The sequence below is a fragment of the Lampetra fluviatilis genome, chromosome 13 (assembly GCF_964198595.1).
Source record: "Lampetra fluviatilis chromosome 13, kcLamFluv1.1, whole genome shotgun sequence".
Taxonomy (NCBI): Eukaryota; Metazoa; Chordata; class Hyperoartia; order Petromyzontiformes; family Petromyzontidae; genus Lampetra; species Lampetra fluviatilis.
In genome coordinates, this window is record NC_136287.1 from 8,623,567 (window position 1) to 8,767,745 (window position 144,179).

At 40.9% G+C, this 144,179-nt stretch overlaps 1 protein-coding gene across 1 annotated transcript; it reads right to left on the reverse strand.

Annotated features, from left to right (window-relative positions):
* Positions 1 to 2,895: 2,895 nt before the first annotated feature.
* MSH3 (mutS homolog 3) lies at positions 2,896 to 75,324 on the reverse strand. The gene is made up of 23 exons (XM_078862251.1): positions 75,044 to 75,324; positions 73,031 to 73,163; positions 68,073 to 68,491; positions 66,390 to 66,506; positions 65,694 to 65,811; positions 64,284 to 64,432; positions 59,663 to 59,829; positions 51,460 to 51,584; positions 48,000 to 48,114; positions 45,547 to 45,631; positions 44,845 to 44,954; positions 41,335 to 41,467; positions 40,402 to 40,589; positions 37,378 to 37,546; positions 34,313 to 34,377; positions 29,397 to 29,513; positions 27,006 to 27,113; positions 22,548 to 22,662; positions 21,947 to 22,104; positions 9,964 to 10,150; positions 8,439 to 8,559; positions 6,892 to 7,069; positions 2,896 to 5,942 (listed from the first exon to the last, which is right to left on the reverse strand). Exons 1-23 carry the CDS (start codon positions 75,203 to 75,205, stop codon positions 5,861 to 5,863), a joined length of 3,321 nt encoding a protein of 1,106 aa, XP_078718377.1. The 5' UTR covers positions 75,206 to 75,324; the 3' UTR covers positions 2,896 to 5,860.
* Between the last annotated feature and the right edge of the window lie 68,855 nt (positions 75,325 to 144,179).

A 144,179-nucleotide genomic window follows, 5' to 3' on the forward strand; every position in this document is an offset into this window, starting at 1 on the left:
GATGTCACAGAGAGGTAGCTGAGAGCAGGTTGCAGTGTTTTTTTTTTAAACCGGTCTTAATGATGAAAAGCAACATACCAACGTGACTTCAGAAGAATTATTTTTTTTGATAATTGATTGTGTATATTGCCTCATGTGACACGTGTAACATAAACATTTACAATGAAAATTTAACAAAAGTTGAAAAGTGCATAGAAGCTTGAGGAAGGACATGCACGCTTGAAACTACGCAGAAAGAGGAATACATAGATCAGAAAACAAATACAAGTTATAATTAGATCGACTGAAACAATTACAGAAGCTTGGGGCAGAACTTGTCACGAGGATAGTGAAATGGTGGCCGAGCTTTATTACAGAATGCCAGCCAAGGTAGGGAACTCACCAGAGGGGATTACACTGCGGAGATGGAGAACATTAAATTGGGCCATGTAAAGGAGGGAGAGATATTTTGAGAAGTGTGATACGTTGGATTGGCCTTCATCCAGCAGTTCGATAGAACATGACCAATATTCTTTGGGTCTTTCAGTAAAGCCACGTAGATAGAAAAATAATAAAAATAATATTATTATCAAAAGACCCAAAGAATATGAATTACTGCAGTCACGAAAGCTTTAAGTCAAGATTTAACATGACTAATGACAATGCTGGATGATCTATGCATCATACTACGAATGCCTCGGTACTGTCTGGATATTGTTGTCCTTCCACACACCTCCGATTAGCATGGTTAGCTACGTACGGTGCGAAAGAAGTTCAACATACATACATTCAAGGAACAAGATACGTTTTGATTGAATTCACTGTAATATGGTATTGCCCAATTCAGTACTGTACTACGATCTTGCAATTTATTGCTTACGCAGACAGAAGGGGCCTCGACTGGAGGCAACTCTAGAGCCACACTCGAGGGTGCTTTGGTCTACTCTTCCACGTTGGCCTTACGTCTGGAAAGATTACCCACACTTTACCCCACCACACTCGACTTGCCGATCGACTTATAACAATTGCTTTTTCAACATTAATGGCCATGCTAGAAACACTATTGGCATTTCAACAAATAACATTTTTGAATAGTATGTGCCACATATTCGTTGGTTCATATAGAACGATCTTATTATTTTAATCTAGCGTAGACCACGGAGAATTATTTATCCTGATAATTCTTGGCAACCAGAGGGATTCGCATGAGTGATTGAAGTACACGGTGTTGAGTGCATTCATGAGCAGTTGTCGACCATGGGTACGTTTCCCTCGTAGGAAAAGCTGTGTAATGTAATTCAGGTCCTTCCTACATTGTAAAGCAGAATAATAATGGTCACAAGCAAGCTTTGGCAAACACAGCCAGATGCTGGACTATCCAAGAAGGCAGGTGAAAAGGATTGCAGAATCTTAAGCTTGGTACATCTGACAATGTTATAGTTAAACATCAGTAGAGGTGATTTGTTATCCATCACAATTAAATGAATGACTGCTTTGCTGGCATTTACATTTTTTTTTTCAAAAGCCACAATTTTCCTAAATTCTAACATATATTCGCAACATTTACACGGACTATAAGACGGAATGTATTCAACAGTTGCATTTTACAATCGTAAACTCTACCAACCATTGAAACTAAAATAATCAACTAGTTTTGCAGCTTAATGGATTACAACGCAAAATAATCCCACAGCCCTAAAGAGTTATATTTAAGCTTCAGTGACCAATTGGCTTCACACTGCAACACCCATTTAGTTGTAAAACATGCCATGACTACAAAATGTAAATACAAATGTATTTGGGGTCAATGAAATTAAATAGCATCCACAGATTATGCTTGCGCATGAAACGTTTAAGCCTGAGTGTATCACATTTATGCAGATAAACTAAAAGTGTCTCGTTTACAAAAAAAAAAATCTCTGTATCCCTTCAAAACGCACTCGGGAGCATGCCCAGTCACCAGCCAACTATAGGATTGCGATGCTTGTCTGCGATCTAAATAATTTTGCATACGTATTAGTGTATTTTTGCATTGCTTATTAAAATAAATCAGTCTCATTTGTACAATTTTTTTGGTGAAAGATGTATTAGCCTCGATGTAACTCGAGCACATCATGTGTGGTGCCTGCTTGCTCTCCCAGGCCCTGCTGTGGCTCTGTCAGCGTCCACGAGGACGCGTTCGTCTCTCTTGACAATGGAGTGTGCTTTAAACCGTCTCTATTTCAGCGTTTCGAGAGATGTGGTTCCATTTAGGCGCTGCACAAATCCAGTGGCGAGATGTTAACTACCTCGCCTGGTATACAGGCCATGGGTTCGATCCCGACTCTGACCCATGTATGTTTGGAGTTTGCGTGTCTCTATCCGTGGTCACGTGGATTTTTTCTCCGGGTCCTCCGGTTTTTCCCTCCACATTTAAAAACATGCGTTTAGAGTATTTGGCTGTTAAACATTTTCACATAAGCCACTTCGTTGAGCTATCATTTGTGGCCAGGTCACTTGTGAAGAAGATATATAGCTCAGCGGGCCTTACCTCGTAAAATATAAGGATTGATGGTAGTTTTAGTTTACAATATTAATCTACCCCTTTTCTCACCACAGTCCCTGTTCATGTTATTCGTGTGTATTTTTTAAAGCGCTTTGATATTAAGTTTCATGCAAACACTAAATAACTGAAAATTCGCGATTCTTCTTCGTTACAATATGCACATCGGGGAAAAAATATTTGTACATGTGCGTTTCGATGCACATACCGTATGAGCCTTGAGAATCGATATCGATGGATCATTACATATCCATGCAATAGTATAACAAGGTAACCAACAATTCAAAGGTATATGCAGTGTTTTTTTTTATTGAGTGGAGCATTAATTTGCATTGTTACAAGCATACAGCGGTTGATAAAGCTTTTCACTCAAATGCTCAAAGGTGCTGTGTGCGGTCTTTTGAAAGCATTAATGAAAAAAAGTACCCCCACCATGTATTATAAATACAGTACAGTACACGTGTGCAAATATATTACCAAGGGTCTTGCGTAAAGTTCAAATGTATTAATTTATTGAAATTACCCGTTTTAATCATGGATGTTTTATGTCACCACGGCCGAGGTGAGGGCTGCTTCCCCCAATTCCCCAGGTAATGCATCAATCATACATGGGATGCAACCATCTACACTTCCAAGGAATTCTCCAGCTCATCACTTTTGCATTTCCTTTCCTTGATTGGTGCTTTGCACATTTTTTTTACCCGACTGTTTATTAACCCCGAGGCAAGAATTCCCAACGAGCAACCTTTTTTTCTTTCAACGATAATTGACCCGCTTCATGAAAGTTTTATACCGAAGTGTTATTAATATTGATGTTAAAATGTAGTAACCTGTATGGAAATGACATTTGGCAGGAAATTAGAAACAGGGGGCGGAGCTGTGGCGTAGTGATTAGTGTGCAGTACTGTGTTACGAGCCTGGCGATCGATGTTTGATTCCAGGGCACGGCTAAAATCAGTGGAGTGATATTGGAATTGGTCTTAGCCCCCTCCTTCACAAACCTGCACTGACCAGCATGGTGAGGTGTGGTAAACCACCATTGCCAAAACTTTGCTGGGAGGCGTTCATCCAGTAGTGGGTTGATAAAAGGGCTGTACATTATTATGGAATGTTACATATTTCACTAATTATTACACATACCTTCCGTTTAAACCATGGCAAGTCATCACAATGCATGGCAAGTCAACATAATGCATTACAAAATTTACATCCTTGGCAATTCAATGATTATGATCATAGATCGTAATTCGTTTCCTAAATAGTATCTATCATTTTAACCTTTTCGTTTTAATCATACGATGCATCAATAAATGCCCAAATGAAAATGATTCATGTAGAAAAGCCTCACTGGGTCTTAAGACCATTTCACGAGGGTCCTCATGACGTTTGAAAAATGTTAGTGGTGGAAAGTTTTGCACATGGAAGGAAACCAGGGCATGTGTAGAAAACCTAAACGTACGAGGGGATAATGATGTTCTTTTGACATCGCGCCCTTCATGGCGGGGCGTCAGAGCGCTTAACATCATTTCGCACACGTTTTAAAGGGCACCACCATGTGGCAGCTGCTCCCTCTGGGCACAAGGTGACTCAACACCTGGCCTATAAATGGACATTCATCTTCCAATAGAGGGCGATGATTGCTATGTGTAAGTCCAATTGAGTAATTTTGAGGGTAGTTTTCTAATTAGCCAATTTGGATAACGCTAAAAGACAGAGACAAAATCACAAATCGATGTACTGGAGTGTCATCTTCTAGCCAATTCAGCCCATTGGGTTTGGGACATCAGTGATCTATCAACCGTCGTCTCCAAAGCATTGGATTCACCGGTGTATACAATGATGCCTGCTTAAAAAAAATACATTAAGAAAGCCTGATTGTTTCACTATACACGTGCATTAATTAGGCAACGACTTTCATGAGCTGGTCATGAAGCATTTTTGTAGGCTTCTTTTATTTAAGTAGCGAATGTCTAATATTGCCGACAGAGCTGGATCACTTCCATTTGCCTCCTCCAAAGAAGTCTTGAACCCGGCACCTCAGAAGTAAACATTAGAATATCCTGAGCCTCTTCTACATTCAATGTTAATACGAGGGTTGGGAAAGTCTATACCAGAAATGTTTATTCCCCTCACATATACCATAATCCATCCATACGTCCACGATCAATATTCCCCATTCAAATGTAACAATGTCAAGGGTACACTTTTCACATTGGTTGCATAGTAAATATGAACATTTGAACTCTGGGGAAGCATGGCCTCAAACACAGAGCCACGTGGTCATTAGAAGCACACACTCGTAAACATTAGAAATCTATTACATGACATTATGTGCCAAGTAGAAGTGCCAATCTGCCTTCTTTAAAGGTAATGGCAGGACACATCTGGCTAGTTAAATTACAATGTTACATATTGAAAATGTAAACAATGTTTAATGTTGGCTTCTTCCAAATTATTTGAAAGGTGAATTTGAAGAAAGCATTTATTTTGATCGTAGAGAATATGTTCCAGGTTTTATATTTTTGAGATGTGGTCAATTATCAAAACAAATTTGTTACAATTACATTTCTATAAACATTTCCAATGTTTGCTTCATCAGTAATTTAAGATGAAAATAGTCTGCATCATAAAAATGTTGCCATCTCTCAGACGGCTAATTTGAATGATGCCATCACAAAAATCAGCACTGGCTCAGAAATAAAGCAGCAAAAATATAGTAACAACAGCAGCAGCACGGAGCAGTGGTTCATTCCTATTCTTAGGTTTTTTCGGTAAAGTCACGTAGGTAAAAAATTAATAAAAGTAAAATAAAAATAAAATAAAAATCACGACGTTTCGGAAGCAACACAAGCTTCCGTCTTCAGGTGGAACAGTCACAGCACGACAGCTGTATCACTTGATACTTCGTGATTTTTATTTTATTTTACTTTTATTAATTTTAATTGTTTACCTACGTGACTTCACCGAAAAAACCTAAGAATATGAATCATTGCAGTCACGAAAGCTTCAAATCTAGAATTGGTTCATTCCTGTAATGGGGAAGAATTGTTCGTCTGACATTGTAACCATTAAACTGGCAAAACCATTATCAATCCAGGCTGTGCTACTGAATAACAAAATACCTAGATCACAACCTACAAAGTATATCCAGTGTCTTTCTTATTTGCATAACCCTTGTTCTTTTGATGCATGCACAACATCAGCAACAGTCAGAAATGCAGGCATTGCAATTTCAACAGGACACAGCTGTACAGCATAGCATCATGATTCCACATCATTCCCTATGCATCACAGGGAATTTTTAGCAAAGGAGCGCAAGACAATCGTGAGAAGCTGGCATCAGGAAAACAAAGTCTGCAATTGGTTGGAAGCTTCATTTTCTTCCAGATCCCAGACTCTTAAGAAGTGGCTGATGTTCTTTCTGCAAAGACATATTACATTTTACATCATCAATAAAATCCATTCATATGCACACAAAGGCTGACTTGCATTTTCTAACGTTATGATCAAATGCACTGTATATACATTCTCAAAATTATAATTAATGACCTCGACTCCAGATTTTGGGACAGTGTGTATTCGATATTCACTTATAATGAACTTATATGCACTCTTAAACTGTGATATGTTAAAAAAAACATCGCTTTCGTTTCCCCTAATAGTCATTATATTCATATTTCTGAATGACGAGATGACCACGGCAACACGCCCACAACATCAAAGATGTGCTCTCTGTTCAGCCTGCTTTTCATCTATAAAATTCAATCAACAGCATTATTCCAACGTGTCGATTTAAATATGTGTGCCCCTCTGCAGGTTTCCATCTCAGCTGCATGCAGCTGACAACCTGATATTAACAGCAGAGAACAAAGTCAGTGATATGGAATTTAAGAAAGTATTTTTTTCGCCAAGATCCAAAATCAATGTCACGTTACAGAAGTAGATGTATAATGATGCGAAGAGTATATTGAACATTTTGCACACATTTAACGGACACTGGACCAGAAACTTATTTAATTTAAAGTAGTTTGTATACAAAATGCAAAAAGGAATTACAAAAGCGTAATAATTCATTATCTTCATTAGTAACATTTACTTTTTATTCATGTTAGGTCATGCCAAATGGCTATTTTAACATATTTTCACTGCTGGATGAGAACCTCTCGATGCCGTGTTGTTTGCCCAAACTTCGCCAAACTGGTCGATGAAGGTTCGTGAAGAGTAGACCTAGGACCCGGTTTGAATATCAATAGGCCATAACGTTAGCCTAGGCCGCAAATCAAACTCAGGTCACTAAGTTCATAGCGCAGTGCTGAAACACTGTTCCACAATTTTCCCGAGTTACTGGATGATGCGTTTGAAAATCCCACCGTTTCATGTTGATGTGAGCCTCCAGCTCCCTGGATTTATGAGCGGCAGTGTGCAACACCTGCTCAGGAATGGCAGCCAACCGCGCGACGTTGAGGCCGTAACTCCGAGCGGCTGGCCCTTCTGTAAGCTGATACAAGAAGGTCACCGACTCCAGCCTCTCTCCGTCTTCCCCTTGCACTAGCACATCACACAATGCACAATTTGCCTCGAGCAGAAATGGAAGGTCGAGTTTAAAAATAAATAAATACATTCATGCAACGCACTAGTCAACACCCTCTGGTCTCTAAAATGCCAGCGCTCGGTTTCCAGCGAGATGAATCTGTAATTTACCCAATTAGCGGCAATGAGGTGCCTGGCTGACCTCCGTTTCACTTTGACCAATATGTCACGACGCTTGAGGCAACCGTCAAGCAGGTGCGCGGGCATGATGTCGAGAATGCACAATGCATCAGCGATGTTTGCACAATACGCTTTTTCAACTGTGGCAGCTTTATAATCCGGCTCCTGCCGCCTCAGGTCCATCTGATAAATCGCAAGCTGTTATGACACTGTCACTGATTAGCAACATAGTTACTTTGTGGTAACACCACGTGTTTTTTCTATTTGTTTACACCTAGCCCATTATAAGTGCACAGCAACCTTTTCAGAGTAATAGTTTAGAGAGTATTCACGCCAGCGTCAAATCTGTCGGATCATGACGAATAGTGCACTGGACACACAGGTAATTTCTCTGCTTCATGATTTAATTACTGAATGTGAGATGTAATTTTATAATTATCTAAAACAGGGTTTCAATCTATTAAAATTAGGCTCTTAATTGTATCCATACATAAGCTCAAGTTATTTATTTTAAAACCAGGTGATAAGTCAAGAGACCAGGATAGAGTCTCATTTGCAAGAGTGACCTGGGGCATGATTCAACTAGTAGGAAGCGCTGATTGCTATGTAATTTGCCAATTTAGTAATTTCCAGGTAATGCTGGCACAAATTATTTTGAATGACTACAGGGCATCGATGGCGTGCGCTGTGAAGCAGACTGTGCGTATTGTGGTTATTACACCCACAGTAATAACCAGGGCGGCCGCTGGATTAGAACCGTGAACCTCTGCAACAAGCGACAAACACACTTCTGCTAGGCGATATCACCGCCAAATAAAATACATACGAGATTGTGTACTCACGGACATTCATGCACTACACAATCCTGTGCACATATTGCAATGTCAACCAAGAAGGTAATGGTAGTGCTTTCTCAAAGAAGGATAATACTCTTTGGTTCTTTCGGTAAAGTCACGTAGGTATAAAATATATTAAATCACGACGTTTCGAGCGCAACACAAGCGTCCGTCATCAGGTGGGACAATCACAGCAAGAAACAATTGCTGAAGTGGATAATTAATTAATTCATCAGCCAAATTCAACAATGAATGAAAACTAATGTTTTGGTGCAACCATTATGCCAAAACTTCCTTTCTAAAAGACTTGGCCAACGATCACAAGGAGTAGCATACGAGAGCTCAGTGGATGCATTGCTCGATTTTCTTACCCGTCTCCTCGGGCTCACTGAGAAGAAAAGACATGTGGTAATTGCTGACAATGTCCGGGTTTAGCCTCTCCATTTCACACACAGGTGGGTAGTGTGTAACAAAGAGGGTCAAGCATTGCACCTGCCGGATGGAAGACAACAAAACAGACATGCCACAAAGCAGGTTTTTAAAGATGCGTCAATTAATCAATGAAAATTAACTCTGATGCTCACTATACTTGGATTGTGCATGTCAGTATTGATTTGAGTAAAGTATACAGAAATGATATGCTCATGTTGTTGCATAGGGCACAACATAAATAACATAACATTTTAAACAGACAATAGAAATGAGACGGAACAATGTGGAACATGAGCCAAACATTACACGACAGAGCAAAAATGAGACAGATAATTAATACAAAGGGACAAAGTACATTTAGACACAACGCATACATGTAAACAGACAAAACACATTTTATTCTTAGGTTGAATCGGGACCCAGAATTGTGGCAAGGCAAATGGGGTGTATCAATGAATGCTTACCGTTTAGTCGATACTTAAATAACATTCTGAGCATTGACACCTTCATCAGGCTGCGCTCCCTGATGAAAATTAGTTGATGATGTGTCAACTATAAACTTAGCATTGGGGATAAGATTAAGTTCTTACTCATGTTTGATTATACTGTGTAGCAAAAAAAAATTGTTCCTGGGTAGTAAGTGTTATTTATAAATTGATTATGCCTCAAAAGTACAAAACATGGCTATACAAAAGCAAAGTTAATAATCCACTCCATTAATAATTATGAATACCTGTGTTCCTCTATTTCCATAGCTCTTGACATTAACTCATTAAATTATGACAAAACATATTTATAAAATAACAATATAAGAGGGCAATCAAGATATCATTTTAAATGTTACCAATTTATCATACAGTTTAATCCAATATGCATTTAGGTATGTGTATAAACATTGTCATGGATTACTATTGAACACCAACTTAGGCTGTATATTCATAACTCTAGGCAATGCAAATGCTGACGTTATCATAATTGATAAGCACAAGGACTGTCACTTGCAGTGTTTAGTTATTACAATTAAACGCAACTGCATGGAGTTAATGATTTACACAAAATATTATTTTAGCATAACTTTCATCCTTTCACTTAAAATTCACAACTGAGATGCACCCTACATGAAGATCAACTATACAGTTGGCACTGTAATCATTACGGAGGTAAAACAACTCTTCTTAACGCTAGCTTACGCCAGTAACAATCTACACACATTACTCTGGATACTATTTTATATGAAAATAAATGTTTAATCCAATGAACGACACAAGACGTTTTTTTATTTTGTTACAGTGAACCGTCCAGATGGCACGACAGGGATGAAAACATAAAAAATGCAATTCACCAATAAAGCCACAATGGGCTACACGTGTAACCAGAAGGCATTAACTTCATTGCTCGTCAATTTATGGGGGGGGGGGGGGGGGGTGGGGGGGAAAGCTCGGGAGGTGTGCAGGAAATGCCGACCTCCTTGACGAAGTACTCCAGAGTGGCGTAAGCGATGGCAATTCCGTCGTGCGTGCTCGTGCCGCGGCCCAGCTCATCCAGGATCACGAGCGAGTGGCGCGTCGCTTTGCGGATGATCTCCGAAGCTTCGCTCAGCTCCTCCATGAAGGTGCTGCGGCCCTTGTAGATGTTGTCTGATGCGCCCATCCTGAACGCAGCGGGTTAGTGGCGGGGCACAGTGCAAGCCAATTAGAATCCACTGGCTGCACCAGTGAGATGTCCTGAAAAAGTGTTAATTGCATTCATCAACGCACACTTTTTACGGCAATCACATTAAAAACAAAAACTGTCCTTGCTCCTTCAACACTGCTAGCTCCCCCAAATGATTACAATCCTTTTTATAAATGCAGGTGATTCCATAAGCACTTAATTGAATGCCCATATGCAATTTTCACTCTAAAATTGAGCTGTCTTTGATGTTTACAGCAGCTTAATAAAATGCTCATAAAATAATTGTAACTATACATCATACAATCTATTCATGTTTCCCGAATACAAATGAATGCAAAAATGTATTAAAATAGCTGCCTCTAGACAGCATATATGTATATTTCTCTTTGGAAATATATCTGATGTAAGAAAATCCAATATAGCCAAATACAAAACCTGACCACAACTTGTATGAAGTCATTTGAATGAATGTCTGATATGTGGAATGCACGATACTGTTTGTCTTAAATGCAGTAGTTGAAAACATATCCACAGACGTCGCCCCAGAAAGCTAAAGAGGCATCACGAGGACACGATTCTTGCTATGATGGGAGGAGGAGGGGGGTCCCTCTTTCCTGAGGATACAATTCTGTCAAGTGAAACCCAAGCTCTGTTTTGATAGCTGCGAGGCCTCCTGTGAATATTTCGATTCCGTAAATGTATCGGGCACAATCCTGTTACAGAAATACAGATAACATGTCCTTCATACTCATAGATCAGTGGAAATGGGTGAATGGAAACTTTTAAGAGACAATCCCACTCAACAGTCTTAGGGGTTAATTACGAATGTAATGGATTCTAAGATTTACGTATATTTATTCATAAAATAAAGTGAATGTGATTTTTTTTTACATCATCAAATGCTATTTTACATAAGTATCTTGAAATTGTCTTTCTTCACTGGTAGGGCATATATCCAGAAATGCTAAATTGACTAAAGAGTGTAATCAGCCAAGCATTTAATTTTCCTTGTTAATCAAATTAAATACAAAAGTTGTTAGTTTTTTGTTGAATTCGTATGTAAAACAAGTTTTTTTTTCTGGTATTACAGCCATTATTTTGTTTCAAGTTCATAATGAAATTGAATAACTTATAACTCAAAATGCAGCCAGAGACAAAGGCAGATCTGTGAGAAAGTCAAACAAAAACACCCCAATATACCAGAGTCCAGTAGGTCATGGGAACTGCAAGAAGTTGTGCCCAGAACAAATAAACATTATTGACAAAGTTAAAAATACATCTGTGCAAGGACTGCATCTGGCAGGCTGGGATCTCTCCATGGGTGCCCTGTCAGTCTAAAGAGGCATTTAATAACTGCCAAATTGTCATGTGTACAAAGCAAGTCAAGATCCAGTCTCCGTTCCAGTATTATACTGCATTGATAAGGGCGCCGTGGTGTCGAGATGTTAACTACCTCGCCTGGTATGGAGGTCGGGTGCTCAATCCTGCTCCGAATGCCTGTATAATTGGAGTTCGCATATTATCCCTGTGGTCGTGTGGTTTTTTTCGCCTGGTCCTCCAGTTTTTACTTCCACATATTTAGAAACATCCATTTAGAGTATTTGGCTGCTATACATTTCGACATAAGCCACTTCGTTGAGCTATCATTTGTAGCCAGGTCACTTATGAAAAAAAGCTAATAACAAATTTGGCCTAACCTGGTAAAATTATTTCTAGTTTTTCTATGTATGACAGGTTCATACTGAATTGTCCCAGTGTTCGCATTGCCAAGGGAGGTAAAGTATATACATGTAATTATAATGTAATTTCCAACAAATGGTAGAATGTCGGGTGTTTCATATTATTATCTAGTTTTTTCCCCTTAAATCAACGTGTCGATTCGTGTTAAAGTAAAATATTTGTATCAACACAGTTGGAAATAGAGTTAGTGTATATCTACCATGTAAATAACCATGGTATGTATATAGACAATTCAAAAGTTATTTTGCTGTGTGAATTGGAAGTGGGTTTTATGGCGAAAAAATGATAAAAGTGGTCTGTTATCCCAGTTTGCTGTAAGGGCAAGTATTTCTGCTGCCGAAGACATTAATTACGGAACAAATGAGACCGTTAAAAGTCTGTGTGATTAGGCTTCCGAAATGGGTAGACATTAGTGTGTATCGCAAAATGTGGCTGGAATAAATGTAGCAATATGAAAAAAAACATACCTTACTTAAAAAAAAATTGAACGGATGAAGCATCATCACTTGATGAACATAGTGTAACATGTACAATGCTTTTAACAACTCGTGATGTCACGAACAATTCAAGACAAATATTTACGAGGGACCTCGTCAGGTTTGGACAATAGGTTTCATTCAATTATTGTGTTCCAGAGAAGGTCAGCTGGCTCAGCAGCCAGAGCACTTAGTTGCCACTTTTGGAATCCTGGGCCTGAGTCCAGGTTTCGGCTGCTAATGATGAACGAGCATCTCTCGAAGCTAGCATGTTGAGATGGTAGTGTCCAGAGGTGTGGACTCGAGTCATGTGACTTGGACTCGAGTCAGACTCGAGTCATGAATTTGATGACTTGCGACTCGACTTGGACTTGCATAACAATGACTTTGTCCCACCTATGAGATGTGGACTCGAGTCATGTGACTTGGACTCGAGTCAGACTCGAGTCATGAATTTGATGACTTGCGACTCGACTTGGACTTGCATAACAATGACTTTGTCCCACCTCTGGTAGTGTCTGGCAAATGTGTGTGGTGAGGATTCAGCTTGCTGTCCTGCAAAGTGATACCCACCTCACTAACCCAGAAGAGCACCATGGACCTCACAGAGTTCAGAGGCTTCTTCCCTGCCTTTTACTAAGATAGCCCAATACAAACATGCATCTATGCACCAGTCACATGCTTGGATGCAGCCTCCCCCCTTCATATGGGCTCCAGGCAGAACACATAACTATCAGAAGAAAAATGATGAAGCTTTCACCACATCCAAGACATGCAGCCTTCTCGATTTGATAGAAAGGGCTTTGGACAGAAAGAGGGGAGGGCAATCTCCCAATTTACATGAATAGAGGCCACCTTTGACAGAAACCCAGGGAAGGTCCACAATACCATTTAATCCTTTCCTAAACACACGGGGCACCGAAGCTTGAAATCCTCCCACCCATCAGGCAGATGTTACAGTGACCAGGAAAACCGTTTTGAGCTATGGACGTCACCGAATAATGGCTAAAAAGGCAGTGGCTAAAATGGTGCAGCCATGCCAAAACTAAAATCCCATAGAGCCACACAAACAGAGAAGAGCTGGGCCCAGAAATCTATTGTACTGATATCAGCTGGTGCAGGGACCACATGTGCAGATATGCCCCTAGGGCCCTAATATTGTACGAATGTGAAAGAACATCGCAAACGTTTAATTTATAGATTTCTGATTGTGTGCTGGCCACTGAATTGTGTACAAGATGGTAAGGAATGTGCCTATGGCTGCATATAACAAAATTTAATGAAGACTACTAAACAGAGCATATATTTCCAATTACACTCGTGTATACAAACTCCTGTGGTTCCAATTAAACTCAGTCCCAAATGTTTAGCAGAAATAATGGAAGAAAAATATATGAAGACAACAGATTGGGCCAAACATTTTTTAAGCCATCTGCAATAACAAACCCAGGGCTGGATTTGAGAGCCAGATTTCATAAATCTTCAAGCAGCTTCAAGTGTTACATATCCCTTCAGGGAACTCCCAGACAATTATCAAATCAGACCATTTACATTGATAGTCCACTGCAAGGGAAGAAACATAAGCCTCATGACAGTTGCAATGATTTCAATACATTACATGCACTTCACGATGAGAGATTAACCCCAAAAGCTACCTCTTATAAGCCTGATAATTGATATCCCTGATTTAGTGGGGCATGAATGTAGTGTGAATGTAAGGATAACACAAATGTCAATCATTCCACTGGATGTGGTGGCCATTCTCTGCATGCATGCCGTTAAATGTAAGTTCGTTATTTTGGTAATCATGTGGAGATATTATTCATCTCCGAGGTGTCGCGTATAATAGAAAAACATGTCTTTTTCACATTCAAATTTCTATGAGATACTTTAATACACAATTTGCAGTGATGCCCCCTGCATTTATAACAATAATGTCATCCTCCATATCAATACTCTGACCTAATGGATCAAACGGCAAAATTAGATGCATTATAAAATTACAGCGAACTATTAAATGTGTGGATTATAACATTACTGCAGTATCAGTGCAGTCTTCCCCTAATAATGTAACAATAATAATACAAATACAATTATGCACACTATATTAAGCGTGACTTAGGCATCTTCATTGGAAAAAATATTGGACAATGCATGACCCACCTTTGAGCCGAGTACTTCTATTTGCAGTATCTAAGTCTCATAAGCAAACACTGCTTAAAAGCGGCATGTTTGTACGCTGTGTATGCATGAATTAGCGAATACAACGTACATGTGGTTCACAGTGATCACAGTGTTTCTTATGAAATGCAAGTGTTAAAATAACACCACCCTTGAATTCCCATGTAAAAAAATCAGGAGGGCTCGCTTTCAAACCGCATGCAAGCTGTGCACACATTTTTTTCTTTTCTCCTTTTCTGGCAGGGCTCGGGGTTCTCAAAGCCAGGGGATGCAGCGTTTGATAAATTATTCTGAAAATATTTCTTGCGCGTGGCACTTACCATACTAAACAGGCGTAATAAAACGGAAGACGTTGATTGTGAGCAACCAATTTGGCCATGCTTAACTACTTCATTTGAATGTCTGTATTAATGTACTATTGTTAATCGAATGGTTAGGGCTTTTTGTACTTATTTACGTAACAATTACGACAGCACTGCAAATCCCTAGAGAAGCATGTTGCATGTACTACGATCCTGCAAGGCAACTTTATATGCTGCACAGCAAATTTGTATCCTGTGTTGACAACTTGTGGACACTTTTCTGGCTTCTAAAATGCAAAATAAGCTCAATCATTATAAGTCCCAAATGCATCTGAATGAAAATTACTTTGTGACAATACATTTCTCAAACAAATTAATCTATGCAAATTAAATATCTTAACAACCCAAAGCATGAATAAAAATTAACAGGTAAGAATACATGGCTTGTGGATGCTCATAAAAATAGTTTTAATCTACACTGGCTTTATTTTCCAGACTTAATAAAATAAACACTTATTTTGCTAACATTACATTTTATTGATGAATGTGTTTTTTTATGTTGTTGCATCATTTTAACAGCCCACATGATTAAGGTTTTAACATTAACTACACATTTCATTGGTGTGTATTATTTTCACTGAACGTGGAAAGATGAGAACAGGCTTTATTTTCAATCTCACCACGTGGGACATTGCTGCCCACAGGGCCTTGCACACATACAACATTGATGATCTGCAAAAGTGGCAGTTTTCAAACTTTGATTAACACAGACATGACAACCAAAACCGTGTTATTTTTATACACTGCAGACAGCTATTACTTCCTCAACAATTACATACCAGTGGTATTGAACTCAATCTGATCTCAAATATATGCTGTTCTTGCATCCCATTAAGCCACATTACACGCAAGTGGATTTTCCACAAGTCTACCGCACGTCTAAGGTTTGCATGAATGTACCTGTAATGTGTACATACGTGCTATACATCTATATATATAAAAGGGAAATTTGTGAATATGTGCGTCTGTTCAAAATGTTTAGTGTACTTCCCAACATGCAACAAACTTGAAATTGCCATGTGGGTACTTTCCAGACTGTACACCATGCATAAATTATACAAATAGACTTTTGTATTTGTTTTGGGGGGGAGGGGCGCAATAATGAATATATTTTTCACGCAAGTGAGCGGTGACGTCATCTGTCATGTCACCCGCATGCGGCAGTGCTACAGTGTGCCTGCTGACGTCACCCCCCCCAACCCTCCGCGTGTCGGACGTGTATCCCGCACAAATGCGCGGGGGGGGGGGAATAGGTAACAAACTTTTAATTTGCCATGTGGCTAGCTCCCATACTGTACACAATGTAAAACGTATAAAAATAGACTTTAGTATATGGGGGGGGGGGGGTGACCATGAAGTGTGTGGCGAGAATCGATATCTGGTGATCATTTGTGGTATCGATTACACGGGAATAAGCCGATTCTAAAGAATTTACAACCTTCGATTTTTTTGCGCGATCTAAAGAATTGAATCTTGGCGCGTGAGCGTAAGTTTTTTTCACTGCGCGTTGGGTTTTATTTTTATTAATGAGGTAATGATCAAAGTTTTTTTTTTCATTTGTATATGTTATGTTTTTAAGTTTGAGAAGTTTTTCAGTACATTTTTCTCCCAGGCAATGCCGGGTGCTTCCCGCTAGTTAGCTATATAATACATTGATTCGTTGATATAAAAATAGATTCTTATGTTCATGATTATACTGCTACAGGTGCTGCATTCACCACGTTTAAAAAGATTAGATTCTTGAATTTAATTGTAACCCCAAATCGTGACAATTCATGAAATCACGAGGGGGTGGGATCATTATAGTCATCCCTTGTTACTAAAATAAATATACGGAATGTCGCTATAAATAACCTAATTAATTAGGGAACGAATTTGATATACGTTACGTTAAATTCGCATTTTAAGAATTCTGATTGTCTAAAAATGTACCGTTTTGGGGGGAAACATTCAAACAATGCACGGTCTGTCATTTGTTCTCGCATGCATTTCCTGCTGCTCCAGATCGTTTGCGCCGCGCACTTTTAACACTTTACTGATTTCCCGCGTTCTTTGTGGTGCCCAAGCTTGGGGTTAAGTTCTTTGTGTTGACAACGCCTGGTACTGCACTGTGCAGGATTTTTCACTTTTTTTAAATGTTGTAATTTCACTAAAAGTCAAGATGCCTGGAAAGAGGCCACTTAGTCCAAGTGAAATCAGAAGTGCAAAACGAGACCGTAAGTACTGAACAGTATTTTTTTACTTGATTTATGTTTTCCTATAAAAGGCATCTCCAATTATATGATGTAAGTCAAAGGGAAAATCTGGCGCTTTACGAACTTTTCAAGAACGTACATCTCTTCCGTACATCGAGGGATGCCTGTATTCCTTTTATGTATGCACGCTTATATGCGAATGCACATGTTAAGGAATGGGAAAATGTCAAAACTGGGTGGTTTTTAACTTTTGCCGACAAAACTGGATCCCAAATGTCAAAATTGGGTGCACCCTGGGTGGCCAAAAACTTGAGTTTTGGACACTCAGGGTGCACCCAGTTTTGACATTTGTCAAATACACTTGATAAATGTATACTAGCACAGTGTGCCAGCACCCCATTCATCCAAACACTTGGTATTTGTATACTGGCACACTGTGCCAGCACCCCATTCATCTAAACACGTGGTATTAGTATGCTGGCACAGTGTGCCAGCACCATATAACTACACACACTTGATATTTGTACGCTGGCACAGTGTGCCAGCACCCCAACGACCAACATTTCAAGCTACGGCTCGGACTCGGAAGTGAGCTCGGGGCGGGCTTGCGACCAGGCGGGCGCACTGCCACCTTGCTCACATTCGAATGGCAACCCTCCACCCCAAGAAGACTTTTACCACGCGCCGCGAGGCCATCCACGGCATCCAAGACTTTGCTTTGCAACAAGGCAAGCGCGCGGTCCTTGACCTCAAGCGAAGCGGCGGATGGCACGTTGCCATCGTCTGCTCTAGTTCAACACCTTGTTCCTTCAAGGTGAAGCTGACGAAGCTCACGGGGGAACGACGCGGCTTCCGCGTCTCGGCGCTGTGCACGGATCACCACGGCTGCACGGGCACTACCAAGATCACGCAGCGCCAAGTGGAGGCGAACACGACAGCCCGTTCGGCCTTTCGCGCCAACCCCCGTACCTCCGCACCGACTGTCATTGCCCAGGTCGCCGACGTTGCTCGCGTCATTGTCCCGACCCGGATGATGTACCGCGCCAAGGACACGTGCATCGCGGCGAACGAGAGTGCGGCCCATGCAGGCTTCGAGTTCATCAGCTCGCTGGTGGAGACGTTCGGCAAGCTCAACGCGACGACCTGCAGTGTGCGAGAAGACGCGGGCATCTTCTGGGGTGCGTTCATCTGCAACCCGATCGCACGCTCGTTGCAGCCAAGTCTTCAACGCGTCGTCGGCATCGACGGGTCGCACATGAAGGCGCGCGCCTACAATGGAACCATGCTCGTCCTCGTTGGGCGCGACGGCAACAACCGCAACGTCCTTCTCGCCGTGGCGCTGGTGCCGTCCGAGACGGCAGCGGCCTACGACTGGTTTCCCAACTGCTGCACGACCAACGACATCGAGCTCGACGGCACGCCGGTCTTCTGCGATCGTGGCACGGGCATCCTAGCCTCCGACTGGAAGGACCTCATGCTCATCCACTGCACGCGGCATTTGATCTGCAACGGCGTGGACAACATCGGCTCCGCGTTCACGCCCGACCTCCAAGGCATCATCTACGATGCCCAAGGGTGCGCCTCCGAGGCCGCGTTCCGCAGCTCCTTGGGCTGCTTGGGCGTAGCTCTGCCTGCGGCGGCCACGTACTACAACAAGATCGACCCCCACACGTGGGCGCTCTACCCGCACCTGCACACGACGCCATTGTACGGCTGGCGCACGACAAACTTTGTGGAGTCCACGAACAGCGAGGCCCTGCCGGCTCGCGAGATGAACCCCTTCCACTTCCTCATGCACCACATGGAAGACATGATGACGACGGCCTTTGCCCACTGCAGCGACGCCGAGAAGTGGGCCGCTCAAGGGCGTGTCATTACGCCGTACGCTCAAGGACTCATCGACGCTCAGCAGGCGTTGGCCCCGAGGTACAAGGTCTACGAGAGTACCTCGACGCGTGCATACGTCAAGGATCCAGACGCCTACGCCTCTGCCAAGCGCCGAGTCGATCTCAGCTCTCGGTCGTGCACGTGCGGGTACATGAAGCAGATGGGCTTGCCGTGTCGGCACTACATTCGTGCCCTCATGGCGTTTGGGCGGATGCCCGAGCTCTACGACGCATGTGCGGTGTGTTACCAAGTCTCTGCCATCAACACGACATGGACCTCGGTTGCCGGTATCGAGCTGCCCATTGCCGAGGAGCTGCAACGCGACAACACCATGATGCCACCTCCTCGCCAGAAGAAGGCTGGCCGCCCGAAGAAGCGTCGGATTCGCAACCGTGGCGAAGGTGGCCCATTGGGCCTCACGCGGTGCTCCTTTTGTCGCGCCAAGGGCCACAACAAGCGCTCTTGCCCGTCGAAGTAGTTATATATATGTAACAAACATGTTTTGTTCTAAGTGTGCAGCACCATACTTCTCGACGCAAACACTATCTACTGTTGTTCTACTGTAGTAGGTGTAGCATGCAAGCTGGCACACTGTACCAGTATACAAATGGCAAGTTCGTGTATGTTCGCGAGCTGAAAGTGTTACTGTAGTTGCAAGCTGGGACACTGTGCCAGTATACATATGGCAAGTAAGTGTTACTGTAGTAGCGAGCTGGCACACTGTGCCAGTATGCAAACGGGAAGTTTGTGGTGCAAGGTATGGAACATGAGCCACGAGAAACATCATTTGGAACGCTCTAAATCTGTGGCGACATATGGATGAATAACGCAAGGACCTAAACGTGTACAAAATGATACATTAAATCGTACACCTTCTTCACCCAGTTTTGACATTTGTCCACATTGAACATCACCCAGTTTTATCATATAAAAAAGCACCACCCTGTTTTGCCTGTCGTTTTCCAAGACCACCCAGTTTTGACATTTGGGATCCAGTTTTGTCGGCAAAAGTTAAAAACCACCCAGTTTTGACATTTTCCCGTTAAGGAATACATGCAGAGTAAAATGTGCATACGATGGTCATCACAAACAACCGTGTACAGTATGCAGGGTTCTAAATGAACAACAAGTCACATGGCACATGAGACTTTAAATTCGTTTCAAATTCCAAGATATATCTAAAATTTGTAATGCGAATCCCCGGGATTTTTTAGGATACTGACACGTGTGCACACCATTTCATCACACGCTCAAGAGGTATTCATTCGAAATATCGGCACAGCTCCAGGCTGAATGATGTCATGACCTAAATGTGGTAAGACTCGCTTTGTACATTATTAATAAGGCTGGCCGTAAATTATTAATGAGTTTAATCGGTGAGGAATTTAAATAGGAATATAAGGTGATTAATGAAATGCACAGACATAGAGATGTGTGGTTGAACCCTTAGGTCAAAACAGATGGGGTTCACTTAAAACCCACACGGCCCTTACTCTGAACTTAAGTAAGAATGCAAAGAGGCAATCTATTTTAGTAGGCAGGTGCCATTGTTAAAAACAAGTTTTCACTTTATAAAAACAGTAAAATAAAAAAATTGGACAAATGTATAACCACAACCACAACTCTACCAAGGCATTAAAAGCAGCTTAAAAGAAGACTTAGTACAAGCGTAGACTGCACAAATGTTTGTGTAGGCCAAGAATGAAAACTGAAAAAATATAACAAAGTTTTAAAGCGTGTTCTTTATACGAACATATTTTGAATTTTTTGGTAATCCTTTCTTATATACTTGCAGAACAGAAGATGCTACTAATAAGGAAAATAAGCTGCTATTTTCCTATGGACTATATAATTTCACCATCAAAGCTTTTCATGTGAAAAAGAGCATGCATTATCAGGGTTCCGATCCTTGATGGTAAACTTTCTTGGGGAAATTATAACCTTGGAAATGTGCGTGTTCTATGTATTTTATACATTAGCCACACGAGTTTAATGGCTTAGTTAATAGTAAAGAGCCAACACATCAACATTACAAGACGAGCATCTTGAAATATGCTATTAGCAACCTTCACTTGCTACACACCCAAGCAAGCACTCGCAGCTACATAAGTGTTCACATTCTAGATTTGAAGCTTTCGTGACTGCAAGGATTCATACTCTTAGGTTTTTTTCGGTAAAGTCACGTAGGTAAAAAATAATAATAAATAAAATAATAATAAATCACGACGTTTCGGAGGCAACACAAGTCTCCGTCTTCAGGTGGGACCGTCACATGCAACGTGTGCACATGAGTATTCTTAGTTTCTCGTGCACACCGCTTATTATTCTGAAAATAAATGTGCAGAGCATTAAATGCTTTTTGTTTTCATGCAGAGATACATGGCAGCGCCTCGCTATCACCACTCTATGCAAGCTTGAGCAGAGATTTAAACATGCAAGCATGCATGTCTGTGTATGCATCATGACAGTTGACCTTAGCCTGTTATAAGAATCCTTTCCCTTTGATAACTCAAGGTTTCACTTCATGTCTGGCATTCATGCCTGTGGTTTCCCCTTTTAATGCTTAGAGGCTTTGGTGCTGCCATTATTTGCGGTGCCATGTACACCTATCTTGAAATTCAGATTATTCTGATGAATTTAAATACAATGGGTCAATTCTTTTCATGACATATATAGGCCATGAAGCATTCCTTCACTGATTTTTAGGTTGTAAAGTGATGAATCTGAGATAAGCCAGGGACAAACATGACATTAATAATGTCAATGCACGTCACTCAAGACCAGCACTGTTCCTTTAAATCAAAATATGAACTCAAAGGTAGCAAACACACTGTCTCTGAATTTTAACTGTTTTTTTTATCCAACAGAGAATTTAGTATTATTTGTGTGGGTATACCATGTTTGTGTAGTTGCTGCTTCTGGGCTCACTCACCTGGTGTGAATTGCATGGAGACTGCTCAGCTTGGCATGGCTCGCTGGAACAAAGGAGCCCATCTGGGCCATGACAGCGATGAGGGCGACCTGCCGGATGTACGAGCTTTTGCCACCCATGTTTGGGCCCGTGATTATCATGGCTCGCTTTCCGTCAGCCTGCCAACGGACCAGAGGAAATGGCACTCAGCAAGCAGGGCACGCAATCGATCGCTGCCACAGGGCACTCAATGATATCCTCACAAAATCCACACGCCTTGTAAAAATACACTCCTCCCGCACATGTGGCTGCCGATGACAATCAATCTTTTCCTTCCTCCATGAGCGGTTGCCACATGAAAGTCATGCTGCATTAGCCATTTGGCCAAGGGACAACAACAGACTATATTTCGCAGAAACCGTTTTCGGCATAAGTAACAACCGCATGAAGCTCACACTTAGTACACTTTTAAGTATTATTTTGGTCAGTTGCACAATTGATATAGATGTGCTCCAAAGAACTCACTTTGAATGGACAAAAGCAAAGGCTTATTTTTTTCCTCTCCCTTTAAACAACACCGCAATTGCTAAAGAGCCATCTGTTCACATACACGGTCACTCACATCAAGGTGTGTGCTGTTGGGCACATATTGATTCTGGTCACCCAAGAGCAGCTCCACTACAGGGTGACGGCCATCTTCGATGACAATCAGACTCTTCTCCACGACAAACTCGGGCCTGATGCCGAGAGAACAAGATTAATAACAACAAAAATGTATGATGCATCACAATCAAGTTAGTGAAATTCTAGTATAACTTTCTGACACGGTGATTTTATACATTTCCATTTACAAATCTGTTTACGATAATTTAATGCAGGACAACAAATACAGTTTGAGAATGTAACAGCATGCTAAAATGTACATTCATGAGCCTTTTAACATTTTATAAGATTTTATAAGAGTGTTAATGTATGAGCTCTGTCTGTAAGGGGGGGGGGGCATGATAACTCTTGTAAAGATGATCTGTATATTAAATGAATTTCACTTAATATTAAACTTGTGTATCAATTAGGGACTGACTAAAGAAAACTGGGCAAATTGATCAACAGGTTGCCTAAAGCTTGGAGATAATTAGGTTTCTAATTCTGACTTGCATTACACATTTTAAATCATTACTGGAATGCATATACACGATTTATATTTCTTATTTTTAATATTATCACTCCGAACATCAATGCTCTGTTGCAAGACTATGATTAGTGCAAAGGAAATATATTATATTATCTGATATGATTTTCTATCATCTCAATCTTTGAGCATTTTGGTTGATACTATTATTGGGTTTCAAACTCGGCTATTCTGAATTGATTAAAATTACAACAATATGTTCAAACGAAACACATTGTTGTGACATTTACAATTTAGGCAAAAACAAATGGCAATAACACCCATCAATTTAAAAGATAGAAAATCACAAATATATATAAAATTGTGGGCAAAAAATTTGATACCCGCAAAAACATATTCGGTAACCAAATTGCCCAAGGCCACTGTATCATATACAGTGACAATGTTCAGGCCTCCACATATATTACATGCAGAAAATACACCATTTGCGTAAAATAATATGTTCACAATTGCAACTACTCGTAATCTCCTGAATGACGAGACAATTGTGAACAAACCGAAAACAGCAGTAGATGTAATGGAAAGAGAAAATATGAAGGTGTTGGCAATAAAATAATTGCATCAAAGCCATAGAAAATGAAACACTTCCAAAATAAATATATTGCAAAGCTGTGCAGCCATTTTACCTTTTGCAACACAACATTTAATTTGTCACATTCCATTTTGTGCTAGAGTGACACAGTGTTTTGTAGCTGTTTTATAAACGTTCAAGGTAGCATTACATTAGGATTTTTTTTTTATCTTTAGCAATTACACGGCTTGCAGCTGTGACAATGCAGGCAGTGCACTTTGGAAAGCAAATTAAGATCCTCTGTCAGCAGCCCTAACCAGCACAGAATAGCCAAACGATCACAGGTTGCAAGAGTTAAAATGGGGAGAAAAAAGTTACGTATGGAAATGACAGTGAACAATGGTGAAGGAATAGACTAAGACCTTTAGCTGACCAGATATCATCCCCAGGGATAACAACTGCCCCTTTGCTGTACAGAAATAGCGCTCAACAAATCTATTCCAAAACTGGAACTTTCCAGATTTGATGATTCACAGATCTGACAGAAAACTTATATCAGAATAAGCCAACATTTTGAGACAGCAGTAAGCTGTTCCAGCAGATGTAGATAGGTACGATTGGATTATTTCAGATGTTGAGAAACAAATCAATTCAGACATTTAACTGTTAGATTTTTAAAAATACATTTATAATAGTTAGGTATGCATTAAAACATGTTGGCTATCCCTCCATAAACACTGTTGTGCTGAAAAGGACACAGTAATTGCTAGGTCGTGCTGGTGTGCAACACAGAACAGGCAACACTTTAGAAACAAAGCTACAATTGCTTTTTCAATTCCAAACACAAATAACTGCCAACCCAGAGGAGAGAGGCCAACCCGGGCATGGGAAAACCATCCACGCCACCATTACCAACTGGTGACTGGCAACCACGTAATCATCCCCATGATCGGAAGCATGAGACCCGCATCCGTAGCTTGTCTTGGGATATCGCCAGTTCAGCGAACCGGTACCTCCTACTCCAGTACTAGTCACCACAAGCACCATTGGCTGGTCCTGTCGAAACTTGCCTAGGACCCAGGGGAGGGATGAAAATGGGATAGAGGACGAAGAACCATGTGCACTCTTGAAAGTATCTTCTTTGATGCTTGGCTCTCACTCTGCTTCAGAAAGAATGCGGTCTCCTTTCCTTAAGCAGCTTTGGTGTACATCACCTGAGCCACAGGCACAGCTTCGACTCTGAACACACCTTCTCTCTTGAAAAGGAAGCCCACTTTTTTGTGTCGGCAGGTGTGGCGGAATTCCTCCGCCATAGAATTCTGTAGCGGACGACTAACCCAGACATGGAGTTGCTTCTCAGGACACGAGTTCCAATACCCAGGTTCACATGGCTTGTTGCTGTCAAAACCAGTTCTAAGAAGTACTGGTGGATAAAAGTTAGTGTGTCCCTGGGCAACTTAAACCTCTTCGGGAGGACTTCTTAGAGCTTAACCAAATAATACGTTTAAATATCTCTGGCAATGACATCCCAGATACACCATATGAGTCCACTTTCATTCTCTCTCCAAAACATTGTCGAGCACATCGTGGAGGTGTCACAGTCCATGTGGAGGCATGCCTGATTTACTGCGCAGGACTTTGTGTACCATGGTAGCCCCCCACATTGAGGTGGCATCAAACTTGGATCTCCTTGCCAACCATGATTCTGTGGTATGAGAATTCCATTCTTAACCGGGGCACTTGGCCAGTTTGCAGAAAGCCCTCGCTGGGGCCTCTAACATCCTCCTTTGTACACAGAAAGTGATGTCTATTACAGGAATCGGTGTAGCTGAAGCCAAGCAGGTCCTCGTTTAGCTGCTTGGGCTCCTCCCTCTCAGCTAGCTGCAGCAATAAGGCTTGAAGAGAACAGTGCTCATCTCCGTCTTACTCCGGTCCTTCTCCGGCAACTAAGTTTCGAACACCGCTGTGTACAGGGCCTGAACCGTATTGAGGCCTTTGAGTGAGGGTGAGGTGGTTGCTGATGTGGGGAGACTCTTCAGAGTCCTGCTCCGAGGCCAGTGTCTCTAAGTTCTAGGAATCATAGCCCATATTCTCATCCTCCTCGTGTACGTGTAAGACCATGCCCCTTTTGGTGAGGAAGGGAGAGCAGCCAGAATTGCGAGGGCCTGCTGCCTAACAATGCTGTTTGAGACACAAGGCTGGGAACTGACCCTTGGGCAGGATACGGCTTGGGTCTGTGTGGCTAAACCCCGAGGCTGAAAGGTGAGCCGCACACAGCTCTGCATAACACACTGCAGTGCACATGCATAGGAGCCGGGGTCACGTGCTTTTGATCACGGGGGCCATCATGTGGTGCCAGGTCGCTGAGTCACGCGAGTCTGTGATGGCGGTGTGCCCACCGTGGCTGATCGAATGCATGGGCACAATCCGTGGAGACAACGGCATGGACAGTTCTTCTGTGACCTGGCCAACCTCTCCCTTCTGGGCACCAGTTATTTGCTTGTGGAGGCACGTAAAAAAACATTTGTGGCTTTGTTACTCAACCATTTCTGCTTTCTGTGGTCGCATGCTGGCGCAATTAGAACTTACCATATTGTGGTGTCTGTGTGTGTAGCTCTATCAAGCCGTTATTTATACATGTTAAATGGATGAGAATGACATTTTGTGCATGTGTTTATTTTGTTTGTTTAATCAGACTGGGAAAGTCTAATTTGCAAGTGACGTGGGTTACCAAAATCAAAACAAATAAAAAGGAGAGCAATAAAAGATAGAAATTAGACCAAAACCATAAAATGCTACAAAAATAAAATAAGCATTTATACAACCTACGATTAGACTCCATTTTGAATGTAAGCTAATTTGGTTTTATTCTGAATACTGACATTGAATTATGTAAAAATATGTTGGCATACAATTACTTTCAGCATCTCTTTCAAAGGCTTAAGAATACCAATTAAATTATATATTTGAGTTTGTTGTGTGTATATGCATTATTCATACAGTGAACTCATATAGTGTATAAGTATAGGTCCAAAAAGACAAAGACCCCTGAATAGCCATATATGACACTTGAATAAGGGCTGTTAGTGAGCACCTATGTGGTGTACCCAACAACAATGCCTGACCACCTTTGCGTCAACAGTGGTGACGTTTACACACCACACTAGGTATTTGTGTAAAAGCGGAGCCAAACTCATAGAGGCCCAGGATATAATTAAGATGTAATTTGCTACTGCAGTTATTCATGGCCGTGAATCGAATCTAGGTTCTCACGGTACAATTCATGAACCGATGGCACAACTCCTCACGAATATGCGCACACATATTTCAGCAAGCCACCTCGAATAGAAGAATGTGGAGAATATGAAAGACTCGCTCACCTGCAATAGCCGTCTCTGGATGCGATGGTGGCGAGTGAGAAGAGGCAATCGAGTGTGGCCAGCTGTGCCACGGCCGCACGGAAGTTATGGTAGTGCTCTCCAAACTGGCTGGGGGTGGCAACAGGAAGGGAGCAGCGCTGACCTCTCCTCCACAACATTTAAAAGTCCATTCTAGATTTGAAGCTTTCGTGACTGCAAGTATTCATATTCTTAGGTTTTTTCGGTAAAGTCACGTAGGTAAAAAATTTTTTTTAATTAAAATTAATAGAAGTAAAATAAAAATAAAATAAAAATCACGACGTTTCGGAGGCAACACAAGCTTCCGTCTTCAGGTGGAATCGTCACAGCACGCTTGCTGTATCAAGTAAATGAGAGATTCCAAGAGATACTACCCCGTATATATACTGCTTGAGGGGGGGGGGGATGGGCCAGGAACGGCCCACTTTTTATTATTATGATAAGGTGCGGCTTTTGAGACTAGTCTACATAACATAACAAAGGACTGAGACTTTACCGAAAAAAACCTAAGAATATTTAAAAGTCCAGTTCATGTCATTCATAGAGCACACGTTTCTGTCTAACTCTGATGGAAGGTTACTGTCAAAACGTGTTTATGCCACCCTGATTATACGCGTGTACAGTTTTGTGTAACGTCTGCGAGTGCAAATCTCAACTCACTTAGCACAACTTCTGCACTCGTGTTTAGATGTTTCAACAACGTGATCGCTTCATTTTAATATCTCGCTTAAAGAATATAAACTGTCCTTTCTGTATATAAGTTTACAAAGTATTTAAGGTCAAATTCATGTTTTTCCAGGAGGATAATACATCTATGTGTGATTACTTGTATTTACTTTTTATATATCTGTATATGAAATAGTATAAGCGCTCATAAATAAACCTACCTTTAACTTGGTACAAGTATTTCATTCTCAACATTTTAAGAACCATTCTTTGTCAAAATGAACACACACATGAATGTCATAAGAAGACAACTTAACATTATTGATTGAACAAAAGAAACCCCAGTGGTAAAACCAAAAAACATGTGTAAGAAAATGCAATTTTAAACATTTTCTGCAACACTGCTCCACAAAATACAAGAGCGCAAATTGGGCACCATCTCATTAAACCCATGCTGTTACCTGCACACAGGCACGACTAGTTGAAGATAAACACGGTGGTTAAACCAACTCAGGCGTGTGGTGCTGCTCGGTCATGGCTACTTTGCGTCACGCACAAGTTGCTTCTAACTGATGGATGGGAAGCCAAGTGCTTGTCAAGGCAGCCTTGTCCACTTAATATTGTCCCCATCACAAACACGACTCGCATTCGCAATGCATAGTGGGAATCTTGAGATTACTGATGCAGCCTGGATGGCACAGCAGTTACAATAACATGAATTGAAAGAGAGAGAGGGCATCTCAACAACAATGATGCTCTTCGTAATTACCCCAGGGTACCAATGCACTGCATCAACGCTTACGTGGTTTCCTGTCCCGTGCCACTAGGCTGTGCTGTAAACTATGCTATAAGAATAATAAAACATGTGTAGTGGGTCCAACTGAGTCGCAGACGTTGTTCCTTTTAGAGGCAACACTTTTATTTGAAACACCATAACACAAAGGGATAACTGCTTCTTTGCCAGATTACAGCGAGTTACTGCTACGAAGGGTCGATCCCTCACTCGGGTCTCCGACCACGTGGTTGCCTCGTAAGACGGAGAGCTTCAGCTTGAGACGTAGAGCTTCCAGCTTGTGGAATGCAGCGACCCGGGTCCCTCTCAGGGACCCGCCTTATATCCCTCTCTGGTCGGGGCCGCTCCGCCCTCGGCCCCGCCCGCCTTCTCGATCCTTCTCAAGAGCTCTACGGGGTCAACCAGAGTGCCATGGCCCGGGGCAACCCTGCCCCTGGGCTGACATTCACCCCTCCCCCTCGGGGGAGCCCCCACCACACGCTGTGCGTGGTGCCCTCACTATCCCAGTGCTCGCCAAGCCCCGCTATGGCTGGTACTACACACAGCCACCCACACGGTGCTGTCCACGATGTAGGAACATCTAACGGCACGACCCTTCCGGGCCGGCACCGTACAGTGACATCCTCGATGTCACTATACATGCATAAAAAAATCAAGCTTTTTTACATCACGCCATTCATCGAAACTGTATCTCACAACACTGCACAATGTGGAAAACACGTAGGTACGATGTTTTCAGCCAATTAATGGGTGTCTATACATGTGAGAGGAAACTGGAACACTCGGAGGAAATCAATGCATGCGAGGGAGCAACTCTATCCATACAGTAGCAACAGATGACATTAGTCCACACTTTCTGTACCGCTTTCTCCACATTACGCTATGGCTCAGGTGGCTGCTGATGCAGTACTCACGTGAGGAAACCCAACCACTCGGCGTTGCTGTCGATTCGCAGTTTCTCCCGGAGCTGGCAAAGCTGCTTGAACTTCTGCACCACAAAAGGCGTATGGAACCGAGTCACCGCCTTTGTACTGTGTTCAGAAAAATAAAAATATATATTACTAAAAAATATCAGTCAAAATATGTACGGCTCTGATATTGTAGGTGCGTACCTAGGCTTTGTGTCCAGAACTGTCCAATGCATGTGTAATGAGCGACTTCCGTGACACGTCGAGTAGAGGGTACTTCTTTATTACGCACACTGGGCACAACACAGGCCAACACCTGGTCTTCCTCACACTGAGTATAACTCTAGGTATTAACACCTCTACTGGCTACACACACAGCCAATCACTCTGCGTGGTCCCATTGCCCTCAGTCGGCCACGCCTCTGGCTGGCGGCGTGACGATGACCGCGATGGAAACCACGGAGGAGATTTTCCACGTGGCCGGACAACGGAGAGAGATGTCGGCGAGCAGCGACGCAGCCAGGACCCAAGACCCCACACACGAGCCCCGAGCCCCGGGTCCACGCCCCCTTATATCCCCCCAGGCGTGGCTAGGCCCCGCCTTAGGTCACGCCCTCTCGTGGAACCTTCGAGCAGGTTCCCGGAGTACCTCGGCTAACCCCACCTGTTACCTTTGCCCCAGATACACCTCTTTCTCTGATTGGTTGGTACTTAACCGTGCCCATACCCGTGATTCCCTTTCCGGCCAGCAGGTGTCACCCTGTCATTACACGTCTGACTGATGTGTTTGAATATGATATTGTCACTGGTCTGCTATGGTAGCTCTTAACTAGGGTTATACACAACACATTCTTACCGTCTCACTACAAATCTTCACACTTGTCTTGGACAGTCCAGAAAATAAGCTTAAGGTGTGTATCTATCTATATTAGTTATTGCTTAGATTGCATCTTCCATGAACATAACACAATACACTTTGCCTATATAATGCGTATAAAGGTAAAAGGGTCAAAGGTATGAGAGTTTATTTGGAGCTGTGCAGGAACTCAGAGGTAAGTTCAGAATCAGAATATTTATGAATACTGGATGAATCCGATGAGCTATAAAGTTATTTTCCACATATGTCCAGTAGCTTGTATACATGAAGTTGTTTATCATGGAAATTAGCTTCTTTAAAGTCGACATGCATTTTTTGTTTTAATTTAACCTGGGTGCCCATGTGGTATTTGGAAACATTAAGGCATAGCCTTACAAAGACAATGTATCATGTATTTTGAAAATGTTACGAATTGTAAACAACTTTGTAAAGGAGTGTACTCCAAAAAACAATGGCAGGGAGGTATCATTGTGGATCATTATAATTGCTTACATCTTAATAACCAAGACCTCAACCTCAGTGAGGATATGGTTTAAGAGAATGGGGCTCCCTCTAAATAAGAGTCCTTGGTGAATTTCTTAATTTATATAATTCACTATATAAGGAAACATGTAGACAGAGTAAGGTGCACTTTCATTGTAGAAATAACATACTCATGTGGTGGACTGTATTCAGGAGTGCATTGCATTGTTACAACTGATAAAACCCAATATATAACTGATGCTCAAACAAAGACCCCCATTATAGCCCTTAACAGATTATTAAGGCAAGAGCTGTTAGCGAGCACCTATGAAGGCCGGCACTCGGGTCGCCGAGTTCGTAGCGCAGCGTGCTAGCCACTGCACTATCACTTCCCACTAACTGTGCTCATAATCCGTGACTCTCACGTTTATAAGATGTGTCATTTGAATAAAACATCCCCGAAACTTATTAGTTTTAACTCTTGATAATAAAGGGTAATTAAGTGACACAGCTGTGAAATTCTGAATTCCGAGTGGTTGTGCAATAATAACGTAATTACATTATACCTTGGGGATAGGGCCTTTATGGAAAGAAACACTTCAAATGCATTAATCCAATGTTAAGACTGTATTTGAAATGCGGTGATCTGGAATCCTGTGGTTTTTTTTGGAATTAAATCCTTAGCAAATGTCTATACTCACTATGGTACGGATATCGTCTAATAACTAATTATAAAAGCTGTGCACGCGGGCTGTCAAAGTCAAATATTATGCACTGCACCACCACACCCCACTTTGCACATTTCGTGCATTCGTGCACGAGCCTGACTATTCCTCATTAACCCATAGACTGCTGTACGATGGCTCTCACTTGGGAAATAGGTTTAGAAGAAATGGGAAAGAGCACAAAAAACCGCCTTGACATTTACAGCACAGCGTAGCACACGGCACAGAACAATGGACGCTTATGGACAACCCAAACAGAACACACCATGAAGGTAGTATTACTGGCTGCAATAAGCAAATGGAAATGATACACGATACATTTTTTGAGCCAAAGAACATTTTCTACACATTCGAATTTAAAATACCAAAGGGAATAGTTTACTTGCAGGTAGCAGTGGTACATTTCCTTTTATATATTAACGTACAGGAGACACTCTTCAGATCACCTAGGTAATGCATCGATTGCCACCTGGTGTCAAAAGGTTATCACTTCTTTGATGCCTTTGAACTGCAACGTCACGCAAAACAATTCCTTAATAATTTATAATCAGATATATGCAAAAACAGTTACACTGCATGTCATTGTGAAATTGGGAATAAAATTACTCAATAACGATCAGAAAATACACATACACTTTATGCCTGCCATAAGCTTTGCATGTGCACATTTTAGAACACATTCTAATAAAACGAACAACATAGAGATGGAAATTATGAAAATCTGACGAATCAGGGTCATTGGAGATAAGACATATATATGTTTAAATAATTCCCAATATGCTAAAATCTAAATAAAGTGGGAAATTAATTCTAGATTGGAAATTACTGTATGAAATAGCTCTCTTCATACGCTACAGTAATTTTGCTGGAGCAGCCACACCTGCTTCCGAAACGTCATGATTTAATTTAGTTGTTTTATTTTTATTTTGTTTTTCACCTACGTGACTTTACCGAAAAAAACAAAGAGTAAAGTGGGAAATTATATAAGAAATAAAATTCAATGGGAAACCTATGCAACAATTTGAACACATTTTCTTATATCATACATTCTAATTTGTCAAGGCATATTCCTGCTCTCGCAGATGTTTTCTGGCAATACGCATGGCTAGAGACAATGTCAACAAATATCTGAACGAGTTGACAGCTTCCTTCCAGCTAGTTAGGCATGAATCAGTCCTCTACCAGGCTGTCGTTTTCTCTTAAATTAAGTACATTTGTGCATGCACCTGAATGCATCTGTGGCAAAGATAAATGCTTATGATTCAAGCCAAACACTAGCAGCCTGTGTTTACGCATATATGTACACATTATATACATGCACACACTTGTGCATTTATATATATATATTATATAATTAAATGAATCTAGGTTCATAAGGGATATATAAAAGTTTAGAGTATAGATGTTAAATATACAGCATGTATACAGCACAGAATATATATTTACACTGAATAATGATTTGATTTAGAGACAGCGCCTTATATGCAAAGGCGTCTTAGAGGGCTCTGCTTTGCATCTCAATTCAAACATTTGAAAGGGCACCCCCAGTGGCAGCTGCCACTGTGGGCTCAAAGTGACTCAGAATCTGGAGGAATTCGATGAGCTATGAAGCTCTTTTTCACAGGTGTTCAGAGAGGGAAGGTCAGAAGGTTACAACAACACAAAATACAAAAACACGATAGGAGTGAAAAGCATAGCAAAGGTAAACAAACCACTTAAAAAATACATGCAAATTAAACTAAACTATTTTTATCTTACCAGGTAAAGCCCACTGAGCTTTTCGCTTCTTTTTCAGAAGCGACCTGCCCACAAATGATTGCTCAACGAAGTGGCTAATCATGTGGAAATTTATAGCAGCAAAATAATCTAAATAACCTGGCCTGCAAATGGGCATTACGGCTGTCAGCTGTGGGCAATTATTGCTATGCCCAATCCCAAATTGAGTCATTTGTAGGTACTTTTTGAATTTGAAAATGTGTATTCTTGACGCCTGCACACAATGACATCAGGGGGATCGTCAATGTCCACTGTGAAACAGACGGCGCGTAGTGTCATCGTGGTTATTATACCCACATAAGTAATCAGGGCAGCCGCTGGATTCGAACCGTGAACACGCTAATGTTGGATTTGAACAAGCGGCGAACGCGCTAATGATGGGCCACGTCACACTTATGAATAATATACTGAAAACATATCAGTGGATATCCTATTAAACAAAAAACATATGACAAAGCACATCAATTTAAAAGTTACACCTCTAAATTCATAACACCTTACTAGAGGACGAATCAATCGTTGACCTTAGCTTGTAAACATTTATTTATTTAACATTTAAGCATTGTTTCGATGTTTATGTGTTGAGCAGTTTACACATACAGTATATGAATATATAAAAAGGATAATCATCTTGTAATCCCAAAATCCAAATCCCAGCACAGTGGAAAGGCCTGTTAATCTGGGGGAAAGGGTTGTGGTGGTGATTTCCAATGCCAGCTGTTAAACCTATCGCACGCCGCGTATAATGAAAGTTATAACTCTGGCGGTGTCTCTTGTGGTTTACGTAATGATGCCACAACGGTGGCCGAGTCACGGACGCGTCCTTTTGCCCATGAATTTGGTGGGGCATGCAGTGTCTCCCGAACCCAAAGTGAATAAATGCATTCTACAATCGCCCCCTCAACGATTAATTGTCTGCATCACTCACCATAAAACAGTCTCAGACTATTCATTGCTTTAAATCCCCATCACCAGCATTTCCAAATCAGTGCCTTTATCGGTTGGTCCGGATGCATTCAGCAAGCCGCTCATCCTCAGATGTAAATCGGTAAGAGGAGTGCTTGATCTCAGGGAAATCTCACCTGCCAATCTTTACCCAGTTGGAAGGAACTGTGTGTAGCATGGAATTCCTCACTTCTATTAAAAACTGGGAGGAAGGGGGGGGGGTAAAAAAGGCAATAAAGTATTTGAACAAACAGAAAAAAAGCACAAGATATGTTATGGCATGATACTACAGAGTGCTTAGATCTAAAATTGTCAGAACTGAAGTGAATAATAATTATATTAGTACAGAGCATTTAATTAAGGATCTGAAAGTGCTGCACAAGACAGGAGAGAGAATGAAAATTTAATAAATACTGACAGAAAAACCTTTCCACTTTAATGCTCTCATGCTTATAAACAAATTAAAGAAATGTTTGCGTATATGTGACAATACAAGTGTAGGTTAGTGGTCATTAAGCACAGGGCAGCCAGAGTTAACAGGTCAAGAGCAGAGCTATCTGTTATTGAGGGCTTCCTATTCATAGCAATAAGGCAACACCTGTAGCAATGTTGGTCTTTGATTAAAAAAACACTTCAAAGCTCTTTACATCAAATCAATTAGCTCCATACCTAACCCACAATTTCAGAGTTTTAATTATCTGCAGAGGAGTGATGTCTCAGTTGTAATGGCTTTGCGGATGACTAGGTCCTGTAGGCAGATTAAATAAATAGATAGTTTTACGTGAATGTTACAAATATTAAAAAGTGACACTTTTTCAAATGAAACCAAAATTATTGAAAAAACGATTTAGAGTTTTTCAAATTAAAGCAGAAATTTAAATCTGCATTGTCCTCGCTTAAAATGAAAGCAATTTTGTAATACAGTTATGATTGTGCGTATGCAGTGATTTTGTGCCAGCTTTGATAAGATGCTTCTTCTTAAATATAATATAAGTAATTTGATAATATACAAACTATGGTAGTTTATTGAGAAAATTGTTGCGTAATGTAAAATTACATTCCCATGTCCAATGTCTTAGGCTCTTTTAAACATAAGTTGTATTATGTCCCCAACTGCAATATTCTCTTGGTGCTGAGGTGAGATACAAATCTGAAAAATACGAACCAAATTGTAAGTGCAATCACTACCACTCAATATTATACACAGACAACATAAATTACAATGAATTGGAATTTCTAACAACAATATTACGTCTAAGAACAAAAATGTGCTCAATATTTAGACTTTTTTTTATTGCAATGTTGAGAAAACTTGCATCTATCAGCAACAACTGCACTACTGAAAATCCAAGCTAGTGCAGGGGTGATCCATCCTCAAAAATAGTAGGCTAAAGGCGGTCAGGACTGGGATGGTGGCACCCAGGAGACTAATTAAACATCAATCTGATAAGCAAAATGGAATCACAGTGTTCACGTCCAGTTCGATTAATAGATGTAATGTGGACTACATAGAAAACTATTCATCATTTTGTTTAACGCCAGGCCTTTGTGCTTTACCCGGCAATAGTGCTCTTTAAAATAATCCATAAAGATGCATAGTACTATTTACAGTAGAGTTAAACCCTTTTTAAAAGCTTATGTAGTTGAAAAAATTCTTAGTATTTAACAACAACAACAAAAAAGCAAAATAAATTTCTTAAAATTTATTTGTTTCTTTCTTTGGCAAATTTTCACCCCAACATATGGAGTTGTGTCACATTATTGATAGTATGATGGTAACTAATCATTCAATGATCAAACATGGACCGTGTAAACTTGTTTCAGAATGCTTGTATTCCCCAAATGCTTGAAAAACACACTATGTTGCCTAAACAAACGTAACATGACCAGATTATGCACCCAATAAAAAAACGTCTGCAGGGTAAGTCTTCATTGCGATGTTACTCTGCTACGATTTTCTAACCAATAAAAATATTAGATTTTTTTTTTATCAGCGAAATTGAACTAGAGCCCCCAGAAATGGTAGAAAATATTTTGAAGGCATGCAAAGAATGTTGAAACTTCCAATTACTAATTTATTATTTTCTTTACCTAAGTGACTTTACCGAAAGAACCAAGAGTATGGATCCTTGCAGACACGAAAACTTAAAATCTAGAATTCCAATTAAAGATTTTAATAACCCCACAATAAATAAGGGAGGCCAGATAATTATAATGGTTGGATATGTATGGTGCGAAATAAGTTGAACATACATATATATAGATGAAATATATAAATGTGTCGTTAAAACCCGCCACCACCCGACACAGCCAACTAGTAAGGGTTGTCACGGAAACAGAACAGGTGATAAAACTCATCTTGTTACACATATTCTACTTGCATGTACTTGAATGTTTTAAACATACCCTTTATTTATCCAGGAATTATTCAATAAATATGACAGTCCAACATTGGGAAGTATTATCGATTGCACGAATGAGTATTTAGCATGTGGAGGGGGGGGGGGCAGGGGGGAGGTTGGGAACCAAAGTATATTGAGAAAACCGATGCTTGCGAGGGGAAACTAATCACACGGATGTCCCACACTGATGGGTCCACACATTTTCTTTACTACCACCACCTGGCCACCTTGTGGTTATGGGAGATTTACAATCGTGCATGATCCACCAACCCTTGCATTCAAAGTGTTGGATCACAGGCTTGCACTACCATGCCCGGATCGGCGACTGCACACCTTGACTATGTTTCTCGGCCTGTTTGACAAGTAGGCTTTGGCAACCAATATTATCCATAATAAAGGTTTTTTTGGGTTAAACCGTGTAAATATGTGTCTTTAACCCACCAACACCCAACACAGCCAATGAGTAAGGTTTGTCAGGTAAACAAAACGTGCCAATTGGTTACTACTGCAGCACACCGGTGTGTTGGAGAGTAAACCCACAACATTTACAATTATTTGGTTCTTTCGGTAAAATCACGTATAAAGATAAAATAACAAATTAAATAATAATAATAATGTATGCTATTATTCAATTTATTATTTTATCTTTATACATGACTTTACCGAAAGAACCAAAGAATAATTCCTGCAGTCACGAAAGCTCCAAAATTAACATTTACAATCTTGAGTTCTCAGCCTGCTAAGCTAGACGCGCCAGTCGGGCGGTGGCAGCAGCCACTTCTAGGGGAGGGGGCAGGCACCTCTTGGCCGGAGACGGTGGCGTAGTCGGCGGCTGGGCTACGCAGAGTCCGCCGGACCTCAGTACGGTGCTCCCGGAGCTCTTCCAAGACTGCCCGGATCTCCTCGCTACGCCTCCGCATGCGGGGAAAGCCTGTCAGGTCCGTGAATAGCCGCGTCTTGTCACCTTCCCTGCCGATTCATAAACCCACGTTACAACAACACTTACCATAGCAAGTTTTTATTTCTGAAAAACACCACCCAGCCAGTGAGTTGGAGCAAGTACACCAAGCCCTCAGGATGAACGGATACTCGGACCGTACAATCCGCAAAGCTTGTCTCCCCAGCCATGGGGAGACAAGCTTCTGATGATCCAACCAAAACCATCACTTTACCATACATAGCAGGGGTTACCAAAAATATTTCTAAAATCTTAAACAAACACAATATCCAGGTTCGTTTCAACACAGTACACAAAATCCGTGATTTAATCCCATCTGTAAAGGATGTGATTCCTGACATGCAATACCCTGGTGTCTACAAACTGAGTTGTGGTTGCGGCAGCAGTTACATTGGGGAATCGAAATGACATGTCTCGTTCGTGAACACAAGGCAGATCTGAAACACGGTAGGACCAATACCTCTGCCGTTGCTGATCATTGTTTTAACGCTGTGGGCTCACACGAAATTGATCTCTCCAAGACGGAGGTACTCTGAAAACCTACTGGCTACCTTCAGAAATATTTAAACACAGACACAACTTCAACCGAGAAGATGGGTACAAACTGAGCAATCATTGTAAGGACGTTATTAACCAGGTAAAGTCTTAACTGACTGTGATGTTTTCCATCCTACCTGCCTATGTCAACTGTTATTTCCGACTCTCCGAGTACATCACCAGGTTAAATATCTGTGAGGCGGCCCAGCCACAGGAGGGATCCCCGTCACCTCCGGTGGCTGGAACCATCTCACATTGACATGCTAATCTCTCACATTGACATGCATGTTCCTTCTCTAGCTCCGCCCACTCACCCTTGGGTTGAGCCCACCAAAATCCTATATAAACTCTTGTTGCAGCAGCTCTTTCTCCTATGTCAGCTTTCTCCTGCTATATCTGTTCCACCTGATGACGGTCGCTTGTATTGCGATCGAAACCTCGTGATTTATGTTATTTTATACCTATGTGACTTTACCAAAAGAACCAAAGAGTACAAGTTATCTCATTGGCTTGCTTTAAGTCAAAATATAAGAATTCGTGTACCACAAGCACAGTTGTATTCTACTGAATTGTGCATAATATAACCTTGAAATTATTTTAGATCAACAAGTCAAATGTATCGTTAATGCCGTCAGCCGCCAATAAAGGCATTTGTTTCTAAATTGTTGGCAATTTTGCATTCACAATGTCTTTTCAGACATGAGGCACATTATATTCACGTTGAATTTCCATCAAGGTCAACAAATGTGTCAGAATCATTCTAAACATGTGGGGAAAAATTCATTTGAAAAAAAAAAGTCCATAAATCTGGTCCTTTCTTTTCAACCATAGCCAACGAAATAAAAAATTAACCCTGTGTCTTGTCATTGACCGCCTGAGAGATGAGATGAAGGGCAGGAGTTTTGTCATCAGCAACTAATCGATCTGATCTGAAACGCAGCAGCTTTTAGAGTTCCTTTTTCCCTTCCTTAATAATTCAAAATTTGTTAATGCTTGCACATTTGTCTCTCTCAATGCTTTTACTTAAATCAAAGGCTGCCAAGTATGAGGTAAAAAAGCACCAACATTGTTAGAAGGTTATTGGGCAATAACAAATTCATGAATTTAATTTAAAAAAATTGGATTTTCACATTGTTAATTCTGTTAAACTCAAAACACATGCAATGAACAAAAAAGTATGCAGGAAAAAGTAAGGATTATTTTCATTGTTTTTTGAGAATAAGAAAGTCAAATTTCATTCAAGCACAGCACATGAGTTAGAAAGTAATGATTCTATGGAGTGATTTGTGCTCGAGTTTAATTTAGAATTTAGTTGTAAGTCTCTACAAATGTAAGTCACAACAACAGAACCGTTATTCCTAATATTTCAAATTAAAAACAGCAATTAGGTTTGCACTTTGATGCTGAGACTTTATTATTGGATGGGAAATCTGGAATGTCAGAGCCGGTCTTTTATCAAGTACCTCTACATCACCAAATGCCAGGTGTGATGGAAGAAGCACCTCATGGCATTAAGCGTTAATGAGAAATGACTGCAAAGCTATCCCACAAGAGAAGCTCTCCATTTCAGGCCAATTCTACAGAGGGCCCAATCTAAGACGTAAAAAACACAGCCGTAGGTTTTGAATGCGTAATACTGCTCCGTGCAGGCTATAACCTTTGCAAACCAATTACAATTGAATCAGGGAAACTATGATAATTGTATACTCAAGCTCCGTGCAAGCCAAACAATATTAGTTTTAAAAAGGAACAATATTAGTTATTGTGTTCGTTTTGTACAAAATTTACATTTAATAGTTTATATCTACAGTCTACTACCTATCTGGATTTTTTTTTTATGGGTTACAATTGCATTACTGCTCAAGTCATCTCAAGGTTTCCTGTATTATACATAGATACAATATAGTAGACATTATAACTACCTGCCTATGCTGTATAAGTTGGTCTAAACGAGTTAGAAGTCTGTCTTTTGTAATTACAGTATTTCTGCTCAACATAGACATTTACACAGGTTAAAATAAGTGTTTCAATGGTTTCTACAGAATGCACAAATGAGAGCAAATTAATCGACACGATCCTGTGAGTGGCACTGCTATGCCAACTCCTTCACTAAACTACAAACATTCCAGAATGAATAAAACAATAAAACATAACCCAATCCCCGATGGGTGCTGGATTTTGCATGTTGGGCCTAAAATTGCAAGTTAAATTAAATGGCAGGAAACATTGGGAGACCACCCAGGTCAACACAGATGGCAACAAGAGCTGCCAGAAAAAACAGAAGTTATTATTGAGAACAAGACAAAAGGCCTCGGTGCAGATGTCTCACTTGGCGGCCTGTTTGTCCAGCACACGGGTGTAGTGCTGTATATGCTGCAGCCGACGTGGCACATCCAGGAGGATGCTGAGCAGGAGCGGAGAGGAGAGCTGGTCCTGAGCGGATGCGGCCAGTGCGTGAGTCTCTGTACATAGTCTCTCCAGGCTGCTAGCAATCAGGCTGAACTCCTTTGTTGAACACTGGGTAAACAACATGGCAGTATTTAAGCTGATACAATATGAATAAAATGAAAAAATAAAACACACTTCAGCAAAAAAATTCTTGCTGTGGTTTCCCACCTGATGATGATTGCTTGTGTTTCAATCGAAACGTCGCGATTTAATTTATTTTATTTTATACCTACGTAACTTTACCGAAAGAACCAACGAGTACACATTGTAAAGTTAAGATTTAATTTGTACGTACTAATACCGAAGTAGGTAATGTGTGGCTCTGCAGTCTCTTTCCATATTTGAGAGAGGATTTCAACATCCTCAGGGCATAACAGATTTCTGGACGTGATTAAGGCCTCCACCAAGTTGACTTATCCCAGATGAGTACTTGTTAATGTGTCTGGTTCTACATAATTGAAAACCGTCGACTCTATATGACCCAGAACAACCTACTCTCTGGTGTGCTCACAGGCAAAAAAACAAGTGCTTGCCTGAATTACTTACCCCTAATTACGTGAATATTGCACCTTTCATCCGCCACCTCACCTTGACATTACTCATGCTGTCCGATTTAAACACATATACTTGTATTCATCATTAGTCATGGGCTGTCGAAGCCACTGGGACCCTTCATAGCCACCAGGGTCATTCGTGGTAACTGTTCTATTCTGACCTGGCATAAGGACCAAGACCTTTGAGGTTTGGGCAACAGTAACTTTCGTACGCATAGACAAAGCAAACAAAACCTTTTTAGATGTTAAACACTCGGTACCTTTCTGTGATAGATGCTGGTCAGTCCACGTTCCAGGTCTGGTAGCTTCCAGAGCAATTCCTTAGCACGGCTCAGCACCATGTGTTCCGATGCCAAGATTTCACTCACACAGTCCAGACGTGCATTGATGTCACTGCGAGGGCACACATGATTAATACTTCTTGTGCCAGCAGTAGAATTACTAAGCATATAACAGTTATTTACTTAACTATGAGAGGATGGTATTATACTGCAATGGGCACACATTAAAAATGTGACTTACTATAGAGAAAATGGATAGGCTTGTCTGTATGCTGAAAAAGTGTGTTTTTAGTCTATAAGCAGACGTGTTTTTAATAATAATAAAAAAGGTTTTTGGGTTAGATCGTGTAAGTATAAATGTATAGCAACCCTCCACCACCCGACACAGCCAATTAGTAATGGATTTGTCACGTAAACAAAATGCCAACTAGTTACTACTTCAGCCCACCGGTGTGTTGGAGAGTAAATCCACAACATTTACAATTTGAGTAATTGACCAGTCAAAGAGTTCTCATGATGTGTTCATAAAAAAGTACAATTGTAGCATATATTAAGCAATGCCCACAGATCAAATGGTAGAATTGCACTGCCTCTTGTTGTAAATTCTATAGCAGTGAAATTTCGATTTAAAGCTTTCGTGACTGCAGGGATTCATCTTCTTGGTTCTTTCGGTAAAGTCACGTAGAAGGGAAATAATAAAATAATAAAAATAAAACATAATAAAATAATTCTCACGACGTTTCGGCCACAACGCAAGCAGCCGTCCTCAGGTGAAGAACAGGTCTGTCGGAAAGACAGCGTCTGAATGATGCAGTGGTTCTCTACAGCAGTGGTTCTCAACCTTTTTGGTCTGGTGGCCCCCCCAATTAAGACCACTGGCCCTTCCCCCCCAGACCATGGTCCCTTAGCATACCCCAACCCCAGGTTGCCAGTCTACAATACACAGACAGATCACATGCCCACACATTTAGTCAATGCGGAGTGAGGAATGAGATTGTTTTATGTTGTGCTATTAGTGTGTTCTGTCGCCACAACCTCGCTCTGACGTTCCCTGCACACATTCGAATATTTCCTACAAGGTATTCATGCCACTGCCTAAGCAACATTTGAAAGGCTTTTGCATCCTCACAGGGGGACATGCCACACGGGTTAAGGACTGCTGCTCTCCAGTAACAATCCGAAAGACCATCCATAAGAGTTTTTTTAGGGTTAGAAGATACTGGATGTATACAGTGAGACAGAAGATAAAACGCAGATCCTACTTTTTTCACGAATCAAAATGTGAAAGCCGAATTCAATACACTTCAGTCAAAGCATAATTTAATCAACCGGCTATTAAAACCAAAACTAAACATTGCGTGGAGAATAGGGTCAAATTACGGAATTCTCACAATTTGTCATGACAATGTTATGTTGTCATTTAAAGCATCAGAAGAGCCATTAACGCTTAAATAATAATAATTTTATTACTTCCCTTCTACGTGACTTTACCGAAAGAACCAAGAAGAAGAGCTGAAATGATGCATCAATTTGATAGATTCTAACAAGCAATGCATTATTTTTATGATCGATTAATCGGCATCTATTTTTAAACAAGAACCTCTCAAGTTCCAAATATTTGTTGAAAATAGGCAAGTGCTAACATAAAGTAAAACATGTATGCATGTATAACAAATGGATATCTATTTGACAAGCTTTATTAATTGCTGTGGACATTACATGTTAAGTATAGGGTCGTGCGTTCACCAATTACATGGTAGTAAAACCAAAAAGAAAGTCCGAGTGACAACAACAGAAGGAAAGTGTGAAAAAGAAGGTCTCGTAATTTTATTATTTAATTTGCTATATGTTCATCCGAGAGCTCTGAATAAAACAAAACAAACATGTTATACGAGTTTCACTTCAAAAACATCAATTTCTTTTTCAGAATGGAAAATAATACAACTATCCCAAAATACACAAATTTGCTATGGCCACTACTTTCTACACCATAGGCATGAGTAGAACTTTCATGAAAGTGGATAACAGTTTCCTGAACATTTATAAATTAGGGTTGGAGATCCAATGGCTCTTATGAAATTCAAAAAGAAAAAAGCACCGTGAAGGATTGGAAAAGGTAAATACACAGAAAGAGTATGAAAAATAATACTGTTTGGTTGATGACATGGAAATAAGTATTATCATACATATTTTTTCGCCACATTGCTGTACACCCGCAAGAGATCTAAATTAAACCCTGTACCAATTGCAGATGACATAGGCAGGACAAAATAAATGGTTGTCAGAAGCCGTGGGCATGACTGGGAAAAGTTTCCATGGGAATAAAATTTATCGTTCAAAATCCTTCGTGTCCATCAAAGGGTTGTTATAAAATGACAAATGTACCGATCAGAAATAATGTTGCATTGCCATTCTTATATTCCAATGCAAATACTATTTTCAATATTTAAAAGACTTAAATAAAGTGAATGTCTCGACCATGAAGCCAAAGTCATTAAATGTGATCATCGCATTGTGAAACAGCTATTCTGGCGTTATTATTAAAAGCTTATTTGCATAATCCCTTGATAAGAGATATATAATTTGCAAGGGTCTCAATAGATGATAATTAACATGTACATATTTTATCCAAATGACAACTGATAGAAAATAACCTTGGAAAATGATTAGGACCTTTTTAAGTAAAAAGGTTGATCATTATTTTTCTTAAATTGGAAACACAAGCAAAATTAAGTCCATCATATACCCCAGTAAACTAGTCACTTTTCATCTTCTTGGTTCTTTCGGTAAAGTCACGTAGAAGGGAAGTAATAAAATAATAAAAATAAAACATAATAAAATAATTCTCACGACGTTTCGGCCACAACACAAGCAGCCGTCCTCAGGTGAAGACCAGATCTGTCGAGGCGACAGCGTCTAAATGAAACCCCGTCTATTTAAGCTGGGTTGGAAGGGGGGGAAAATGCGCCTTGACAAAATAATCTGCATATCAAGAGGAATTTAGCATATTTATGGGAAATGCAGGAATGCGACTAGTGCTACTTGTGAAATGCGTAGGAATCCCTGCAGTCACGAAAGCTTTAAATCGAAAAGTCACTTTTCAGATAAGGAGGAAGATATTCGAAATGTCAAGATTTAAGTATGCCATTTTGCTGGATATATAACTGCCATTCATACATGTCTCAAAGTCAGCCACTAGAGTAGCCAAATTGGTTAAAACACACAATGGATTTCTTCCGAGTTAACAATGTCATAAAATGAAACGGTGCTTTTGGCACAGAGATCAGAACGACTGCTTCAAATATCAAGGTGCAGAGAATAACAGCCGATGTATTAATCATCACCAACACATCACAAGTATGTTAAAACACAAACCAGACTGACACTCTTCTCTGGAAAAGCAAATCGCAAAAGAGTTTTTGTCCGTGGCGATATGCTTCAACGTATAGTTTTTTGTTCAGGTTAACAGGTCGGCACGTATCTTAGTACCTTACTGAGATGAGCGGGCGGCCAAGCCAGCTCCTGAACATGCGGCGACCAAACGGAGTGCACGTGTGATCCATTGCCCACAGCAAGCTCCCCTTCACCTTGCCGTTGGTCTACAAGAAAAATATTCACCATCAAGGAAAACTTTATATATTTTGATGTACTACAGTTCAAACTACTTTTGAATAACTGCAAACATTTTACAACTGATAAGTTTACTTGTGGGGTAGAGTGGTGGCAGAAGTGGTTAGATAAAGCACTGTGCCATGAACCTAACCAAGTTCGATTCCCAGCCATGGCTAACATAGATGGTGAGGGATGTCTGAACCAGTCCAGAACCGCCCCTTCACAAACCCACACTAGCATGAAGTACGGTGGAATATATCTCATGACAGACAAAGCGTGGGGAGACCTACATCCAGTAGTGGAGTTAAAAATGATCTTAGAATAATAATTGGAAATGTACAATCCTGTTGTGAAAATCACGGCGAATAAAGGCTTATTTATTTGTTTGTGTACAATTGAATGATCATCAAATGCCCTTGCAAACACGAGACTAACATTTTTTTAATCAGATACCCTCATCAAGGTAATAGATCTAACAATCACCTAGAGAGATAAAGAAATGCTCACTCAAACAATTATATGCTATCAAGATGTAATGTATGTAAGTATTTATGAAAATGGTTATATTATTGATATTACCTGATTTTGGAAAAGCTCCATATTTTTTTGTGTAATTCCATTGATGTGCAAGCACTCACTTTCCATGGAAAATTTCTGAAAATTGCTGCGAAGTAAACAAGTAGATTAGTTTTTTAAATAGAGCATTTCCCAATGTAATTTATCCAATGTATATATAAAATATTTTAACATTTTTTTCTACACGTTTTTCTGTGGGCTTTGGAAAACAATTACACATACTGCCGACTCATATAAACAAATAGAACATGCATCATTCCCGATGTTATGAATATAAACATCGTTTGTAAATTCAAAACACAAATTATCCGATAACAGCATATTTTTCAGCACATCCCAAAAACACGTTTTTTTTTCGCGTGTGAGCACAATTATCAAATAGCGCCAGCCCACCCACCCCCCCATTTCCAAAGCATGATGGTACATCTCAAAGAGCCCATTCCACTCGGACCGCTTAAACGCATCCATCCTAAATGCCACGTGTCACAGCAGGCCAGCGGAGTTCCCAATCCGTGCACCAGTGCGGTCGTGCAAATGACAGCTAACATTTATTGAGAATCGGCCTGGCCGCTCAGCGACAGGCACTGCATTTATCACTTGGCAAAAGCCGACTTGTAACGACAGGGCCACCCTGCCAAAGCACCGGCTATCTGGCCACCTGACAGATGGACGCATAAGGGGTGCAGCAATAGCAGTGCTGCATGTGCACGCATCATCCCCATCCAATATTCCCATATGCCAAAACAATTGGAACATTTTGTTAGGTCTGCAATTTGATTTCAAACCGGCCAATTTTCTAAAATAAATCTGTCATTACGCAACGAAAAAACATTTAGGTTTACTGAACGAGGACGTTGAATTGCGATTTAAGTGATTTATTATTAGACCACCTTACACAATAATTGAAATTCTGATATTTTATCAAGAGTGAAAAAGCTGCTGCTGTGGCGCCAGTGGAAGCCATGTTCATCGACTCCACCTAGTGCCCAAGTGACCACAGTGATGAACGCAATCGGAACAGCAGTTCAACTTCTTGATCCGTTATGTTGATACAATATCTGAATGTATATATATTTTAATTATATTTAATTCTACAAAATAGTTGTATTCGATCGTGCATTATTATCCAACAACATGCCATAACATACAATATTGAACATCTGAAAAACAGCGTATTAATTTTTATTCATTTTCATGGTTATGTTTAATACTCTTGTATAAGGAACCAATACTGATCTGTAAATACCACGTTTTTATAATATTGTATAGCCTAAACACACATTTTTTTCTTATTACACTCAATGTATAGATAAAATAAGGGTATGGGTAGGGAACGGGTACCCGTACCCGGCCGGGTACGGGTGCGGGTACCAATTTGCGACCCTGGTGCGGCCGGGTATGGGTACAGGTAAGGAATCAAAACCCGTTTGCGACCTCTGATCTAGGGTAAAGGTTACGGAGGGGACGCGTCGAGAGTCCGCTCGTAGGTTCCAGAAGGGGGCCGTGGCCGAGGCGGAGCGAGGCCACGCTAACAGGATAAAAGGGGACCCTGAGCGGGAGATCGGGGCCGTCGTTTGGAGTGGGATCCCCTCGTCGTCGTCGTCGCTGTCGCCTTCGCCGCTGTCGTCTCGTGCCTTCGTCGCTGTCGTCGTCCACTTGATAATTGCGCTGCTAGCAGTAGTTGGCTGTCTTAGCTCAGCGCCGTCAGTGTCAGACGGCTAGCGTTGTGTTGTAGGCTAGCAACCAGAGTAGAGTTGCGTTTAAGCGAGAGACAGAGCGTTGTGTAACAGCAGAGAGTGTGTAACAGTGTGCTCGGTGTTTAATTAAAGAATTGCCTCCAAGAAGTTACGTCTCCAAGTCAGTCACTACAAATGTAAAAAGATCTTTAAAACTTTGGGAAAATATTGCATAAATATATATTTTTTCTACGGATACTCATATTAATGTAATGTACAATTACTCGCATTATAATCAAAACATAAGTAAAAATGTTGCCAAATTCACACAATAATAAACAGCTTGCCAGGGATTAAACAGAACATTGTCAGTGAAACGTTCATCTAGATTTGCTATTTATACTCCATGCTTATCCACTATATTTTTGCACCTTTGGAATACTTTGAATACTACTCAAATATACATTTTCAGAGTCAAGATAGATGTAGGGATGTATGCTGAACTTCTTTCGCACCGTACATAGTCAACCATGCTAACGGAGGTGCGGGGGAAGGACAAACTAAAAACAAAAAGCAGTTCTAGAGAAATTAGTTTTCAATATATATTTAAAAGTGCAATGCTCCAGTGGCTTCCTAATCAAGCTCCAGTAGCTTCCTCATAATTGAGCTTCCATAACTGAGCGATGGTTGACCAGGGGCTTCGATGAAACGCCTTGACTCTTGGAGCAGAAAGTCTATGGATTGTAGAAGAGTGAAACAGAGGTGAGGACGTGTTCGTACCTTGACAGGTAAAGCACCCTCTGCAGCCCAAACTCCGTTAGGTAGTGAATAAGGACCGCGAGGCAAGCAATGATGGGCTTCTCCATAGCCAGCACATGGGACAGCTTCTGTTCATCTGTTTACACATTGTAAACAAACAAACAAAAAAACAATTACACCAATCAGCACATAAAGAAATCATAAAGTTACACAAACTGGAAACACGGCACCATGAATCAGAATATCAGAATATGTATTTAAACTGGAGGAATCTGATGAGCTATGAAACTCTTTTTCACAGATGTCCAGTAGGGGCAGGTAAGAACGTTACAACAGCAAACAGTAAAAAAACATGATAGTAGTGCAAAATACAAGAAAGGGAAACAAACCACCCAAACACATACAAACAAAACTAAACCATCCCCATCTTTCCAGGAAAAGCCCACCGAGGTATTCACTTATTTTTCAGAAGCGACCGGGCCACAAATTATAGCTCAAAGTCGGCAATCATTTGTACATTTATAGCACCAATCTAAATAATAATATCTTAATGTGCTGGTTTGTCTGGAGCCAAAGTGAAAAAAATTATGTTCTGGCAAAACAAACATCAAATTTTACAAGGTTTGTCTGTACACTTCAGTGATTAGGTCCTTCGTTGCATGCTATTAACTGACTCAGTAATCCTAAACTAGGCATGCATACATTTGAGGGTGGTGGAATGGTGGCAAGAGTGGTTGGTCATCTGTGCTATGACACTGGTGACCCAGGTTTAATTCCCAACCATGGTTAACATCAGTAATGACTGATAATATATCTGAACTGGTCCTGGGTCCTCCACTTCACCAACCACACTACACAGCGTGGTGAAGTATGGCCAAACAATCATCCACATTGAACACAGTGAACAGAGGCCTTCATAAAACAGTGGATTGACAAAGGGATCTATATTACAGCATGTGAGGAGCACTCACCTCTTCAAATGTTTTCTTTAAAACATGCTACAAATATGAAGTACCTGTATTAATAGTTTTTCTTTATAGAGAATATTTCATTTGAACCTATTGTTGGATATTTGATCAATATGCCTTTTATGTGATTGGCTTAAGATCACCTTTGAATAGAGATCACAAAGATGTATATTCAGAGTCCTTTGTTAATCCACTGCTGGATGATGGTCTCCCCTCACCGTGCGGGTTATTTGACCATACTTCGACACCCAGGTTAGTGAATGTTGGTGAAGGTGGGGAGCATAGGTGTGGGAGCAAAGCACAGTACAATGATGGAATTTGCTGTACTATCCTCTGCTGCCCACAACGTAGCCCCCAAGCCTATAATAACATGACCATAACCCATCCGAACACTATCCCGGCACAACTCATTTAGATTCCAAGATGCGACGAGGTCAGGTGCATTCTGGGTGATTGGTCAAGGCAAATAGAATCCGGACATGGAATTATACGAGTCTATGCTACACAATAAAAACACAAAGTACAGCAGTTGACTTCTGGGTCATAGCTATTTTAATGAGTAACAGGGACACTACTGACTTCATCAGAAAACTCGCTTTTTCTTCATTAAGAGCCTTTCAAGCACCATGTTTATGACAAACCCATGCACGTAAAGTCGAGTCAATAATGCATGTTAAGAACTTGCATTTAAATCTTATAACTGGATAGGGATTCAGTAATGAAAATGGAGTGTACCACATAGGCGGATTACGAACGCGCATGACTGCATGCATTCTTTAAAAAAAATCCCACATTAACTTATAATTACAGCAGACAATTCCCACCGGCTGTATTCTTGCATGCTGTGGCATGCTGTTTCCATCCCCAAGCGAATGATTGCACCCTTGCTCTGCCTGGTGGTTAGTGCGACCCCACGACCCGCACTCTAAGTGGTTTTGTTTTTCCGTGTGGTTGTGCTACGATTGCTGTGGGGCGTGAAATGGTGAAATTGTCCAATGTGTGCACCGTGCTGCTTTAATGTAGTAATTTGGCAATTTTTATTCTCACCTTCACGACGCTGACACATAATTCAGCGCTGTCAACTGAGGTGCAGAGGGAAGAGCTAAGATTAAAGGCCAGCCCAAAGGAGACCACTGACAACCCTCTCCAAGGTTCCCTTTTTCAAGGCATTTGGAATAGCAGGACGAGGCAAAGTGCTTGAACCTAAATTGTTAAATCCCACAAAAGTACAAATGCAGCTCTATCCATTCCAGGCAAATATGGTACTTTTAAAATGTGCACATCTTTCAATTTGCAAATGCCCAAAGAGCAAGGGTTCCCTCTGCATGAAATTCACACAAAGGCTTACATTTACACACGTGGCTATTACAGCCAAGTTAATACTTGGAGTGCATTTCTTTGAAGATTGACTTGTACTGTATAATTTAGTTGTCTAACGCCAAACATTCTAAGTTGTTGCATTTTCTTTTCATTTCTCTCTACCAAAGTACTGCCCACGGGCATTCCTTTGTGTTTTTTACACATTTTTAGTTTTGAACGTTTTTTATTGTCAGCCTGGTTTCATTACTTTATTTTTATCTGCAGCTTCTTATAGCAGAAGCCTGTGGAGGATAAATAAGACCATTTAATGACTATTCTTTGGAGGAAATGTTATCTTGCGGTAGGCAAAACCAATAGAACCCGTTCCTTTGTGCCCAAGCTCAAAATATTATTGAACTGGCAAGATTAGATGCAGTGATGTCCAATTTTAAAACTTCGGAATTTGATTTTCAAACTTATACAGAGGTCACTGTAGCGTAATGGGATTTTTAAAAAATAATTAAGTTACTGAGGAAAAAAGCCTGTAATTCTTCCTGGCAATCAAAATTGTCTTGAGGTTTTAATAGGGCGTATTAATTAGTTATTTACATGCCACTATAATTACACAGCTAATACTAGGTAAAAGTTAATTAATGGGTTTTTTGTTTTCTACCATAATTAAAATTAATGCTTAATTAATTATAAGTATGTATACACTAATTATTATATTTATACATAGAATAAAATGAATTAGAGGCAAATTCATATATTCGTGTAAAAATGGGTAAGTAACTTTTCTCTATCTATTTGACCATTTTCCACAAATTATCAGCATTATCGCATGAATTGGCTCTAAATATTTTGTAACATGAATATTTATATTAACTTTGGTCAATATATAAAGTTAAAGGCAAGATGTTAATAAAACCAGAACCATGCTGGGCCACTCTTTATCATCTAGGCCACTCTTTATCATCTGCAGGGCATCTAAACAGCACCTCATTCAGAGTCCTAGCCACGACCTAATTTTCGCTTTAACTACCACAATTCTAATAGTTTTACATTTCCAAGTGGGAGATTGAAATGAAACTTCGAGCAACTCACATTGTTGGCAATAAACTTGCAGCAGTCAAATCATTCAAGTCTGCAAATACAAGTCTGCCTGTGCTGCAGCTCAGTTTGGGGAGATCCCAGAAGCAAATAAAATATATTACCATGATTGCAGTTGGACTGCAAACTCTCGGCCCCGAAGAAACGTGAGACGGCCTGGAAGGCTCGGCTGTGCTCAAACAGATCAACGTCCACACGTTCAACACGTACCCGATCGTCACCCTGCGAGCTGCAACAACAACAACACGAGACTGTTTGCACTTGTAAGGTGGCATCGACAATCATTGCAATGACAACTCAAGCATAAAGATGATAGGTGGATTTTTTTGTTTAGATACAGACTGCTTTCACTGCTGAGCCTGAAGACACATCAATGTTATGCAGCGTCAAAACGAATCAGAGATCAGTGGAGAGGAGGCACATTCTAGCCCCAGGGATCACTGTTTTTTTGTTGTTTTTCTTTGGGTCTGTTGTGCTTGTCATACTGGGAAACACTGTACTGCTTGCCACTATCCATTTAACAAAAAAATTATCTCAACACGAATTCAAAAATGTGTGCTAATTGCCCAGTGACGATTATGTACAGCTTTATGCAAGCACCACAAATGGACAGAATAAATTTATAGTGGATCCTCTGGGGTACTCTGTTTGGGGCTGTTTGGTATTGTTAAGACTTAGCTAAAAAAAACACATGACATTTTAGCCCATGACCAATTTGCACAAACATAAACAGGGCTAAAGTTCCATTCAAGCAGATCAAGTGTAACAATTATCATGTGTTAGTGCGGCCCAATAATATGTAGAGCAGCATCACTTTCAGTTATGCACCAAAAAATCAAATTAAATAGACAATTGATTCTAACTATTAAGTTAATCCAGGAAAGGAAGAAAACCCCTCCTCTGTTCAATCACCAATTAATGTTATTGTCATATTTTCTGCACTCTGAGAAGGTTCTGTTTTTGGTAAAAACAGCACAAGCAAAAAAGATTGATACTCAAAAACAAATACAGTGAAACCTCTACATGTTTTTAAGAGAACCAACCAAATAGAATATTCGATGTGGGAAAATATTAAATTGCAGAATAACTAATCGACAATTATGGATTTCTTTGAGACTTAAACATGTAATATTTATTCCCAGATAATGCATAAATGGGAAATAATCGTATCAGCAACTCATAATGTGTGCAACGGCATCTCAATCTGAACCAAAATAGAAAAACATGCAACAGTGTGCACATTTCAGCACTGTTTGCAATGAACTATTTTACAAATAGCTTATTACAACCTCCCCAATTTACTCCCTTGACATTCAGCACTACTGCCAGTATACATACCCTGTATTAAGCTGCCCTGTGACCCCTTTGCATTACTATAGAGTGGGGGTAGCAGTGACACAATGGTTAACACCGATTTATGAATCCAGGCATTTGAGCTTAATTCCCAGCCAAAGCTAACATCCAGTGGTGAAATTTTGATTTAAAGCTTTCGTGACTGCAGGGATTCATCTTCTTGGTTCTTTCGGTAAAGTCACGTAGAAGGGAAATAATAAAATAATAAAAATAAAACATAATAAAATAATTCTCACGACGTTTCGGCCACAACGCAAGCAGCCGTCCTCAGGTGAAGAACAGGTCTGTCGGAAAGACCATTCAGACGCTGTCTTTCCGACAGACCTGTTCTTCACCTGAGGACGGCTGCTTGCGTTGTGGCCGAAACGTCGTGAGAATTATTTTATTATGTTTTATTTTATTTATTTTATTATTTCCCTTCTACGTGACTTTACCGAAAGAACCAAGAAGATGAATCCAGTGGTGAGTGAATTCTGAACCGGTTCTGGGCCACCCCTTTACCAACCCACATTAACAAAGGTGATGAAGTATGGTGAAAGACGCCTCATGACCGACACAGGATAAGGAAGCTTTCATCCAGCTGTGGATTGATGTGGGAGTTGAACACTATTGTGTATATATATAGTACATTCAACAACCAACCAATAGCATGTGATTCATTCAGTTATTTATGCAAAAGTATCAACTTGGTGAGTCCATTTTACTTAAAGAGTGAGTGAACAAATGCTTCATAAAATCCCACTAATCCTCTGCACTGGCTGTTGAAGTGCAACAGTAAATTACGGTACGTTGTCCGAAAGCACGCAGCTGATATACAGCTTTAATAAGGGCTGTATTGCTTTCAGCTAATCTGCTGCAGATGGCCTCGCATATATTCTTAGTCCATTACAATTTAGATAATCTTTGTTTCTGCTTATAGTATGTGTGTAAACACATTCCTGCGGATGGAGCTGGTAGGAACGTTGGGTTGCTCGGTCAATGGCCAAGGTCAACGGCGGCGTGATGTATTCCGCAAATATGCCCGACTGTGAGGGCGGGCACAAGCCGGCGTGAGTAGGTTAAACGTTGAGTTTTATGAGGGCACCACGGGGTGACCAGCCCCTCCCCACCCAGCCCCACCCTCCCCACCCAGCCCCTCCCCACTCAGCCCCTCCCTCCCCACCCAGCCCCTCCCTGCACGACGGACGGACACAATAATCCCGTGGGCTGGTGTAACCAGGAGGTTCCTACCAATATAATCCCCTGTGGGCTGGTGTAACCAGGTTCCTACCAGTAAAATGCCTCTTCCAATTGTATTGGTGTGGCAACACCTGACCGACTCAGCACTATATTTCGATTGAAGTGCTCCATCCAATGTAGACACAAAGGGAATCATGAACAAAAATAATTAATGTTTAGTCGAATGGATGGATTTTTTGGTGAAAAACTCAGGTTAAGCATCGCATTAGTTTATCATTATATAATTGTAACATACATGTCTAGTTGTACAATGGATATTACTTTAACACTTAAATAAAAAGGTAATTGAAACAAAGGTTAAAAAAGGAAAAACTATGTGTTTCAACAAATACTGATTCATATCCTGATAAATATAAACCACTGCATGTTATGCCATTATTCAATTACAAAATATCTTTAAACCCTTTGGAATACTCCACATAAAATACCATCAATCTATATAAATTGTAATCCTATCACATGCATAGGCAAATTATAAACAGCATAGCATTTTAAAGCAAATGTCAGAGCAGGCATTCCACAATCATTATAATCCTTGGCTCCCACACACAAGCGCAAATATGCCAAGCCTGCCAGATGAGCACATCGCATACACACACACAGCACCACAGCTTGTAGCAGGAAGGGATTCCCCACTCAAAATGTGATCACCAGTGGGTGTTTGCAGGACAGGTCCAACCCTGAAGGTGACAACCATATTCCTCTCCCCTGGGACAGCTCATAATAACGCCAGCACATCCCTCTAATTATCCTGGTATGAAGAGGCAGTCTCACTGGCAAGCTAATTACTGGAGGTCTATAATGAATTAAAGTGCAAATAAGTCACTTAGTAACAACTCAAATGAACCACCACTGTATATTTAATTGATACGAATCATTGTAAATAGAAAACGTTACGAGTAAAAGTGCACTGAACATTCACTGATTTTACACATGGCCGAATAAAGGTGGGCTTTTAGTTATATTATCACACTCAACAGAATTGAAGAGAAGATATCGCAACGGTAAGTTCACGTGATGACCATGGGCAGTCGTGGGGATGGGGCAGGAAGGGAGGAGGTGAGCACAGGAGATCAGAGCTGTGGCAGCAACAACCTCCACCACGAGCACATGGCAATGGCGAGACAGAGATCAGGCAGAGGGAGACACTCAGCAATGCAGAGAGAAACAAGATGCAGAGCCATAGGGAAAGAGATGGGGATACACAAAATGAGACATGACAGACGTATACATATCAGGAGAAAGAGACAAACGAGACGTAGAAAGACAGAAAGAAGAATACAAAGTTTCCAAGTGTTTAAAAAAAATACAATAAAAATACCAAAAAAAACATATGGCTTCAAATTGGTATTCAGAGAAGACCTATATTTGGTATATGGATAATTAATAGTATCGTATATCTTTAGTACATGACCATAAAAGCCAGCAAAATATTAGCTACTGTAGTTTATGTTGAACTACCGTTTGTTATCAAGACAAACCTTCTGGTAATCCTGTTTCTTTTTAAAAACATAATTGTTGCCTTTCACTTAAATTTATTCGCAAAAACAAACTGCCACAATTTCGCTGTCCTTAGTTTGCTTGGCTGGCACCTAATTATCGAGTCTCAAAGGACACTGCCAGCAGCTGTCACCAAAGGAGCCTTTCACACTCTCCTGACACTCCTCTGCTGGCTGAAGAGAAAATATCAAACATTCCATTAAGGGCTGGTCAGATACTGGCTGAGGGCAGTCGGTGAATTTACGTTTCGTTTGCTGCTAAACTACCAGAACCAATCCAACAGTGCCACCTAATCATAATTAAAAAACTAATATCTATTTTGTAAATGAAAACACTGGAATCAAAAAACCCATCAATGTCACAAAAAACCAATTGTGGAAATAGTGTGAATAATTTCATCGGTGAAGCAGTGGCACAGCGATTAAGCTATGCACTATGAATTATGTAATTGGAGTCCAAATGCCGGCAATGGCTATTGTCAGTGGTGAGTGATATCTCATAACCAATCCCCCTTTGCCAATGTGCACTATCCATCATGGTGAAGTATGGTCACATAACCCCTCATTACCAACACAGAGTGGGGAGGAGGAATTCATACAGCAGTGGACTAAACAAAATCATGTCTTAGCTACAGACCATCATTTTTGTTTAACAGTCAATGGCAAAACCATTGCTAGGATAGAAAGGTGGGTACTCTAAAAAAAGCTGCTGGTGCTCAGGTAAAGAGTCTTTTCAAATCTACACCACTTGGCTCTGAATGTGGAATTAAAATCCCTATGCATCTCGCACAATTATCTTCAAACATGACACTAAGCATGTGGCTGACATTTATTTACTGAAGTCCAGATTGTCATGCCAGATGTTAGGCTTTTTTTGCAAATGCAGCACTTAACATTTGACAATGAGCTGATAATGAATTTGCGCATTAGTGAAAAACCTATTACAACATGTGTGGTCCTGCTGGATGTGTATTATGCAAGCCAAGTGTTGTTCCCAACACAATCCTGTACTATACACACTAGCAGGAAGCCAACGCTACTGCAGGCAGCCATCACCCCCACATAGCTCTCCCTGTCGAGCCCCTCTTCTCTCACCCACTTTTCTAAAGTCACACTGACAGTCGAATTAAACCTAATTTCAATGACAATTGCTCCTGATCAGATGCAGGAAAAGCCAAGTCTGACTTCCTGGATAACAATGGCAACTCAACACAACAAGCCACGCAAGCACAACTGTATACTTCACTTTCTTACCGACACACCACTGGCCAATTTGCGAAGGTGAGGAAAAACTTTTGTGAGGAAGGTGGGTGGGTGCGGAGCGTGTCGGTGGCCAACTATGAAAACCGGGTTGAATGCAAGTACCAAAACCCTGTTTAGTCATAACATTGGCCACAGACACTCTGACTACACAAAATAACCCATGACAGCACTTAGCCAGAATGCCCTGACTGGGTCACCGCCGCACCACTTTCATGAATCGGCCACCTTGAGCCCCGAGCAAACCAAGCCTGTAATGTTTTGTGAATCTGGGAGGAGAGCTCCACAATACGGCCTTGCAGATTTCTGTCCAAGGCACGCCAGCTATGCTAGCCCAGGACACCACCACGACCCTGATGAAATGCAACCCATTCATTACACGGTAACGGAAAAATGTGGAACACTACAACATATAATGTAATGCTCTTTCAAATAGTTGCATGTGGACGTTCCCCAGAATAAGAGAAAACATGTATTAATTACTTATTCTAATGCTGCCTTAATACACAAGCGTAATGAATACACAAGCGTAATGAAATAGCCCAACCTTCCACTTTAAATTAACTCTCGTTGAATCGTGAAAGCCCGTCATTGGAAAAGGGGGAGGGGCAATGGATTGACCAGTGCTTAAGCCGCTTATATTGTCCACAGATCACGTTTACTTTGCCGTGTTTGCTGAATTACTTAATTCATTCTCAAATGAAAAAAATGAAATTTGTCAATTAAAGCACACCGATATAAATGTGGATATAAAACTTTCATTCACATGCAAAGGTATGTCCTAATTTCATATACAAACAAACACAGCTTCCTCCTGACTTCACCCTTAGCACTGGCACTATTGTTCATGCTCCAAATTTGTCAGTTAGGGGCATCCTGCCCATGGTGTCTGTAAGCAGTGGCAGCATCGAGACAGTGACGAGATAATTTAATCAGCCGCTCTTCATTGTTTGGCAACGCCACAGTGAGAGAGATGGGAGAGCACTGACCTGGGTCCACAATACTTTGTCGGGACAGCCGGGCAAACAAGCAAGTGCCAAAATTGGACAGTGCCTTTTGCAAAGAGGCCTTACTCTTGTGTTTGGACGCACAGTTTGGCTGTGCATTGTGTTGAGTGACTTAGCCGCCAATGCAAATTATACTTGGTCTAGTTATATTGGGCATAATACCCAGTATCGCATCGTTTTGACTTGTTTAAAACATTCTTCAGTTGATGTGAATATGCATGTATGTTGAACTTCTCCCACTGTGCATAGGAGGTGTTGGGGAAGGACATCAAACTATACACAAAAAGCAGTTATAAATAAATTTGTTTTCAATCTATATTTAAAAATGTGTAACTCCAGTGGCATCCCAATTAGGGGATTAAACGAATGATACATTTTGGTAAGTTTCCAGCAAAATAACGTATTGTTCTTGTCAAACTACACAGATAACTTGATACATTTGTAGAGCAGTGAATGTGATGTTTACTGCGAAAGACATCAGTTTCACATCATTTTTTCTACTACACGGCAGATAATTTTACTAGTAAAAAAGGAAACCTAAAACCTTTTTAATAAATTATTGACCAAGTGTACATTAAAACGTGCTTAACAAGAATGCATTGCCCTATTGCACTTAAAATAATCTTATAAAATTCACAAATTAATCAACTTAAAAACGTTAACCTATGTGATTAATATCTTAAGGTAAAAAAATGTCTGAAATTGTCCAATGTACAATGTTTCCAGAACATTTAAGCACATCTTTAAAAGCATAACAGATTACCAGAGTACACATTTTTACAAACATATGAACAGGACCTTTAAGAAAATGTTAATTTGCAAATTAAACAGAGAGAAGGCAGTAAAGAGATTTGCACCCATCCACTTTGTTTTAAAATATGTACAAAATGAATTTTGCTTGTGAGAATATCCGTGCAGAACAGGCTCATTTACTTTTAAATGAGTTCATTCAAGAGCAATGAAGTGCACTGACTGAAGCAATACATGAAGGGAAATATATGTTGATTCAGCACTCATACTTAGGAAAGCCATATTTGCATTTGCTGGGTACGTGTACCAGTGTACTGTCAGTTTCTCCATGTATTAAACAAATAACAAAATAATTAATGTTTACAATTGTTTTTATTGATTAAATATGCTTACCAGAATAGGCTCTGAAATAAATGTGAATCTTGGCAAGGACTTTGTTTTATTTTAGTTTTAAAATGAGATATTTTCACAATCCATGTTTTTTTTTCTTGTCAAGAGATTGTCACAACTGGCATACAAAAGCATCTTAACTATAAAATAACAGTTTCCACTTGTTTAAGGTTGCTCAATTGTGTTTTGATTAATAAGACAAAGATGAAATATATTTAAAATGGCAACTCAGTCACGGCATGAACGTACAATTCACTGCCCTTTGTCAATCCACTGAAGGCCTCTCCAACCTTGTTGGTTATGAGGATTGTTTAACCATGTCACCATGCTGTTCAATGCACATTTGTGAAGGGTGGGGGGGTTCCAAGACCAGTTCAGGTATCACTCCCGACTCATTCAAACTCGTGCACCAAGATTCCACCAAATTTTTAATGAATCGGAAGAAAAACTACAATAAAATAGCTTTATCAGTACCGAGGCTCCCACAAGGCCATGCGGGAGAACGTGTGGCACAGTTTGAGAGTGCGGTAGCGTTGCTAAGGTTCTCTGCGGTGAGTACAACGTTTTTTAAAAACAACAGCACTATGCCTCTCTAAATAGAATTAACGCTGAACCGCTTGCGCGTTTCGAGATTCAGCGGTGAACGGGATCCACCCTCCAACTTGCTATCGTCTCTAAACAGGAAAGGGTTAAACAGCCTATGGTTCAGTGACACCTGTGGGACTATAAAGGGCACTCGCTTTCATGCCGAGGCTTTCGCAATCAGACAAATGTATCGTCAGCGACGTGATCCAGTTTTCTGGCCTTACCTATTGGCTGTGAGCGAGCACAGCGACCTCTCAGTCTCGTCGGAAAGAGCGGCTGGGATGAGCAACTCCACGGGCTGCAGTGATAGCACTCTGCTCTCCAGCTCCAGGCGTGACTTTCCATCCTCGAAGCAATCGAACAGCAGCTCTCCAGTGCTGGGCTGCACTGCCTGAGTGGTGAGAAGCAAAGGCATTTTAAATGCAGCAGGAAATTTCCAAAGTTAGGTAAAGGCCAACCGATAAAACTAGCGACCCACAAGTCCTTTTGGACGTGACTATACGTCTGTCCATTCCTTCCAGCAAGCCAGCAAAAAAGTATATTTTCTCCTCTCTCCACTGTATCTCACCCACTTCCTTTCCCCTATCTCTCTCCCTGTATCTCTCTCACCTCTCACTCTCCTTATTCCCACCTCTCCCTTTCACGTCTCAATCTCTCTTGCCTTTCCCTAATCCTCTCTCCCACTGCTTGTCGCTTTCCCTCGCTCTCCTCTTTCTGTTTTGCTCTATATCTATCCTCTCCGATTCATGCCATTTCACTCTATTCCCCACCCTTCTCCTATCTCTTCTATCACTTTTGTGTGGAATACACGACCGGGGTGGAGGTGTGACATCAGCCCAATGCACAAACCCAGTTCAACGCGTTGGGATGTGGGTCACATCATCATGCAGATGTGCGTGGCGATATCACCACTGCACACACGTGCTTGCATGCCAGTCAGGCAGGAATCCAGCCAGCAACATTTTTTCTAATATAGTGTGGAAAAATCAAATTAGTTTCCCATTCATTTATACGTGAGAGCGCTCATGACCTGTGACAGTCAAGAGCCAGTGGTATTGTATTATGATTGTTATTGGGATCAAACATCGAAATGGAATTTTTGGCACTTTTTGTACGCAACATGGACGGGTTGTGCTTTTTCTGTGGGATTTTATTGTTTACGTATGTGATGTTTAGATTTGTGTACAATGAATTTTAGGTGTATCTTGTAATTTTATTGTTTGTTGCGGTTGAACCCAAATCAAGAGCCGAATGGCACACAGGGTAAATCCTAATAAATGAAACTGAAAAGTCCACATTCCGATGGCAGGTGTGAGTTAACCCATGGTTAAAGTGAACTTGGTATCCCACAAAGTACTACTCATATTATAAAACTCAAAGGGTTAAGTTAAAGGGCTGATTCATCCTCCAGCTGAGAATAGTACATCAAAACCTTTGTAAAGAAGAGATTGTCACAATTGGTGCATAAGAGTCTTGCCAGTCAAGCAGTATAGCCCGGTTTGATAACCACAGCATCACTCAGAAAGATAATTGTATTAACAGGTGATTAACCATGACTTTTATACTAAAATAAACGTCTCAAAACGATAAACAAATAAAAATGTGATTCAATGCCCTTTCAAGATGACAGGTGAACATTTTATGAACGAATATATATTTGAACAATGTGGTAGATCTAGTGGCTGCAATGTATTACAAATACCATACAAGAAAAATAATCCATTCTCACACACACTTCTATGTACATACTGTAAGCACTAATAATTGCGTTGAATAAATGAATCGGAATATCTCTCCATGCTACCACTCATGAAAACTAATGTCAGCTATGTAAAGAGGCATTAAAATATAAAATCTGCTTTACGGTTATGTTTTTGTGCCTTATAAACTTCTCCTTTTCAGGTTCAGTATTTTGAATGGCCTCATACTGTGAATCAATTATTTCCGTGATTTTGATGACTGCTAAAAATATTAAAAACAATATATTCTACCAATCAATATTCATCATCAGGCTGTGAGCTCCAAAGATGTACTGTTGTTATGCCACCAGAGAAGAGATTAGAAGCATGCACTACCTTAATTAACAGCCCTTTTGTGTTCAGTAGACTTATCCGACTTCAAAAATGAGATGGGGGTGCATTGTAATGAGGGTGACCATGGTGTCTCCTGATTAACCCAAGCTGTATTTGGAACGAATTACTTATGAAACATAATTTACATAGCACTGCTTATATGCTGCACCTACACATGATAAAACTAAAATGTAAGGAAGACATTCAAGTCTATGGTTTGAAAATGCACTCAGTACAACAAATAAAGCAGCAACGTGCTAGAAGAAATGGTGCTTCTTGTGAAATGCATGCATGCATAGTTAATGTGAATTAATTTTGCAATCTAGATGTTATCATCACAATTACATCAATGCCACAATCCGGGTTTTAAGCCTGCAAGTAAAATGCAAAGCTTTAACAGTGCACCTCCGATTAGCACTGTTGGCTACATAGAGTGTGAACAAAGTTTAACATATAGACACAATTGTGTGTTTCCCTCGCATTCTCCCAATGCTTGATCTGCATATGGTTAAGCTAATTAGCCATACTGTTCTTTCCAACCTATCTGGTTCTTGCGATGGTAACCTTTCATGTTTTTTGGGACACTAAATATTACTGATGTCACTTCAATGTGAAAGGCTTTTATATAAAATGTTAAACTATTTTGTCTCGTCAATGTATGTGTTAACAAGACCACACAATATGAAATAATGCACCTCAGAGGTATAATTAAAATAAGTAATACCTGTAAGGTATTTTGGGATATAGTCAGCATTGTGTGAATGAGGCGCGCTTAAGTTTGGTGCAGTATTGAATAAAAACCTCCATTCACTCCTTACATGCTAGCAAGAGGGCAGGTGAAGTAAATAAATTGTGATATTTGTACACGATAATAAATTAAGCTCATAATCCGAAACTCATTAGCGGCACCCATCCATCGTCCTGTTCTAGCAAATATAAAGCCACAGCCACTCCTTCCCCTAGGGACTCACCTCATAATAGAATGTACAGCAATGGCAGTTCGGCCAGCCACCTACACACACTATACCCATATTTGACAATCACTGAAGCATGCTGGCCTCGTGTGCGACAATTTGAAACTGGAACAATGTGAGCTGTTAAGTCTCAATCCTGTTTCCTGCTATTTCCCCGAGTAGACAAATGGAATGTCGTAATGGCATATGCTAAAAAAAAAGGCTGTCCTATTTTGCGAATCTCTAGGTTGTCCAAGCCCCAAGCATTCACGCTCTAATTGAAGCAGTCTAGATTGGAAGGCGGGGTTTTGGGCAAGTTTGTTTTACTGCGGAATTGATGAAACCTGCAGGTTAAATAAGGTGGAGGGTATACCATGGGACCCCCGAAGAAAATAACACGGCATTGACACGCTCCAAACGAGAAAAGCAACCGGCTGTGTGTGCATGAAACCTTCAGTTGAATTCATCTGCGGATGTAATTGAACACTGTCACTGGGCTTATACAGGAGGCAATGATGATGTGGTGGTTACAACTTAATAATTTTATTGACAATGGATATTTTGGAGTAAACGTTCTTATGATAAAGGATGAAGATATTCTTGATTGTCTTCATAAATTGGTGGCTGTGCCCCTGCATCTTAAACAATTGTATTAATTGTTCTAGGATTTCTTTATAAAGGGTATAAGGGATAGTGTTGTACGATGGCAACCAACTTTACAGTACAGTACATGTGTATGGTACATGATCTGGAAAGTGGCATCGAATTTATTGGCAGGTAACAACTGAATGCCCCCCCCCCCACCCATCCTCAATGAATTGTCACGATTCTTGGTCACAATTGTATTCAGGGACTACTTTTATTTAGTTTCATTCGTACTCAGGTTTACAATGTCTGTTTGTTGAGAATAAAAGTTTCATATATTCTTGTTTGTTCGGTCTTGTTAAATGTAACATTACCATATAATTTGGATACATCATACATTAATTTTAACAGGTGATTCGATACACATATTGAGCACTATAATATGTTCATACGCTGTAGATTCTTAATCCATATATAAACTGCAATGTCAATCCTGTCTCCCAAAGGGCGGTAATCTCCCAGACATCTTGAAGAAAAGCCTTTCATACTTAAGTAAAATATTTTCACCTTTAATGGTGGCGAACAAAAATTGGCTTTCTCCATACAAAACCCTTGACATCACTGCACAACAGTACATCCAGGGATGTTTACAGGTTCTATATTTCTGGCCTATGGTTTATACAGACGTACCGATTGATTGCAACCCCCAACCTACAAAAATGAGAGTCAATTTATGCCCATTCCCTTTTAAAGAGGTTTTGCTGCCACCACCTGGTAGTGAAATAGAAGTGTCTTACAATAAACTACCAATGTATGACCCACTTTGTACCTCCAAATCAATAGCCAGTTCATACTCATCTAACATTAACCATCGAAGCATCAACATGTGCTTCACCGACGAGTATGCATTCCTGGCGAAAATGTCCATTACTGGAAAAAACATTAATTATTGGCTAACTTTGTACATTAACGGCAATGTTGAAGGGAAGAGACTGAAAGGGAGGTAAAGTGTAGCTCAACAACATATTGAAGTAGTTTTTGTTCACAAGGCTGATATGAAGTGTGGCATGTAACACGAGATAAGGGGCAGCAAACAGCTTGGGGAGTTCAAAAACTGTCAATCCCAGGTCTGGGGATAACACACGATGACATGATGATGATGAGAGTGCTTATAAGAGCGCATGCAACAAAAACAATTGTGCCTGGCAAGCCAATGCCATTGCTGCAAAACTCACCACCAGGCCGAAGGTGACATTCTGACCACCCTGGCGGGGACTGGAGTTGCTTGGCACTTCGCTCAGGCACAGCAGGTAGCTGCTGGGTGAAGCAGTTTGATCCTCATCTTCTTCCGGCTCCTCTCCAAGCCGATCCAATGGGTCAACATGTGCACAGCCGTTAAGTGTCCTGTCGACAGGTCATTTGGATTCACGGTAAGCGGAAAAGGTTTATAGAACTGCAGAGTATGTGAATCTGCCACACACACTCTTGTTGTATAAATCAGTAAGCTACAAATCAGCAACCTACATGCAGATCAATTAATATATCATAGTTGTACTGATATGGAGCTGCAGTATAATATTATAGGGTCAAAGTTACATTTTTTTTTCCCATGAAGGCATCCTCAGGACTTTTTGACCACCCTTTTATATCAGTTTCCAAAACGATGGTTCACAAGCAACACCACGGGTGCAACTTTTCATGTTTTCCAATCTTCTACATTCAAATAGATGTGCAAGAATCATGTGAGGGATGTCCTGGAATAACTTGTTTACCTATAAAAGCTCACTGTCCAGAAAGTATGGTTTTGTTGAGTGCTGGTGAATTACATTATTCAGTTAAATTACATGGCCAATTGAGAGGAGATGATACAAGACTCAAACACAGATTGTCAGGTTTTCCATTAAACCAGTGTTTTCTAAAAAAAAAAGTGGGCTATCAAGTATTTTCCAGGACACCCCTCATTTATACACACTGCACACACCTGATGATTTGTAAACAATTCCCATATGACATACAGCGCCAACTTAAATTGGCCCAGAGATCGTGTGTGCATGTAATGGCTTCATTTGTATGTGAACAAAGATGTAAATAGGAATGGATGCACTGTGGCAGGGCATGAATACTGGACTTGGGGAAATCCTGCTCCAATGTAAAATGTGTATAATTGTGAGATCTATAGCTACAGTTAACCCATGTTAGAGAGCTTCAACCATTTTCAGCAGTTGGTTATTGATGGTAAATTTGTGCTGCGTCTCAAGGGATCTTGTTAACATCTGTGAGCAAATGGGACATCTAGTGGAACATCTGCTTCTCTGTGACAGAATTAATTTATGTTAAACACCACATGTAAAATATATTTTTCCTAATTGTACAGCAAATAAAAAAAACTATTCTGTAGTAGTACTATCCGTCTGAAGGATATATACAGTAACATTTCAGCTTTAAAATATATATACAATATATTTTGTAAATGACTGACATATTCAATGTAAGGCTAGGACAGTGGCCTATGACAAGATAATTTTTGGTGTTTAATGCTTAATGTTACATAAAATTGTATAATAAATATACTGTTATCTGGCCACATAATAAATAATACGCACATTTATAACCAAGGTGCTTGACCCACACATTCACAAGGATATCCTCTCCGATAAGTGTGGACTTGGTATAGAGGGCTGTTAGCTTGCGGCTGAAGAGGGCACTTTTATTCTCGCCAGCAGCTTTGAGGGCAGTCGTTTCTGTCTGTTTCACCACACCGACCTGCAAACACAATAACGTACAAGTATAACTTACGTACAACAGTAGAATTATCATAAAATTGTAGAATTATGCCGAAAAAAATACACGTGTCTCTTCATATGAAACAATCCTCACCACTTAATCAAACTCAAGCCAAATTGCCCCCAAGCTTTAATGAGCACTTAATCATACACTAGATAATTGCACACTTAAGGAACTTAACATATCAGAAAAACCCTATTTGCCAAAGTTTCGTACCTTGGATAACCATGGTAATGCAGTTTAAAGTAGATACTTGCATAATAATATTTAATTGTAATATGCCTTGAGCATCGCGCTCTTAAAATGTGCGAACAAATTATTGATAAAACTGTGCATGTAATATGAGAAAAAGGCAGCAGTAGTCTAGAAAAGAACATGGTGCAATGGGAATGAGTAGAGTAAAACCATCAACAAGATGTGAAGATAGCCTCAAATAAAATAGGGAAAGGAATGTAGGAGCAGGAGTGGTACAAAACCAGAGAAAATGGAAGCTCATCGTTGGTATTGTAAGGTCTGTAAAGAGACGTGCTAGAATGAAGATACTATAGTTACGCGACCTTGTAGCCTTTGGCCACAAGGCGTCGGACGTGGATGAAGAGACGATGCGTCGGGATGCTGGCCGTCATGAAGTTGTGGTCTTGGTGGCAGGTGATGTTCAGTTCTTTTGCTGCAATCTGAAATTAATTGATTAAACCAACCAATAATTTCTTCATCAATAATTAAAAAAAAATGCCGTTGCCAGGATGGTAACAGTTGCACATTGAGCATTGCCGTTTCTCCATTTACCATTTTACTGGACTATCACAAATATTGACGTAATCATATCCTTACACAGATATGAAAGAGTAAACTGATTTATAGTGCTCTTATATTCCTGTGTAAAGAGCGATATATCAAACACAGATAATAATTGTTGTCTAAAGTAGCTAATAATAGTCATATGTTAAGATAATGTTAAACCACAATTGATACTAATCGAACTCATAATCAGCAGCCACTGTTTATACACTGCTGGATAAAAGGCTCTCCCCATTGTGCAGTCATCCCCATGGTCCTGTGATGCCACAATCTTTCTCAGTACTGGACATCAGAGGTCGCAAACGGGTTTTGCAAACGGGTTTTGATTCCTTACCCGTACCCGGCCGCACCAGGGTCGCAAACGGGCACACGTACCCGTACCCTATACCCGTATCCGGCCGGGTACGGGTATCGGGTACCTGATTGCGACCTCTGGGATGAAGCCATGTTGCAGGCGCGGGTGGGTTGATTCTAGGAACTTGAATTGTGAGAAGAGACAAGACGTTGGGAAATGAATGACAGTTACTCACCAGTGACTCACGGTCTACCCGTACCCGGCCGCACCAGGGTCGCAAACGGGTACCCGTACCCGGCCGGGTACGGGTAGCCGGGTATCGGGTAGGGTACGGGTATCGGGTACCCGGTTGCGACCTCTGCTGGACATTTACTGATCATCCTATTGGGTATTTCTCTTTGGATAACCTTCTGTCACCAATCTAGTCGAATGGCTAATATCCCATCTTAGCACTGTGTCCTGCCCAAGTCCACTTTTCTGAACAGTAAATATGTATCCGATTTGCATTTATTTGAAACATGCTACTCTCTGGCAAGCAAACATATCTCTAAACTTTCGTGCACTTTTTCAGCTTTTGTTACATTTTATTTGCTAGTGCCCATGTCATAAAGGATAATATACGATTATATTTTCTTCTTCAGCTACTTTGGTATGCAGCTTTCCATGATCAGATTTCAAAAGCACGTAATTCTGCTCTAGGTTCACCATTTCATATAATCATTCATCAGCCATCAATCATTGATGTAGACATATTCTGCTGAATATTATAGTTCTATCTCCGTATCAATTATTTTATTTAGTACAATCAATTTGAACATGATCTTGCGTTTCTCAAATTTACATTGACCCACGACAACTGCATGCCATAAATTAAAGTTAAATATCACTATCAGAATTTCTACAATTAACAGTTAAAATATAAAAGCCCTGCAATTACCCTCTCATGCCACTGCTGGGAGAAGAGGTTTCACGAGAGGTTCTCGAGAACATCTTTTAAAGGGTATTTTGGCCTACTCTTTCATGCCAGCAACCTCTGTATTGCAAGTCCAGTGGCAGCATCCCCCCAAAAGTTTAATGAATTGCATGTTACATGACCTTTCTAATGATACAATTAAGTCACCCTTACATTCTTTAATATCATCCTGACCTCTGCATCTTCCCCGAAGAAACGGTGCTTGTAGCCACACTCCACCAACAGCAAAGCACCACCGTGTTGTTCCTTAATATCCAGGTATTGTTGCTCCAAGGGCGTGTATATGGTTTTTGTTCGCTTATTTAGTGTGGAGTCGGCCACCTTCGGTCTCTCCGAGTGTCCACTGTTCGACAAAAACCTTCTCAGGAATGCCGATGTGCTACGTGACTTCTCATCCGCAGTTGCATTGTGGTTAATGTCAGACGTGGTGCAGCTCCTTCTTGTATCCAAGGCTTCCCGACTCTTGTGTGAGCCAGCTTTTCTGTTTGATGCTCGTGTCGTAACCTCTTCCAAAGCCTCTGAAGAGAAGCCCCGAAGCCTCTCTGCTGTGGAAGGGGCCAAGTTTTTCTCCACTGGAGTATCACGAGTCTCCTCTGTAAATGCCAAAAGCTTTAATGAAAACACATCAGTTTCATTTGGTTGCTTTATACTTAATAGGAGTATTACTTTAGCAACTAATAACGCTTAATGTCCCATTTTCCAACAATTTTAAAATGTAGCCTCATGAATTGCTTGGCTTATTTATATTCAAAACTCCAATGTATTTAGTCCAGAGACATGTATTCAATTTAGTAATTGAGGACCATTCCTAATATTTCCCCACAACAAAGGCACAATATCATGGGATATTTACCTCACATTTATAAATGGGTGCGCTTAGTTCAGAATATCATGGAATTAACTTGAAATTCTGATACTTGTAGGGAATGCTTCTGCCCTCCACAGTTCCATATCCATCCTTGGGGCCGGACCCTTTTTCGTAGCAACACATCTTCAATTACACTGGTCAACACACTTTTTCTGGCATAAGGTATTCCAACAGGGGTAAGGTAATTTTGGGGTGCTGATTCCAAATCTGGCATCAGTTTTTGTCTAACACATCAGGTTTTTGAGATATTAAATATTGCATTTTCAATAAAAACAGCAAATGTATGCTCATATAAGAATAGCTAAACAGACATCCATACAAGAATAAGATAATACAATAATAATGAAACAAATATTTAATGAGCCGTAGCACAAAGTTGTGAGAGTGACTGCATATCAATGTGAGTGAATGCATATTACCATGTAAGAATTGAAATGTGAAAATAAGAAAAATATATACAAAAAGGTCATTCATAATAGTGATGTTACATCTGCATAAACGACCTCTTCTTTGACAATCTCCGATGTACAGCTTGTGGAATGTCTCTCAAGGACCAGCAGTAATTTGCCATCATGTTTGAGTCCCATCGGCCTTGGTAACGTTCTTCCATAACTTTAATGTCTTGATGAAAGCGTTCACCTTGCTCTTCGCTCACGTGACCCATGTTCTCTGGAAACTGGGCCAAGTGACTATGTAAGTAGTGAACCTTGATGCTCATTCTACATCCAAGTGCTTGGAAACTCAAGAGCAGCTCCTCCATAATCTCTCGATAGTTGTCCGCTTTCCTGTTCCCAAGGAAATTCCACACCACATCAGAGAATGCATTCCAAGCTTCAGCCTCTGCCGCAATCATTGTTGTAACAAAGTGTGGATCCCTAATGAGTGTTCTTATTTGAGGGCCATCAAATATTCCTGCCTTTTTCTTCTCGGCACTGAGACTTGAAAAGGTTGAACATATGTAGAGGTGTTACGGAGGGGGTGTTGTAGAGTTGTTACGGATGGAAAACAAACACACTGGGCGTGGCTATGTCTGTACTCGAGGAGGTGCTTACAGCGACGTCCGCACCGTTCAGCCTGGGGGGCTGACACGGAGCTGGGATCCCCCGCGGCCCCACCCCTCAGTGGGGGAGTTGGTATATAAGGCGGTGAGCCGGAGGGCTCGGGGCAGTGTGTGTTCAGCTTTAACCAGCGAAGAAAGAAGATCTGCTAGATAGGCCCTGGGACTCCCCTGGATCGCTGTCCTTCTCAGGGCCGACCAGGGCGAGCCAGTGGCGTGGCCCCGAGAGCCCAGAGCCGATGCTCTTGTCAGAGCCGGTCTGGGGACTCAGGGTGCCGTAATCCCAGCTTAACCAGGGCTGGGTTAGCTAGCCTCCCCTAGCCCGGTAGTGGAGGACCTAGGAGTAGGCTAGCTGTGACCTAGAGAGTTGACCTCCCAGTTAGACGGGTGAAGGGGCCGATACCCCTTCCAGTGTTGTACATCCCGGCCAGTTCTGTACTTGGTACTTAATAAATAAGTGTTCCTCCAACTACGTCGTCCAAGTCTCCTTGCACCACACTACACATATATAGCTGAAGCAGTCTCCAGTGTGATCAAGAGCTTTGACGAATTGCTTCATTAAGTTTTATGTGCAGTGGGGAAATACAATTTTATTCCTATCAACCAGAGGCTCATTTTTGATGTTCTTGTCACCAGGCGTCAAACTGATTCTTCGTGGCCAGTTCTTTTTAACCCAGTGATTTAATGTAGCCCTACTGTCCCAGTAGCACAGGAAACAAGGGTATTTGGTGTGACCTCCTTGCTGACCCAGCAGAAAATTCACCATTTTCAAATCAACACAAATTAGCCATCCATGAACATGGTATTCCAATCTATCCAGAACAATCTTGATGTTGGCATACTCTTCATTCATTTTTACAGTGTCCTATTGGGATTGAACCATATATATTTCTGTTGCGAAGTAACACACATTTCAAACTCCTTTTACTACAGTCAATAAAAAGTCTCCATTCACTTGAATCATATGCGGGCATATGATTCAAGTGAGAAGAAGCCCTTCAACATCATTACAATAAACAAGTTGACCATCTGAATGGAAGTACTTTCGCAGTACTGCTTCTCTGTTACGATAATTAAAAGGAGATACTAGTGCCAGGTCTGAGTAGTCCTTTCTCTTGCAGCCTGGAAGCCAACAATTCAGCAGACTGCTTTGGCAAATACAAATCTCTTACAAGATCATTCAATTCAGGCTGACTAAACAGAGAAATTTTATCACAATCTGCATCAGCTGGCGTATATTCGATCTGAGCATCATCATCATCTGTAGAAGCAGGTAAACTGAGGGATTCAACATCAATCTCTGGTAGCTCAGTAAATACAGGCACAGGTATTTCCTCACAGTGCTCAACTGGTCGTCTGGCAGATGGGATATCTGGGTATTGTAAGTGTTGTTTGTTTTTCTTATTGAAACCTTTTACATTGACAAGGCAGAAGTAGCAGTTATCCAAATGGTTTGTAGGTTCTCTCCAAACCATTGGCACACCAAACTTCAGCTTAGCATTCTTTCCTTTAAACCATGATCGCAAAGTTTCAACACAGGTTTTACACACTTTGTGAGGAACCCAATTTTTGTCTTGGTCTCCAAGTCGTACTTTAAAGTAGGCAAGATAAACCTTCTTGACAAAGGTATTGATGTTGCGCCTTTGATCCTGAGAAGTGAAGCTGCCACAGATGTAGCAAAAGATATCTGGGTCATTATTGCATTTCCTTCTTTCGGATGTTGTAGCCATTGTTAGATCACGCCCTGCAGAAGAAAAATATTAAATAAATGTGGATATATACATAAAATAATATTATAAACACACTATCCTAAAAATACAGCACCATATTTTAACACTAAAGCAGTCACTGACTCGCAACAACTTGCAATTATAAGTGACAGAGTTAATTTCGGGTAAAATCAATGAAAATGGGGTATGCTGATAGCATAAAAATGAGATGTGATAGAGCAAATCTGAGATCAGATTTGGAATCAGCACCCTGAAATTAGTCTAAAACAGCTACAAAAGTCCAGGCCAGATTTTTTTTTGTTGACCAGTGTTATATAACGAAATTCAATGGGAAAACAGTTTGAAATACGGAATTTTGATTTCAGGATAGCTTGTCAGGCACATATCTGTTCAATATATTGAGGGATGCCTGTACTCTAGGGTTGAGTGCTGCTTCCCAGTTTGGCTCATCGCACACACGGAACGTCGCTGTCCAGCTGAATTCGGCGATGACAATTGTAGCTGGCAATCGTGACTAAAATCAAGTCCACAGCTTAGGTTACCGGTACTCTGCCATATCGAACCAGCACACCCCCACCATAAATTAGAAACTACCAAGATAAAGACCTGCCCATTCAAACAGACCTCAACTATCTCCCGATAATGCACCCTGAAATTGCAAAAGCCATTCTTGAACACTGTAGAAGACTACGCCGGAAACTGGGCAGCATCGCAGACTGATGGGACAAACACTTGGGGAAACGTAAACATCACCTACAATTATAGAGGGTCCCACCATCCAACCATGAGGAAGCATACTTTCCCTGCAAGCAGTGGGCTACTTAAATCATATCTAAACTTGCTACGGCAGGTGTCAGTAGCTTTATCCACAAATGGAAAGAATCACCAAAATGTGACTGCCCACAACCGTGGAAGACATCAGAAACTCATGTCCACTGTGAGCGTTTCCACATTCTATGACAGGATGGTTTAACTAAGGCTATTATAGAAGAACAAAAAAGGAGTATAGGAAGGCCAAGAATTTGGATGTTGAAGGAGCTGAAAGTGTCATTTGTGGAAAACAGAGACGGACAGTTGTTATAGCCAAAACAGTGAACTTACCTAATTCTAGATTTGAAGCTTTCGTGACTGCAAGGAATCATATTCTTAGGTTTTTTCGGTAAAGTCACGTAGGTAAAACATCAAAATTAATGAAAATAAAATAAAATAAAAATCACGACGTTTCGGAGGCAACACAAGTCTCCGTCATCAGGTGGGACCGTCACAGCCGAATTAGCTGCATCAAGTGAGTCATTGCCTCACTGAGTCATTGCCTCACTTGATGCAGCTAATTCGGCTGTGACGGTCCCACCTGATGACGGAGACTTGTGTTGCCTCCGAAACGTCGTGATTTTTGTTTTATTTTATTTTCATTAATTTTGATGTTTTACCTACGTGACTTTACCGAAAAAACCTAAGAATATAAAAGTGAACTTACCGTGATCATCACTGGAAGATGCAAACGCTTCAGAGTCCTCCAATGCTTGACAGGTTCGTTTTGGCTTTTTGGTCGGTGGCACAATCTCTTTTACACCATTTTTCTCTGTTTTCGTTTTTCTCTTTGCTGTAACCTGCACATATATATAAATTAGACTTTCTCCAAGGCTATTTCTGATTTTTTTTATGCTTGTCATACACTGAAAAAAATCACTTAATGTTAAAATTATAAAATTGAGGCAGGTGTTAAATACTAGTCCCAGTCAGCAAAAAAAACATTTATGCAACAAAGCAACGTTATTATAATACATAGTAGGTAAAATCGTAATAAAAACATCTGATAGCTATGGACCCAAGTTTTTGTACTCCATTCAAAAAGCAACTACAGGATTAAAATGGTTAAATGAAACCTGCAATTAAATGACAATGAATTTGTGCAACAATACATTTGATTTGACAACTCAATTAAAATGTATAGGATTTAAATAGCTAGTGGAAAGGTAGACAAAGCTAAGCAGACCCTTACAGACACGGTATTTTCTGTAAACAATCAAGCGTGCAATGTTGACAATTCCCCCTTTCTAAAAAAATAAGAATTGTAAAAAAACTATCATTAAGTAAATTTGTGTGAAGGTACATCTACAAATAAGCACTGTTCAACCCCAGAGGTTTAACTTCTGGGACATGACTACATTCAACACAGATGGCATAGCCGGTATTATTTCTTAAAAGGTGATACGTGTGGGGATATAGGTGGCTCAGTGGGTAATTAGCACGTCAATTGAGGTTTCTGTCACGCGTCATTAACCCGGTTCTCAAGTGCGGCAAGTTGATGCCATCAGCCTGGTTACTATAACTGCACACACAAAGCCACCATATCAATGCAACTGCTTGCTCACTTAATTTGCTCATTCCAATTCTGATGACTACAAAATAACCGGTTATACTGATATCCTGGTAAACATGGAACGTCAATCCCATTTTGTTCTAAAAGGTTACACGGCAACAACGTGCCAAAATTGCACGTTTAATGGGACACGCCGTCCAAAGGACTTGGAAGGTGCGATATTAGTAAGCTACTGGAGCTATGCACTTTAAAAATCCAGATAGGAAACTCATTTAGAAGTGATTTTTGTGTATAGGTCATTGTCCTTCCCCGCAACCTCCGATCAGCACGTTTGGCCACTACCTTCCGAAAGGAGTTCAACATAAATTTTGATTTAAAGCTTTCGTGACTGCAGGGATTCATATTCTAAGTTATTTCGGTAAAGTCACGTAGAAGGGGAATAATAAAATAATAAAAAATAAAACCATAAAATTCTCACGACGTTTCGATTGCAACACGAGCAATCATCATCAGGTGTGAAAACCACAGCAAGAAAACTTTTTTCAAATTTTCTTGCTGTGAGAATTTTATTGTTAAATTTATTTTATTTTATTATTTCCCTTGGACGTGACTTTACCGAAAGAACCAAGAACTAGTTCAACATACACATTACCATCGATTATGCGCTCCTGCTACTACCGCCAGTAACGTCAACATGTTTACAATGTTATGATGCAAGGAAGGATGTACAATAAAAACATATTGTAATTATATCTATTTTTAAACAACCAGTCCGAACTTTTGTATCATTTAAAGCAGATTTACGGTCCGAGACACGCAATTTGCGCGTGCATCCGTATATATTTTAAAGCTTTATGGGTTACATCTTCATTTACATTTTAAAACATCACTCCTAAAACTATACTCTTTGGTTCTTTCGGTAAAGTCACGTAGGTATAAAACATAAAATAAAACATTGCCATGAGTCGAAATCCACAGACCGGATAAGCGCAAACCGACCCAGCTCGGTTACCGATTGGTCAATGCCAGCGCGCCGTTGGAGCGCGTGCGTTCCCATTGGCTCAAACAAACTCGCAGCGACCAACCGCGCGAAGCGGGCGCGGAGGCTCCGGCCAATGCGTGGTGCGAAATGTGAACGCTTTAAAAAAACGAATGCGTCGTGCGCACCTCCATCACCACCGCCGCCTCCGCTTGGCGCTCCGCCCGCGCGTGCTGCGAAGCACTCGCTCCGCTGGCGGCCCTCGTGAAGTAGTGGCTGATCCCCTGCTGCTGCTGCTTGGCCCGCGGCGTGGCAGGCGCCTTGGCTCTTTTGCTTCTGTTGCGCGGCATTTGCGTTTTGTAATTAGGCCTCTCCGTGGCAGGGAAGACGTCCACAGCGTTCAGCTACGGGAGCCGAGAGGCGCGAGGCCTCATTTTCGATGCTCCGCCCACTCATCGTGATGCTCCGCCCACTCATCGTGATGCTCCGCCCACTCGCCGTTTTGCTCCGCCCACTCGCCGTTTTGCTCCGCCCACTCGCCGTTTTGCTCCGCCCACTCGCCGTTTTGCTCCGCCCACTCGCCGTTTTGCTCCGCCCACTCGCCGTTTTGCTCCGCCCACTCGCCGTTTTGCTCCGCCCACTCGCCGTTTTGCTCCGCCCACTCGCCGTTTTGCTCCGCCCACTCGCCGTTTTGCTCCGCCCACTCGCCGTTTTGCTCCGCCCACTCGCCGTTTTGCTCCGCCCACTCGCCGTTTTGCTCCGCCCACTCATCGTGATGCCCCGCCCACTCGCCGTGATGCCCCGCCCACTCGCCGTTCTACTCCGCCCACACCTAGCTGATCCATCGCCACGTGCTTTTCAGCTGGCGTTTTCTTCCATTGTCAGTCTCGGCCACCACTGCCCCCCCCGGAGCTCCGTCCGTCATCCCTTCTAGATATGCGCCCTATCCTAGCCGTCTGCACTTAACCGTAAATTCGATGTCCCTAATCTGCGTATTTTCTACAATCCTTGTGTGCCTCTTCATGTCTCTAATCAAAGCGTGCACCTATTCTCTATTTGGATCCCAAACAAATGTGTGGTTTATAAGCCTGATGGGGACATTGCGAGTGGTACTGAATATCTCATGAATACCTCCCTAAAGGCTACTACGGTAAATTCAATTCTAAAAGGGGCCATGTTCATATCAAGGCTTACAATACTTTGAAATGTTTCTATTGCAAATACTTTTGGAATATCGATTTAAAGCTTTCGTTACTGCAGGGATTCATCTTCTTGGTTCTTTCGGAAAAGTCACGTAGAAGGCTTTACCGAAAGAACCAAGAAGACTTTGCGAATACTGCATTGTTTTCCCACTAGAATATACAACATTACTAGGAATAAAATCCCATATTAAATGGTAGAATAAATTAGTTTAATCCATGTACCATGTGTATAAATCCCCATTCTGTTATATACGAAGTCCCTTCCATCGAACGTTATACACCGGTTATACCACAATGTGGCGTTGCAGAGCTCTTGTCGGCAAAAGGTTTGCCCTTGTCGCTTTAACTTGCACCAGCAGGCGAATTGCTATCATTCACGTAGTCCCGTATATGTTTGAGATGGCAAGAGTAAGGGATGGGCTTCTGTAGCATTTCAAGATAACAACATCCAGTATTTTGCAACAAGTCATAACACAGCCTTCCTTGTAACCTTCAACGTCCGTGTCACTTTGTTTTTTTACTATCAACGGTGCGGTGCCAAAAAGTTTAATTTACAAAAATCCAATTTCCTGACAATGAGAAGTTTTGGAATGAAATTGAGAATGACTGAGCATTTCATTTCATCTCACCAGGGCCAGGTGGCACGGATGACAACCTGATCCGATTTGCCAGACCAGCAATCACAAGGGTGGTCTGAAAATTTCACATCGTACCATTTTCCTAAAATAGGCAACTCTTATTGAAGGAGCCGATTATAATAAAGTTGTCACTGCAATGCGAAGGGATATGGAAAGCAACGCATAAAAGACTTCACATGTTTCATTTAATTTGCTCTGTAGAATAACGGCACATGTTTTAGAGGTCGGAAGCTATTTTATTTAGCAGCATGCAATTTCCACTCCTGAATAGCTTACATGCAAATTTGGGGGAAATAATTGCCACAATGGAGAGTAAACATGACTTTCTAATGCCTTCAGAAGATGTTGTGTAATGAGGCACAAAATTGAATTGTCCTAAATTTTTGTCTACAGCAAATTGCATCCCTAGCCTAAAGGATTTTGAAACTTGACAATTATGGTTTACTGTGGTTTGAAAGAATGTATTGAGCAGCCTTACAATGTTACCATTACTAATGTTATCTTTTAAAAAGTAAATTACTTGTTGAAATGTATCATATATAATGCACATAAATACATTGCTTCATTGCATGTATGTTTGCAACACTGCAGTACTAATATCAGTATTCACATTTGTGGCCTCTTTGTGTGTTCATGCCACAGTCGCCCGAGATATTGTTTTCATGGTTTTTTTTATTTCACCCACTATAATAAAAAAATATATATATTTTACGAGTACGCTGCACATGTCTGGGGACAAATATGAAGTTTAATTGGCATACACATTTAATAATTTCATGTTGCAGTGAAATATTCATAGACTTTACAAAAAAAATGTTTGGCACATCGGCCTTCTCTGCATCATACATTCTGCATAAAGTTATTATGACTGCGAGTACTACGCTTTGCATTGTGTACACCACAGTGTACGGGACCGCAAATGCTGCTTGGTATTTCACGCAGTGTCCTAACCTTTCTATGGTCTTCTGTGACGCCCACCTTTCTGAGCATGTTTCTCCGCAAAAGGGCAACGACGGTGACATTTTCCCCAGAGGTAGAATCGATCAAAGTCACACAACGGCCTAATTGTTCCCAACCTCTGGTCCTTGACACGCTTTTGATTAAATATGTGAAAGTAATTAGTATTATGGTTACTATGTGGTCCTACAATTGTTCTGGATGTAAAGTAGAAGTGTAGAAACGTTACAATAAATTCACCAGATTGGAGAAGTTAAAAGTGTTTAGGATAACAGCGTAATAGCATTAGGATATTATTTTAGAAAATGTATCTCAATCCTCAGGCAATATGCATGACTAAATGTAAGTGCAGTCCCGTGTTATTGTATATATATAAATAATTAACATACGGTAATGTACTATTCTCTAAGCTGAAGCTTATGTGCACTGATGGCTGCATAAACCACCGTGCTCAGTCATCCAATTAAAACATATATCGTTTTGAATTAATGTCCTTGAATACAAATCATGAACTAGCTATTAATTTCCTCATTATTCTCAACTTTCTTTGTTTAATTCCCACATTCATGATTTTTAAAGGCCAATTGGGTGCTCTGCGCCAATGGCAGGCATATGCGCCGGGTCTACTGTGGGAAAATGGTGGCCTAACCACTGGGACGGATTTAAATTTGGTGAGGATTATTATCGTGAATATGCCTATCAGTCTCTCTCCAGCCCCCTACACACTTTTCAGGTTGCCCTCTACAGAAGAACCCCTCTGAACGACCACCTCTGTTAACGACTAATCGCTTAACGACGGGCCTCCATAGATGTGTTCGCTTACCGACCATTCTCCTGTTAACAACGGGCTGTTGTAGGTGCAGTGAATATTAATTCATGCATCGATGAACCATGTTTATTTTGACATGTGTTTATAATGTTGTTAGTATATTTATGTATTCATATCCATTGTTTAAATATGATAAAGCCGTTTTTTAGGTGAAAAAGGGTAACTCTCAGAACGAATTAAGCCTTTAACGTGTATTTCCTATACTCGCTTAACGACTAAATCACTTACCAACCGGTTTCGTGGAACCAATTACCGTCGTTTTCGAGGGATTCTACTTGTACTTGTGCCCAGCATTGCCGAGTGCAAATCTGGTAACAATGTGGTGGTGGCAAGAAGGTCTCTTTAAAATCCAAATTGAAGGGAGGCAAGGCAGGCAGTCAGTGAAGGGAGAGGAGGGGGTGTAACTTTGTGAAAATGGCAGCGGACTGCACCATCTACCCCAGGCTATATTGGCCTCATAGAGCGAACCCTATTTATGTCATCCTTCAGAGCACACTAGAGAGCTGATTTACGTAGACACTGTATTTGCAGTTCGGCTGGTGAGATCGCCTCCGACGCATGGCGAGTGTGCACGTGCAATGTGAATCCCACTGCACGTTTTAGGTCTGGTACAATAAAGAGCACGGCATAGTCCGATATGATTTCACTATGGTTAAATCATGCATATGCACGTTTGACTTCTTTCGCACCGTACTTAGCCAAACGTGCTAATCGGAGGTGCGAGGGAAGGAACGAATCGGAGGTGCAGGAAAAATGGCATTAATTGTGTATGTGTGCACAAATAAGTGTGTATGTCCTTTTAAAAGTTTCATGAAAATATAAACACATTCTAAATATAATGGGATTTTTTTTTCGCAGTGTGGACAAACTGTTCTCATAAAAATAGCAGTAACAATATCGTGCCTTTGAAATGTTAATACGATTTAATACACACTGCATCCTTTGATCTTGAATGCAATTTCAAACGTTAAGTGTAAATAAAACCGTTAAATATGTTCCAGTTTTAAAGTCATCAAAGGTGCTCTTAATTGTCTCTCTTTTTTGTTATTTAAATGTGGCACAGGCATGGGTGGCATAGCCAAGGCATCTGCCAGTCTCATTTTCTCTCGCCAAGTGTTCGCACCAGATGGTGTTCAAGGCCCTCGCCACACAATTCGGGGTGCCTGTGAGAGTGGAAACTGTCGTAGACCTCCTCTGATGATTTCGCAGAGATGAGCCACCATCACCACCATCCTCCTGACCCTGCGCAACAGCACACATCATACAGCCACCTCCTGCCGCAGCCACATTTTTCCAATTAAAAAATAAAAATAGCAGCACCTTAGATATACAGTATAGACACTTGAGGTCACATAGGAGTTCACCTGATGTGACAGATGTAAAGGGTTCATTCTTGGTGGGCTACTTTTAGAATTGCAACTGCTCTGTGAAATAACTGTGCTGAAATCATCATAAAAAAATTCGCATATTAATGATTTTAAACACAACGCAGTAAAGTCTTTATTCTGTCGGTCTGGAACATACTCTTACCGTCTGCAGTGATCTAGCCCTCAGAGCCCAGCCTGGCTGCCATTCATATGATCAAGGGCTCCTCTCACATTCGATCACCTTTTCCACAACCACTCTCCCCAACTTTGCATCCCCCCCACCCCTTACAGAATGAGGTCCCTGCTGTTCCCTCAACTTGCCCCTTCATCACATGTCCATTGTTTGATACACATTAATTTCGACCAGACAGTAATTCCATTCCCCTCTATCAACACAGTATGGAACGATCCCTGCCCAACAACGTTTAATCTTCCTTCTTTGATTAAATCTACAGTCCGATTTTAATATATTGCGGGATGAACACCTCCCCACACGATGTCAGCCTTCATAGTTGTTTGAACATACTTCACCACACTCGTCAATGTTAGCTTACCTTTCCTATACTCTGCACTCATATTGTGATTTTGTATTGTTTGTTGTTGTAACGTTCTGACCCGCCCCTAATGGACATCTGTGAAAAAGAGCTTAATAGCTAATTAGATTTCTCCTGTATAAATAAATATTCTGATTCTAAATGTAGGTTGGTGGAGAGAGTATCATTTCAGATATCACTCCCGACTAATGTTAGCTGTGGCATGGAATTGAACACGGGACGCTGGGTTCAAAGAGCAGTGTCACAACCATTGCTCCACCACTCCCCCTCTGCTTTAACACAGACCCAATCATTAACTGCCTTCCCGGACACAGTTCATGATATCCAACCTAACTCACCACCTTTTTTCAATCTCCTCTCAATCGTGTTCTTTTCAACAAACACAAAACACCCACACGCGCAATTCATCGCCTCGTGAACACTGCTCATTTTCATAAGGAAACACATTCAGTCACTCGTAATCCACTCTCTCCATATCAATTTCAACATCGTATTTGTTTATAACGTTCATTCTTTTTTCAAAATCCTTATTTGTTAGGTCGCTGTTAAAATGTCAACATTCATGGATGATTTTTTTGTAAAGGAAATCTATGTCAATGTCTGAAAACAGAGTGTACGGCTGCCACTATGAAAGCACAGGTTTTTTAAATTATTATTTTGCACAGGAAAAAAAACCCCATTGGGCAATAAATGCTCATGTTCGAGTGACGGACTGACATATTCGGTCAATGTACCATGCGCTCTTCTTGTGGAAACCCTGTGTGCTATTGGCCTGTGCTGTTACACTACCACTTAATATGAGAGACTAAAGCCAATTCTCAGAACCATTTTCACCTGACAGCTGTTGCCTGCCCATTAAATCTCATCCAAGACATCAAAGCGCATAATGAAATGCACTGTTTTTTTTGAGCTGGGGAGAATCTGGATTAAGTTGGGAGCTTTTTTGCACATGCAACATCACACCTTTGTGTTATTGAATCTTTCTAAGGTGGTTCTGAACCACGCAGGATAAATGTGCAGATTATTTGTTGTCTATTGAGGTTGGTATTAAATGTTGGATTAAGAAGAAAAGAATGAATGCATACAGCATATTTGCACAAACTAGCTCCACTGATCTACTCATGATTTATTATCAAGTACCTCTCCCTCCTCTGGTGGGAAATTTGACACAAAGGGAATAACGTCTTGGCAAGTATAGCTGTGACACCAGCATGCGAATAGTTCATGTTGAAATGAGCGTGATGCATTATTTTTAACCCACAACCAAGCCAAGGAGACGGCTGGCCCTGACATCCCGTTCTGAGTCTAGCATACTTATTATGTTGCTCAAACACATTCCTGCGGAGGGAGCTGGTAGGAACGTTGGGTTGCTCAGTCAATGGCCAGGGTCAACGGCGGCGTGGTGTATTCCGCAAATATGCCCGTCTGTGAGGATGGGCACAAGCCGGCGTGAGTAGGTTAAACGTTGCGTTTTAAAAGAGCACCACGGGGTGACCAGCCTCTCCCCACCCAGCCCCACCCTCCCACCCCCCCACCCAGCCCCACCCTCCCCACCCAGCCACTCCCTCCCTACCCAGCCCCTCCCCACCCTCCCCTCCCCACCCGGCCCCTCCCCACCCTCCCCTCCCCACCTAGCCCCTCCCTCCCTCCCCACCCAGCCCCTCCCTGCACGACGGACGGACACAATAATCCCCTGTGGGCTGGTGTAACCAGGAGGTTCCTACCAGTATAACTTTTCCGATGGCCTGAATTTGGGGACTAAATTGGACGCCCTGAGTGTCGGAGAAAAGTGTGACTCATCCGAACCGTACAGAATCCAGCCCCCCCAGTGCGCATATCCATCATAGTGAATAACAATGCTGTAGTAGAATGGAAATAATAAAATAATAAAAATAAAACATAATAAAATAATAAAATAATTCTCACGACGTTTCGGCCACAACCTGTTCTCCACCTGCGGACTGCTACTTGCGTTGTGGCCGAAACGTCGTGAGAACTTTATTATGTTTTATTTTTATTATTTTATTATTTCCAGTCTACGTGACTTTACCGAAAGAACCAAGAAGATGAATCCCTGCAGTCACGAAAGCTTTAAATCGAAAAATGCTGTAGTAAACAAAACGGTGGCCATGGTAGACCCTCTTAACAATGTAATTTATGTTCAAAGGGAAATATTTTTTTCTAAAAATGCTTGATAATGATTCTTCACAGAGGAGGCATATAATTTACAGGAGTTAATGCGTGTAATTCCCTGTTAAAATAATGAAACGTGTGAGATTGGCTCAACAATTAACATTTTGAATATAACATAGCGAGGATTTTGGACACAATGTCAAAGTTAATAATTTTCCAACATGCCATCTATGGATCAAACTGACAGGCGAATGAAGACAACATTCTCAACCTTTTTTTTAATTCCCCAGCTACCCTAATTTAACTGCCAAGGCTTAGCATGTAAATGTGCATCTTCAGGTTTCATAAAATATTACACCGTAATTGCGCTTTACATTTTATTTCACCGCTTTGGCAGTGCTCACCACGACTGATGGACGAATCGCGATTTCATTTGTATTGCTATGAAGCAAGTAAGTGAGCATATAAAGGGAATGCTAATGCATAATTTGCACAATTAAATAGTTATTAACATAAAAAAGGAATACTCTTTTTATCACATTAAAAAAACATTCAATTACCAACACTCACACATTAACTTCAAAGCAGATCGCCAGGTTACAGTTGTAGCACTCGCATATGATAGCAATATTAATATTCTTAGGTTTTTTCGGTAAAGTCACGTAGGTAAAACATCAAAATTAATGAAAATAAAATATAATAAAACAAAAATCACGACGTTTCGGAGGCAACACAAGTCTCCGTCATCAGGTGGGACCGTCGGAGACTTGTGTTGCCTCCGAAACGTCGTGATTTTTGTTTTATTTTATTTTATTTTCATTAATTTTGATGTTTTATCTACGTGACTTTACCGAAAAAACCTAAGAATATGATTCCTTGCAGTCACGAAAGCTTCAAATCTAGAAGCAATATTAATATATGTGTACCTAAGTAAATATGTATAACGTTGTGCCAAATTGAATTTTTTGGCAAGTAACTTCTAACCGAGTATTTCTGTAACATAGCATATTCATTTTCTTGGTTCTTTCGGTAAAGTCACGTTGAAGGGAAGTAATAAAATAATAAAAATAAAACATAATAAAACAATTGTTTTATTATGTTTTATTTTTATTATTGTATTACTAAATAATAAAATAAAACATAATAAAACAATTGTTTTATTATGTTTTATTTTTATTATTTTATTACTTCCCTTCTACGTGACTTTACCGAAAGAACCAAGAAGATGAATCCCTGCAGTCACGAAAGCTTTAAATCGAAGCATATTCATTCTTTAGGCGTTGTCTGCCATATAAAAGTATTGCATTACTGCGAACCAAAATAATTAATATAATATGAGACAAGCTGGGTGGTTAATTAGGATACATTTTCACCACAACCCTGGGGTCAGACGCTCGAATCTGTCCCAAGGAGAATCGATGGGAATGCATTCCAATCTTGTAGGGGCTAAAAGATCCCATGAGTAGTGGCATTATGCCACAGCTGAAGATTGTACTCAAATTGTAATACAGTTGTGAAATTCAATCCCTCCAGCGTCTATTGTGGGTCTGAGTGACAAGCAGAGATTGCTGCGAGATCCAGTGGAGGGCGTACTTTGTGGGAGAGGTTAATGTGGATCACCTGGGCAAACGGACAAATGAACCTTATGGCGGTACCCCGGGGTACCATAGTACCCCGGCTCTTGCATAATGTCCGTGATGCAGTCATTTTTAGTCTGTTGATGGTCGCCGATGCGGCAATCAACTCATCTCGACGAGCTGTACACGATGCACCACTACGGTGCGTACGAGCGTTCAGGGTTTCGGCACAATCGTCCTCGCTGCGTTTCGACATCGCGGAGTAGCACTGATTTCGAATTGATTGGTACCCCAGTCGCGGAGTTAAGTACACCCCTGGAAAAAATAGTGTCCCAGAAATAAAATATTTAATTACCTCGGACATTTTGGATCAAATAACATTAAATACAGTGGCATACTTGTCAACCTTAACGGTTTAGGTGGTATGTTGCTGATTTTTTGGAAACCCTTACTGATACCGATTTTCAAAGTGGATAAAATACCACTTTAAAAAATGATGTTGAACAAATTTGCTTTGAAAGTCAATATGAGTTGGCGCAAGTATGAGGTTGTGAAATATAATCCGAGAGCCCGCATACCGGCTTTAGAGGTTGAGGTGCAATGTGCTCTGCTGTGCCAAACACGATCACTCCCAGGACATCCAGGACAGCTACAGTGCAGCTGCAGTGCTGTGGAGGAGGATGATGCTGCTTGCGCACATGCTGGATGGACTGATCTTTCTGTGCTGGACTCCCCATGACGCCTTCTCAATTTGAACACTGCCGACTCAGAGGCCCACTGAATGGCTTCAAGACAATTTGACTGTATTTTAGTTTCGTGGACTTTACCTTGTTTGTCTTGTCCACATGTAATTGCCATCTACTATATACGTATATGTATGTATATAGCTCCCATGACGGACAAGGATTGGAGAGGCTTTCATCAAGCATTGGATTTATAAAGAACTGTAATGGAAAAAAATGGTGCAGTTTCATAAGTCTCAAATTTACATGAACTCTTTGAATAAGCAATCAACATAATATAATTGGGTCTGTCCATTAAAATAAGTTTTACATAAATAAATGTTGAGGAAAACAACAGTGTAATAGTATACATATATTAGTACACTTTCATTAATTAAGTACAATAGTCTGTAGAAAATACCGAATATACAAATTGAGAAAGCGCTATTAGACTTTGCATGCTCCCTCAACCATGGCCCAAAAAGCTAAATATGCACGGGGCAAAATCCCCCTCACATGCAGCCTTTCTCTAACAAGATTTACACTAATGAGATAGTAACTAAATGCCCAATTAATGTTTGCTCTTGTAAAAACCAACACAAACCAATATGCAATGGTTTACCGAAGAAAATTATGAGTTGATAAGTGATTGTCTTGACATTTTTTATAGTTATTTGCACGTGCACAGCATACCAATTCTGAAATGCAGTGCATGACCATAATAGCCATTTGATGAAGAAAACAAACTTCCATCTTTCACATTTAGCTATTTATAATTCTCTATTTGATGTATAAAAATCTGTATTTTGCTTATCAAAACAAATAAACAATGAGGCAAAATAAAAGAGAATTAGAATATCAAAACAATGTCGTGATGTTTAATTTATATAGCATCGTTCTTGTAAATGACATTTCATAACGCTGAGGAACCACAGACAAGCTGCAAGGCAGCAGCCAGCCGGTGAGCTGGCAACAACAATTGACCAAGCTCTGCAGTCCTCTCTATATTAAGATGGGAGGAAACTAAAGCACCTAGAAAAACCCACGCGTGCGAGGGGGCAACACTCTATCCCATGCAGAAGGGACAGATGATGTTAGTCCACATTTCTCTGTACTGCCTGATCCTTGCATGGGAAGGGAGTTTTGTAATATTCTTGCGATCCACCAGCCCTGGCCTCCGCAGGGCTGGATTACAGGCATGCGTCACCACCTCCCAGTCTTGAACAAATACTGTCACGAACAAACATGTGACTACAGCGGAACTCCAGCCATCCATGTTGATGTTGTGGGGCAGGACCACATCATGGATCCTGTAGTTCGTGGCGCATTGCGAAGGTGAGACCTGTAGCCGCGAAAAACATGCCGCGCCACCATGGTGTGCCACGGATGACAGAAGGAATTCACCGCGTGCCTCCATTAAGCTGTCAAAGATCGCGGACCACGGAGGAAGCTACTGCATTGATAAGCTAAAAATGTGTGGATTACGAGGTTGACGCGACTGGTTACTAAATCCACAGATCAACGCGGATTAATTCAGAAATGTAGCCACTCCCGGAAGAGATCTAGAAATCCATCATTTTATCGCGGATCATTGGATGTCTGCTGTCCTCTACTTAATGTAACACTTAATGACATACTTGTAAACAATTGGAAAACATTTAATACTCAACTGTATATTAACGCGTAATGTATTCAATTACTCTGTACACATCTTGGTTAAATTAGTAAATGAGTTAAATATAACATTTTATTTCCACTTAAACATATTTCACAGCATTGTTGCACTCACGCATCTCTTTACATCAGCAAATAAGCCACCGCCGTTCGTACGTATATAGCTGGTGCATCAGATTATACAGCAATGCAGTGTGCAGTTTGTGTCACATTTCTGCAGTATTTACGAGCAAAACAGTATAAATAAGATACTTTCATCTCATTTATGTTTGCCAAACATCACGAACAAAAATGTGTTGAAAATAGAAAGTCATTAAACACATCTGAGATGAAACCTGCAAACATCCCCGCAACAATGCGGTAGGCAGTTCCTTTAAGATTGCATGTAGTGGGATGCCTGGAAACGTTTCAAGTCTCCAGTGTGAATTTCAAGTGTACAGGAGGCAAAGTGTTATTATTTTCATCTATCACTGGTTTATACCTAAAGACAAAGACATTTCAATGGCAATATTTCCCCCGCAGCAACCGAGGCACTTCACAAATAACAAAATAACTGGCTAAATCGAATTTGTTCAGTGTCCTCCTTATATTTCCTGGAACCATACGGAGCGTATAGGCCTTCTGAATGTATAATAGTGCAGTACAATACGAGTTTAAACACCCCTCATTCCAGTTCTCCATTTGCAAAATATCAGTTTATGAACATCAATAATGTCGGCGCATAATTATGCGTTATTGGCTTAATTATATTTCTTGTTAATTGCAAGTCACGATGAAGAATGCTGTAATTCAGATGAATGTGCATAGAAATAATTTGCTATACCATGAGCAATAGAATCACAATTTCGTGGGTCATTATATTTGGCTTGATTTAAAATTATAAAGATTATCATTACTTGTTTTATAATACAGACTTTTTTTGTCGATACATATTGCATGTTTTACTTGTATGTATGTATGTATATTTAACTTATTTTGCACCATACATAGCCAATTGCTAATTGGAGGTAATTGGCTTAAGACTATATTTTCTCCGATCATGTTAGCTTCAACGTGTGTGTGTGTGACACTCATTAAACTAACCAGGGCTCTACTTCAGGAATAGATATTAGGGGTTGAGCTCCTGGAAAAACGTCCCTGCACGTTCCAGGGGTAGTTGGCGGTTGAGGTGTCCAGGAAAAACATTTACATGAACATTTAAGCGTTGAAACTAACTAATTGCAGTAATTAAATGCAAAATCAACGTGGCTGAAAATTGATGCCTTCAAATGAGCTGTGCCAGCTTACAATGCAGGCAGCCAAGAATCCTCCCGTGATGAATGCTGCATTTCTGCTTTGTTGAGCAGCTCATAGTATAGACATATTGGGCTGGAGTCTGAGGCTGGCTACATCTGCTTATGTTGCGCCCAGATGCCTGTTGAACTTGTATTTTTCAGTGATGCATAACACCTTTTTTTTAAAAACAGATTCTCATTTGTTGTCACTAAACTACCCGATGAACATGCTTCAATGTCAAAGTGTCATCTCAATGTGACTTTGTGGCTAATGTTTAGCCAAATGCAGAGATGTACTTGAAGGAAGGGGCAGCTCATTCTACTGTAAAAAAAAATCTGACCTCTCCCCATCCTGCCTGATTGATTACTCAATTCCTGTGCCATATACTTTGCTGAGAACAAGCAAATTTGCATTCCCAAAGAGAGAATTTTCAATCATAATTAAATCATAGCTGTTCACATAAATGCAATTCGTCTGGACACAATTCCAAGAGTGTGTACTCCCACCGCTATCAAGACGTCTGGCCAGCGTGGAAGAGTGGTCCAAATGCCCACCAAGAGGGTCTACGTGGAGCAGTGGTCTTCACTAATTTCTAGAGGGGAGGGGGCACTTTCGCCGATAAGACATCAGTGTTAGGGCCGCCACACATTCAATAAAAGCGTGTAAAAAACATTGAGTTTGACAGCATGATGGGGTGTTTTCACATGTGTGTATTGCATACCTGTCAACCCATACAGTTTACCCGTATTCTTATACAGGGAAATTGAGTTTTCAGGTCCATACGGCATACAGCCATTTCAATACGGGCTTTGTAGGATGAACGTTGAGCTTTATAAGGGCACGAGGTGACCAATAAGGTCTGAATTCGTTTGTAATAAGGTAGGCACTATTCTTTGGACTTTACCGAAAGAACCAAAGAAGATGAATTCCTGCAGTCACGAAAGTTGTAAGTCAAAATTTTATGGTAGGCACTGATAACGGGGTTGACGGGTATGGTATTGTCGGGCGCCGCACGTCATGGGCCGCACTAGAGGCCACCAGGGGCCGCCAGTGGCCCACGGGCATTGCCATGAAGAACACTGATGTAGAGCTTCCTTGATTGGAGGTCCTTCCGCCAACCACGGCATGAGCAAGCAATTCGAGGGCTGAACCTTTACCTATTTTTTACAACAACAAAAAAAGTCTAACCGGTCATGCTTTGGACTAAAACCATGTTACACAGTGATCATCTTTGGATAATGTCAACCACTTGCTTGAAAACCCTCAATAAACGTGTTTAAAATATGCTATGCAATATAAACAAAGCCACATCAAGCATCTTATCCAGATTACTAAGATATTTCCAATCAAAATGTTAGGATGATGAAAATATATCTTAAAATGTTGCTTCAAAAGTTCACGTTATGATATCACAGTATGGTGCGCAACACCTAAGCCATCCATTAATTCTGCCTTGAACATAAGAAAGATACAAAAATGTTTATTTTAACTCCGCTTGCTTCATTTATGCTTGAAATAATCAACTGCATCATATGATTAATTTGCTAAACTTCAAACATGCTGTTGGATGGAAAATGTACATTGAAAACCATTTGAAGAATAAGTCTTCTGGTTCAAACATATATCATTTGTCGTTCAGTTATTGTAGAGTGTTGACCAAAAAGTCTCTTGCAAGGTATTTTAACTTTGAAGGTTTTTTTATATTTAGCATGTTCACCTGCTAGATTTTCTGGAGTTTTAATCCATGAAGCTACGCTGTTTTAGATGTTAAGGTGCAGCCCTGCAATTCCTTGCTCAGACCACTGCTGGTGGAGGGTACGAACTCGATGGAGCTCTGAAGAGCCCTTATAGCATGATGTTGGCGTACTGTCCCATGCTGGCTCAACGTCTTGGAAGAGGTGGGAATACCCGCACTTATGTACTGTACTGCTACGTGTATATAATGTCACGTACAGTTATCTTATACTGAACTTCTGTAGGCAATGCACGTTCAGAGATCAGCAAACTTCTATGACAACATATTAGATACCTGGAACAAACATATGGAACCTTTTCCTCAAATATATCGAATCCACCTCATTATCTATAACACACTTTAATCTTGTCCATTTCCCCCATGGTACTTGCAGTAGACAGATTATATTCTTGTGTCTTGCAATGTGTTAGGAGCTAAATGTCAATGTCGAGGCCTGCTTGCCACGAGAGGGCTTCAGGAGAGAGTGCGTGCAGTTTTGCTATTCCTCCATTGGCAGAGTGCAGGCTACAGTTGTTTACTACTGGTAAGAACCTCCTGGTTACACCAGCCCACAGGGGATTATTGTGTCCGTCGTGCAGGGAGGGGCTGGGTGGGGAGGGAGGGACTGGGTGGGGAGGGTGGGGAGGGGCTGAGTAGGAGGGTGGGGCTGGGTGGGGGGTGGGAGGGGTGGGGCTGGGTGGGGAGGGGCTGGTCACCCCGTGGTGCCCTTATAAAACTCAACGTTTAACCTACTCACGCCGGCTTGTGCCCGCCCTCACAGTCGGGCATATTTGCGGAATACACCACGCCGCCGTCAACCCTGGCCATTGACCGAGCAACCCAACGTTCCTACCAGCTCTCTCCGCAGGAATGTGTTATATAGTCCATAGACAGTAGCTTTCTCGCAGCTCACGCGTTACATGATTTCGTGTTACCCTAAACACTACGAATGCAATCATCTAGGTCAGGGGTCGGCAACCTGCAGCTCTGCAGCCGCATGCGGCTCTTTATGGACTGCTTCGTGACGTTTTTTTAAGGCCCGTCTTGTAATCACGTGCATTGCGGCTCTTGAAATATAGATTTTTTTTTTTACCAAATTAACAAAAACATGGTGCCTCTTGTTGTTTTGATAGCCGACCCCTGGAATCCAGGTGAAATGGACATCATTAATTCAATTCCAGACATGATCAGCAGGGTTAGACAGATTCAGGTTCAAGAATGGGCTTAGTATTGCTGGTCTTCGACAGCCCCTAGGCGCATTACACACTCATGTGTGCACTGATCGTAATTGCCCAAAGGCCTATTGGCAAAAACGATACATAGGCCATATTTGGAACTGTTAAGGAAGTGTATTCCTATTTCACCGGGTACTTTGAAATGTATGGACTCCCTATATACCGGTATCGGTCACAGTAGATGCTTGCCCATACTTCACCACCCTGGTAAGCAGAGGTGTGGACTCGAGTCATGTGACTTGGACTCGAGTCAGACTCGAGTCATGAATTTGATGACTTGCGACTCGACTTGGACTTGCATAACAATGACTTTGTCCCACCTATGAGATGTGGACTCGAGTCATGTGACTTGGACTCGAGTCAGACTCGAGTCATGAATTTGATGACTTGCGACTCGACTTGGACTTGCATAACAATGACTTTGTCCCACCTCTGCTGGTAAGGTAAGGTTGGTGAAGGCGTGCTGGGGTTCAAGGATGCGCTGAAAAATCACTCGCCGCTGAATGCCAGGCTCATAGCACAGTGTGCTAACCGATGCTCCACCGCGACCAGTAACTCAACTCACAAAAGTAACTTTACAAAAAATGTAATATGCTATTTAATGCAATGTTTAAAGGTGGTGTATCGAGTGAACGTACGAATTGTGACCGTTCCAAATTGCGTGAAATTACATTTGTAGTGACTTCGCGGATGTGACTGTATGGTGCCGGCCCTAGAGGGGCACAGCGTGCGATGTACTCACATCGCAGACATCACGGATGCAGCAGCATCGTGCATGTCACCAAGTATTGCCGGCTCTAGCAAGGCACAGCGTGCGATGCACCGTCATCGCGGACACCCCGTAGGTGGGTGTAGTACCAGTCCTAGTGATAGTGCAGTGGCACCACGTGTGGCGTGCAGTGCCGTCTCCCACCGCAGGGAGTGGGAGACTGTCAGCCCAGGGACAGGATTACCCTGGGCCATGGCACTCTGGTTGACCCCGAAGGCACGTGACCGGCAAAGTCTACAGGGGGGCCCCCAGGTGGGGGCTAAGGGGTGGTCACGTGTTACGGCAAAATTGTCTCAAGAAGAGTCGAGAGAGAGCCAGAGCTCTCTCGTAGGTGGGCGAGGCCAAGGGCTGAGCCGGCTTCGACTCGGGAGCATATAAGCCGGGTCCCTGCAGGGACCGTGGCTGGTTGTTGCTACCGTCATCTGAAGATCTACGTTCACAAGAGTCTCCAACACGTGGTCCGGAACCCGAGCCGGGGTCCGGTCCGTTGTAGCTAACTCCCAGTGTGTTAGTGTAGTTAGCCGGGTGGTCCAACACCCTAGGCTGTTATCTGGTAAAGGGGCAGCTACCCCTTTGTGTATTCGTGTTGGTGAAACACATATGTTGCCTCTAAGAAGTACGTCTTCGACTCAATTGGGCCCACTACACATGTGTTCAGTATTTCTCTATCCCCATTTAGATCGTGAGTTTTGCAGCATAGTCCCGGCATCAATCTCTCATTCCCCTTGATGCCAGCATGATTCTGTGGAGGCGGCTGTCTGCTCACAGCACGGCCGCTCGTGAGCTTTTGCCAGCACCGTGGCAGGACACAGGGGATCAATTATTGCAGGATAATTAATACATTTTAATGGCGTACGTGTAAACCATTAAATGTTTCCCTTAATTTTTTTAAATTGCAAAATGCCAAGTAGTGTGTACGTCAAGTTGTCTGATATATCCTAAATGAGACGTAACTTTTGTCACGTGGTAATTAGCTGTTAGATATTTCATTATTGATGCTTGCACTGAACTAAATGTCTTTGTCGGCACACACTGGGGTTTCCTTTATTACCACTGATATGTGAATTGCAATGTGTAATAGTACAACTACACGAACTCTTTCCTGAAGCCCTCTCGTGGCTAGCAGACCTCGACATTGGCATTTTGCTCCTGAACACATTGCCATTGTACACAAGAACAGAATGAACAAAACTAGACTGAAACATATATTGTGCAGAATATAATTATTTGCTTTTCCTCTGGAGGTTCTGTTATCACTTATGGTCCATGGAAACTGTGGAATGTATCATGTGAAATTCATCGGAAGGGGGATTAGATGAGTTTTCACACGTTAACAAAATCGTAATTTGGCCATTGGTTTGGTGAGCCCCTGTGGAAATGACGCAAATTATTAATCCCAGATTTGACGAACCGCTGAAAGCATGTGAATGCTCTGTACTCTCCAATTGACATTACCAGCAATCGACATTACTCGCGGATTAACTATAGTACATCTTAGGATCCACAGGCAAAACACTCAAAACCACGCCATTAAATGATCAAATATTGTTCCATCGTGTCTTTAGACGATCTCGTCTTAGAAGAATACAGAAGATCTATTCTCCTCATTCCTTTATCACCTCCCTCTCTCCCCGTGTCCCCAAAATACCCCGAACAAACCACTCAGCACACAAATGAAAATCAATGGGACCCACAATTCGTTGGTGTATCCCGTGTGAAAGCTACCTTTGGACGCACGTCAGTAATTCACAGTGAGGGGATGTATTTGTCCAGGTTAAATAAATCATGCATAGTGACCATCAGAGCAGAAAACACGTTCTCTGTGTACACTCGATTTCATTTGTTGTGACCTATTGATGGGATTGATAAATTACACAATAAGGTCTGTGTTTGCAGGATATGTGATAGGAGAAACTGTTTTTGGAATTCTGATACACTTGAATGGCAAAACATGTTGAATGCATTGCAGAGCATGTAATAGCTGCTGTGTGATTAACCGTTATTTTGACACCCTGGCATTGTATGGGAGCGCATGGTAATGTTACATCCACCCTACTTAAGCCAAATTATACTATAAGATCAAGGTTAGTTACTGTGATGACAAGTTCTGATTTGATGAAGTTGGATTGCTGATTCAGTGTATCATTGTAATTGCATGAAGAACCAAACTGAATTTTTTTAACTTAAAACTTTCGTGACTGCAGGAATTCATATTCTTTGGTTCTTTCGGTAAAGTCACGTAGATATAAAATAATAATAAAAAAGGAAGTGAATAAAAAAACACTAATGTGGATTGTTGCCTGGTTATTAATTTTAGTGAGTGTACTGGCAGTCTGTAATGTAGACTGTAGCAATGGTTATTAAGCTGGGTGAATGTACTGGCAGTCTATAATGTAGACTGTAGCCTGGAAATTAACCTCGGTGAACGTACTGGCAGTCTATAATGTAGACTGTAGCTTGGTTCTTAACCTGATTGAGCGTATTGGCAGTCTATAATGTAGACTTATTCTTGTTTTTTTCGCTAATAAAAAATAAAAACCACGATGTTTCGATCACAACACAACACAAGACGATCGCTGTGTTGTGATCGAAACGTCGTGGTTTTATATTTTTTTATTTTATTTCTATGTGACTTTACCGAAAGAACCAAAGAGTAGGATTAACAAGTTCAACCATCGACCCCGACTGCGAAAACTTAGCAGGCCTCTCCTGAAAACGAGACTTGAAACACAGAGTCTTTCCTGGGTAAATAAGCGAAATAATAACAAATAAATAAAATCGCATGTGCATACCAAGGCAAGGTGTGAATGTAGTATTTATTTCACACGTAAACAAATATCTTTCCATGAATCATGAACAAGAGGGCATTTTTTAAATATTTGCCGATTTGTCTCTTGATGCTTTTTTGTCTTCAGAATTGCAGCTTTATTTTCCAGCTTGTGTTTTTCATAGGTATTGCTGTGGCTATATTTACAAAACAATTACATTGGTGAACATAAGCGATGAAGCGAGACGACAGGCCATTTAATAACGTTAATGGTGCACACTACAACCACACTAAAACTCTAGTTTGTACAAAAAAATCTACAGACGTCATATTGCATTCAAATAGCATTCTGTCCAGAGCAACTTTCAAAATGCCAGTTCACATTGTCTGTGTCCTGAAATAAATGGATTATGAGAGATTATTCCCCAGGCAAATTATATGATACTCATCTGCTAATCGTATTTTATGTCAAGGTCGACAGGAGCTCATTAGGCCAGGTCACAGTGGAGGCTTAGAAGCAATGGCATTTTGCCCGTGTCTATGAGCACAGCATGCACCAGTAATTGATCACTGAGGTCAGGAATAAGGAGAGAGAGAGCTGCAAGTATGTTTACTTTGTATGTATTGAAAACCTTGATAACTATGGTGTTTTGTAAAAACATGTTTTTTGTTGGATTTAGTGGATAATACAGAATCAGGAAAAAGTTCTTGACTTTCCTTAAAAACCATATCCAAAACTCATTATCGCCTCCTTGTAGACGTGGCCACTGTAAGGCCAAGTGTGGTTTAGTAATTTTATATGAAGAATTGTACTCCACATTAAGGGCGGTTTTGCAGAAAGTACCACACCCAGCTGCCTTTTTATTCCCAGTGGTGATGTTCACACATCACAGCAGTGGACAATTGCATTACAATTCCTGAAGTAAAAGTGTCCCCTTTGTTCACGCATCACTTCGTATATTTTATGGAACTTAACCACTGGTGCTCAATAAAGGCTGACTTCACGTAGAGGAAACAGACCAAATACCATCTTCAAACTCCACGTGCCATTCATGTACATGACCAACCATATGTACTGTATGTATATTATATAAACACATATTTGGCATGGACATATAAGAAACATCTATATCATGTTTTGCTGTGGCATAATTAAATGTCACATGCACAGACATTATATATATATTTTGCGGTAGAGCCAACAATAAAAAAAATACTAATTTTCACGGCATTTTTATTTTATTTTTCATGTGCATAAATTATAGCATTTCAAGTGATGCGTCATCAAATTGTCAATGCACCAGTTGCACAGCATAGTTTAACTGCAAATGAGGCCACGCACTGCTTTAGTAATATAGATCAGCTGCCAGTAAGGGTTATTTTTCTGCCTACGTGACTTTACCAAAAGAACCAAAGAGTATGGATTCCTGCAGTCACGAAAGTCTCAAATAGAGAATGGCTCTTATTCCCCATAAACCTTGCTATTGTGACCAGGACAGTGATATTTTGAAATGTACCTATTTTCCAGAACATTCCAGATAGATTCAGTGCTGAGTAAACTTGGAGTAACTTATAGAACATTCTAAAACTTTCCAGTCATATAAATAATAGTATAAATACAGGGGACTTAAGCCCACCAGTTCAGTTTAGTTCCAGCTGCCTAAGTGGATCCATATCTGCATTTTTCTGAGATGGTATCAAGAGGCTGCAAGCATCCGGCAGACGCAGTTTACTATGTCTGCGGCCAATTTATCAAGACAAGAGCGAAAAAGTACCCTGTGGAAGCATCTTCTAAGATGTGTGAAGCCTACAAGGCATATTTCGGCATGCCTGTTCGGGGATCAAGACAAACCTGCGAGCAATGCAAAAAAACTCTAGAAGGTAAGATGGACAATTGTTGCTTGGAATTTTATGTTATAAAATTTGTAAAAAAAAATTGTAAAAGTTTTTAATTTTTAAATGTTTAGCAATTTTCAATGTTATTTAAAAGAATATATCATATATGAAAAATGTTGCGAGAATCTCTTACACATTAGTCATGGGTGAAATAAATTTATTTTTGTAGGATGGTACAGAGGGGAAAAGAGAGCCATGAAGTTCGCTATCCCAATAATTTGGTGGGAACCCACTGACCACTCAAGCAACTGCTACTTCTGCATGGTGGACCCTTACAAACGTCGGACTGGTAAGAATGTACTCCTATCACGTATCCAGACCTTCCTTCATCCATCGCCCCGGTGCCATACTGCCATGAGCTCCCCGTACCCACTCATTCGGAGAGAGAGCAGCCTTCTTTAGAAGAGCGCGAAAAGTCAGACAGTGAGGAAGACGTTGAAGAATAGATGACAATTTCAGAGGTGTAGCTGAGGAAAGAAACCCATACTACCCCAACCAAAAAGACCTCAACGACTTGATCAGAGATATTGGTCTCACCAAGTCCAATGCCGTGCTTTTGACGTATAGCCTCAAACAGTGGAACTTGTTGGATGAAAGTGTGCAAGTCGCAGATCAGAGGAAGCGTCACCCACCTTTTTGCAGCTTCCCCACCCCTCAAGATGGGCTCTGCTTCTACCACAATGTGACTAGTCTGTTCGAGGCAATCGGAATCGCCTGTAACCAGAATGAATGGCGCCTCTTCATTGACAGCTCATCCAGGAGTCTCAAAGCCGTGCTGCTCCATAATGATAACAAGTACCCGTCTCTTTCCCTGGCTCACTCGGTGCACCTAAGAGGTTTGCAACAGCATCAAAACCTTGCTGGATGCCTTGAAGTATGAGTACGACTGGGAGGTCATCAGAGACTTCAAAATGGTGACATTCCTGATGGGTCTCCAAGGCGGCTTTACTAAGTTTCCTTGCTATCTTTGTCTTTGGGACAGCAGGTACACCAGGGCGCACTACCACAGGCGGGACTGGCCACAGCGGACCGAGTTCTCTGTGGGGAGGAACAACGTCAAGTGGGAGCCACTGGTGGACCCCCGGAAGGTGCTGATGCCACCACTGAACATCAAATTGGGCCTTATGAAACAATTTGTCAGAGCTGTAGATAAGGAGTCGGCAGCCTCCAAGTACTTCTAGATTTGAAGCTTTCGGTAAAGTCACGTAGGTAAAAAATTACTTCTTCCCTAAGCTGTCTGAGGCAAAGGTCAAAGCCGGTGTCTTCGTCGGACCACAGAAAAAGACGATCCTGGAGTGCAATTAATTCCACAAGAGGCTCACTAGTAAGGAGAAAGCGGCTTGGGACAGCTTTGTTGCAGTGGTTAGTGGCTTCCTGGGCAATCACAAGGTCGAAAACTAAGTGGAGTTGGTTGAGACTCTGGTGCAGAACTATGGCACAATGGGCTGTAGGATGTCCCTCAAAGTCCATATCCTTGATGCTCATCTTGATAAAGGAGAACATGGGAGCGTACTCGGAGGAGCAAGGCGAGTGCTTCCACCAGGATATACTGGACTTTGAACACCGCTACCAAGGATAGCATAACGAGAACATGATGGGAGACTACATTTGGGGGCTGATTCGTGAAAGTGATTTACAGTATAATCGTAAATCTCGAAAAACTACTCACTTCTAAATCTTTTGTAGTCATTTTTGCAATACTTTAGTATAAATACATGTTAATTTTGATTCATATGTTGTTTTTTCTGACTTTATGTGAAGGAAAAGACACAAATTCGCCCATTTTCTCATTGAAAATAGGTAAATTTCAAAATATCACTGTCCTGGTCACAAAAGCAAAGTTTGTGGGGAATAATAGCCATTTTCTATACTTTTTAAGCATAAGCAATTACGAAATAACACTTACTACCCAGAAACAAAATTGTGTTACACAGTGTTATCTGCAAAAAATTTTTACGTGCAGATAAGAAGAGTAAAATCGTGCATAACCCTGCGAATAATAGGATATGTGTGTCCTGCATATCACCGTGGGACAAGAGGAGTAATTTTCGAAAATAATTTTCATGGCCAATATTCGTTTAATATACGACGTATAATTAAAAAGCATGCAAAAATGTGATAAAAAAAAGGAAAATCTGAATGTGAGGCTAATTATTATTTGCAGGTGCTTTATATAATGACAAGCATATCATTGGTTCAGTAATTGGTGGGTAGTATTGAGTGTAATTATTATGATTATATCAAAGACGCCTAAGTCTCATTAATATGTTTCCTTATATTTATGTAATAATATTGACTGGATAATCAAGTTGTATTGTGTGCATTTTGAATATGTTCTTGATCATTTTGATTACGTACATCGACATTTTGATTTTCATTTAATAAATTTGGACCATTTTGAAAGCGTAATTCTGTATTATCCATGTTATCTGTACCACAAATATCTGTCGCTACCACTAATGCTTGGATATCTTCTACACAATGTATGTCTCTTACATGTGTCTATATGAGCGGTCCAATTCCGATTTACTCTCGCTATACAGTTAATGGATTTGAACTGGCTCCATACTCCATCAGTTGGGGCTTGCCATCCAAGCTAATAAATGATTCTTGACAGCACATTTAAACAAAATGACCAGAGCCTACCATGCTATCTGCACACACTGCCTAGACAAAACATAACAAAGTAGTGCATCTTCAACACCCAAGAAAATTGTTATTCAGTTTGTATGGTGAATAGAGAAAAGAGAGAACATAAAACAGAAGTTGTGGTCTCAGAACGAGAAGGTGATTCTTCAACGTTGGACAGAGCAAGATTTCTGATAAGTGTTAATTGCATTTTTAAACAAGAAGCAAAAGATAATTTTCTCAGCAGACACTTATTTGATTTGCATATAGGTATGAACACGTATATTACAGCTTAATATGACCCTGCCGTTTTAAGAAATATCCTAGCAGTAAGCATTCTCGCTTTTTTTTAAATAAAATTATGCCTGTCTGATGATTTGTGTTTGTTGCGTTTTTAAGCAGAGCAAGGATTGGGCAAGGACATAGCCCCATCACGTTTCACCCAGGCAACTAGAGAGCACAGCCTATTTATTTCTTGACTTATCGCTATAACAATACACAATAACGAATATTTAGAAATGCACAATAAATAAAATGAATAACAAATATTCATTAAGAAGAATGGAAATAGCATTTAAATTTTTTTTAAACCGTTTCAATGATTCTTATACTGTCTGAAATACTTTCAATGTTGAACCAGGCTATTTCAAACGCTGGTAGAACTAACTGATCTCCGAAAGGAAAATGTTGCAATTTTATTGCAGACGTTAGTCACAGCGATGAGTTTGATCATTTTCTTTCCTGTTTTAGCATAAAGTTGTGCATCTTTGAGAGTCAACAAGCAGCCAGCCATTGCATTATTATCTTGTTACGGTATTCAGCACCGTATTGTATTTTGGATGATACCAGAATAGCAAGCTCGCGTTCAATGCAGAATATTCATGAGGTAGTTTGTGCACAACGAGCAAAGTAATGTAAATTCTATCAGCAGGCGTTTTCCTGCGACGTCAGGCTGGGTGATTTGGGTTTCTTTATGTTGCGCAAATGTAACTTCTTTATCTTTCACGATGCACTCTGCAGAACATTACAAATCCATAGTTTGACATTTCTATTTAATTTTCATGCAATTTTCATTTGCCTCGTGTTGCACGCAAAGTTAATTTCTGAAAGAAAAAAAACATCTGCAGTGAATCCACATTTCTCAGAGCTGGAAATAGCCAGTGTCATGGTCTATTCTTAGAGCCGACATTGATTTGCAATTAATTTTTCCCCTCACCAGGTGAAGCACACAGTTACTACAGATATGCTGCGCATAATCAATATTCCATTTATTCCATTGGTCACACCCGCAAATTTGGAGTGATACCATCCCAGGATTTCACCAAGAGATGGGCATTACCTCCAAGTGAGAGATGTCCTTGGCCACACGAGTGCTTGCATGTAAACACCACTGCAGGCAGAAGGGTCTCCACTAAAGACGGCATCTGATAGGGTATTTTGGTCTACTTTGCCATACTGTTGGCAACATACGGTGCGAAAGAAGTTTAACATACATCTTGGAAGAGGTGGGAGCACCCACACTTTACCCCACCACGTGCCACCTACCAATCGACTGTTGTGTGCGAATTTATACTGCTGGGTGGGTAGCTCTGTGGAGATTTAATGTGCTAATAATTACACCACGGTGGCATTCCACAAGTGACAATATAGTGATGAAGCAATGTTCCAAAGGTATGTATTTATCCAAGAAAGCTTCATCCATCCCCATAACCTCTTTTCAGAAGGAACATTTTGTCAATTTATGTTTAAAGGAATGCTTTGCATGTGGGGACAAAACCAGAGTAACCGAAGAAATCCCACACACACGAGGGGATAAACTCTCAAGGTCAACAAAATGGGTTCGTTAACATGCCTACTGTCGTGTCATATCATTCCCACCTCTCAGCCCAAGGAGTTTTGAAGTTGCACAACTTTCCGTTCCCAACGAGGTAAGATATGGCCTTCTTTCCGCCCTACTTTGCTTCAATATCTACCGCTCAGCATGAAGCAAAAGTTTTTCATGCAAAACATTTATTTATTTAGCATGAATAAACAAATGCCCATATGCCTGACGAAAAGATATGTAGAATGTATACATATATATAGTGTAATATTCCCTAAAAGGTTTTATTTAAAGATGCATCAGTGTTTGCAATTCAGCATATTATGGATGTAGTGGTGGTGTTGACGCGCGCCGACAGTGATAGATCACGGGGCGGCGCGGGGTGCGTGGTTGTGCGCGCTGACACAAGGTGGGAAATAGGATCGTGGGCAGCGCGCAGTGATTGGTCAACTGGGGTGGGTGCTCTCAGCGACGTCCGCATGAAGGACTATAAAGGGGGACGCGCGGGAGCACTCGGGGAGTTGATAACCAGTTGAAGATCGAAGACGGAGTTGAAGAGGTAGGGCCCTGAGACCCCTAGTCCCGCTGTCCTTGTAAGGGCCGGGACCCTGTGTGGCTCGGAGGCGAGACTGTGGGACCCGTGGTCTGACGTCCATGTGGGACGAGGCTGTGGGACCCAGAGTCGAGACGGACACCCCAGCCGGGTGGGTTCCGAGAAGCTACGGGGCGTAAGAGCCCGTGTGGGTGTAGCCAGGGGAACCCCGTGGGTTAAGGCTGCAGTTAGCCACCCGTGTAATATAAGTTGGTGTTAATAAAGAGTGTGCTACCCGTAAGGTCGTCTCCCGCCAAGTTACTACATTACATGTGGATAACGACAAAGCCTCGTGGTTCTCAATGTGTCTAAATCACACGAACACAACAAATGTGGTGTTTCAGAATGCAATGAGGAAAAATCCATGACCCTGACAACACACTGTGAAACCCCTGAATAATATTGAACAGCTATTTATATCTTGCCTTATTCTCAGGTCTAATCCAATTCAAAGATAAACACTTACATTTAACATCGTTACATGCATGCAGTTTGTCAGTGCGTATGTGTGTGTGTCCGTGTTTATATCTAGAGGTAAATTCACCTGACTTAACCCATATTTTTCATGCATTGTAATTGAACTGACATTTTTGGCAAGATGTTTCAGTTTTTTTTTTCCTAATTGGATACCCAAAGACATGAGACGTAAAACCCTATTATTTATGATTTTGTATTTGTTGCCTCGGGGGTTTTTTGAATATTTTAAGCAAATCATCAAGTGTTTGGCTCGATTGCCAATGGCATTATGCACAACACAGCTGCAAATGATGCGAGTGGCTTTCCGTAATCAAAACGTCTCTCGGCGTGGAGCCACAATTCTACCCCGCAGCAACGCGTTGCGGCGATGACAACATAACAATGGGAATGAGACTCAATAGAATTGTAATTTGCTTTCAAGATATTCCTAAAATCTGTCAATTTTAAATTGCAAAATAACGAGGACAAATAAGACTTAGTTTCTGGTACCGATAAATGTAACTTTTGAAATGTTCCCAATTGTACCCAAACAGTGGCACCATTCAAGCAAAACGAACCCAATGAAGTACATTCACAAAATACGCACGTATAATGCATTCATTGTCCATGCTTTCCTTTTATCACGGTCAAAAGGCAATGGGTTGTAATTTTTATAGTGTATGTACGTTTAACTTCTTTCATACCGTACTGTTACTCACAGCCTACGAGGCAATCAACTAAATGATTGCAATCAGATGCAATAATGCACAAACATACACATAACGATAATTTAAAGCCTGTTCTTAATCCACTACTTGATGAAGGGCGAGCTCAAACGTTCAACATTTAACCACCTTGATCAGTACAGGTTGGTTGGTGAATGAGGGGGGCCCGGGATCGCTCATCTCCGCTTGGGTTGCAAGTCTAGAGTTGCAAGTCTAGAGTTGCAAGTCTCGAGTTGCAAGTCTCGAGTTGCAAGTCTCGAGATGCAAGTCTCGAGATGCAAGTCTCGAGATGCAAGTCTAGAGTTGCAAGTCTAGAGTTGCAAGTCTAGAGTTGCAAGTCTAGAGTTGCAAGTCTCGAGTTGCAAGTCTCGAGTTGCAAGTCTCGAGTTGCAAGTCTCGAGTTGCAAGTCTCGAGTTGCAAGTCTCGAGTTGCAAGTCTCGAGTTGCAAGTCTAGAGTTGCAAGTCTAGAGTTGCAAGTCTAGAGTTGCAAGTCTAGAGTTGCAAGTCTAGAGTTGCAAGTCTAGAGTTGCAAGTCTAGAGTTGCAAGTCTAGAGTTGCAAGTCTAGAGTTGCAAGTCTAGAGTTGCAAGTCTAGAGTTGCAAGTCACACCAAAGATCAAGTGCACGACTGCTGGCCGACGCGGTCTCTCGTTTACAGCTCCATATATGCGTGGAATGAACCCCCACCCTCATTGCAGCTACGTCAGCTCAGCTCCCTTTCAATATTCGAATCACACTTAAACACGTTCTTGTTTACCGTTGCCTTTGGCTGACGCGTGCTCGGGTTTTTACGATGTTGCAGTGTGTTGGCGTCCTACTTGCGTGCATGACTGTACAAAATTCAATTATTGCTATCATCATCCCCTGGACTTTCCTTGGATGTTGGGAGCTTGAGTGCTCGAATGATTGATGTTGCCCCGCCTGGTCCATGCTTTCTTCACTTTCTGTGCCCTTGGTTGCGTTGTGTTTATTTGTAGTGTTCCCGTACCTTTTTGTGATGTTCACTTTTTAAAATATTTTTTTCAGATGTACGTGTGGTTGGTGAAAATGTTCAGCGTTTTGAGATGCAATTTGCATAAAGGATGCTATATGAAAACACATAATTATTGTTCCGATATAATTCGCTGCTGATGTTAACTATGGTTGGGAAATCAACTCAGGTCTCCAGTTTTAAAATGAAATGTGCTAACAACTGCACTACTTCTTCCCACAAAATAGCTTAGTCAAGTAGGATATAGTTAGAAACTACAAATGTGTTAATCAGTTTTATATGAGAGGCATACCATTTATTCCTAAAGATGCTAATTATATTCCTGTGCACTTAGAACCTTAAAAATGCATATAAATATGTAAAGCTCTTAATACGCTGTATGCTTACAGCATGCTAATAAAAGACTCAATTAAGAATTCTGAGATAACAGCTGATTGTGCACACTCATTTACATGCAAAGTGCAGATACTGCAGCAGTATACATTTAGATGCACGTCGACCATGCATGAGATGGTGTGTGATTCAAGCTCAGTTTTAAGTTTCGTAATTGACACAACTATTTGTAACGACTGTGTGTCATTTATTATCAACGTTGTCAAATGCTATCAAAATCAATAGATGTTCACAACTGAATTATTACTGATGAATATTTATACTTGGATCATTCTATGCAGGTGTATTAATTCATGGCAGACTTTAGCCAAAATGTACATTGCCAAGCATATATGCCATCTGCGGTATTTATTTATATTCCCAGCTGCAAATATATTTTCATCATCATCAGCAGCCGTGATCTATCCACTGCTAGATGAAAGCCTTTCCAAGTCATCACCATCTCTTACCATCCCACTAATCAACACTCCATCTAGCTCCTGTTCACCAGGTGACTTCATTTCTCCATTCTCCATCCATGTGGTGGACATATGCACGAACACTTAATTTCAGAAGAAAGATTTTGCTTCTATTTTTTTTATCGAGGAAACCCACAGTCGTACGACTGTTTTTCAGGAGGTTCCTGGGTTTTTATTCGAAGATGTTTTCAGCAAATTAGGTATGTGTGTATGTATGTTAAAACTTGTTTTGCACCGTACATAGCCAACCGTGCTGATCGGAGGTGGCGTGGAGGTACAACAAACTAAACACCAAAAAGCAGTTCGGAAGAAATTAGTTTTCAATCTAGATTTTAAAGTGCAATTAATGCGCGTTTATCCACGTGGCAGGAAACCGTGGCACCACCGGAGAAAAACCTCCCGTGTGCGTTTCCCTTATTTGGCTGCTACTCCGTCTCTCACGGAGTGTCCATCCCACGTCCCGACTCCCGAGTACTCACAAACACAACCCTATTAATTATCAGAGCAACCCTGTACCACGACGTCAATTGAGTGCTTTTAAATTGTAAATTGCAATTAAATTTTAAGACAACACCTACAATGCAGTTCTTCAGGAACTGGTGGTTTTATGATAACGCAGTGCACGTTTTTGCGTGTTGTTGAACCTTCCCCCTTTCCAGCCTGCACTAATGTTCTACTATGATGGGGTGTCTCGTCATTTAGAGATTTGAATTGTTCGAGTTGTTAACGTTCCGTACACAATTGCATTCCATTATTTCCATTGCAGTTGACTTTGGAATGCACTGTAAACGTTAATCTATTGTCCAGTATTGAAGTGGAACCCTCGTAAAATAATAGCTTCGATGGAAGTTCTCATGATTGGGTTTGTACGCTGTTGGCGAGTCCTAGGATCATCCGTGACCTTTGGAAGGAAAGCTTCACTGTTGCATGCTCATACGTTTTTTTTGCGTGAGGGTATTGTATTGCCACTTTCCACAAGCGATCTTACAAACAATGAAAATAAACCATTCCATTCAGTTTTACGTGCATGACTGTCCCAAAGGAAGGCTGCGCACACACTCAATACAAGCTATGTTAACAGAAGTGTTTATAAATGCCATCATATACCATGTAGGTGGTAATCGGGGTGATCTATATTCGACCATTACAAGTTATGCTAAATGCTCTGCATATAAACACGTAATGTTCACTCTTGCCCTTGTTCATATATATGTGTGTATGATCATTTATGAATCATAATATTGGCTGCAAAAACGTACGTGCCGAGGATTGCAGAGTCGGAAAGAGGATGAGGGATCACGCTGCTGTGTCGTAACTTAGGCCATTGGTGTCAGTAACGTTTGAAGCGACGTGTACGAATCGTTTAAAACGCGAGCAAACTACCGACGCTACATTATCACAATTATAATGCTGGTCAATGTAACCAAAATGTCGTCTAGATCCAAAAGAGCGTGCTTTTAGATGGTTACCATCGAATTATGCTTGGAACATTACAAGCAAGGGAAAACCTCACTGATCTACAGTAGTGTTCAACACACGTGTAGTGAAATAAATGCATTTACACGAGTCGTGTTTACACAACGTAAAGACGCGTGACTTTGTGCATACTAATAACAATACCATCAGCACGCTATTATATCCCGCGCACAAGTCTGATTTGAAGGAGATAACGTCATTTAAATCATGTTCATCTCCTGACTGCATAATCATTCCATTAGCACCATGAGGGAATTGCTGCACATTCATTTAATGTTTATTGAAAATGCGTACCTGCAACCAGTTTCAATTACTCTTAAGATGCCATGTTATATAATACATGTTGAAATGAAATGCAATACAGTAAATTAATTTCATATATTAGTCTCATATTGGCTGTGAGCTGCGATTTGCATAGAATATGAATCTTCATTAAACTTGATTCAATCATACACAGGTTCAGCCACTGATGGTGGAATGGTCTCTTCTCGGGTTTCCGCTAGTGGAGACCACCAGAGGTGAGCGCCTCTACTTGGAGAGCACCTCTACATGATGGTCAGATGTCTCGGAAGAGGTGGGAGGACCCACATTGACAATGCGTGCCACGGTGGCGAGATGTTAAGTACCTCGCCTGGTATGCAGGAGGTCGTGGGTTCCATCCCGACCTTGACGCCTGTATATTTGGAGTTTGCATGGCTTTCTCCCCGTGGTCGCGTGGATTTTTCTCTGAGTCCTCCGGTTTTTCCCTCCACATTTAGAAACATGCGTTGAAAGTAATTGGCTGCTCTAAATGTCCACACAATGAGCCACTTTGTTGAGCTATCATTTGTGGCCAGGCCGCTTCTGAAAAAGAGCTATACAGCTCAGTGGGCCTTACCGGACTAAATAAAAAATTGTTTAGTTAATAGTTTAATAATGCGAGGTGGATAGAACCGTGTCCATCGTTTCAACTGCCATGCCGGCAAATTGAATTGTCAACCTCTGGATTGCAAGTCCAGAGTGGTAACCATAGCACCACGGCAGAATACACGCATCATAAACATTACATCTATGTAAAATTCTGTAAAAAAAATCATCGTATTATTTTTACCTTTAATGATGTCCGTGTCTGAACAAGACGTCAGTAGCAGCTGCGGTGCTCTATATATATCTGCACGACAAGGCTCCACTATAGAGTTAGTAGCTATATAATGCACTACTGCAAAACTAGAGTTTATTTTAAAAATATATTCGACAATTTTAGAGTCTGAGCAAGAAATGATATGTTATAAATTGTACTGGGTTTTTTTTGCAGTGTTCAAGACGTTTCGACAACAGGGGTGCCCCACAAATGAATGGTATCTGTCACTGCCAGCATCTAAGCTGCAATGATCGGGTACAAGAAACAAATGTTTCCATCGCGGCAAATGTGCAAATTATGCAAGACAATACCCTGTTCACGTGCGCAAGGAAGACCAAGGATGACATGGATAGATAAAATTAAAGCATGGACGAGCTCACGCTGGAACAGACAATGAGGATAGCAGAAGGCAGAAGTCAGTAGGGAAGGATTGCCCATGGCGCGGCCAACCCTCGGATCGAGGATGGCTGAATCCAAGAACTGTGTTTCTAATTTCAGTGTGCTCAGACACTATCGGTGTGAGAAGGAAGAGACCCAACAATCAACGTCCCTCTGCACACAGAATGCACCACCTTACACTTCTTGCTAAGAACGATTGTGATTTGTAAAGGATGATCACGACCTACACACAGCTGCCGATAATCGATACTTATTAGGGAAACGTGCAGTATTCGGTAAAGTAGTCCACTGGAGAGAGACGTAAAGCTCCCTTGTCACCACTATGCTTTGCACTGAAGTTATTTATTCCCTATATTACAACTCTCAGAATCAGAATCTTTATTCAAACTGGAAAAATCCGATGAGCTATAAATCTCTTTTTCGCAGATGTCCAGTCGGGGAGTCTCAGAAAGCTACGACAACAAACAATACAGAAAGCGATAGGAGTGCAAAGTGCAGGAAAGCTAAGAAAGTCACTAAATATAAATAAAGAAAATATATAACTACAAATTGCATACATAAATTCCTGCCGATTTTTCAATACCGGATGCAATATTTGGCAAGGCAGCAAAACAAAAACAAAGACAGCCCCAGACCACACCAAGACAACAACCAGTCCCTCAATAAAATTGCACATTCAGTTGAACTATCAATAGATCGGTCAGGATCAAAGTTACAAATCACATTTGCAAATGTGGTTGTATCCAGAGCTTATATATTTCTTTTGAATATTCTTTGAAGGAAGATTTATGATGTTAAGGGAGGAAACAAGGCTGTTGTTACAAAATGTTGGTCCTGCAACGGCAAAGGCGTTGTCACCTATTCCAATTCTTGTTCTAGGGATAGTTAAAGGCAATTAGATGGACGTCTTAGGTTTCTTGGCTTTGAAAAAGGGGTTAAAGAATTAGCTAAGTTTTGCGCAGATCTGCTAATAAAGATTTATGGATGAACAGGGCCTAATGTAGATTCCATGTTGCATCAAGTGATGTGAGATTGGATTTTGAGTAGAGATCACAATGGTGGGTCCTGTATGGTACATCCAGTACAAATCGAAGAACAGAATGATAAAGTGGCTTTATTCTTGATTTAAAGCTTTCGTGACTGCAGGGATTCATATTCTTGGTTCTTTCGGTAAAGTCACGTAGAAGATAAATAATAAAGTAACATTAATATATTCTGTTTAGGGATTCATTAGTAGCTGATCTGTAAGCAGAGTCACAGTAATCAAAAAGTGGTATTATTATAGCTTCATCAATTTGCAGGTGCAATCGAATGAAAAAAACATATTTCTTCGTATGTATGTTAAAACATATATACGTTTGATTTTCTTTGAGATTTTATCAATATGGGGTTGGAATGTAAGTTTTTAATATATCAGCAAATCCAAGTTTTTGAAGCACTCCGTTTGCTAAATTATGTTGTTTTTGATATCCGTAATAGGTGAAGAGAATGAAACTGGATTTTTATTTTGAAGAAAAGAGCATGATCTTAATTGTGGGGGGATTTATGAGCAATTTTAGTGATGATAATTTATATTGACATGAGTCGTAATCGTTTTGGAGATTCTGTTTGACTTAATATATTCTATGTTTATTTTAAACTAAACTATGTTTATTTTACCAGGTAAGGCACACTTCCTTTGAAGACTTACCTAATACTAGCATGTCAGGGTCATCAACAAAGACATTTAATTCTGAGTGATATAAGTTTAGTCCAAAATTGTTTAAATATACGGAGAACAGATTTGGACCCAGCATGCAACTTGTGGAACACTTTTTGTTATTTTAATATTTGTGGACGAGATGTTATCACTGTGTACATTTTGAGGACGGTCTCAGGGCTAGCTCTTAAACTATTTTATTGTATTGTGTGATTTTTTTTTTCAGTTGGCCAAGTCTTGCGAGTAGAGGATTTAAAGGAGCAACAAGAGCTTTTAATAAAGGATTGTAGTTCTGTACTGAGAAATGACCCAATTCATTATATAAAGTGCTTTACAGGTCCCCTTGACGAATGTCCTTTATCGTGCTCTTCTTGGATACGATCCATTTTTAACAGCAGACATCAGGTCAAACTGATTGTAAAAAAAAATGTCATCGGTAATGCAAATGCTTTTAGGGTAATTACCTTTGCGTTCAATCTCACTTAGGAAGGAATAAGTTAGAAGTACAGTCATTCATCCATGTTTTGTTCATATTAGTTATATAACAAAAAAACAGTCCTCTGGGCGGGTCTCACTTAACGAGCGAGAAACGTTCCACGAAAATTGCTCGTTAAACGATCGTCATCTTCCCATTGACTCCCTCCCGTGTGAAAAGCTGAGCAATGTTTCAGCCCCAAAATCTTCCACAACTTTTTTCAAGTGAGATATAAAAATGATAATTTTAAGATAAAGTAATAAAACATAAAATGTAATACTGACCACACATGAAGGAGCATAGTGCTTGCAGATGCCTGCAACTCCTATTAGCACGGTTGGCTATGAACGGTGTGAAAGAAGTTCAACATATTTATGTACATGCATATCCTCAGCATCTGCAATTAATTACCCCCAACCCCTTCCACCCCACCAATTGTGTAAATACTGGACTTGTTTAATTCTAAATATAACTTTTACATTTAATCAAAAATATTTTAGCTGGATAGGTGACAATCGATAAAATCGTTGTGGGTGATGTAAAATTGTTGGTTGTTGACTGCACACTTTATTTACAGGTGTATATTCCCCTCTGAAGGATTGCACACCTTTCCGCAGCATTTCCCACAATGCATTAATATCAGAGCATAGAAGGAATCTTAAATAGCAAGCCACAGAATTGGAGCTAAGCTCAACAACAATGGGTCAACCAGAGCTTCTCCCCCCCAATATCCCTTGTCTAAACTGGGCATGACAGCCAGGCTCCAGGTGATAAGGAATTTCGTTAACAAGAGCAAACTGTGGGGAAATCATACGCTTGAAGCGTCAAAACAAAGGTCTGGTCAGAGCTTCTTCTGCGTTTCAGCTGATTGCTGGGCCAATTGGACTCCTGCTATGTGCCTGCCGGTGATTGAACACGAGGGAAATGGCACATTGAAGCCGGGTAGCATGCAGCCCCCCACCCCACTAATGGCCATAGGAATGTGGAATTTCCACCGCTGGCTCCAGGGGGTAAACAGGAGAGAAGCAACGCTTCAGATGCTCATTTGAGCTAAAATCACTTTGACTTTTTTGTGTCACCATCACATACAGTGATTTCACTCAAAGGCAAGCCATGGGTGTTCCTCACCAGATATGGCAATCGCAGGCAGTAAAAGCGTAACATTTACAAAAAACAAGCATCAATTGAAAGTTTTTCAGCCATCTAACTTAGAGTAGTATAAATATATATTCTTGGTTCTTTCGGTAAAGTCACGTAGAAGGGAAATAATAAAATAATAAAAATATAAAACTATAAAAAAAATTATCACGACGTTTCGACTGCAACACAAGCAATCGTCATCAGGTGTGAAATACACAGTGGTAACCCGCATTAAATAATAATACAGTTATTGAACTAGCTCTTGAAGAGTCAGTCAATAAAATGTTTTCAATTAGTTGTAAATCGTGTATTTGTGCCTCAGTATGAATGGAAAGATTTATATTTTTTGTAGGTACATTAAAGTACGTAATTTCTAACTCTATATTATTTCCATTCTGAGAAACACAATAATAACTTGATTCACCAAAGGCTATACAATAACAAAATAATAACACTTTTGATTGAGATGTTGGAATGAAATGTTCCAAACCAGTTATTTGTCCTCGTATATTTATATATACTCTAGAGGAGTCAATGTATAGAATAGTTATAAATTCTTCAGCCCACTATACACACAATAAATTGGGTGTGTAAAAATCGATATTTGTCAATTCATATGAATTGTATTTAATGAGTTCACGTGACTCCTGCCACCACTTTTAGCCGCTGCAATCACCACAACATAAAATGTCATTAAATGTTTTTGTTATTCAAACCATCACCACAAATCGTGCCAATTAATCGAGTTCCTCGGAGGGAATCATGACCCATCTACTAATAATTTGAACTCGTAATGCAGCACACATGCGCTCTCTCTCGAAAAGAGAGATTGACTCAGAATCGAGCCGGTGGCCATGTATATATCACGGTTTTATCAACCAATTCTTGGTTCTTTCGGTAAAGTCACGTAGAAGGGAAGTAATGAAATAATAAAAATAAAACATAATAAAATAATTCTCACGACGTTTCGGCTACAACGCAAGCAGCCGTCCTCAGGTGAAGAATGAAACACCACCAAGCTTGGAGCGTATATTTAAGCTTGGTTGGAGGGGGGAAGAAGAGGGAAGAAGAAGATACATTTTTTTTTTAATTAAAATTAATTATATGAGTGTTAGACATATGTGCGGAAAACAACACGAGCGAGAGGGCAATCACCCGATCTCATTTCGATGAGACAGATGGGAATTAGTCCGCACTTGCTTTACCGCATTCTCCCGGCAAGCGAGGCTATGGCAACGTCCACGCCCACGAAGTTTCAGGACGCTTGTGTGTGATCCATCAACCCTCGCTTCCACATAGCTCGATTACTGCCCACGCGCATAGCCACCGCCAATAGGCGCGGCCATCGCCCGGCGATGCCTGAAAATCCATAACCAGTTATCATGAGAGAGTGTTAAAAATGCCATACTTACAGCACAGTATACATTTTTAACATATGCCCATCAAATACTGCTTCACGTCACTTCAATGCAGATGGCCTCATTCTATTGATATCTATTCAGAGTCAACCCTTCCAAAATAGCTAGATAGGATGGAAAAAATATGGGTGCTCACACTTTCACCCATCATATGCGGCATGTCATTCAGTCATCATCTTCAACGGCATTGGTTAATCCACTGCTGGATGAATGCTTCCCTAAGCCTCCATCATCTCTCGGGATCCTGCAATGCAACAATCCGCCTAACACTACCGAACAACAGGCACATGAGCTAATGCATTTCTGTAATCTGCTGTTTACCGATCTATGGTGGAAGTGATACGTAAGGGAACCTGGCAAAAGGATATATACCTTGTTTAACTGAGAATTGTTTTAAAGCATGCTGCGCATTTGGCAGATGCAAATTCGGTAGACGGGCGAGGGAATGTACAATACAAAAATACCACCACCACTGAAAAACACCACATGGTGTTCAATTTATTGCCAACATTTGCGTGGCCTCATAAAGGTCACTGTGAGACGTAATGGCGTGAGCAGCGAGCATGGAGAAAATACCCCCCCACCACGGATCCCCGATATAGTGCTTGCGGACTGCTCACAAAACAATTCATGCATCCAGTCAGCATGTGCAGTATTCATATTTTGTAACAGGAGTCTAGGCAATGGGAAATATTGTTTTTTTTTGCACAAGAGCAATTCGTAATGACACAAGTGTGAAATTAGTTACACTACATAAACCCCGGTAAAGGATAAAGATGCAGCCCTAACATCACGCCACTGCTTGTGGAAGGGTCTCTACCAGTGAGCTCAATACAACCCCTCTCGACTAACTGCGGTGCACCCATTTATAGTGCTCGCTGGACAGAGGCAGGGGGATTTGAAAAAAAATGGCCATTTTTTTTAAACCACTGCACTGCAAGACGGAATTGAACTGGCAAAAAATTCTGGATTTCAAGTCCAGTATATGAACCATTATACCGTCACAGGATCCATGGTAATAATTCAGAAATATACGTGAAAACAACCACGAGCGCTGTGTGGGTATACCATCGTTTCTGAATGTCGTGTAAGTGGTATCCAAAAAGAACGAAATAAATTTGGTGGGGAGGTTAGGAGGACTCAATGACAAACTAAGTATACTTATATTTTGGTCCAGATTCACATCCCGACAAAATAGCCGAGAACTAAAATATAGCCTTGGTAATTCTCCTCATTGTTGATGACGGAAACATCAGTTAATTTTTTGCAATATCCAGGAGAACAATACAATTTGGTGACTCATGATTTTGACTTTTCACGTGCAATATGCTGCTGAGACCCACAGGATATGCAAAGTGAAATATGTGACAGTGTGAGTGGCCGTGTTAGTCATTTGATGTCCGATGTATGTTTTTTTTCATGCAAGATTCAGGTTTCCCTTGCATTTCATATTTTTGCACAACATTTATACATTTAGATGTATACTTTTATTTTTATATAAGCTACAATCCTTACACTTGCTTGCACCACTACCATCAATAAAAGCACATTAACATTTGATAATGTTCTCCTGCATTCTTGCAAAATTAATTTAAGTGTAAATGAGCAATCATGAATTAAACATCAATCATCATACACATTTCCACTGTAACATTTTTGCAAAATATAATTTGTTAAATATACTTTAAAGCCCACATTGTAAAATGATTTACACATCTGTGCCAAAAGAACATAATACAAAAATATATTATAATCCTTCATAGCCATTAGTCTATCCAGTTCCAGACACAGGCTTCCCAAAACCATGTCACAGCGGTTGTTTGAACGTACATCACCATGGTGGTCAGTGCAAGCTGGAGGAGTTAATTTGTAAGAACCGGTTCAGATAACACACGATATTGACGTTAGTTGTAACTGGGAATTGGACTCAGGTTGCCGGGTTCACACATCAGTGTGCTGATCACTGCACCACTGCTATACACAACTGATGTGTTCGGTGTAAACATAAACTATGTGTATCATGGAAACACCACATTGTCAAAAAGACTACAATATTTAATTGTCAATTTCCTAATTAATAATAAATCGTAATGAAACAACGTTTTGCAGAGACAGAAGACTTATAACAAACAGAATTCAATCTGACCGAAGTTTAACTTTTGCCCATCTTTGATGGCAGTCGTTCAGTTCAAACACTTATAATACCTCAACACTTTTATATTTCTTAAATATATTTGTGGATGCCCTCTCGTTAATATCCCAGTGACCTTGCTGCCTCGTCTTACCGACCAGTGCCTTCCATCCACTGCGAATCGCCTGCTATATACGTTCATTCATGTGCCACTGGAAAAAAATGAATGAATGGGACGATGGTTTAGTGACAATGGGCTACATCTGCCACGTCCACGTACACAATTTGACTGGGGCAGGTGCCCCTCCGCCCCCGTAACACCTTTTGCATCCCTCCCCCCTTTGCAAGCGTGCACAACGACGATGACGAAGCCCAACTGCTAAAATTGATTATGATGTCCTCATGCCTGTCAACCCCTTATCAGTGCCCTACCTTATTACAGACCCATTCACAGCTTGTTGGTCACCACGTGCCCCCGTTATACATCTCAACGTTCATCATGCAAAGTCCCAGCACAAGGAGAGAAACACAAATACATCGACAGTACTTCTTTGTTGCCAGTATTGAAACGGCTGTACGCTCTAAAACTCAATTTCCCTGAACAAGAATACGGGTAAACCGTATGGATTAACAGGTATGGTATGCAATAGTGTATGGTGTAGTGTATAGTAGTGTAGTATATAGTGTAGTATATAGTGTAGTATATAGTGTAGTAGTGTAGTGTATCGTATTGTAGTGTATAGTAGTGTATAGTGTAGCGTATATGATAATTGTCAACCCCTTATCAGTGCCTACCTTATTACAGACCAGTTCAGACCTTATTGGTCACCCCGTGCCATTACAAATCTCCACGTTCATCCTACAAAGTCTCATCACGAGAGAACAAATAGACAACAACTTTTTTGGTTGTTGCCCGTGTTGAAACGGCTGTACGCCATACGGACCTGAAAACTCAATTTCCCTGTACAAGAATACGGAGTCGAGCCTCGTGGGTTGACAGGGTTGTGTATCCTTTCCAAATGAAGCGGACCACCCGTTGTGCGCCCCTCTTGGGGAAACAACCCCGGACACTTTTCGATTTAAAGCTTTCGTGACTGCAGGGATTCATCTTCTTGGTTCTTTCGGTAAAGTCACGTAGAATGGAAATAATAAAATAATAAAAATAAAACATAATAAAATAATTCTCACGACGTTTCGGCCACAACGCGGGCAGCCGTCCTTGCGTTGTGACCGAAACGTCGTGAGAATTATTGTATTATGTTTTATTTTTATTATTTTATTATTTCCATTCTACGTGACTTTAGCGAAAGAACCAAGAAGATGAACCCCGGAGACGTCGCGCCGATCTCCCTGTCCGGCGCGCACAAAGAAAATGTGCGTAAAACGCTTCCGTTGTGACCAGGCAGCATGGCGCTGCTTTCGAACATCGACGGGGCGCGGTCCTTCGTGGCGGCACCCACCGCTGCGTGAATGCGGGGAGCCAGGGGGCCGTGGCGCACCGTTCTCTTCGGCGGTGCAGTGCGTCAGGGCGCGCCGGGGGGACCGGTGGCTCCCTGCAAGTGCTGGAGGAGGAGGATGCTGCAAAGTGGCTTCTGTGGCTACGTGGGCTGACGTTCACTCAAATACAATTTATTTATCTATCTATATTTTTGTTCTAAATGTGTCTGGTGTTTTGACTGTGGGAAGTCGCGTGAAATGGCATTCGCTAAATCAATTTTATACTCACGGGCTTGTCAACGAAATTTATCTTCGAGTTCTTGTACAGCACCTTTCTGATATGCAACTACAGGACGTCGAATTTGACACCAATCGCAGCTGAATATTTAGCTAAATGTGATAATAATAAATACACTAACATACATCTCAAAGGTTTCAAAAAGTACTTATACTGCAGCACTAATTGCATTGCTGTACAAGGCATATGAAAGCTACTAGACGATGTTGATGTAATAATGGATAATTTGAACAAATTTAAAGCCTTTTAAACTGTTCAAAAAGAACCACATTAAATATATTGAAAATTGTACCAATATATTGGAAACATTTTGTTCATCAAAAAAATCAAGAAAATATTTCAAACAATATTTTATTATTAGTAACAAATACAACGTGGGTATTAAAATACATCAAACATAGGATGTAACATACATCTTTTACTGGTAGGAACCTCCTGGTTACACCAGCCCACAGGGGATTCTTGTGTCCGTCCGTCCGTCGTGCAGAGAGGGGCTGGGTATGGAGGGGAGGGTGGGGAGGGGCTGGGTGGGGAGGGGAGGGGAGGGTGGGGAGGGTGGGGAGGGGCTGGGTGGGGAGGGTGGGGAGGGGCTGGGTGGCGAGGGTGGGGAGGAGCTGGGTGGGGAGGGTGGGGCTGGGTGGGGGGTGGGAGGGGTGGGGCTGGGTGGGGGGTGGGAGGGGTGGGGCTGGGTGGGGAGGGGCTGGTCACCCCGTGGTGCCCTCATAAAACTCAACGTTTAACCTACTCACGCCGGCTTGTGCCCGCCCTCACAGTCGGGCATATTTTGGGAATACACCACGCCGCCGTTGACCCTGGCCATTGACCGAGCAACCCAACGTTCCTACCAGCTCCCTCCGCAGGAATGTGTTATTTAAAATGTGAAAATCATTGACAGCTGTGACAAACTTTGCTATCATATCTACATAAATTTTCCGACTGGAATTCCTTCTCATGGTGAACGAGGAATTTGAGTCAGATAACAGCCCGTGATGTGCAACTCTTCTGAATGCCACTTCATGAAAGCTATTGAGGGTGATACATTATTTATAAATGTAAGTTAATTACATTTGAGGGGTACATTAAAATTGTTAAGAAGATTGCCCGGACATATTTTATTCTTTTCATTTCTCCGGATTAACGACTACAGTGATTTATCATAAATGTTACTGGAATCATCGGTTACAGTTTTAATTAGCGGTACAACAATTCACACCAGCCCTGTCATGATTCGATTCAAGCAACATTCGTTGCTTTGACATCGCTGTGAACGGTAACACCTTCAGTAACTGCAGGGGGGGGGGGGCGGTGTGAACCCATGGACACCATCACACACGAATCCCTGCTGCTTTTTGAAACCTGTAACATTCAATAATTTTGTTCATGGAAAACCACCCCAGGTTCCAGGTAAATTAGCACACACATACAAAGTGTGTGTGTGTGTTTGCGTACGCACCAGCACCGGGAGAGACAAATGTGGCTCCCCATGGTACAGACAAAAGCACCCACTCGTTGTGTAGTGCCGGCCTTCATGGTTGCTCGCTAACAGCACTTGTCCCAACAGCCTGTGGAGGCAATATGAGGGGCATCTTTGTCTTTTTGTGCGCGTGTAGGTCATTTACATTTTATTAATTTTGAATTATAGCGCAGCCTTTGTTAGAGACTGGGAGATTGAGCGTGTTTTTTTTTGGAACCCTCTCAAAACTGAAGAATTATACTCGTTGGGTCTTTCGGTAAAGTCACGTAAGCTTTAAGTGACGAATTATATATATGAAAAAAAAACTTTCATGTATGCATTGACACGAACACCCACGTAGTAGTCCACGTGGGAGGTGTTCGTATACGAGCACACAAACACACGAACCGCATGCACACGCACGCAGTTATACATCGTACCGCATTCCAACCTCCTCCACTGCAGCACACATAGTTCCCGATACATTAGCCCCCCTCATCTCAAAGGCCTTGTAATATTCAGAGCCCCCCCCCCCCTCCAGCTACAAACTTACTTGTTCCAGGAACGACTAATCGCCGATCGCCTTTACACACTGGTTATAAGTGTTGGACATCGATTATTTATTGTCCATATCTGGGTGTCTTTTTTTGCTGCTATTGTGCAATTGGGAACACCATGTACACCGTCGTGCAATGCCGCAGAGTCGTTCTGCCTTTTGCAGCAAGGCTATTAAAATCACATCGAAAGGTGGCAAATATATATATTTGTAAATTATAGCGAATACAAAACAACGAGACATGATTGTTGTAACAGAACCAGGTTCACATTGTTTTGCAACTTCCATAAATAAAATGTATTGCTTTAAAAAAAATGTCTTACATATGCGAGAGTATCCAGACATATCATTGGATTCTTCTGGGTTTCCTCCATGAGCATGTTAACACATGCCTTTTAACAACACAGTCACATCTTCCATACCACAAAGAAACACGTGGTGTGGACATCTCCCGAGAATACCTAAATATCGCCACCCTCTCCATCTGCTGTTGGCAGATTTCCCAATCAGTGACTCACCCAAGGCACCTTGCCGTGTGAAAATTGACCCATTGCAAAATGAGCCTGGTTCTCCAGGGACAGCCTAGGCCAATGGGAATTAAGCAAGACACTCAAAGCTGCCTGTTGAGCCATCTGATGGATTATAAACGGTGTGCCATGTTTGGAAATATCTCTGCTTATCAGTTCTGTCCGGTTTTGTTTTACCACAAGCACTGTGAGGCTAGAACCTATTGCTTAATTTGTGACCAATTAAACGACATTCATTGCCCCATAAACCAAGTTTAACAGCGCGGCAGCAGCAGACAGTGAGGCTGACACGTGTCATATTTGCATTTATTAGATGGTCCATCAACTTTCAAACAGCCAAACCAATAACAAAGCAATTAATATCCTCTAAGCGAAAAGAGGTTCCAGAGTAGAGATAGCACATCTGACAGCACGATAATTATTGCATGACAAAGGCCACTGAATATAAAGCAGATGACAACACACGGTCTGAACACTGGATAAGCAATATGTTCTCTACACATGCATTTGAGATTATACTGTATTAGCCATATGCACTCGAAGATGTTGGAATCAATAATAGTGCTGATTCAGAATATAATAATACCCATTCTGAAATAAAATGTACGACTGTAAATCACACAGATTGATGCTTGTGGTTTGCAATACTCATCTGAGGCCACTATAACAGTAGGGTCAAGTCTCATACACATCCCGTATTTTTAGAGTGTGTAATACATTCCCATCATTTAGAGTTACATGGCGTGTAAATGCTTGTGTGTATATTCTTAGGTTTTTTCGGTAAAGTCACGTAGGTAAAAAATTTAAATTAATAAAAGTAAAATAAAACAAAATAAAAAATCACGACGTTTCGGAAGCAACACAAGCCTCCGTCTTCAGGTGGAACCGTCACAGCTATTTTGTTTTATTTTACTTTTATTAATTTAAATTTTTTACCTACGTGACTTTACCGAAAAAAACTAAGAATATGAATCCTTGCAGTCACGAAAGCTTCAAATCTAGAATGCTTGTGTGTATCTTCATGGCGCTTTTAATTCCATGGTTGTACTTTCATTTGCACTCACACATTGTGAAAGCACACGTGCAATACATACTCGACTGGTTTCTTGTCCGGTAGAAAAAGGAATTAATAAATTACAATGCTTGCACATAATACATTTAAGTGACACTCATCGTTCATCCATCGTTCATTTACGCATTTTCCCCCATTCTTCAAGTGGATGAAGACACCTACGTTGCGCTGTATGAATATTTCACGTATTTTGTGGGCTGCACGACCGCTAAAACCTTCTTATCACGAGATTCACGGCTCGTGTTATGTAACCACACGACTTACTTTTTGTTTCACAACAAAAATACACATCTGACATTTAGCAGAGGGAAGAAAACGACATTTAAAGTCATAATGCCGCTTCACGAAGACGAGTTAGCCTACTTGGTGTTATCCAGACCTTCTTAATGCATTATGCATTATAGCCCAGGGAGTGGGTTTGGCTCCTTGAGATATAATGTGGCAAAACATACCACACTGATCTTCATAAATGACATGGTTTAGAGTGTGCACATACACTGTGTGCACAGACAGCCCTAATCTCGACTCAAGTGTGGAGACTTTGTTGAGAAAGCCCTGCTTAAGATTTTTGACCAAAAATTTGCTTAAAGGACTGGGAGGGGAGAATAGTCAAGAATCCTAACATATCAGTCACCAACACCTATTTGCTGTACTACCACCTGCTGGTAACATGTGTGCACGTGAGTTGTCACAATCTAGAGGTGGTCCACCAACCCACCTAATCAAGCACTGGATTTCAAGAGTGTGCCGCTGTACGTCCGAAAGCTACATGGACACACGTGCATTGATTTTAAAATAACACCTAATAATCTAACAGGGAACAAACAAGCTTGGTAGGTAAATTGCATTACTTCTGATAGATAGAAAGTGGCAAACGTTGTTACAGTTAACTTTTTAAAGTGGTGAATATCTGTTTACAATGTGTTCCCTTCAAAGTTCCATTTGTACATCGGTCATTCGTTGATGGTAGTGCGATGGAAACAACAACTATGTTACAAAATAATAAAATTACATTTATTTTACGGCTATAAATAAACAAACAACGTGCAGTCAATTCAATATGCAATGAAATGACCATAAATATGACCACTAACAAAGATAGCCTTTTCATAGCGCGTGTGTTTTGGCTATCATTGAATACATATGTGCTGAGTTTTAGTGTAATACGATAGAGTAATGTTGTTATAGATATTTTTCACGGGTTTGAGCAAATGATGAATCAGGAATTGATAATTATTTATTTAATGTTGACGTGCAAATAATTTCAACATGAGGTAAATCAAGTGCGGGATGAAATAACTTTTACAATCAAAAGAGCACAAAAACTTTTATATTACCACCCTGCGCAGTGATTGAAAAGATACGAGATATACTTTCAGCTGAAATGGCACAATAGCTTTTATCCTGTTGTGTAGGGTAGGTGTTAAGCACCATAGATAACTTATAAAAACGCCTCTATGGGCAGATGTGTTTGGTGCGGTTTATCAATGTTTGAGATGGCACTGCACACAATAGCCTCATTGTTAAGTTCACGTTGCGCAGATTTTTTATATCCACATGTATTTCCAACTGCAGGCTTAAAGTATTATTTTGTAGACACGGATATGTTATCTTGTAGACAATTAATTGCCCCTGAGCACTGAAAATGGAATCCCAAATAAATAATTCATGATATTTTTAAGAGATAAAGAGTATTTGGGTTCAATAAATCTCAATAAATCTCCACACGATAAGCGAATTTGTTGAGCTATCATTTATGGCCAGGTCGCTTCTGAAAAATATCTAAATGAATATATGTCTCAGTGGGTTGTTGGATTGCAACATCTTGAGAAATGGCAGTGGCTTGGGGAGGCCTTCATCAAGCAGTGAATTGATCATTACTGCTGAGTATGACAATATCAAAACTGCACAAAAATTACTCTGCTATAACCGCAGCACATTAGAAAACTGTTAAGTGGGGTTTAATTATTAACATACTGACATCTTTTTTCACATAGTAATTATGGAGTCTATAATAATCGCAATGCACAACTGCCAAAATACAACTTCTGTCTGCAGTGTGCACACTTAAAATATATATCACGTATTTCAGTGGCTGAGTGGATCAGGGGGCTTAACCTTCATCAGAACACTAAGCTTGTATTTCTGAAACCCTTGATTCATATTTGGTTCATGTAGAAATGGGAGCAGCCAGAAAAAAAGGATTATCTCAGCAATTTTATTATTATGCTATACGTGTATGTATATATATAGTCAATGGCACAAATATCCCTCTGGAACTTTGCATTGGCAGAATTACAGTGCTGTACTTTATCCCATCACAGGAAGAAAAAACAGATATTGCTTCTTGGTGTGGCAATCGACTGGGATAAAATATTTATGTTTGTGACTCACCTGTGTAATGTTACACCATTGTTTGTACATAATACAAAATAAATAATCATTAGTGCTGTTGTTGAGATATAAAGTCACTAAATAACAATACACCTCCTTTGCCTATTTGTCCCGACAAGATCGACTGAATCTGTACAACTTCAAAACAGACGCATCATTCAGCTGCCTCTTTTATTCATATACTGGCAATTAACCACTAACCTGAAATGTCTTAAATAGTTTCGGCTGTGGGCTCCGCAAGCCACTTACATTGTACTGACATTATTTAGGCATTCAAACGAAATATTTTGCACACGCTATTTAGAACACACCCTGGTTGTGACCTTGGTGCACGGTTGTATAATTACACCGATAAACGGAATGAGGAGCTACCTAGATTTGGGATACATGTGCAAGTTAGAGACATCGTATTGACTGCTGAGAAAAGCAAGCAGGGCTTGGGCAGGAGAATTATAATGGAGTGTAAGCTACGGAGATAATGCGCATGAGAGGACATCGACCGTGGTGACGGAGCGATTAAACCTCATGTACAGGTGCGAGGTGGATTGTTACATTGCACGACCTTGGGGGATGATGGTGGCTGTGGAGGCCTTCATCCAGCAGTGGATTCATCATGCCTGATGATGATGATGATGTATATAACGTTACCTTCCAAGCAGCATGAGATTACATCACGTGGCGCATAATGTGATGTCCCATGTTGGCGTCAGGAATAATTACGTCGTTGGGAGACAGGCGTATTGCGTGATACGTCATCGCATTGGTCAAAAGGCTTTTTTGTTAAGGGAATTGCCTAATAGAGTAGCAGCACAATTTTGTAATAACTTTTCATTTACATTGGATCATCTTTTTGTGAGTTATCATGACCCAACGTTAGAAGGGAAAACGACCTGAGTTGGAAAGCATAACAAAATGTTTAGAACAATATATATTTTTAACATACACAAAATCATTGCATGCTGTGAATTCAAATGCAATTTCAACAAATAAAACCTATGAATGTAACGTTCAGGCGAATTCTAACATGGACATAAAACACACTTCACATGTTTGCAATGCATTGTTTGCGTTTTCCTTCTGGATTCACCTTGACATTTGTTTCACCTTTTGGGAAATCATGAAAGAGCATTACATATACTGTACTGTATGGCAAACAAAGACGAAGACCCCCCCCTCCCCTCCCGTATAGCCTAAACAGACTGTTGGGGCAAGTGCATTAGCGAGCACCTACGAAGGCCAGAATGGCTCACGAGGGGGTGGGTGGCCAAGCACGACGCCCGGCAGCCTTTGTCTCATGAGTAGAGATGTTTAGACATTGCACCAGGTATTCATTTGAGGCTGAGTCGACCTCGGGGAGGCCCAGGACCGGTTCAGATAATCGTCAATGGTGTTGGCCGTGAGTGGGAATCGAACTGGGGTTTGTAGCGCAGCGTGCAAACCATTGCGCCGCCGCTCTTCGTTGTATGCCAAACACCTCCTTTCACGCAAATAAAACGAATGTGCTTGTGATAACATGAAATTCAGCATAAAGGCGTTCTTCCTATTGAAAATGCCATAAAACCATACAGAGCACGTGTATGCACTATACAGTAAACCATTGTTAATTCAACACACATGGGGCTCTGGCCTTGCCGAATTATCCAATAGTCCTAATTATGTACAATGGTACTCCCCAGTTCCTCCTGTCCCAATTAAAAAAACAAATCCAAATTTGTTTTCCAAACTCTTAACATACCAAACGCATTGACCGCGTGTTTCATTTCAATGTCAACTGCGCGCAGTGTGTTTTGAAATCTCCCAGGAATGTCGACGATCATTAAAAGAATGGGTTCCACAAAGGTCAGAGGAAGAGTCATATGTAGTAGTAGTAATAACACTATTGATTTATCCTGAAAAGTAACTATGCTTGTGATACATTCGTCGAATTCTGCGCGCATCGTTTTGCACGCGAAAGGCAGTCAACGCGAGTGGTCTCACGAAGGGAACTTTATTGTTCCGATCGACACCGACAACACCACCAACACGTGTCAAAGGGCAGAGGCTCACAGCCTGTGGTCCGCGAGGCTACTTACAGGGGGTCCGCGGAGGAGAAGATCAAGATGAAACACAATAACATCCTCACATAGGAAATGGATAATTTCAAATAAGCAGTGGCATGTGGTGGACCGCCAAAATGTTTGGAGGTTGGCAAGGGGTCAAAAAGGGTGGGAACCGCTGGTGTAGGGCAGGAACACGGTGGTTGTCGACCAGCCTTTTCTTCCCCCGGAGTCCCCCCCATGTTTGTCGACCACAACCTGGACTGAAATGGCATGAAGAAAGGAACAAAATAACGTTAAGAGGAATCAGACAAAGTGGCACTCTTTTACATAATTTATCTACAGGAATATTAAATGTTATTTTGTAAACATGTAATTATTCACGACTAAACATGACCCATCTCAGATTCGCTCATGACACACTTATTATAACATCAAATGATAATGCAGGAAACAATATCTGTATATTGAAATTATAATACTGAAGTAATGTGCAGCCATTTACCAAGGCCTCCCCATGTCGTGCCAGTATGTGAGAATTGTGGTAAGTGCTTGTAACATAAGGCTATAAATATTTTTTCACATATTTTCCAAATATTAAATTAATACTGCTTTTAACGCTCTTAAGACATAAGTGGGCTCAACGTGAAGTTACTGAATGAATCGAGGTAATTGGGGAATTCTCACACGAATATGTGAGCAGAATTTAAATTGCCTATGTTTTGTACGCTTGGATGAGGGCAATGCGCAAACCACAAGAGCATATCACAATCACTTCATCACAGGGCCCGTATCATCGCCTCAATTCCCAACACTTAAGTGTTTAGGCAACCACATGATTGGACTTGGCTACATCCGGATGGTGGCAGCAAATTACACTTTGTAATTAAGCGTCAATCCTAGACATGCTGATTGAGTGTTATCCACCACCAACGTGCTAACTTATTGATTGCATTGCCATAACATGGCAAAGACAGAAATGTCCAATTGACATTACACATATGTATTTAGATGTCACCATTGCTTTATATTGATTCAAACTATTAAAAACATTTATTTTTATTATACCAGGTAAAGCCCACTGAGCTATGTTGCTTTTTTTCAGAAGCGACCTGCTCACAAATGATCGCTCAACTAAGTAGCTTATCACATGGAAATTATAGGAGCCAATACTTTTAATTTAAAGCTTTCATGACTGCAGGGACTAATATTCTTGGTTCTTTCGGTAAAGTCCCTTCTACGCGACTTTACCGAAAGAACCAAGAATATGATCCAAATACTCTAAAGACATATTTTTTTTGTTAATAAATGTGGAGGGAAAAAGCGGAAGATCCAGAGAAAAGAAAGTCACACGACCACGAGGAGAAGATGCAAATATACAGGCGTCATTGTCTGGATCGACCCCACGACCTCCGTTATACCAGGCGAGGGAGGTAATTAACTTATCGCAATGTTAATGCTAATGTATACATTTTTGCAATCGATGCATTTAAGTTGAAATCAGCATGTCTCCTTCGTGTAACCGTCTCTGCATGTTAAAATATAAAATCACTTAAAATTAGTTTACGCGTTTCTTGCGTAAGAAACACATTTTCTTATGGATATATGAAGGAGACCTTGTTGGGTTATTTTTCTTAATTTAAATGTAAGTTAAGGTATCACTCACCACTAGTTGCTGTTTAAATGTCAGCTTAAAGGCACGTTTAAAAGTGGCATGTCCAGAAATGCCCTTCTTCAAAAAACATATTTTAACATCAACCAATAAATAACGATTAAATTGCATGTAGGGACATATTTATTTATAGGGTTTTCTCGTGAGCTAAACAAACATTACAAATTATGAGATTCATTCTGACAAGCAGAGATATACACCAGGGAACACGCGTACGCACAGCGAGTGAAATTTTGCCAAAAATGTGGCCATCTGGTACCGAATAACAGAGATCGAGAGTGTGCCTCCACCAGTCAGAGGAGGTCACAATTAGCACACAAGTATTATTTTTTAATCATATTACCTGTGTGGGTGATGTGAATTATATTCGCAATGTGATGTTAATTAACATACGATAGTGATTTCCAGCACAACGTACAGATTGAAAACTATTGTTAGGAGAATATAAAAAAATGCATTGAACAAAAAATCGTATGACCTTATGTTAATTACCTTCTTTTAATGGTATTAAAAGGCACGCTTTGGGAATAATGTTCTTCTTTTTCAACGTTATACCTCGAGTCTACAGTTGATTTCAATTTAATTTGCAACACCGGTGGAGTTGATAGGCATCCGACAGTATTTTGAGGTTGCAGGTTTAACCACACACGCACTCTGACAGGCACGCAGGAGATTGTGCATGTATCGCACGCGCTCAGCGGAAGACAATGAAGGTATTTACTGTTAGAGGAGACAACACGGATTGTGTAATCTGAGCATCTTAGGGAGAAGCAGCGGAGAATGAATTTAACATGGAGTTGACGGTGACTGGTGTAATCCGTTGAAAACGTGCCCGAAAAGCATATTGCCTATGGGACTGTGTGAGCACAATGAAAACCTCACACTGCTCAACGCTAATGTGTTCTAGGTGCTTGCCGGCCCGCATAATCCTCAATGATTTCACCGAAATGGCAACAGCTTTCAGCACCGCTCGCCATCAACGCCGGCTTAAGCCTTGCAGTTCATTTCCATTTTGACAGCCGCCTGCTTCGTGTCAAATGCAGAGTTGGCGTCTTGGGACATCGCGCCAACTGAGCGGCGTTAGAAAGTTAGACAAGAAAGTAGAAATCGTGCATTTGGAAAATGTGTGCTTCATGCCAATAGCTTGCAGATTATGAGCACGGCAAAGGGCATGGCAAATGAAGCAATGAACAGGCTCACTGTTGTGGTTAATCACCGGGAGGAGAATGCCTATGAAGACTTTAAGAATATATTTTTTTAAGGAACAAAATAGGTTTTTTTTTCTGCTATGCAAAATTGTTCACATTTCACATACATTTTTTTTAACATTTGATCATTCATTTGCGAGAAGTTTTATTAATTTAACTCATCTTATTGTGCGAATGTATCTTCTGTATCCATTCTTTGTTACTAAATGAGAACGCAGCGAGCATGTCAATAGACATGCAGCACAGTTTCAACATGCAGCAGCTAATTGTGAAGTACAAGCTCACAGGAGTTACTCGGCAGAGTTCCATATGATCCAGGCTACTGACCCTTATTAACCAATTATTCTTCATCACAGAGCATCTGACTCACACCTTTAATGACTTGCAATCCATGACCTTAACTGCCGAATAACATTCATGACTGATAGCAATGGATGATGATATGAACGTGACTCAAAAAATACGAAAGCAATTCATTCGGAGCACATCTTTGTGACAATGAAATGACCTGTGTGTATAAACATAGCATTGTGATGAAATAAAAGCGTTGATTTCAAATGGATTTTGGATAATAACAGGTGTGTTTTACATGACTTCATACAAATATAAAACATAAAAATACATATTAATTACTTATGCACGTTCAGGGTACATTTTTATAATAATATGTTATGACTTTTTGTCAATCCAATACTGGATTAAAGCTTCACCCATATTGTCTCAGTCGTGCAGGTTTTTTTGGCCATACTTCACCATGCTGGTCAATGCAGGATGGTGGAGGGTGTTTGTAAGGACCGGTTCAGATATAACTTGCCACTGAGCCGTGGCAAAAATGTTTTACTCGGATCGCTGGGTTCATGGTGCGGTAACCACTGAGCTACTGCTCGACCCTGCATTTTGATAATAGGGAATTAAATTTAAATTGCGTTTGGTCATTAAATATTCCTCACTGGTATACCCCATGAGTCCGTAGTTTTGTGTTTATCTGATGACTAGCAATTAATCCAAGAGCACAATTAATCCAAAAGTACAAATTTATAAACAAAAAAACTTCTATTACGTGATAAAAAAAAAGTATAAAGATGTATATGGTGCTCTGTATAAAATTCAAATTTTAAACTGGCAAGTGAATTAATTTTGCACTTTCCTGATGTCTAACTAAATTCATACGAAATACATGTACAGTACTCATTATATAAGATGTGCATTTACTTATCTAGACTGTGCAAAATTGTAGTCCAAGCACAAAATGGAAACCTTTTACAAGTGTAGTGACATAGCACCGACTGCTGTACAGCAGCAGCAACTGCGGTGGACACTTAGCGCACACGCTGTCGAGTATATACGCGGGTGTGCCGGCAGGGCGGAGGAACTAAGGCAAGGGTCACGGTAGACCTCGTGGGGAGGCCCCTGGAACCCTCTGGTGGGTTTGAGAAGGGAGGCGTGGCTAGGGCGGAGCCAAGCCCCACCGAGGGGAATAAAAGCAGCGGAGAGCAGGGAGCTCTGGGCTGCCGGTTCTGGGAGTGGACTCGTCTCGTCGTCGCCGTCGTCGTCGCCGCCCTCGTCGCCGCCTCCTTCGCCCGATCATTGCGCGGCCGGACAGTGGTTGGCTGTCTCGGTCGACGCCGTCGGTGCAACGTGGACAGGGTCGTGTCTGGGCCGGGCCGTACGGCAGCGTGGCCGTGAGAGAGGAGGCCGGAGTTGGTGGCGTGAACATAATAAAGGAAGGACGGTGCCTACTGCGACTACCTCGTCCCCGACTGAGTGTGTGCACCGCACGCCACCCGCACGCCACCCGCACGCACACGCCTCGAGAAGGGAGAGAGAAGGAGAAGAGACCTACAACACTACACAAAGATTCAAGTCTGCATGAACCACACGTCCTTGTGGTGAACACGCAAACAGACATGCTCTAATAATATACGCAGTGTCTTTGAAGCTGATTGGCCCACACCAAAGACGGCCTTTTTATTGCAGTCTCACCAGTGTCAGACCAGAGAACGTGTGGTAAATGCAGACATGATTCCTTGCAAAACGTTTCTATTTGGTGTTTGTACATCTTAACACACCTGTTTTATTGCCAGATAATGTAAAACCTATTATTGTTCATACATTTATATTGGCAAAAAAGGTCCCATGATAAAATTCAAGTCGTCGATATAATTATAAACATATGGTAATTATATTTGTATGTTGGAAGACTTAAAATGATCAAACCCAGGGCGTAATAAGTGTAATTGTTCTTGGTAACCTGTGCTATTAAATCAAATTATGACATAAACTATTCAAAAATACTGCCGTTTGACTCATTTCTCTGGGCGCATGCAATGTTATTCACAATAATAATAATACAATTCCAATCGAATTCATTTATGCACTGAAGCCTGATCTTTTTTCAAGAGTGTTCTGCGTTGGGATATTTTGTACTAATTGAAACATTTACGGAGTGTTTTTTTGCACTAGCACAGAAAACAGAGTACGTGAATAAAATCCACACAGATGGGGGGTCATGAAATTTTACTTCCGACCCCTGTCCAACTCACAGCCCAGAGGAGCGTTGGGAGTTTCAGAAACGTACACGCATCATAACCTTGCCTCCAAAGCGTTCGAGTTTGTAAACGGGCACGTCTTGGAGGAAACAATTAAAATCCTTCAATGTGGAAAGAGTCGCTGTCTCAATAAGCTGCCGGAAAAGTGTTCGCTCAACTGTCGTACATTTTCTGTCCCGTGCTCGAACAAACATGAGAGTGTGTAAAAATTAACACTTGAAATGGGAACATTACTTTAACACTAACGGGTGAGGCTTTGGATAAATTTGCAAAAAGATTTCACACCAATCATTTTTTAATTTTCACTTCTGCAAAAGAAAGACGATATTTGTCAGTACGATCTTTGTATCGGCAGTTGGATAGGTTATTTTCTATTAGATAGTTTCAGCGTGCATTGTTTTATAGTCACCGCAATGATGGCAATACATTGCCGTCATCATTATTATATTCATAGTTATTATACATGTTGACCCAGGAAGGTCTTACTGAGCATCAAGACTATTTTTCAGCAGGGTCCTGTCAAGTGTTTTTTGTTTCAGTTCGGGGTCGATGTTCCTGTGAGTTATCCCAATTTAATAATTTACAGGTAATTTTTCAGTATCGAGATGTGTGGGCAATACCAGTTACATCGTATGTTGTTTTTGTTTAGCTTTTTAATTTAATTCCAAGAATATATCATTAAAATTGATTAATTATTATACATATTGTAGTGACAAAATATTCTAAAATTTCTACAATAATCATGATCAATATATTGAATTTCACAGCATTATTATTACAATTATCATTCGCATTGTTATTATTTCTTCTGAGATGAAAATGTTCCACGTTTTCATAGTTAAGTGAGGTTTATTTCATCGCAATTTTAAATTGGAACCTTTATTGTCATGAGGGGTTTGACTCACGAGAAAGGGGCTGTCTGTCATCCCACACTGCCGGTCACAGTCACTGGGGAGCCTGGCATTGCAGGTGGCAATGGCTGATGTGAGACGTGCTTTTATGCCAACACATGCTGATTGTTGTTTCGTTTATTAATATATTTTTTTATAGTATGCTAATAAAGCCTGAAATAAACACGTATACTATCTTAGCAGTACCCCACCCCACACACACATTATCATCGTTATGGAAATATGGAATGGATATCCGTTAAGCACTGCAGATGATTCAACGCATATTGAATGTCAAAACACAATGGTGCGTGTTTATAAAGTCTTAAAACATATTACAGAGTTCATCGTCGGGCACCAGCCAATCATCCATCCCCCTTTCATCCATCATGAAACATTAAGCATCGAAAATTACGATCATGGTCAATGAGCTATGTTTAAAGGGCACACAGACACAATGGAAGGTAACCAGTTGTGGGGTACAGAGAATTGTAATGGCGCGTGTGCTGCATATCAAATACGTCACCTGTAAGAAGTCAAGGGCTTCCTGTGATATTACTCTTTTTTTTGGTGCTTCAGTGACCTCGGAGACAACATACTAGCGAGTACTAACAGTCTTAATGCCATACAAACTTGTTTTTTTGTTCCAGAAGAGGAAATTATAAAATATTCAGGTTATTACAGGTAATTATAACGTGTTCATGGAATGGAAAATGCAATTGAAATAGAGCAGTGGCATTTATAAATACACTTAGCAAATGTTTTCCTTTCAGAGTTCTGTATATTTTAATTTCATGTAGTATTGCACGGTACAGAATTTAGCCAAAGGCCGTAGCCATGGGGTCAACATTGGGGGGGGGGGACCAAATCTTCCAGGGTGTCTGGGGGTCCCAACCCAGAAAATATTTAAATTTGAAAACGAATTTCTGCCTAAAATATTTAAAAAGTTCACTAACACGTGGGATGCACTTTATTTTTTATTTTTACAATAATGTCTAATAGTGTATTGTATTACATTGTTCTGTTTTAACTTTTTTACCATTTCTTGTTTCATTGTATGTAATGGCAGAGATTAGGGATTAATAAAGTACAACCATAACCACAATCATATGAACAGAAATCTATGCATTGATTTATATGAAGGCAAGTCCAGATATTGTGGCCAAGGTTTAGCAAATTTTTGTTTTTATTTACATAGCATAGCAATTATTTTTATAACAATATATTGGGGGGGGGGGACATTTTGAGCATATTTGAATATTGGGGGGGGGGGTGTGTCCTCCCCAATATATTATAATTACGGCCTTGATTTAGCCACTGAAATCACAAACAGAACCTTTTAGTTTACACCCTGCACGTGATGAACCACATAAGCATGTGCAATTCCCAGGAACTTTTGACTCACGTCAGCGCACAAGGATGTGGATGGTCAGTGTCATTAACTTCTTATTGCATGCAGCACCAGCAATTCAATTTCAGGCTGAGCTTAACGTGGCTCGAAGGCTCTCAATGAGCAAAGACAAGCCAAAGTGGTGTCCGCTCAATTGTGCATGGGACAGCACTCATTCATGTTCATAGTCCCTGAGTCAGTGGTGGAAATTCCTCATTGCTATGGTGGGGACGAGTCCTTTTTTACATTAGTCAAATGCTGTTGACTTCCCCCATAAATTGGTGCTCATTCCTCATTGTAATCAACCACAGAACAATGAAGGGCTAAGTCAAACCCTGACTGGGATTTGAACTCACAAACTTCAGAATGCCTGCTTAGGCTCTAAATGAGTGCATGTGCGTGCATAGCGCTTTGTCAATACACTGCTTGATGACGGCATTCCCATTGTGTACAGTACGATGTAAATAGTTAAAGTCAAAGGGAATCACCCTGAGCAGATGTATCGAACAACGAATGCAAATCGGAGACATCATATTGACTGTTAAGAATATTAATGTGGCTATGGCAGGACACATCGCTCGAACGGATCATGGCCGATAGTTGACACTGCTAATGGCATTATGGCCAAAACAGGAAAACACGCCTGAAAGTATGACAACCACGCAGACGGAGCAATGAGTTTAACTCGCGTGTGGGATCAAGACAGTTGATTGCCTTCGAAGGTACTTGATGATGTGCAGAGGCGTCATCCAGCAATGGAGAGAAAATAACTGTTGATTATGATGATGTGTTACTTCTAGGAATGAGGTCAATGTCAATGTGTTACTTAAAATGTTTTACCGAAACGAGTCGTCTGTGCATACTTTCACAACTTAATACTCAAGACACATGTATCGCTCGTAGATGCATCTTTTGGGAGGACGAAATAAATAGCCCTCAGAAGAAATGCACAATGTGTTCCGTCTGTGAAGCACACAGGTCCATCGTTGAAAATAAAAAAAAAACCTCTTCTATGCGATGATACCCTTGTTCTTATTTAAGTCATAGCTTTAACGGAACTGCACACTCATAAAACATAACGTGCGCCGGGTATATTTCACTAATTCACCTTATAATATAGCACCAATGATATTAGTCTCAAATTACATTTCACATTCTATTAATAGGCATTTTAGAGTAAATGGTAATTATGAAGTATAACAACAATAATTCATATTACAGACCAACATCATTGAATGTTGCGAATTAACCTAGACAATGAATGGTGCATATTATAGATGCAGTGACATCGGGGATGGCACTGTATGGTGCCAGCCCGGAAGGGTCGTGCCGTTAGATGTTCCTACATCGTGGACAGCACCGTGTGGGTGGCTGTGTGTAGTACCAGCCATAGCGGGGCTTGGCGAGCACTGGGATAGTGAGGGCACCACGCACAGCGTGTGGTGGGGGCTCCCCCGAGGGGGAGGGGGTGAGTGTCAACCCAGGGGCAGGGTTGCCCCGGGATATGGCACTCTGGTTGACCTCGTAGACACGTGATCCGGAATGTCCATACAGGGGGTGGGGGGACTCGGGAGTGACCACGTGTCCGGAGAGAGCTCTTGAGAAGGATCGAGAGGGAACAAGAATGCTCGAGAAGGCGGGCGGGGCCGAGGGCGGATCGGCCCCGACCGGAGAGGGATATAAGGCGGGTTCCCTGAGAGGGACCGGGATCGCTGAATTCTACAAGCTGGAAGCTCAACATCTACAAGTGGGAAGCTCTACGTCTCAAGCTGAAGCTCTCCGGCTTACGAGGCAACCACGTGGTCGGAGACCCGAGTGAGGGATTGACCCTTCGTAGCAGTAACTCGCTATAGTCTGACAAAGGGGCAGTTATCCCTTTGTGTTACTGTGTTACAAATAAAATGTTGCCTCTAAAAGGAACAACGTCTGCGACTTAGTTGGGCCCACTACAATAAGATGAAACAAAGGTACACATTTTTGCATGAAGTAATGAATCACATCAAAACATGATGATGGTAGAATCGCAGGAGAGAATAGAGAGTGCCCATAAAATCCGGGGATATGTGTTTCAGAAAGTGAATTTTAAAAACGTGTCCATGCTAACTCTCTAGAGCAGTCATTCTTAACCTGGGGTGCACGCATACCCTGGGGGTATGAGATACCCTTTCTGGGGGTGCACGCACACCCTGGGGGTGCGAGATGCCCTTTCTGGGGGTGCGAGACATGGCCAGATGTTATTAGAAAGTAAATAATCATTGAAACACACATTGAGCACGGGCACGTAAGTACAACTTTACTTTGTTTCATCAAACCCTGTGTATTTATTAATATGATACAGCCCTTTTAACGATTGAGAATCAACGGGGGTGCAAGGCTTCGGTAAAGGTTAAGAACCACCGATCTAGACAGATGCTCAAAGCAGTACATATCGACCTTCGACCCCACTCGCTCCTATTCCTCCGGTACCCTAAGGGAGAAAGGACCGCTCCACTTCCCCCTACATCTCTGCTCGCAAATTGCCAGGCGTTTCTCTGCAGATATACGTCGGTGTCGACCGTGATGCGTTTTTTGTCTCTCCATACTGACAAGCATGCCTCGTGACTCGTGCTGGCGAGGCAGCGACTCCCACGAGGAGAGTTGTGGGGTGAGGAACTGGCACGAAGCACATCACGAGGCGCGGGCGCATTGCCTTATCACACGCTCCAAAAACAATGCCATAGTATTTGTGGCACAAAATTACAAATTGCTCGCTCGGTTGGCTACGTACGTTGCGAAAGAAGTTCTACACACGTACATATCTAATAAGCATTTTTCCGTGTACAGAAACTACGTTTTTTTCCATGTACTTCCAACTCAGTAACATGAAGTGGTTGTGTTTAAAATGTATGGCCGCTGCACGTCTCTCGCTATAAATACTGTGCTGAATGCTCCGTGCAAGGTTGAGAGAGAACGACAGCTGACATCCACTGTTTTAGTGCTCACGGTGTTTCGAGCTGTGCCTTTGATCTTGCTCGAGCTATGACTACAATGCAGTATATATATTTCACACGATTGCACACATTTTCAAAGACCGCTGTACTCCAACTTCGGCAGCAGTCAGATAGAAACAATAGCCTCTGGAGGGGTATAGTGGGCTGTCTTTAGAAAATCAGTCCGCCATCATGCGCAATTCGATATTGAATCATTACAAGTGCCCAGTGAGTGTTGGGTTAGTGGAGGGGTTGAGGGATATAGTTGTTTATCTTGGAGTTATTAAAAATTATGTGGAAAATGCTCTATCTTACCAACTAATCACAACCACTCTTTGTCATCTTCTTGGTTCTTTCGGTAAAGTCACGTAGAAGGGAAATAATAAAATAATAAAAAAGAAGGGAAATAATAAACTAATAAAAATAAAACATAATAAAGTAATTCTTACGACGTTTCGGCCACAACGCAAGCAGCCGTCCTCAGGAGGACGACGCAAACAGCCGTCCTCAGGAGGACGGCTGCTTGCGTTGTGGCCGAAACGTCGTGAGAATTATTTTATTATCTTTTATTTTGTATTATTTTATTATTTCCCTTCTAAGTGACTTTACCGAAAGAACCAAGAATATGAATCCCTGCAGTCACGGAAGCTTTAAATCGACACTCTTTGTCAGTTTATGATACTTTTCTACAGAATGGGTCATTGCCGATAAACATCCGGCAGTTCACCAGCATTAGTTCAAGCAAGCCTGACTCTGCTCACGAGACAGGATAGAGTATGTAAAAAACAATCCAGAGTTTGCTTGTATTGAACCAATGCTGCTAAGATACACTACCTGAAGGCCATGTGGCCAATGGGTTGTGTAAAAAGATACTTGTTTTTGTACGTGCAGAGACCAATATTGGAAGGTGGCATTATTTATTTTGTTGATGTATATCAATTTACATTGTAAGAAACGTTAATATATCACGATTGCATCATGGTATGGGGCCTGTCTTGGAGCCTTGCCACAACTTTAAAGTGGCAGCATGGGGTGGATGTTGCTGCGGGTGGATAGTGGTGATTGGCAGTGGTGTCAGGATTGTAGCATGGGATGACTATTTTCACCCAACCTTCGTGTTGCCAGACTTTTCCTTGAACATTGCCGATTCTGGGATTCTCAGTGGGCAATCTATTGCCCTAATGTGCACTACGCAGTTCAGTGCTTATCTCTGCATCCGTGATGGCCTTAACTCGTGATATTCACTCGTTGTTACATTACGAATATTTGTTCTTTTCCCGTTTTTCTCCTCTTCTCCCAATGTTTTGCCCTGGACATTTTATATATTCGTTTTGTCAGGTGCATTGAGCTGCTGTCGAATTTAAACGCTTGATGAATGCAATCTATATCATTATCGAATGACAAAATTAAGTTACATATAATGCTTGAGGAACTAGATCAAGCTATAATCCTTGCTGATCAATTATTTTAGCATGAAAGTGTAACCTTGTGCATAAGCCATTGCACGTTGAGTTTAGGGTAACTACAAATCAAATACAAATGTTAGAGCAGGCATCAGGTTAACCGAAGAAAATAAGGCCCACACTGGAACTCACACCAAAGCTGTATTCTTTTGTCTACATCATTCATGTGTAATAAAATACTCCGTCAGGCACTGCTGGTCTCCACTTGTCTTTTATTCAGGTTCTTCTCCGCACCCCACTGGTCTCCTCCATGGACCAGCGTCGTCTCGTGCGCGCCCCGCGCACGCTCCCTCTCGTGTGCCACGCACGCTCCTCAGTTAGCTCCTCTATTCCCGCACTCCGCACACCGCTGGCCGGCGGCGTGCTGAGGTCCTTCGGCCACGTGGCCGATGGCGCAGATCTCTCTATCACCACCCAACGTGGCTCAGACTCTTAACTTCCCCGACTGCCCCGATCTCTTCCGGGCTCCCAATTATATCTATTCCTCCCACGTGACCCTGACTTCCCCCTTCCGGATCGTCAGATCCGGCCTTCGCATACTACCCCGCTGGCTCCGACCCCATTCACCTCGCCTCCCATTGGAGCCGAGGTGAATGAGAGCCCATTTACGCTCGCATTACACATGTATGACCATTAAGTAGGTACATTATATAAATTATCCATATTCAATTATCTTAAATATCCATGCGAGTGTTTTATTCCTGGTGGCTGTGATGGTCCGAATGGTAGTCCCGGTGATCCAAGTGGTAGTTCCAGTTGTCGATGCCGATGCCAGCCGGCCAGTATTCACCAGAATCACCATTGAAACGAGGTCGATGGCTGATGCACAGAATTGGCTCCATTTCACGTGGAGTCTGGTATGGCATTCAGGCAATACTCAGACCAGGCTTACCCATGGTGCAACTGGAAATCATCTTAAGACACAGTGAGGCTTCGTTGGATAGACAAATTGCATCCACATAATCACTGAATGCTTTTTATTTGAGGTATACTTTACTAAATGTAAAAAAAAGAAATCAAAAACATTTCTATGATGCAAATTTACTCGGGGCTGTAATTCACATTGCGAAATCACAACTTAGCTAGTTGGTCATCCGTCTTGAATGGCTCTCATGAGGCTTCCCCAGTATTTCGGCTTTATGCCTCAGGACAGGAATAACAAAGGCACGCTGAGAAGGAATAACCCTTTAACCCAATAAATGGAATTTTGTCTCTTGAACTCTGCCGGGATATATCAATTATTAAAGCCAATGAATATGCATTACTTGTATTACGTATTTCTACAGATTCCAAGCTAGAGAGATAATCCCTACATAACTGTGAACCATCGGTAATCAGAATATATAACCTTTGTCAGGACTGGTTCTTAAATCATTCACCAATCACTGATGTTAGCTGTAGCTGGGAATCAAACTTAGGTCACCGGGGTCATAGTGCAGTTTGCAAACCACTGCCCACCACTTCTCCCAGACCCCCACCAATATAGGTATGGTTAAAGACGTATAAAGATGTTGACGAAATGTGTATATTTTTTATGCTGCAGATACATAAGGATCCTTTAAAAAAATTCATTTTCACAGCCGTTGTCACATTATGTAAAACCATTTTTATTTCAGCCCTCAATTTGTATTCAGCAAGTTTTCTAGGTTCTGTAAAAATTTGCAGGGAAAATTGGCAGTAAAGTAACATCCTTAATGTCTAGAATCCAGATATAGGTGGGTGCCAAGAGCTTGGACCAAATATATATTTCATTTTAGTTAACTACCACTGAAACCGACAAACGGAGCCTCATTTTCCACCTTTTCCCACCTGGGAGATATCCAGGTCTCTCTGATTTCACGGTATATACAATATCGTGGAGAGCACAGCTGTGGTAAATAACGAATGTATGGAAGCTTCTAAAAAAGATTATAATGCTTTTTCCCCAGTACAAAATGTAAAAAAAAATGTCCACGGAGAAGCTTATTTCTGTCAGAAACAGCATGATATTCAGTGCATTAAAACACAGAAACACATAAGCTCTTTCATCACAGCTATTCTGAAACTTTTTCAGATTACTCTGAATTCAATTTAAACTTTTGTGTTCAAGTAGAAATAGAAATAATAGTTCAATGCTTGGAATTTCACTTTTGCCTTTATCTTTTCACTGCTCTGACCTTGAAATATTTTTCAGTGTTATTACAGTATACCCTCATTTACATGTATAATGGATTTTAGTTTGGTTTGTGAAGAATTAGGCTTCTTTATGCTTATTAGGCTAAAGGAAGACCAATATATTTGCATCTAAGATGAAAAGCAACATTTCCATGTATATTCTTTTAATATGTATGCAAAATACTGAATTCATGTTTGAACTAACCACACATTCAGTATTTTTTTGAGGGAGAGCAATCATTATTTATGTGTTAGTTCATAATCTGCAGTAATTACAGTTCCGATTTGCAACCTACATTTTCTAGAGACACATTTCAGAGGATTCAATAAAAAAAAATCAGATTCACTGAACAAAATTAATTCTATAGAAAATACATTTTTATTTGACTTCAGAACGCTGTATGACAATTATAACCTCTTTACGAATGCTTACTTAATATATTTTTCAGGAATATCTGGTTTGTCCTAAATTGATTATGACAACGTATATATTGAGACATCTCCTACAAGCCCATTTTTATAGTGGACAAACCCGTGTTTCTAAAACGATAGCATCTCATGCGAATAATTAAATAGACCATTTGGGGAAACGGTGGCACAGTGGTTCGCACAAGCTGAGCTCGATTCCCGGCCATGGCTAACATCGATGCAGAATAACATCTGGATTGTTCCAACTCCACCTCCCTCACTCCAGATCACCAGCCGGCATTTTCCTGCATGGCCAAGCATGGTCAAACAACACTCACGACCGACACACTGTAGGAACGCCTTCATGCAGGTCTGTAAATTATAATTAGAATACAATATTTGTATTTACCATTTTGTCAATATGCAATATATGTAAGCCCAGTTTTTTTTTTATGCGTTTGAAGTTTGTTTCAATGTAATTGTGTCAAGTACGTATGATAGTGTGAATATTCTAAAGTAGCTTTGTCACACGAGCCCAGATGTCATACTGCCAGAGAAGGGTGACAATTCCAACAAAACATTATACACCACCGAGCTTTAACAAGCAACCAATATAAAAATGAGGCAGTGAGGCAAAATACATTATGCAAATATATTTAATGTGCTCCGTGTAGTCCAGAACATAATGATATCACCACACAGCACAGAGTGCAGAATTGAGGATTTGCTTACATATGTATGCGTGTAGTGTTTTACTATTGCTTCATTGGCTGCGTTATAATTCTGAACATTATTCTCACAAGCTATCTACATTGCTATGTTTATGATATTCAGCAACAAAGAATATTTACTTGTATGATGTTGCATGTTCAGTCAATACATTTTGGATGTTTAAGCTGAAGATATAAAAAATACATTGATAAAAATTGTATTTATATTTACACTGGTGTTAATAATGACGAGTTAAACTGTAAAATTTACAAACAATTAAATATTACTAACTCTCAATGATGCGTGTCATACTTCATGTTCAATCATTTCACAGCTCTACACATCTTCTTGGTTCTTTCGGTAAAGTCACGTAAAAGGGAAGTAATAAAATAATAAAAATAAAACATAATAAAATAATTCTCACGACGTTTCGGCCACAACGCAAGCAGCCGTCCTCAGGTGAAGAATGGAACACGACCAAGCTTGGAGCGTATATTTAAGCTGGTTTGGAGGGGGGGAGGTGGGAAGAAGAAAAGCTTGGTCGTGTTTCATTCTTCACCTGAGGACGGCTGCTTGCGTTGTGGCCAAAACGTCGTGAGAATTATTTTATTATGTTTTATTTGTATTATTTTATTACTTCCCTTCTACGTGACTTTACCGAAAGAACCAAGAAGATGAATCCCTGCAGTCACGAAAGCTTTAAATCGAAATTTAGCTCTACAAATTATAATGTGTGTCCAAACATTTCCATTCTCACTTCAAATGTGATTTTAGTCATGCTCCTTGTCAAAACCTCAAGCGCATGACATAGGCCACAGTGGATATTTTTTTAATGCATTTGTTATATTTATATACGTGAAATCCTTTAGAATTCTTGCAGTTGGCTGGACGTCGGCCATCATCACTCATGTGATGACAGGTGCTGACCATCACACATTCAGCGAGCAGTAGTGTCAAGCATGAATGCCAAAAGGAAACCGGCAAGTGCTACGCTCAGCCACGGCTATGCCAGTAGTACACGTGTATCACAGTGATTGGCTTGCTCTCAGATGTGGGCGAGGAGTAATTTTTGGTTACAAAACCACTGAAGCTTGCACCTTGCAATTATAAAATGTCAAACATTCTGTGTTCTTTTAAGTGTTCCCTGAACACGAACAAACAATTGTCCATGTTGGAAACTACTAAGAAGATTTGAAAATGACAAGGGATAAAGAAAACCCGATGTGCATAACAATTATTGCTGCGAGATGTTCAATGGTACCAAAATGTAATAGGTGCCACAATATATTCGTTTATGTAACAGTATCTAATACAAAACACATTTTGTGACATAGAGGCAACCATGGGTAGGACATTTGGGAAACACAGCACAGACGGTGAATGAAACAAAAAACGAATTGTTTAATCTATGACTGGAGGTGCTATAAACGATGTGTTCACACCATTTTCTGGCCTTGTACATTGTACCACTTTAGTCATTAGTACTATACTGTTTACAATGTATTCTAAGCCTCGTGTAGGCGATTAAGAAGTCTATAAGAAGCCAGTGCTCTGGTAGCTTCTATGTTTGCAATTCAAATGTTACATCCTGGGGGAAATCTGCCACTAATTGAATGTAATTTAACTCATCTTAAGAACAAAAGCTTGTAGAGATGGCTATTCCCCTGGGAATTACTTTGGTTTCTGAAACCTGCTGCAGGTTGTATGACATTGGAATTCAGCCCATTTGTTGACAGCAGAGACAATGGAGCTTTTTTTTCCCTTGGCCATGTAACAATATTTTAACAGAACTTCTTTTTTTAGTTTCTCCCATATGGAGATAGCTATATATTTGGTGGTGCATTGCATATATGTATCCCTATATTCTTCGTCCACATGTTATCAACACACCTAATTCTTGACTAAAAGCTTCCGTGACTGCAGGAATTCATATTCTTGGGGTCTTTCGGGAAAGCCATGTAGAAAGAAAAATTATAAAAATATCACGACGTTTCGATCGCAACACAAGCAATCGTCATCAGGTGAAAAAATATATAGTGGGAGAGCTGCTGAAGCAGGATGTTATATAGGTTTGAGATAGGTTTAGCCCAAGGGTAAGTGGGTGGGGCTAGAGATGGAATTTGCATGTAAATGTAAGACCGGAGAGCTGAGCTACCTCCACGATGACACAGCTGTGGAAATGGCCATTGTATTGTGAGAGATTAGCATGTCAATGTAAGTGAAGCTTTATTAGCTCACACACCTAATGTTTACATCAAATGGAAGCTCCTGACATCTAGTTGTGATATGCCTAAATTGATATCACTAGCACTTGTAATTTTTATGAATTCAAGATAAATAAATCTCATTTTACGCTTTAGCAAAAAAGACGATAATCTGCTCATTACAAGAACCACCCACACTACTTCCTACCGTACCCATTACTGCTAACTAGAGGACATCCCAACTTCCCAACAACCCTCACAGAGCCTTACAACAAGAGATTGGTGGTTGGGTGGGGGGCATTCTGTTATTGTACAGGTTTGCTTTTTTAGCTTACTACTGCACATCATATTGTGTGGTGAACATTGAAGACTATACTGTACTGATGAGATTAGGATAAAACTATTATCTCGGCCTCGCTGTGCGCTGCGTTGCACCGCTAGTCGAGTAGATAACCATGTGTTCAATAAACCCTCGGAGTCAGGATGACCGTCCAACTCCGATCGTCATTTATTGATTGTAACAGGTAAAACTGGTGAGAAAACACAGATACAGCATCTGTTATAATTCGGAAACACCCACACAATGAACACCACAGCATCAGAACATTGTCTCAGATAACAATAGATCCTGGAAGGACCAGGCCCCCACATTACCCCTGAACAACTAGACAAAGGCACAAGCTGGTGCGTTGCATACAGGCACATAGTGTATTCATCCCACTGCACCCCAAATGTACAGCATTACACTTAACACTAAACTGTGGATGAGATACTTCGTCATCACTCTCAGGATCGCAACATAGGCACAAGTCTGACTCGACCTACTAAATCACAAGTAACATCCACAATAAGGAAAGTCACAGGCTTCGTTACTAACTAGGCCTCGTATTTACTACAACAACTTAACGGCACCATAAAGGCATTTACATTGCTATAACGGTCATTCCAACATTACAACAGCATTTACAATATTATAGGAATATAAACAACTTACAGATAATGCTTCTTAAGCTCCCACAATGGACAAGTGCGGCTGTGGTCTCACTGAGATGCGATGCGTGCCGCCATCTTGACTTATCTGTGTAATGGCTGACGCCCGCGTGGTACAGTGGAAATCTAACATCGTCACTTCCTGGTCACGTGACCAACATTAGCATAAAAAACAGGAACTTCCTGTGAACACACGCTCCACATCTGCCGTGAGGCAAGACAACTATTGTACAAATGTGTCTTTGTTTCAATGTTGCCCGTTGTTTTGATGGCTACATTTTCCCACCTCTTTGAGTTGGTGGTCTAAATGACAAAATGGCTGCACATTCAGTTATTTTGAACTGATGGTTTAGATAAAGCTGTACAATGCTGGACACCTTTGTGTGTTCAACCACAGTGCTGGCTGGTGCATAAGCGTCTTAAAGGAGAGATTTACATTTGGATGGTGGTGTGGCTGTTCGTTTAGGTAGGCATGAGTATGTGATTTATTATGATAGGTACTATATGTTATTTGCCTTTTTCATATTGGTAACATCTCATCTAAAAAAAAAAACTCAGCATCTGGTGAGCCTAAGTAAAGACATTAAACTCAATTTCATGGATACCTGACGTCAGCACTCCACTCCTCAACACTTTGATTAGTTTTGAGGTGTCACTGCTCAACCAAGGTGTCAATAGGTGACACAATTAAAAACCTTAATTAACTCATCACAAAACGGTTGAACTACACTTAGCAGAACGTTACCTAATAAAGGCATTTACAGCATTATAACTGCACTCCTAACATTATAACAGCATTCCCAGTATTATAAGAACATAAACGAACTTACAGACAATGCTTCTTAAAGTCCCGCAATGAACAGATGCACCCGTCTTCACCGAGACACTAATTGTGCCTCAATGTTCCACTCTATGCAATGGCTGACACCCCTACCTGGCCTTGTGACTTAGAGACCCTTAACTCGTAACTTCCTGATCACGTGGCCAAACTCAAAATCGTCATATCAGGAAGTTATTGTGTAAACACACCCCCATATCTGCCGTGGGACAGAACAGCCTCCTAAATAGTGTCTCTGAATAACTCACTACACATATTCTTTGGGTGTTTCGGTAAAGTCATGTAGATAGATTAAGAATCAAAGGGGTGGCAAGGCTGCAGTAAAGGTTAAAACCCACTGCTTTGTATATTTGGATGACAAAATGGTTGTTTGGTCACTTGGGAGGGATACGGTATGTAATTTTCTTAACTTTCCACACCCGGCCATTCAGATCACCATGGAGGTCGAGGTGGGTTGAACGTGACCCACAATGTAAAATATCACGTAGTGTTTTATTTCTAGGGCTATATCAAGTGGTAGAGGGGTCTCATTTAAATTAAACAAATTTGGCCACGTAAATATGAGGCCTAGCCAAAAAATACGAAGGAGACATTACAGCGATGCATTCCGTGGCTCCTGAAGCGGTTGTCTGGGCGTGACCACCTGAATGTGAAATCGTAGTTATTGCTCTGCACATCTGTAGGGGTGTTGCGGGAGAGGAAGCGGACAAACACACAGGGGTGTCTATACCCACACACAGGGGTGTCTACATCCACGTCCGCAATGGTTAACCCTGGGGGGCTGTGGGTGGTCGCTGGGATCCCCCATAGCCCCACCCCTCGGGGGAAATTGGTATAAAAGGCAGGGAGCCA

Coding starts and splice junctions, on each gene's coding strand:
- MSH3 (XM_078862251.1), bottom strand. CDS start 75,205: ATGCCGCGCAACAGAAGCAAAAGAGCCAAGGCGCCTGCCACGCCGCGG. Junction 64,433..65,693: donor GTCCACACTTATCGGAGAGG/ATATCCTTGTGA, acceptor ACGGCTGTGCAC/ATGTTGACCCATTGGATCGG. Junction 7,070..8,438: donor CAGTGAGCCCGAGGAGACGG/GTAAGAAAATCG, acceptor GTGATGTGCTAG/TGCAAGGGGAAGACGGAGAG.